The 103,612-nt window shown below is 42.2% G+C and overlaps 1 protein-coding gene across 5 annotated transcripts; it reads left to right on the top strand.

Moving 5' to 3' along the window:
- The first annotated feature begins 10,779 nt into the window (after window positions 1-10,779).
- Window positions 10,780-102,826, top strand: LOC147320870 (transcription factor COE1-like). Of its 5 annotated transcripts, none has more exons than XM_086309079.1 (17): window positions 10,780-11,468; window positions 12,268-12,424; window positions 13,135-13,198; window positions 14,353-14,408; window positions 19,535-19,608; window positions 23,702-23,770; window positions 67,906-67,987; window positions 69,520-69,661; window positions 70,920-71,053; window positions 74,841-74,967; window positions 83,363-83,451; window positions 91,738-91,803; window positions 91,888-92,050; window positions 92,949-93,131; window positions 93,864-94,061; window positions 96,095-96,163; window positions 97,565-102,826. In XM_086309079.1, the coding sequence occupies exons 1-16, from the start codon at window positions 11,341-11,343 to the stop codon at window positions 96,160-96,162; spliced, it is 1,800 nt and encodes a 599-aa protein (XP_086165205.1). In that variant the 5' UTR covers window positions 10,780-11,340; the 3' UTR covers window position 96,163; window positions 97,565-102,826. The 5 variants fall into 5 exon arrangements, with proteins under 5 accessions (XP_086165205.1, XP_086165204.1, XP_086165208.1 ...); XM_086309078.1 differs by having other exon boundaries at window positions 92,946-93,131; XM_086309082.1 differs by lacking the exon at window positions 96,095-96,163 and having other exon boundaries at window positions 97,568-102,826.
- The last annotated feature ends 786 nt before the right edge of the window (window positions 102,827-103,612 follow it).

Here is a 103,612-nt window from a genome sequence, read left to right as displayed (position 1 = left end):
TTTTTTTTTTTCCAAAGATGCTTTCTATCATTATCAGTAGTTCTCATCAGGCTGATTTATGTTCATTGGGTCTCCTTTCTTATAAGTTTGATTCTAATTAGTAACACAAAGCTGTTAAATTGGGGTGAAACGTCATCACGACAGCTTTGACTGGCAGCTGCAGTCACGGAGAAACTTGCTTATCTCTGTTCGGGAAGGGCAGATGGAGCCTGACGCTGAGAGGAGGTCCAGCGTTTACGTTTCAAAATCACGGCTGCCCCTGGGTGGGTCTGGGATGGGCGTGAGGTTCTGGGGGCGCTCCGTCTCTGGGCTGGGGCCCGGGCCGGGCCTCGGGGGCTTGGGTCCTGGTTGGTGTGTTGCCGGGGTTGTGGGCGGGTGGGTGCATGGGGGCCCAGCCCTGGAGCAGGGTGCCGCCGGTGCATCGAGCCACCTGGGGGGCTCTTCAACTGGTGGGGGAGATTGTCACATCTTTCAGGAACTCTCTCTGCAGGAGGGGGAGATACAGGAGAGGTGGAGGAAGATCTCAGCCTGGGTGTTTATTGTCTTATGTAGTCTGGAAGATGAGTGGATGGTGGGGTGGGTGCAGTTTTCTCTGTGGTGGGGTTGAGTGGACTGTCCCGGGCTCTGTGGGGCCGGGAGGCGCTGCTGCACTGGGCCCCGGTCTGGATGGGCCTGGGCCCCCTTTCCCTGGCGGGTCGCGGAGTATGGGGGTGCCTACTGGGGTCAGCGGGGGAGCTGGCCACTTGCCCCTCCCTTCCTTCCCTCCCCATCTCCAGCTGCCTCCCTCTTCCCGCTCCACCACAACCACCCACACATGCAGGACCTTGGAGTAGGGGTATGTCACCAGGATGCAGAGGAGGCTACCCCCCCCCCTCTCTGTCCCCTTCTGGCTGCCTCTGCCTCAATTTTATCCCACAACTTAGACATTCACATTATTCACACTCTCATTACATATACATATAGGATCTTGGGGGTGGGCACGATACACGGAGTCCAAAGTACCATCAGGGTGTACACCCCACCCCTGGCATCGTTGCCCACCTCTCAATTTTAAATACACTTAGACATTGAGGGCTAGCAGGAGGGACCATGCGCTTACCTGCTGCTCTCTGGCAGGTAGCTCCATGCCCTCCTGGGTTTTAATTGCACCTTAGAACACACATGCATCAACACTACAATGAGCGGGTGGAGGGAGGTTTGGAGTCTTCTCCCACCCCCATTCTCTGCGGCCTGCTGGAGCAGGGGGGCTAGGAGGAGGAGTTGGCCGTCCGACTGCGGTCTGGAGTGTGGGCCTCCCTGCTGCTGCGGAGTCGGGGCGGTCTGCCTCCCCCCACCGCAGGGAAAAAGGGTAACACCACCTGGGTCTGGGTGCAGTTCCCCCCTCCAGGGGCAAGGGTACCTAGACCCGGTTCGTAGAGTACGCTTGGGGAGTGTGATCGTGTGTACAGCGTCTCTTTATGTCTGTCTCCACATTGGTTGAGTGTGGAGTGAGTGCATATGAGAGCATGAGGGTGGGAATGGATGTTTGTATCTGTGTGTGCCTGTATGTCTGTGTCTATATGTCAGGTTGGGTATCAGACGCCACCTCTCTGGGGACATCTCAGGCCCTCCAAGGTTTGGAGGCCTATCTCCCCCCACCACCACTTCCCCTGCCAGTGGCGGACTCCCTCAGACATCGGTGCATTGGTGGTTCTTTGTGTCCGGGGATGGGCATCCAGGTACACACCGGCTCACTCCTTGGCGGCCGCTTATCGGGGCCTGGAGCCTGGGGCTCGCTCGGGCCACTTCGGAGGTGGGGTGCCCCCGGCCTCTCGGCCTGGGGCTCGGTCACTCAGGCACGGCTGGCTGCCGGCGGAGCTCACGGGCGCGTCACTGCAACTCCCCCTGGCTTCTGCTCCGCGGCTGCTGAGTGAACCCTCATCTGGGACTCTCCTCAGCTCTTTCTGGGACAGTGGTGCGGCTGCCCCTCTGTTGGTCTTCCTAGGTCTCTTGTGTTCTGGGGGCCTCTGGATGTCTGGAGTTTTGATCTCCTCCATACCTGCTTCATGCCCTGGAGGACGGGGCTGTGGCCCCCCCACACCCTCTAGCAGATCATTACATGAAGGAACCTTTTAAAAAAAACAAGCGCGTCCATGCTCACAGGTGTACACACGGGTGATCACACCCACAAACTACACCCTTTTTGGCTCCTACCTCAAAGCACACTGTGTTCTGTTGATCTTATGTGCTGCACAATAATGTTTAACATTTAGTATTTACTGTCATATTCCCATATATCATTGTGATGTTGTTTATTCTATTACTCTTGTTCTCTTCTGCTTGTTTTCTTTTTTCTTTCTCAGCAGGTGATCCAGGTGATTGATATATGCATTTTTTTTCTGCCCGTTCTGTTGGTTTTTGTCTTTTGCCCTTCTCCCCCGTCCCTCTTCTCAGCTGTTTCTCTTTCCCTCTTTCTTTCTCCCCTTCTTTCCCCCAGTCAAGTCTGTCCCGTATTCAGTAAGTGAAAATAAAATAAACAATAAAAGGTGAATTAAATGGACCATTACGGCAAGGCTGGGATGGTCAATTTGGTAAAGTAAATCCGTTGGGCATCTTTCTTTGCCTTTAGACAACAATTCTGATGGCAAAAGAGCCAAACGGGACAGGCCAAAAAACAAAAACAAAAAAAATAAATCACGACCAGCTGTTTCATAGTGACAGCCTGAGGTGTTGTTGAGTAAAGTGGACTACCCCACAGACAGACCGGTGTTGTGCCAAAAAGTGATTTCCAATGTTTCTGTGTATTTTTTATGTGTAATATCTTTACGTATGTTCGTAAATAGACTTCGGTGAACAGGGTTTACAAAGGGGTTATATAGAGAATTAAAAAATTATCCGTTTTTCAAGTATCTTTATAACTCTGTGTTATTGTACTTGCATTATAACCAATCCGGTCCTTTATCCCCACTTAAAATATTTTTATAGAACTATTGTAATATTTGCTGCCATTTCTGCTGTGCTCTTGGCCAACTTACTCTTACAAAAGACATTTTAATGTTAATGAGTTTCTTTTAAACTGCATAAATAACGGTTATATAAAAGTCACTGCCAAAAACTGATTGCGGCTTCTACCTTTTTACACGAATGTTGTTTGTGGCTCAAGATGACTTTATGTCATCCATAAGGGATGCATTTGACATATGTTTCACATAGTATAGCCCAACAAGTTACTTATAGCAGTTTAAATACAAGCAATCAGTTTTTGGCAAATACCGGAAATCAGTTTTTGGCAGACAATCACTTTTTGGCACAACACCGGAAGCCCCGTGGCTTTTTTTCGGTAAGTTAAATGTGTTTGTGTGGGTAAGTACCGTCCTTAGCTAGGTCCTGAAATGTAGGCAGCTAAGCTGAGAAGCGGGCTCTTCGGGGAAATTTGTTTTGTAAAGTTGGTTTAGCTAATGCGTCCAGGCGAATGAATTGACCGTGACAAAAGAAATGATGAGAAAAGCAGTGGGTAGGTGTTTTGTCCAGTCACTGGTGCTAGCTAAGAGGATGTAATAAAGGCAAGGTAGCAGAGGTGAAAAAGGAGTGGTTGTTGATAAATAATTAGAGAAAGAGGTGTGCAGGGCAAAAAGCAGGTGTGAATGTGTGAAATGTGTTGAGTATTTGAGTGAAAAAATGCGTGGTCTCCAGCTAATTTGGAAAGGCTGCTTGCACGATGTACAGCATGTGCACTTGAAATAGAAGAATTTTCCCCATTCTCTTCGCCCGTCATGTGGCGACACAAACAGCCCAGCCCCATTTATGGGACCTCTTTGTTGTCATGGCTACCAACGACCACTTGTCTTGTGCCAACAACTCATTGCCTCACAAAAACTCACTTCCTATCTTTCCCTCTGTTTTTTTATGGCCAATATCTTTACATATCTTGCTAGATAGACTTCCCACAACAGGGTTTACAAACGCCTTATCCTCTTGGTCCACTTAAAATATCTTTACACAACTATTCTTACATTTCTTGAAACATCTGCTGTCCTCTTGGCCACACTACTCTTAAAAAACACATTTTTAATAGCAACCACATTTTTTCAACTGCATAAATAAAGCATATATAAACATCACTAACAAAAACTGATTGCCGCTTCTACCTTGTTATAGCAATTTTGTTTCTGGCTCAAGATGACTTCATTTCATTCATGAAGGTTACATTTGATAGATCTTTTCACATATTGTAGACCAACAAGTTGTTATGGCAGTTTAAATACGACCGATCCGTTTTTGGCAGACCATCATTTTGTAGCACAACACCGCTAAGCACAGACTCAGCCATCCTTTCTCCTCTTCTTCTTTTCATGCCGCTGCCATGGGAAGCGCCCACAAATGTGTCATTTCACACTGGCAGCAGGCTGGCGGAGCTAGCCGTGGTGCTTGATTTCTCTGACTTTGCTCTTTCACTGTGTTTAGATAATGTGCCATCCCCAAACAGTTGCGCTCGTTTTCGTGCTTTAGCTTTGTACTCAAGCACACACACACGTGTGTGTGTTCGCTTGTTGACACACATGCAAATGGCATGTGGATTGTACTCAGAACTTGGAAATTCTGTCTTCTGAATAGGAAGATGTAGGTAACTCCAGACTGCAGATAAGCTGCATACAGAGCTGGACTGGGACAAAAAATCGGCCCGGGCGTTTTGACTGACCGGCTCACCATTATAGGAAAAATCATAAAGCCTTTGAATGAAAACAAACACTGTTGTGACAGTGATGTGCACTGTTCTGATGGTATATATGTATCAATCTATCAATTGTTTGTTGTAAGATTCAGATAATTATTTTTTTAAAGCTAGACATTTTAAATGAGAATAAGAAAGAAAAGTATTTCTTTGTGCCCCCCATTCCCTGTTAATGCCCTACATGCCCCCCTGGCAACACTTTGCTAGACCCGCCCCTGCACAGTTACCAGCTGTCAGCTACCTAAAAAAGGATCCTGGTGTTATTTGTCTCTCAGAAACAGTTCATAACTTCCCTTCAACTCATTCATGTCACCTAAAAGGTAAACCTGTTTCTCCATCACCTGTTCAGCTCTGATGATCCAGTAAGGACATCTCCTGGTTTCATCTTCATGTTTCCCTCTCACCAGATAACCAAACCATATCATGACCAGCAGGTTTTACAGCTGTGGCTCCAGCAAACATCAGCTGATACTAGAAACTAATATTAAATAAATTCTAACAACAGCTGATCAAGCTTAAACGCGCTGCTGTTGTTTAACGCGACATCCGCCGGTTTCCTCTTTCTGGCAAGTGGGCGATAAATAAACAAGAGAGAAAAGCCGATCAGCTGATCATTGGTCAGTTTCATGATTGAAGTAGAAACAGGAGAGAGAGGGGGAGAGAATGAGAGAAGAAGAGGCAGCTGTGCAGCAAAGACATAGAATAACTCCAGCTTTGTGTCTTTTTTATTCTAGCTGAAGTACGGGGACAAACTGTGTTCCTTTTCACCTCAATACGAAATGCGTAATAATTTCTCTGAATACGGGACGATTCCGTTTTTTATGGGATGGTTGGAAACTCTACTAACTAACCTTATGAACAAAATAAAGTTCAACATCAGTAACATAGCACCACCCAGCTGTATAGAAACTCGGTCAGGCTAGCTAGTACGCAGTACGAAAAAGTCAGCATAACGAAAATAAACTACACCTAAACTTGGTTTATAGGTCATATAAACCAATACTTCAGGTCATAACTTCTTACCTGAAGTTCAGTTCATAATACTAAGTGCAATAATCCTTTCTGTCATCGTTGTATTTTTACTCAGTTGTATATAGTATTTGTATTTGTATTCTATTTTTATCTTATTGTATATTTATTTTATTTTATTCTACTGTATATAGTATTTTATTTTATTCTATTCTGTACAGTTGTGTACTGTATTTATTCTTATTGTATTCTAATTTTTGCCTCATAACTTTTGCACTGTCCACTTCCTGCTGTGACAAAACAAATTTCCCACGTGTGGGACTAATAAAGGTTATCTTATCTTATCTTATCTTATCTTATCTTATCTTATCTTATCTTATCTGACACTCGGACCGGCGGCCGCCTCGGGTCTCTGCTCCTCCTGCCTCCCCTTTCCCTCATCCACCTGCTGGCTTCCACCACTTGCTAATGTTACTGAATCTGTGGAAGCTCCGCGATAGCCACCGCAAGAAGTAACGAATAACGAGCCTATCTAAATCCCAGTAACGATTAACGCGTTCCTGATTTTGTTATAATAACTAGTTACCGTGCACGTTACCACAATAATAACGTAGTTACTGTAACACGTTACTTAATAACGCGTTAGTCCCAACACTGCATATAAGCTACTTTTTTCTATTGCTCAAAACTTGTCTGAACACAGACTGCACTTGTTGGTCCACTGTGATGTATGTGGCTGAAGAAAACATACTGCTGTTATTTTTAGCTTGTACAGTCCCGATCAGAAGTTTAAGACCACTTGAAAAATGGCAAAAAAAAAATCATATTTTGCATGTTTGGGTCTTAACAAGGTTCCAAGTAGAGCTTCAACATGCAACAAGAAGAAATGGGAACATTTTTTGATCATGCAATTTATTGAAAACAACACTTGAGCTGGACTCCCTCAAGGTGGTGTCGGAGAGGCGGATGCTGTCCAAGATAAAGACAATGTTGGATAACACCCCCCACCCACTCCATGACATGCTGGTCAGTCACAGGAGCACGTTCAGTGAGAGACTGAGATTACCGAAAAGCACCACTGAACGACACAGGAAATCTTTCCTGCCTGTGGCCATCTCCCTGTACAACGCATCCACTTAACACACTGTTTGCTGCTATAACTACACATGTTTCTTTTTCAGCTATTTATTTATGAGTGACTTATGTATGTATAAGTCACTCATAAACTGCTTGCTTGCAGTGACCTATTGACCTATTGTATTAAATTCTCTGCTATCTTTCCATTATTGGTGTCTTTTATCATGGTGGTACAGTCTTACCTTGCTATAACCTATGTGCTGCAGTTTACTCTTATTGGTGGCTTTTATCTGTGAACATAATTCGTTACCTTTATGTATTTGATGTTAATGTGTGAACTGTTTTATTTTTTATTGTTTTATGTAAAGCACTTTGGTATGCCCAAGGCTTTTAAATGTGCTCTATAAATAAAGATTGTTGTTGTTGTTGTTGTTGTTGTTGTTGTATGTATGTATGTATGTACATATATGTGTATATTGTACTATTCTTAGTTAGTGTATTGTCTGTCTTGTCTTAATGTTGGTTTATAATGGAGCACTGTAACAAAAAATAATTTCCCCCAGGGATCAATAAAGTATTCTGATTCTGATTCTGATTTGTAGGACCTTAATTTTTTCGGGGACATTCTGGCTACAACAGTTATTGTATGTAAATATGAACTTTTAAATAAAAAAATGTATTGTATTATACAGCTCTTCTGTACTTTTTCAATAGGAGACTGTAATCAAGGTTATTAAACGTGTATATTGACAACAGATTTACATCATATTACTTTTTTATTTCAATGTAATTGTTGTACAAAAAACAACAGTTCACTGTGAATTTTACATTTATCAACAAAGTATACCATTATGTATTCTGCACTATATTTTCCACAGTAACATTCAGGTAAACAACGGCTGCCAGTAATTTACTGTAATATTGAACTTTTTAATATTTATTTTATACAGTTTCACTGTATTTAACAATGTAAGACTGTAATCAGGTTAATGGAGTGTATGTTGTTTTTACATGAATTACCCATAAAGAATTTTATAATTTATTTTTAAATTCATAGTTATTTACTGTAAAAAATAAAAAATACAAAAAAAAATATAAAACTCTTTACTGTGAAATTCAAGGTTACCAGAATAGTATACCGTTTCGTGTTCTACATTTACAATTGATTTTTCAGGTTGAAATTCTGGCAACCACATCTGCCAGTAATTTACCATAAAGTCTACATTTTTTTTACAGTGTTATTACAACCAAGTAATGCAGAAGAGCATCTCTGAACAAACCACACATCAAACCTTGAAGCAGAAGACCACACTGGGTGCCACTGCTGTCAGCTAAGACCTGGAAACTGAGGCTACAATTCACACACGGTCACCAAATTCTTACTCAAAATTACTCCTTCATGTTCAAGAATCATTTTACCCCTCAGCCACGAAAGCCTGGAAAGGTATGGTCAGGGGACACCCAAGTTTATGACTGCGATAACTCAAGAAGGAAGTCACCTAGGATTTTCACATTTGTACCACACGTGCATCTAGTAGGAGGCTGAGGGCTGACAAAGGTGGCTGCCGGGATGTTGTTTTGAGCGTAGGATGAGAGGCGGCACAAAGCCTGAACACGTCACCAATCTGTCGCAAGACAGGTGTACCTAATAAAATGGCTGGTGAGTGTATGTAAAGGAGTTTTGTACTTTTGTGAAGGCAGGGTCATTCTTGCTAGTAAAATAATGTTAACATTTAATTGTACTTTGTGCATTAGCGTTCTTACACAGGACACTGAGTATTTCTACTTTAACAGACTAAATAGAGTAAAAAGACTGTTAAAGTGAAAACAAACTGACGGCTCAAAGAATTTAGTGATTGTGATGTCGGCTTAAGGAGATGTTGCACCATAATCACAGGTTGCACTACATCCGTTTAATTTTGACGTTACAACTTTTGGGTTATTTCTGCAATTGCACGATGTGAACACATGATGGCGCAGTTGTGTTAGTTTTTAGATTAGCTGGGCTCTAATCCAAGGCCACAGCGCTGCTGGACGCACACACACACACACACACACACACACACACACACACACACACACACACACACACACACATTGCTTGGACTACTTGTGTCCCCGCACTGTTGGGAATCACTGCGCGCACTAAGTTAGTACCGGTGTTTTCTCTGAGCGTTTTTCTTTAATCTGACATCTCCCGCAGTGCTCATGAACATTCCTGCATTAACTCAAAAATGTCTATTTCTGAATGCGTTTTATTAAACACCGAATTTTGCCTCAGAAATCTTAAATACTTTAACACTTGCGTATTAAAAGCCCCACCTGTGATGCCCAATTACACCTCCGTGGCCTTTTGATACCGTATTTCCTTTATAGTCCCTCGAGAGCAAATATACCAAACCTGACTTTAATGACCTGAAATTTAAAGAGTCTTTCTTTTAAATCGATATTTCTTCCTGAAACCTCACCAATCATATCTGATATTTTGAAAATTGAAAAAGTGACTAACCAACACTGTTTGATTACATTCACAAGCATTTATTTCCTCCACAGTTTAGCTGTGGGCCTACATGAGCTGACACGCGGTGATAAATATGTTCGTTATTATTTTTGGATAATCTGTTCCTGTTACACGTGTTTGATTTCTTCCCGATCGATCCAAACACCTCTCACACCTCTCAATTTTTGATTCATTCCATTATATTATTATTATTTTCTCCTCAGCTATGAAATTCTTTATATCCCACACGGGTTCATCCGCCACCGTCTCCTTCTTCCTCTATAAGCAAGAAAACTGAAGCATAAAAGACTCTTATTCTCCATAATCAAGGTCAAGAGCGTTTTTCAATAACCTTTGGGAATAAAAGCCTGGAACGGCGCCAGTGCGCCCTGCCAGTCATTTTCACAGCCAGCCGAACACCGCTAAAGTTGTTGACCTTTTGCACCTAAACAGATCAATACGCCGCAGTTTATTCTATTAAAAAAATAGTCCACCGAATTATCTATTAATATTTGTATTTAGTTTAAATCCCCCCTCGGCGGCGTGATAAATTGTTTCAAATAACAGATGGTGCTAAAGGGAGAAACAAAGCGGGGAAATCTGGTAGCAATTATCCTCAATTATGTTCATTGTTATTTTGAGCTAATTATTGTTATTGTCACTTTTGTTTGTGTGTCTTGCGGCGCTAGGCTGCAATAAGCAGGCCCGAGGAAGACAATGGGGGGAACAGGGATATGTTGTGACGAGGAAATGTGGCTTTTATAATTGAGCCTAACCAGCTGGTGTAAATAAAACTTTGATCTAAATGTAGAGGCTGCGGGTCTGCCTCGAGAAATAGACTAATAGGATGTGGACTCGGGACTATGGTCGAACATACCTTATTTTTCTTCTTCTTTTCTTCGTGGGGGTGTGGGGTCGCTACATTATTTAATTACTATGATTTTAAACAAAAACTAAATCTGCGACTAAGGTTTGAGTCATGGAGACAGAAAGATTAAAATCGTGTTTTGGGGCGTTTGTTCTGTTCTTAGATAGACTAGAACGAAACTGCCCACGCTGGTTAAATGTCTGAGATTGCCCTGTGATGTCCACTCTGCTGAAGTGCCGTTGCCCCCCCCCCCCCCCCCCCCCCCACCCCCCTTTTTCAGCTCCTCTATCTGAACTTTCAGCACGGATTCGCGCAGGACTTCATCTCCACATTTACAGAAAACCTTCTAAACGTTTATTAGAAATCCTCCCCTCAAAAAACGAGGAGAAAGCGGACCGGAGGAGGACAGCGGGAGAAGGAGTTCCGTGGCCACTGCACGCGGGGCAGACCTAACTCCTCTCTATTCTTTGTTTGGGGGCGTCTCCTCGCTTCTCTTCCCGTGCTGTCCCCTCCCCTCATTCCCTTTCCATCCCAGCTCTCTCTCTCTCTCTCCCCCCGGGGCGGGAGAAGCCGTGTTTGGTTCAGAGAGGGTCCTTTGGGAAGAGTCACAAAGCGGTTTCCTCTGAGAGAGAGGGAGAGCGAGCGAGAGAGAGAGAGCGGAGTGGCGAGAGCTCGGGAGTCTTCCGCGGGAAGCAGCGCAGCTCTGGACATCACCGACGCCAGCGCGTCCCGGACCACTGAGCTGAGGCAGAGACGAGAGCGAGAGCAAAAAAAAGAGGAAGAAAGAAGTGTCAGAAAATGATGACATCTGATCCGGGTACTAGCTGATCTCTCTGTTTTTTTCTCTGTGACAGCCCAAAGCGGTGGGTTTCCACGCGCACCAGGAGTGACTTTTTCCACCCTACACACATATTTTACGCACAGGGCGTGCGATTTTTAACCCTTTTTTTTAAGTGCTTGGATGTTCTGGATTTTATGACTTATTATGATTCGCCTACCGTTTTAGCACCAACTCCCTCCTCAGGACAAGAGAAAGTGGAATAAAGGGTGCACGCTGGATTGAGGTCTTTCTAAGCGCACGCAGCACCAGCAGCAAGAGTGCGTCTCAAGGTTCCTCCGCTCGAGTCACTGAAAGGGATCCGCCAGAGAACAAGTGCAAAGCCGGGAGGAGAGAGGCAAACGGAGGGACTTGCATCGAGCTCAGGAGGTTTGTTAATGTTTGGAATCCAGGAGAGCATCCAGAGAAGCGGCAGCAGCCTGAAAGAGGAGCCGCTGGGAGGAATGAACGTCCGGAGCTGGATGCAGGGGGGCGGCGTGCTGGACGCCAACACGGCCGCCCAAAGGTGAGCTGTGCCTAAGTGAGGAGCACTTCCACCATCACTCATTTACCGAAAGATGGAATCAGCCTGCGTGTTCTCCTCCAGGATACTGCAGCTGTACAAGAATTGAGACTTTGGGAATGGAAGTGCAGCAGTCCGAAAAAAAATCTGTCCATTCAACTGCTGATAAAATCATCTGTAGAATTAATAATCTCATTCAGAACAATTCTACCACACAAGCTGTCATTAACTAAACAGTTGTAAGCAGCATGTGCTTGGTCTAGAGATTATTTTTTCCGCATATGTTTCAGATGCGATTTATTAAGGATTAAAACAAAGAACAAATACATAAATGCAGTCCTGTGCTAGAGAAAAATAAATCCTGTACTTCCCCCCATTTTCAAACTTACTCGTTGTTTTATTAGAAGGGAATAAAATTCTCCAACTGAACCACAGCCAGTCACAGTAAACGTGGATCTATCACGATCTCCCCTTTACGCGAACAGCAAGTTTGTGCTTCAAGTTGGTTTACAGATTCAGGAGATAATTAAATAAAACAGGCAGCTTTCATAATCACAATCTTTAAAATAAGAGGAAAATCTGCCAAAAAAAAAAAAGAGCACAAGCTAGATTTTATACTTTCAGTGCTTGTAGGCCCTTTAGGTTTGTTTTTATTTATTTATTTTAGGTTAACTTTACATAATTATTACTATTTAATTTGCTTTCCTTCTTATATTAATTTTGAATTTTTCTAATTTTTACAACATAAAAACTTTACATCCTCTGACTGCTTCTAACACCCCCTCCGTCTGTGTGTCTGCAGTGGAGTGGGTCTGGCTCGGGCTCACTTTGAGAAGCAGCCGCCCCCCAACCTGCGGAAGTCCAACTTCTTCCACTTCGTCCTAGCTCTGTACGACCGGCAGGGCCAGCCGGTGGAGATCGAGAGGACGAGCTTCGTGGACTTCATCGAAAAAGAGAAGGTCGGTTCAGAAATACACGTTGGTCTTAAGAGTTTTTAGATGAAGGAAGATTACTGAGATTTTGTGAAGGCCTCGAATATTAAATTTGGTTTCTGACATTATTGAATGAATTTTTAACGTCCCATTTTAATGAACTACCTGTCCTTTAATTGTTTGTATTATTATTCTTATTATTTATATTATTATTATTATTAAAAACTAAAAATACAATATTATAATCATTATAAATTTACTGTAAGGCACAAACCTCCTTAAACCCTCGTGTGTATTTGATAAATTAAAAAAAATGCCTTTTGGAGTTTAAATTGTTTTAATTTACAGCTCCATTCAACCCAACCACTTGTTCTATATAAACAACGGCGCTGCAGCCCGGGCTTCTCATCAATTATGACTTGGCTTAAATTAGATGAAATGTATCGGGAGAATTCCGTGTTGGATTTATTGGCCCTCCGAACACAACTAGTAATTACGCAGGAATTAAAAATCCACAATAACACCACGATTACACACGGAGAAATTACAGGGCTGCACTCCTCTGAGCATAAATCAGCTTTTATTTAATGCAAGACCGCTGTAAAGAATTCATTAAGTTGGATGTATGCTTCACTAGCCTACATGTGAAAAGAGGAAAAAATTTATTTCTTGCTATTTTTTAAAAATGGTGTTAAATTTTCCATAAACAGCTGTGTGTTTGTTGTGTGTGTGTCAAGGAGACCAGCGGAGAGAAGACCAATAACGGGATTCATTACAGGCTACAGCTTCTTTACAGTAATGGTGAGCAGACTGGCACACTCACACACACACTCACATATATATATGCATGCATAGTTAGAGTCAGCTTTGCCAGATCAGCTTCATGTCTTATTTTATCAGACACTTAATGATATTCACACAGGCAGCAGCTGATTCTTGGGGGGGGGGGGGGGGGGGGGGGGGGGTCCTGTCCTCAAAGTAGTAAAAAAAATGTTGCAATGGGTTATCAAGGCTTCCAGAATTTATGTCAACGAAATTGCAGGGCAGAGATTCACGATTGTGTAACGTGACCGACTTCTATTAGTCAAATTTCAAGGCAGCTGTTACAGGATGTGACCCAGCTTTGTGGCTTCATTGCTGTCACTGTCCCTAAATTAGTTTGTCCAGTTTTATGTGCTCTTTATTTTTATTTTTATTTTTATTTTTTTAAATAATTTTTTGACAGTGTGAGCTGCACTCTAACCCAAGCAGGGACATCACAGCACCAGCCTCCTGTGTAATAAACAATAGCTACAATTCGTGTCTCGCATGTGTTGATATTTGGGAGTCAGAATAGGCACAAGCAATTTATCAGATAAGTCAACAAACAAGGTGTTTGAATCTATTTACCACCTTAACACGGGGCTGAACGGTGTAAACTATGCCGAGTTAAACGTGTGATTTTCGTGTGATTTGGGAGCTATATGGATACAGCCGGCTTGGCGTAAGGCTTGCATCGCAGCAGAGAGAAATGCAGAAGCTGAACAACATTTATTTTCACACTGAACTGATGAGCAGCTGCTGGCTGATCTTTAATAAGCCTCTCACCTTCTTCACAACCCCTTTCTGCCTCGTTAAAAAGGAGCCACTGTGTGTCAAGTCGCAAGTGTGAGCGTTTAAAGCGTTCTGCTCTCAGACTGTTCTCCACTGACTCATATTTCAGGCCTAAATAGGAAACATTAATAAAAGCTTTAAGAAGGAAGAATTTGCGAGTCAGAATTACGTTTGCCCCGCTCCTTTGTTTATTTATTGCGAGCTTATTGCTGTAAATGACGTTAATCTCGTTTCCTTGTTCCCGCTGCTGCCACTTTGCTAACCTAATTCCACGTATTTTAAATGCCCTGCAACGTGCTGCACTGTGTGTTAAAATATGTGTAAAGTTTACAATATTTCTCCCTTCCTCTGGATCCCAACAGGCATCAGAACAGAGCAGGACTTTTATGTTCGACTCATAGACTCCATGACTAAACAGGTAAACACACACCCTAACACACTCTCAGAGCGGTCTGTCACCTCTCCTGTTACCTCTCTGACAAAGAGCTGCTCCACTGATCCTCTTGTTCTCCGCCGCCCTCCTCTATTTCACACAGAAATGAATGTTTATGCGTGTATGATTCAATGGGTGGGTGTTTCCACAGTGTATGTGGGTGGGGGCACACACACACACACACACACACACACACACACACACACACACACACACACACACACACACACATACGGCATGGCTCCAGGCGTTTTTGCCTGTGCTCCTCTCGCTGTGATTAGAGTGAGGAGGCAGCGAGCGGGTGTTGAGGAACAGGAGCGTAATTCTGCTGCTCGCAGTAGGAAGTGGAAAGATATAAGGGCACCTCTGGGATTTGGTCTGCTGCGTATCAAGCATTCCGATCAGATCCAATTTTTCTGGTAATGCTCTTGTTTTTGTTTATGTGTACATTTATAAGAGGGAGGGAGAGCGAGAGAGAGAGAGGGAGGGAGACAGAGAGAGGAGCAGGTAGAGTTTGAGGAGAGAGGCGGGAAGACAGGGATGCATTTTCAGTTTGTGCGCTCCTGGTCCCGCAGGTAAAGTCAGGATGAAAACTGATTGTTTTTGTTCATGAAGAAAGTGCGAGTGAGCGTTATCTGCCTGATGGAATTCAAAATGTGTGTGTGTGTGTTGTGAAAGCCAAGGTATGAGGAGCCAAGAAGCCCACCATGCACTGAATACTTACTAATGTGACTCCAGGCTCTGACAGTCTCACATTACTGCTGCCACGTTGCACCACATACTGTGTGTGTGTGTGTGTGTGCACGCTGGCAGGCCTAAGAGACCACACTGTTTCCTAATAACACTCTTTAGGTTCGGCTTGGTGGGGTGACAACCAGCTACACACACACACACACACACACACACACACACACACACACACACACACACACACACACACACACACACACACACACACACATACACACAGTTGGGACTTTCTCCTGTAGAGTTTGAAAAAATTAAATACATGCACACTTTTTCATGCTGAAAAAATTAATGGCTTTTTAGAATTTCAATATTTGAAAAGGGGGGGAAAAAAGGATGGAGGCAGGTGTGCTGCACCTGTGGTGCCTTCCTTGCACTGTGTGAGTGCTGCTCTGTGGCTGTGTGGATGGGGAAGGGGAGCAGGTGTTTAGTGCTGTATGTATACAGTAAATGTGCAAAGGTGCTTTGGAGAAGGCGTAAAGCATGCTCGCTTCAGTTTGTGTGTGTGTGTGTGTGTGTGTGTGTGTGTTATTCCCAGTAGTGGAGGAATGGAACTTTAACAGGTGGTCAAACCAAAACAGTCGCGAGGTTGGCTTAGCTGGTCAGTGATGTCATGGCCGCTGTCTCTAACCGCACACACAGGCATTTGTTCGCACCCACTGTTGTCTTGCCAGGCGGGGGAAAAAAGAAAAAAAGAAAAGAAGAAGAAGCCACACAGAAGACCAGAGGTTGCACTGGTGTCGCTCTTATTTCACTGGTTGTTAACAAGATGTGGCTTCATCCACCAAAATTGAAAACACACGACCCGAGCCCAGCATGCCCAAACACATTTTTGACAGGAACACACAAAATAAAGAGCTGCTGAGTTTGTAACCGTGATAATGAAATAGGCTTTCTGTTTTACAACTTAGGAAATAATCATCAATATTTACATTTGTCATGATGCAAATGCTCGAAAATCCAGCCTTATTCTAGTCTCGTTAATCTCTCTTGGTGCCGTAGTAGCATACCTTTCACACATTTCACTGTTTAAAAGCCCAGAAACAGAAGACGATAAAAACAAGAAAGCAAGAGGGTCATTTCTCTAAGATTATTCAGAGTAAACCATAGAAACATAGATTTGTTTTAAGTATGAATTTCTCAGTTTTAGTAGTTGATCAGCGGTGTAAAGTATTAATTTTAGTTTTACTTAAATATTCGACTCTGTAATTCAGAGTATGTGCAACACACTATAATGAGGCAAACGGCTTTTATTCTGTTTTTTTCCGCCCTTCTCACTGTGATTTAACAGCCAGTAAAGGAAAAGCCTACTCCAACATTTGGCATTTAAAAGCTGCTGCCTGTTTCTGTTCTATTTCTGTAAGTCTACCTGTTCTGTGTTTGTGCGCTGAGGGCCAGAACTGATTGTGTTAAACGGAGAAGGAGAGCACCTCCTAGTCTTCAGAAGCAGAGCGTGGAGCTCGTTGATCACGACTCTGTCCCGGAGAATAAAGCGTCTGTCACTGCGGCCCTGTCGGATCACTAGCTCGCTAGTCGACCTGACACTAACGCAGGAGGAAGTGTGTTCCCCTGCTTAACGGATCCTTGTTTACATGCCGCACATATCACGCCACTTCAAAGGTGGGGAACAGAGAAGCAAAGATGCTGTGTGAAAGGCCTGCTGAGGTGGAGAGAGGAAGGAGACAGAGGAGGGAAAAGCAGATGAAAGAGAGGAGCAGAGCAGGCAAAGTGACAGCAATGAAGAATCTGAGGCAAACGTGGGCCGTGGCGGTAGAGGAAGGTACACACTAACACAAGAGGCTGTCACAGAGGGTGGATGAAGTATCTTTGCATTGTCACTTTTTCCTCTTTGGAGCTCCAGAGGTCTCCAGCTGCCATGAGGGCAGACCAATTAGAAACTTTAGACCTTAGTTTCATGCAGTTCTGCTGTAAATACTAATGTTTTGTTTTACCTTCCGTAACGCAAGACCTCTCTCGAAAACCAAACTGGTTTAAAAAAGAAAGATTGTTGGCACAGGGCGAGCAGCAATCAGTCAGGTGGGAAAGAACTGGATGTCTTTTACAGTTACAAACTTTTACTTTTGCTGCATGACCCAGACTGTAGCTCATCTATGCTGTTGACCCGATCGCCTTAAATAAAGGAGGTGGGCTGTTATGTGGTGGTACGTGTCACGGGCGACACGGCTGTTCTGTTTAGAAAGATCAATGCATTCACCCAGCCAAAGGTTTAATGGTTTACTTGTGTGTTTGCGTGTGGGCGTAAGACAAGAAAATAGCAAAGTGCAAAAAAAAAAAGGGAAGAGATGATGGTGATGCGCGCTCGGCGAGGTTAGGGAGCAAGCTCATTGCTTTCTCCTGGCCCACTCTTTTCCCATGGCGCGAGGAGCAGGACTAATCACAGACACAACTGTGGTTTATAAAACACGTTTCCTCTTCAGATTTGCTCTGTCAGAATTCTGTCCTTCTCTGCGTTTCCCCACACTTAGATTTGGCTTTCATTAAAAGGGCAATCAGGGGGATTTTACGGTTCAAATGTTGATGAGTGAGCGTTTCCAGAAAGAGTTTCAGATGTTGGGTGTCGGATCAACCTCAGTAGTGTGTTAATGGGAGCGTTTTTTTTTCTTCTTTGTCTGAGGTCATTTAAAATATTTACAATCTGAACAAATGCTTATTTTCTTTCCTGCGTATTTGAACTTGCATCAGACGCTTTGACAGCTTTTGGTCAGATTGGCTTTTCTTGGAGAATGTCAGCTTAGCCTGGTGCAGATTCCTCCATGAGCTCATTTTTGTTTCATATTTTCACCCCGTGCTTGAATCGACTGTGGGTGCACATCCCTGGAATCCTGGACCACCAGGAGCTTTTCGGTCTCCAGGTTCACATATCGATAGATTTCCTGCAGGCGTGGGGAGGAGGGGTTCAAATGGAATATGCACATGCATGGAAAATTGTAACTGACAAGGGCCTCGGGGCCTGAAACACATGGGGGCTCCAATTCCAGAAAACACAGCTAGCTATTAGTATGAAATGCTTTAGGCTACAATACTGGGGCCCTCAGACAGTACAGCCTCTGTCACTGCTTTCCATTAAGTTTCACATAGTTGGTACAAATGAGAGGTTCAGCCTACACCCTTTGCTCATCTTGAGGCCCCAATAAGAAGCCACTGGGAGGTTCAGAGCCTCTCCACTGTGCCCCTGAATCCTGTTTTATGCAACCAGCAAAGTGTGCCCCTGTTAATTTCACTTCATGGAGAATGACAAGGAATCACAGGTGAAATAAAAGCACTGATTATTCTTCTTAGAGGGTTTGCATTTGAGTTTTGGGCCATGTGTAGTATATCTGACAGTCCATAAGCTTTAAAGCTACTTAGACATAACATAGGTATGCATTAACATGTGAATATACATGTCTCATTTTCCAAGTATGGCGGTGTCAGTGTGGCCTTGTTAAGTGGTCTTAAAATCAGCTTTATTCATTCATCATTGTTCACTTGATGGCAGCAGGCAGTCTAAACATGAGCCAGAGATGATTTTAAAGGGCAGAGAAACTTCCTGGCTGCTCATGAGGAAAGCGATCTTGTCACTCAGTCAGGCTCGCCGCAGTTTTCGGTACGACACATCAAACCAGCTTTTGCAGACCAAAGACTGACAGGGCGTGCGTATTGATTGATAGGTAGCTTAGTGGTGTGTGACTTATGCCGGTTTATTCTGCTTCCATAGCAGCGCGGGAGTGTTGTGTAACAGAAGCAGGTGAAGCCTCGGCAGCAGAGGCAGAAAATGTGAGGACCATTCTCCGGAGCCGATGAGATGATGGTTGTTATTTTGAGGATTTTCTAAAACAATGAGTGTGAATCAGCTCCGTGTGTGCGTATGTGTGCATGTGTGTGTGTGTAAGGAGGGGTGTGAGACACAATGGGTGTGAGTGTATGTGAAGTAGAGGTGCTACTGATGAAGGATGCGTTCATGGAGGTGAAGTGGGACCTAACCTATTATCTCAATAACACTTTGGCGCTATTCTCAGTGTACGGTGCAGTTACGTTACAGAAAAACTACAAGTCAAGGTGCAGCTTCATGCTCTTTATGATATAAATCTACTATTAAGATAGTAATTTCCTCAAAGCTTTTTTTTGAAAATGAAGGTTTAAAGTTCCCACAAAAACAATTCACTGATCCCATTAACAAATCTCATCGGTCCAACTTCTGATGATTGCTCTGTTGTTGTATTACATATCAGTTAAATGGATCTCTGTGAGCCACTCACACACCGTAAATAAAAACAGTAAGAGGCTTTGGTGTGCTGTGAAATGAGCACGCTGGAGCCTGCGAGTTTAACTCTCCGCTTTCTTCTTCTCCTCTTTCTTTTCAGCCGATTGTTTACGAAGGCCAGGACAAGAACCCAGAGATGTGCAGAGTGCTACTGACACATGAGATCATGTGCAGGTGAGAACAGATGCATCACATCTCTCCTCTCTCCTCCAGCATACTTTGCCTGTGAAGTTCTCACTAATCACCGCTATGTACATTTCTTATTTTGTCACCCTCATTAACCCCCCCGACACGCACATACGCACACACACCTGAAGCCCTATCTGTTGAGGAAGATGAGTTTTGGCTATCATAGTTGTTGCTTTAATTATAAGCTTAAGATGAATTTCTTTGGAAGTAGGTTGGGAGGAAAGTTCTATTTATAGGGACGTTTTGCCGACCTATCCTATACAATAGGAAACGTGCGCGCGAGAACATGTGTATTTTGTGTGCGCATGTGTCTCTGACGCCTGGTTAATTAGGACACAGAGAAACTCATTAGTCAATCTGAACCCTTCTGTTGTTTCATGGCTAACAAATGGGCCTTGCTCTTCAATCTGACTATAAAAAATAGGCAGGAACTCGCGCACACACACACACACACACTCGCACACACACATAGATCCGTAGACACAAAGAAGTATGCTTGTGTATTCAGAGCCCTGCACAGCGCAGTTATAAAAATTCAGATTTAGCACATGAATTACGTTGTTCTTTTTCCTTGACCTTGTCACTGAAAAACTTTAACTGTACCAATATAAATTGGGGTTCATCTACATGCGCACACAGGGACTTTAGTTGTGAAATCAGGCCCACTAATACTTCATCGTATAGCTTGGTGAATATTCCTCAGGCAGTTCAGCTGGAGAGGCTCATGATAGACCAATTGAAATTCGGATTTACAGTGAATATATAAATAAACAATTTGGCAACAGATTTTATTGTAAATTATTGCCGTTCATCAAGTGGAGGATAATTGCGGACCTGAATCAAATGTGCTTGCGTAACCTGTACGGTATGACTCTCATACAGTAGAAGGTGCTCGTTCTGTCCTGCAGGATTTTGTTTTAAATACTTCCTTTGGGGGAGCAACAGTGCAGAAAGTATGGCTTCTGCAGCGAGTGTAAACAGTCGCTTGTCTTCAACAGCCGCTGAGGTCAAAGTTACGGCTGTTGCCTCATGTTCTCACATGCTGATTCTGCAGCGGGGGCTTTGCACACAACACAACACGCACACACACACACAAAGAGCTCAGGGCGTCCATTAATCAGTGTGGCTTATTGTCACGGCAGTGCTATTAGCCATATGCTCCCAGCCAATCTGCCACCACAAAGACCTGCGTTGCAAAATTGGCTGGAGCGCTGGCACGAATACGTGAGTGATTTCACTCTAAAATTGGACAATAGATGCTTCAATGAACGCGCTTAATACAAATGTTGGTCGTGCTCAGTGTATTTTAACATTTGCCCTCTTTCAAATCAAGAAGCTTTATGGCATTGTAGATATTTTATTTCACTCTGTCTGACAGAGCAGCCTCGGTATAGCTGGTTGAAATTGCTTTTATTTTTAAGGTGAGTTTAATTTATTGTGGACATTTTAGCATAATAGTTTTCATTTCTTTGGAAACTCCAGGACATGAAATATACTTTTAGACAAATTTCTGTGAATTTGGAAAATCCTTGGCTGCTCAGCTTCTGTGTAAGCAGACGTTTATCTGTTATTATTTGTATCTTTTTTTTTAACAGACATTTGAATGAAACATATCTCTCCAGGAATAGAATTATGGATTAGTGATGAGCCTGTCACTTATGTTTTTAAGTTATTATGTTTGCTAAACTAATCAAAATCTAAGGCTAATCTCTTGACTTTATTTATATCATGTGATCACTGACATGTTAACATAGCTGCTAATCATTCTGACTATTAAAATTAAAGTTAAACACCCATTATCTAATTAGCTTTGATTGGCCAACAGTCAATATCCAAAGATTTTTCATTTACAGAGACAAAAAACAAAGTTTGTAAGTTGTGAATTTATTTTGGCATTTTCCCTCCCAACACATGTAAATTGCAAGTAAGAGACATTGCATCGATTTGGACTCATTGTTTCAGTGATTAAAGCACAAAGATCAGGTGAAAATCATGTCTTATGTGTGTTTGGTGGGAGATGCATGTTAGAGCAGATGATTAGCTCACCAGCATCTACAGATATAGGTCCTGCATTACTCCCATCCCACCCCTTCCTTCTCCTTTCATAGCATAAAACACTCTTCTCCTTCCTCCACTTCCTCTTCTGTCCCTTAAGTTTCCTTCACATCTATTCCATCCCCTCTGTTTCCCACGCCATCACCCAACCTTCCCTCTACCTCTCCCTCATCTGGTTTAGCTTTCCTTTTTCACCCCCCACCCCGGTCCCTGATCTCCTGCTTGATTCCTCTCTCTAACCTCTCTCTGTTGCTGCGCTCTGCTCTCCAAAGTTACAGTGTAATGACCCAGTTCATAGAGCGGCAGAGAGCAAACGACAGCGAGAGCAGAAAGAGCGGCAGATAGCGGAGACAATGAGAAAGGTGTAACGTATCAGTCGCTTTCTTTCTACCTCTGCCATCTGTGACAGCGGGAAACCCGAGATGTCTCCCCTTCCTCTTCTTCCCACCCAGACCCCTCCTCTCCCCTCCCTCCCCTTCTCACCCTCTTCGTTTAGCTCTCCATCCCACGCACACCCTCTCACTCTTTACCCCCCCCCCCTCCCCACCCATAGCCATCTTTATCCTCCGCCCTCCTGCTTACACCTTTATTCATAATTGATGCATGGAAGAAAGCCTTTTTGACACACTTGTAGTACACGTGTGAATTTCGGTAACCATGTCAGGTGTTTTGTTTTTTTTCTCACATATGTGCGTGCGTGCGTGCGTGTGCGTATACCACCCACGTGTTTTTGGAGCCTCGGGCTTCTTTTTTGTTTCCATCTCCACTTTACCTGATGGTTCATCAGTACAATTAGGATGGACTTTTCGCGCTCGATTTCCAGACGATTATGCTGTTGGTTATGTTGCCTTTGGAAAAAACTTGACTATAAGCATCTAAATGATCTCAGCTTGTTAATTACGTACTCATGAAAACATTTTCTTGCAACACATGTGGAGGGGATTTTAACTAATTAACCTTTCATAACCCCAACAGTATCATATTGACACCAGGAGAGGTTATTATTCTGAGACTTTACAAAACCCCAGAGTTACAATCATATTATGCAGTCACCTTCATGGGCTATGAAAATAGGTGTAATGCCCCATTACAATCTAGTTTCATAGGAAAAAGTGTTGTGGCTCTCCACAGCACAAAGCATGGTGTTTTACAATAAACGCTGTAAAATTGTGACCTAGCATGTAATGTTAGTATATGCGTGTGTAATGTAGGGGCAGGAGTCCTGGCAATCTTGCAAAATGGAAAATGGAGCTTTGCAACATCTGGTTAAGGTTGTTAAAAGATCAGTTTTAAGCCAAAACACGATCTTGGTGCCTGGAGCTCTGGAACTTATCTTTATATTATTTTGCTATTCAGCTAAATTACTACCTGCGTAGTTCTTATAATGTGCTGTGCAAAATTAAATCATCTATTTGAGCCCAATCCTAAAAACCTGAATGTTTGAGAGGTTGTTGGGATTCGGATGAAACTACTATCTTAATAGTTGATTGTTTGAGCCAGATGGGCAAACTGTGGTTAAAGGTGCACCTTATACTGGGAACACTGGTAATGAATATCAACCAGCTCAGCAGTAAAAAGTGGAGAAAATGGAAAAAAGAAATGCTAGGCAGTGACCACAGCAACAAATTACCCACTAGTGAGACAAACCACGACCAACAATAAATCCGGCAGTGTCTTTTTTAATGTATTTGTTAAAGCAGCGATCCCACAGTGTATTTCCTTCAGATCCTGCTATACAGTCACTTTCCTTGTCTTGCAGGTCTATTTTTATCCTTGCTTTCAGGGCAGATTTCTCTGAAAGACTTTCAGTAAAATTCACTATGGCCTGTTTTCGACAGATTGGGACAAATTCTGCAGATGTTGTAATAAATTTGTTTTATCAGTGCAGACGAAAGGCACGCACTGCAACACTCCCACTTAAACCTCTAATCTGGAAATTCCATAAAATGTACCCTATGCCCAAATTTCCCCCCACTTTGCCCTGTGTCTTCTTCCCTGACGGTCTTCTTTTCTCTTCCCGTAGTCGGTGCTGTGACAAGAAGAGCTGTGGAAACCGTAATGAGACACCCTCAGACCCTGTTATCATCGACAGGTACTGTCTCTCACTTTGCCTCTTCTCTCTCTCTCCTTACGCACACACTTGCGCACACCCACAGACACACAGTGGACGAGGGTTTGTGCGCTGACCCGTTTGAACGGCGCGGTGGGACAGGATGTTTGTGTGTTTGGATGAGCTGCTGTCACTCCTCGATAGAATCAGCGGCCTCAGATGCACGGGAAGCATTTGAGAAACCAATTTTGCTTTTATAAGTCAAACAGCAGGACTCATGAGTGGGTGGTGACAGTGTGGAATTACACTTGCAGACACACACACACACAGGTTTTATCTGCATGTACATGCGCACTCTAGTAACGTAATCATCGATCTTTGCAGAGGGGACACAAATACACATCAGCTGCTCTGTTACATCCCAAAGGCGCACTTTCAGACTTGAGTGCTCAGATGAATGTGTGTTTCCTCTACGTCACGCGAAACACAAAGCAGCTCACTAGCAGGAGTCGTCTGCTGTTTTCCTGCCGCTCGTCTCTGTCTGTCTGTCGCTCTCTTTCTTCCCTTCTGTCTGTCACAGGAGAGGACTGAAGTTATCCCTCCCTTAACATCCACCCCACCCCTCTTTCTGTCTCTCCTGCAGCAGCACAGAAAAGTGGGTCATGAGCGAAGAAGAACAAAAAAAAAGTGACAGAGAAAAACTGAAATAAGATCCAACCTCATTTTAATCTGATTTCTCCTTGGCAGTTGTTTTAACCCTGTGCGAGCAGTTCTGTCGGTCTGTCTGCATGTGTTTGAGTAATTCATAGGAAGAGGAGTGAAATATTCTACTCCCTGTCACCACATTGTTACACAACTTAAATCACTGTACAAAATATCATATTCCTGCAGATTTGTACCAAGTGTTTCTTTTTTTTCTTACTTCACCATGACCAGATGTTTAAGTTTCAGCTTGTGAAAGATTTTTGGCAATTATAATATAAGCTGATCATCTGCAACATTAAAAGCACTGACAGATGAGGTAAATACCTCAGATCTTCTTGTTGCAGTGCAGTGGGTGCCGGCATTCATGTGGATATTACTTTCACAGCATCTAGACACTGTTGCAGTCCAAGCACACTCCCTGAGGCACTAGTACTCTTGCAAAGACTTCTCTGGAATGGCTCAAGAAACACGACAAAGAGTTCGGGGTTTTGACCCTGCCTCGGGATATCCAGATTTCCAGATTCCAGTCCAATCATACTGCATGTAAGATGTGCTAGACCAAGTGAGATATACGGAGGAAACACTCCACAACTTACAGGACCCAGACGATCCACTGACAGTGTTCCCATGCCCTACCCTAAGCATACCCCCATTGTGTGGCGTGAGGAACCACACAATTGAAACTGAGGTTTAAATATTGTGGCTTATGAGCGTCTGATGAACAGTAATCACACCATAGACTCTCAGCTTTGTATCTACAGACTGTCCTTCAGTGCTTCTTCACTAAAGGTTCATAAAGACAAACATCAGTGTGATCAGCGCCGCAAACAGAGGTCATAAAGGTTATTACAGGGATAATTTGGCATGAATGAGATTCTTTATTCTCGCCACTTTGGAGGGGATGTACAAGGTTTCGCTCTATACGGTGCAAAACTCCTCTTTCCTCTTTTTCTTTGTGTTTGGAGAAATCTTATTAAGTGCACAAACGTGTGCGTGTGTCATACGCTATACGTGCATTTGTGTGTTCGTGAAGGATATTATAAGTATTGCCACACCACCGCCCAATTCTCCTGTTTTGTCGGCTATCTCAAACGTCTCAGCTTACAGCCTTTTATATATTTGCCTAGAAAGTGTGTATGTAATCTGCGTGTGTGGATTCATGGCTAAGGCTTGGGTTTGGCCCCTAAAAGAATAGCTGATATATTAGACACAAACTGACAAAGTAATAGCTGCATAATCATAATACGTGTGTCACTGTTTGTTACATTGATGCTTGATGACTATTGAAGTGTGTGTGTGTGTGTGCGCGCACACACAGGGGGTGTACGTCTCATTTTCCACGGCAGGAGGAGAAAAGCGGAGTGAATTGTGGGAGATGTCAGGGAACTTGGTCAAGATGGAATGTCAAGGTTACCGTGGATACCGTGGGATACTTCCTGTTGCCCCCTCCACTTTGCAGTGGTTCACAGCCTCTTGGTGTAACATCTGGAGCTCTGCTGTTTGACGCAAACATGTGGAGAGAGAATGAGGCAAAGTCAAAATGACAGCTTAAAGTGTCATTGATTGTAAACAGAAGTAGAGCTCGAATTAACTCACCCACTCCAAAGAAATATTCAAAATGTAACTTTAATAGTTATTTTAAACAGTTACAATGAAAACATTAAGGGCTTAGCAGATATATCCCCCTGCATCTGTGGTTATACATACTCAAGTGTATGCTGCATTTAGTTATAATAGTTACAAAGGTACAATCCGGATTGGTTGACAATTTGGCTTGAACTGAAAGGTAATGCCAATGTTTCGGGATGAAGAAGAAATGAAACAAAAAATGGCGTCTTCGCTACAAAGATGTCTGTGATAAATTCCTTCTTTTTAAGGGCTCAACTAAAAGACCAAAAACAGCACAAACATAAACAAGAGTATCCCACATTCTTGTCTGTGATCTGTTTTTTTTACACTGCCCTCTGGTGATAGTATGAAGCTACAACATGCAGATGTGCACGTGCCAAGCTCCGCATTGGATTTATAGTTATGTGAAAATGTGGGATGATGGACGCTAATGCACTTAACTGACCGTCAGCAGATGTGAGCGCCTCTATAGAAGAAGACGTTTTGGCAGTTTGGTGGTCTGGGGCGTTTATTCACGGCTTGGGTTTGCAAAGTTGCATCTGAACAAACCACAAAACCTCTGTAACAATGTCCTTTGGACATATGAGACCAAATTGGAGATGTTTGGTTGTAATGCACAGCAGCCAAGCCTGACAGCTAAAGCTTTGCTGAAAATGGATCATGCAACAGGACAATGATCTCAAACAGAGCAGAAAATCTACAGTAGAATGGCTGAAAAAGAAAAGAATGAAGGTGTTGCAATGGTCAAGTCAAAGTCCAAACCTCAACCTGACTGAAATACTGTGGTGGGACCTTAAGCGAGCTGTGCAAAAACCTCAGTGAACTGAAGCAATGCTGTAAGGAAGAGTGGGCTGATTTTCCTCCACAATTAAGTCCTTCACAATGCAAAAGGCTGACAAAGTCATACAGACATACGACAATTTAGTTTTTCAAAGGAATACATAGAGTCCTGTAGAAACTTTCTTTTCCACGTGAATGTATGGACCACCAGTCCACATACTTTGCCAGGCACTTTAAGTAAGTGTGCTATTAAAACAGCTTGAAACCTTGCTCACTAGCGTTAGAAGCCTGTGATGAGCTAATCAGCATCATCAGAGTCAGTGCGATGTGTGTCTTGGCCCCTTTGCTTGACATCATGGGAAAACCAAAGGAAACTGCCCCGACACTGGAAAAAAATTGTGACGTTCCAGAAGCCTTGTTCATCCTCGTGAGCAATTTCCTGAAAGATACCATGTTCATCTGTACAAACAATAGTATGTAAGTATAAATACCATGGGATCGGGCAACAGTCGTAATACTTAGGAAGGAGATGCATTCTGTTTCCGTGAAACTAATGTGTGAACAGTGCAAACGAATCCCAGAACAACAGCAAAGGCTTTTGTGGAGATGCTGGAGGAAAGAAGAGTATCTGCACTCACATTAAAACGAGCCCCATATCAGCATAAAATTGGAAAGAAAGCTCTCAGAAAGAAAAGAAACCACTGCCCTAAGACCTGGATACTGTTGCATGGTATAAATGCTGCCCAACGCTTCTGCAGGGATGGTTTCAGCCAAGTGAAACTGATATTACATTATAGCATATACAGCGCACAGTAGAGAGAAAAGGCTCCAAAATGTTGCTACAGCCAAGTCTGCAGTGGGTTACTGGCAGATGAAGAGATATGCATAAGCACACTTATTTACATACCATTTAAACGTTACATCGACATGTGAACAGAGTTAAGGCTCACGCTCATTTAAACACATTACTCATGCTTTAACAAATTCAAACATTTGTCTGTGCGAACCATTAAAGAGAGTGACTGACAGCTCATTGCGTGTCTCTCAGTCCTTGTGCGCACATGTGTGTGACTGACAGCTAGCCCATCGTACCATGTACGTATGAGTGTATCTGTGAGTGTGTGTGGCCCAGTTAATCCTTGTTATAGCACACTGAGCATCCCACTGCCTCTCAGGGTTAATATAGGGTTAACGACATGCAACGCTATCCTATCATACGCCTGCTTGACTCCTAAAGAGCCACAACCACTCTTCTCCTCTGGGTGTGTGTGTCTATGTGTGTGTGACTGCCATTCAGTTTCTACTTGTAACTCTTACTGTCTTTTTTTTAATCACTCAGCATCCTCATCATCCCCTTTTCTCTTACTTTCCTCCATCACTTCCACTTCCCCCTTTCTCGCTTCCTCCTTTTCCTCCCTTTTTTCTGTGCCTCTGCTTCACCTCACCCTCTCTCTCCACACCCCTCTGCTTTGCTCCCTCTCCCAACCTCCTTTTTTCTTTCTTTGACTCTGTTTTCGTCTCCGTGGCCCTGAGGGGTTACCTACCTCACTGCTCAGCTTTGTGCCTGTTTAGACTGCTACAATTGGCTTAATAGGCTCAGACTGTGCGTGTGTGAGCAGTTTGAGGGGGTTATAGTCTCAGGTGGTGTGTGTTCAGGGCTTAGACGAGTGTCGCGGCGCGAGGAAGGCAGTTTGAGTGTGTGTTTTTCTGTGTGTAGGGGTGCTACAGATACCAGTGTGTGTGAATGTGTGTGTCCTCTCAAAGTCTAAAGGGGCCCACATAAGCCTCGGGGTTTAAGGGGTTCCCTGTGTGTGTGTGTGTGTGTGTGTGTGTGTGTGTGTGTGTGTGTGTGTGTGTGTGTGTGTGTGTAATCTATAGGGTTAAGAGGGGTCAGAGCTTGAGCAAGAGATGATGGGAAAGAGGAAGGGATGGAGGGATGACAGAAAGAGGAGGTGAAGATGATAAGATGGCATTTAGAGGGAGCAGAAGGAAGAAAGGAGGAGTAAGGGGGGGGAGGGGGGGAGAGTGGGAGCTTGTCTAGGCAGACAGAAGAGAGAAAGGAGGAGGAGCAGAGCCAGGTTTGTTTCAGGGGGATAAGAGCCTCAGTCTGGGGAGTCCTGTCAATCAAAGAGCACAGGGTGGGTGAGGAGGAGGGGGCGCTGTCAATCAGATAGAAGAGGAGAGAGGAGGAGGCGGAGGAGGAGGGAGGGCGGATGGAGGGGTGAGGTGAAGAAAGGCGACAGAAAGTGAGAGGGATCTTCTAAACGATCTCTTCATCTTTTCCGCCTTTGTCTTCCTCACTATTGCTCTCTCCCTCTCACTCTCACTTGTCCTAGTTACCAAAATATCTCTGCCAACCTGGTATGTCACTGTTCGCTCAACTGTCACTGTCTGACATGTAGCCTACACACACACACACACACACACACACACACACACACACACACACACACACACACACACACACACACACATCTAAAATAGACTGTGAGAGAATATGCCTCCTCCTTTCTTGACCCGTCCTCATCGCTCTTTTCTGTCTTTGCCCTGGTTTCCTTCAGATCTTCATCCTCTCAAATTCTAATTTGCTTTGCTTGGCATCAGCATAATTAGGTACAGGTACAATAATGAACTGTACAATGTAAGAAAATTGCATTAACAGCACATTGGATTTCTTTTTCTTTTTTTTTAAATTGAAGAGGCAGCTGAAAATCACAGATGCTATTTTTAAGGCATAATCTAAAAATTAAAGGTTCCAATGTCAGCTATTGATTTTTTTTCCTGGAAAAACGCCAATGCTTGGTTGTATATATACTGAATAAGACACAAATGACTAAAGAAACTTTATATATAAGCCAACATGACAGTGCAGTGCAGTATCATGGTTTTACACTGTCGATGGTGAAGAAGACATTCAAAGTGGTGGTTTTTCACTTCTTCTAGTTCTTCTGTTTCTCTGAGATAAATCCCGAGAGTTGTTTTGGTCTGACAGAGTTAAATTTCTTTGATTTTACTTTCATCTTGTTCTAAGAATTTGCTGTTTTTTTGTATCTTTACGAAAGATGTAGTGTTGTCTCGTTTTTTGGGGGGAGAAGTGGCATCATTTGCCTTTGGGTTGCCAGGTTTGTCTGCTTCCATCAGTTTCACTGGCTCGGTTATGGTTACTTAATTTGAATTTTCTTAATTTCCTATTTTTTTCTATTTTTATTGTCACTGCCATTAGAAATGGTCAGTTCAGTAAACACGCTTCCATGAAGTTAACCTTTTTGGTGCCATAAGTCCTGTGAGATGTTCTCTTTGTGACATTATTTACCGATACTGTCAGGCTCAGGAGGGACTCGGAGGCAGACCGTCACTTAAGTTCGTGATTTATTGACACACACAGACACCAGGTGCGAATATATACAGGTGAGGGGGCACAGGAAGAGGGTCTCCGGGAAGCACAGGCACGGGAAGAAGAGGGCTATGTACAACATCCACTGAAGCTCAGGTAGCTCGGACTCCGGCTTTAGCTCACCAACGGCGGTCCTCAGGCTGGCGAGAATCCTGGCACAGAGAGGAAAGGCAGGTGAGTAGTGGCACGACAGAAACTCGAAAAACGGCTCAGATAAGTGATGACACTGACGAGTGTTACACAATAATCCAGCGAGGAAGCACTCTCAGCAGCCGCCTTAAGAAGTGAGTGATGATTGCTTGCAGGTGTCCGAGCCAGGGGCTGGAGCCGTCATGACTCCGCCCCGGTAGAGCGCAGTGCAGGGGAGAGAGAGAGAGATGCAGCACAACAAAAACACTTGTAGCCATACAGAGTCAGCCGAGAAGGCACAGGGTCATGACAGATACAGATTGCATCAACAAATATAGTCATTTTTAGGTGGTTATAAAGTTTATTGCACTTTTTTGGGAGGATAATGTAAATGAATTTAACCAGATAAACTTCTTCATCATTTATTCTCGGTGTTTCCGTGAGTGTGGAGGATGACATTGAGGTTCTTTGGCTGGTTTGTGAAGATGTCTCGCACTTCATAAACACACACTTATTTAATTATTTGAGGCTGATTCTTTCTTTTCAGCTCACGCTCTGCAGTATCACTTCCTGTGTTAAAGGTCATCGGTGCTGGGAATTATTCATACTATTGACATAATGCCACTGTTCACTTCTCTCTCTCTGTCTGTGTTTGTGTGTGTGTGTATTTAACAGTGTATAAGAGAGAGGGAGAAGGAGGCAGAGAGGACTATGTTTTATTCATTTCTCTCATTTAGCCTCTCAGTCTGCACCTGTCCCAGCATTTAGAAGCTCGGCATTCACATTACTTGCTGATTTAGTTTGACTGCTTGTTTTAATGGACACACACACAGACACACACACACACATTTTCATTTCCTCTAACTGTCTAAACTAACGCAGAGGAGCTTGTTTAGGTTCAGAGATGGAGATATGTGTTGTTGTCTTTGTCTATCTACTTTTTCTTCTTCTTTTCATTTTCCCCCCGAACATTTTCCTTTGTATTGTCTGTAAATTGGAATAATTCTAATTCCAACTTATTTTTAAGAGCCAAGTTTCTCCATCAGGCTTGTGTGTGTGAATGGGTGGATGACTGGAAGTGTAAAGCGCTTTGGGGTCCTTAGGGACTAGTAAAGCACTATACAAATACAGGCCATTTACCATTTACCATTTCTGTATCATTTGAATCGGGCGTGGAGTATCAGGAAGAAAACTGCCAAAGGGCAAAACTGAAGAGAGTCCACACAGATGTGTAATATGTACCCCCCCACACACACATACACCTTTTTCCTTTTTCTTTTCTCCCCATTTCCTCCTTTTTCACCTCTCTCATCCTCCCCTTCCTGCTCCTGTCTCCCGGTACTCCCCACCCCCCACCCCAGTGCACATAACCACCCTTAGGCAGGGATCACGTTACCCTAAAAGCTACAAACACGACACGAGGGTCTCAAAGATTTTCCCATCTGTTCCTTTCAAAGCTGTTGTGATGCCTCGATTACTTTAGGTGTCTGCTTGTTGTCAAAAACGACAACTGTTTTCAGCAGCGGGTGAGTGGTGCACTGGATTTTTTTTTTTTTTTTGTCCAGTAATAAATATTTGACTACTAAACTGCACAATGAAAAATGTGCCCATTGAGGATGTAAAAAACCAAGTGTTCAAATATTTCAATCTCTGACATAGTAAACGTATAAATATTTAAAGAGGAGTTTAATTGAATTTTTACCCAAATTCATGTTCAGCTCTGCAAAGGCGATGAGGGCATGGATTTAAGCTACTAAAAAATTTTTTTTTACGTAGGCACGTAAAAGACTTTTGAATCTGTAGAGTCGACACATTGTCTCAGAAATTAGTTCAAGCCTCACAGTGCACTGTATAGACGCCATAGTGTGTTATCACATCAGGTAAGGGGAAAAAATCCCGACGTGGAACAGAAGGCACGCCTTTTCATTTAGTTAACTGACAAATTAGCTGAATGACTAATTAACTTGGCTGATTGATCAACAAACTTACTGATTAATTAAGTCAGAGAGTGATTATGTAACCTACCAATGGACTGACTTCTGTGGCTCTCTGGCAGGCTAACAAAAGACTAGCTGTCGTGTGAGCGCGTGCATTGGTGTGGTATGTGGATAACCTCCAGGTGGGCGATGAGACTGTGGCTAAAGGCCTCTGGGCTCCTACACAGAGATCTCTCTTAGCATGCTCCTATTACTGGACAGCGATTAGTCTCTCTTCCACACACGCACACACACACACACACACACACACACACACACACACACACACACACACACACACACACACACACACATGGAATTGAGGTAAGCATACAGAGTGGCTCATTCATGATAGGTGGTTGGCGGTGGCGTGTGTGCATGTGTGTGTGAATATCTTAAGCTCTGTCATTCAAAAGCAAACACATTTAGTTTATCTGGAAACTCCCTGCAGATTACACACACATACATATATATACTTGTTAACTGACACACTGATGAGACGTGGAATTTTTTCCCCCCCTTTACCACAAAGTGAACTTGTGGTTGATGTGTTTTGGGAGGCTGAGCAGGAGTGTGTTTACCTACTGTATGAGAGTTTGTACAACTGTAAGAAGGAATTTGTAGAAGAGAAGAGAGGAGAGGAAAGGGGAGGAGAGTACGAATGTGCCAGCCATGCATCATTTCATTATTAATAGCCGTGTCGGAATAAAAACGCTAACCTTGTCTCATCTAACGGACGGCTGAGTCTGCAAGCTCTACACTCTCCTCTATTTGTGTGTGTGTGTGTGTGTTTTGAAGGGACACTGGTTTGCTGTTGTTTCCCTTTGTTTGGCTGTGCAGGGCGAGCTGGTGAAGTCATTGCAACCCATACAGGTATAAATATCTGTGTGTGCCTCTGTGTGTGTCTGTGTGTGTGTGTTGGGGCAGTGTTTCCCGTGTAAAGCAAACCAGGAAGAGAGCACCAGTGTCCTGCCGAGAGGGGCATTGTTATCTACCTCCTAACACACACACACACACACTTGAACACACACACACATCACCCCTCCCAGTCTGAGCTGCCTGATCTGCGCACCGTCTGTGTCACCACAGTAACACATAGCACACGCCCAAACAACAACAAACACTATGTTTTGCGCTGCTATTGACAAGAAAAGAAAAAAAAAAGAAAATTCCTTGACTCACATAATCACACATTTACTGTAATATTACATGCAAGTTCACGCATGTGGGGATTATGAGATGGATCACCCTGCTTTGAGAGATGTTTCTGTTATTTTTGTTCCATTGTGGAGACAAAAAAAATAACGAAAACCCAAAACCACACACACACAAAACGAGGCAGGCGAATGCAGTCCTATGGAACTGCGGAGGTGTAATCTGTCAGACAGGAAGCTAGTGAGGTCAGAGGTCACCAAGCACTAATCGATTAGCCGTCAGTTAGTGCTGCGCTCATGAGGAGAGCACAGCTGTGGCCAGCTCTTCTTCCACTGTGCCTGTGTGTGTGTGTGTTACAGTGAAGTGTTTAGGTTTTTTTAGCTTGTGTGCGCTTATTAGGGATGGCTCATGTGTATCTGAGTGCTGATGCTCATGGGTGTCCTCCGTGGCAGCACTGTGTGGGTGTGTGCATTTCTTGGACATATTGATCACAGAGAATTTCAGCTGATTTTTTATTTTTTCAGTCTGACCCTCTGAGGTTAAATGCTGCTCTCTCCCTCTCTCTCCCTCTGCGTCTGTATCTTTCTCGGAGCGAGAGAAAGAGAGATAGAAACACTTGAACTCGGGTCAGGCTGCGTAGGTGTTTGCAGGCTTGAGTCTCAAATCCGCCTCTATCATCCGGGTGTTTATTTAAAATGAAAGAAGTTTTCTTTTTTTTTCTCTAAATCTGCATTTCTTCTCTGTGACCTGTGGGTCTGGCATAAACTTAACTGGTCTTCTCATAGTATTTATAATGCTGGCTTTTATGAGAAACTGCCCCTAAAGCCGAAAGGTGGCAAAAACTTGGTTCCTTGCGTTAACAGACAGAAAAACAACATTCAAACACCTTAGTCATATTAACTTCCACAAAATTATGTCCAAAACTATAATTCAGATAATGATGGCCACATGTAATGTTTTTATGATGGACCCATTTTTATTCTTGTTTCTATGTTAAGCATCACAGTCTTTTTATTGGCTAAAAATACCACCTGTTATGTGAGTTTTATGCTGCAAACGCCATATTTCTGTCATGACGCTGTGATACTTATACATAAAAAGGAGAAATTGTTTCTAATTTTTTGCCTGTAAAATTAAAATTGATCATTTAATTAATAACAAAAGCCTAGAGGGTATAAAATAATATGACTTTCCTTTGAGATAACAGAGAAATACATGGTAACATAGTAACTGAGAACTAGGAAGTAGGAAGTAATTACTAAGTTACTCAGTAGCACGTATTTACTCAGAAATAGGGATGTACTGGTAATTACAGCCTCTTTTTCCCTTTTATGTAAAGTGAGGCATCATAGTCATAGTTTTTTATGATTCATAAGTAACTACTATGTATGATGTTTCCCTCCTCTAGGCAGCAGAAAAACAGCACCTTATCATGGAGTGATGAGTAATTAATGAGCAATTACAGTTTTAATCGCAAACGACACAAGAAGAAGAAGAAAGTGTTGAGTTAAATCGGTTTGTTTAATTATGAATGCATAATTACCTGGTGATAACTCACTAATATGACATCTCCTGTGTGGTTCTTTAGTAAATAAACATCAACTATGTAGTCGTGGATAAGGAGATGTTAGAAGAGCACTGGTGAATGTCTCACTGTCTTCCATGTTAGTTCTGATGCCTTCGTCACGTGTCTTTATGGAAACAAGATCCTCCTGGAAGCACTTTCAGCTGGCAACATGTGATATTTCTCGGCAGGGAGCAGTCACCACTAATTCTTACCCACAAACCTCACTGCTGACAGTTCTTGCTGAACGTATTTTTTTTACAGACGTTTACCATAAAAACTGAAAACCCGAGTGATGTCATCTCATTAGAAATATAGTGTCCTGTGCTACAGTCACACTAGGGAGACCACGGCACAACCAAAATTACTGCGACCGTGTGCGATGAACTTGAGCTCTTGTTGCTTTTGAAATGGTTGCTTAAAAGATGGGCACCAGTTGTTGCCTTCAAAATAATAAAATAAATCAATTTTGTGCAATCAGTTTACAACAAATTGGTGAAAATCACAAATCTGTTGCCGTCTACACATGCAGAAATTAACACTAATTACTTACATTCAGAATCCAGCCAGAACCTCACAGATGTGAAACAGAAAATCAGAAGTTCTTCCACAAATATTGTCAAGGTGCAGCTGCAGAACGGTGACATAGGGGCTCAGCAACCTTGCTTCAATACTGGGATATGACCAGAAACCAAGCAGGTGGCAACTGGCTGAGTCGAGTCCCCTACTGCAGGAGACGCGTCGCAGTTGCACTCATCAGCACAGACTGACTCAGATTTCACACCTTTGCCAGTCTGTCTGAGAGTGACTGGAGTCAGTCTGAGTTGGACCTTAGTCGTATGGAGAGGTTGCCTCCCATGAGGCGACCTGTGCAATCGAAAGCAGTTGCCGCAACTACTTGCAACTGGTTCTGAGTGTGAAAAAATTCAGCGTGTAACCTGCAATTTTTCCCAGCTACTTGGAGGTTACAGTCGTATTTGTTCTCTAGTCATTTGCTAATGATGCAACATGATGCATCAAAAGATTAAAGGACGAGAATTTGTTAGACTGAACTTCAATGACAATCTAATGAAAAGAACTCCCATGATGCTCATTTCCTCAAAAGTCAGAGTTCGGAGTGACGTCATTGCTGAGATGAGAATGTTCCAGTGGTAAAGTAGAAAACGTAAGGCAAAAGAGGATTTGTTTGGAGCCATTCAAACAACACTAGCAAGACAGGACAATGCTTGTGATTTCAAAGCACAGCTGTGGCATGTTCATGGTCAGTGCGCTGTGCATGGCTTATTTTGCGAGTCATAAATAGACAATAGTGGCTGCAAAGATTCACAGTTTTACTACTATTTACATGCACTGCTGCCATGTTGGATTGTGAAGCCGGGGATACTCCAGTTGAAAACTCCGATTGGAATCTGAGAAATTCCGACTTCTGACTTCAAATGGAACACACTGATAGATAGCCTAACTGTTTACCTGATAGTTTAGTTGACTCACAGGAGTGTCTGTCCTAACTTTTTACATTAAGTATTGTCTAAATGTGGTCCATAGTCTTCATTCAGTGCTGAATGAGTCTGTATTTCCCATATCCGTGTCCCTGTGTCTAATTATGAGACCCCTGCAGTCGGCGGGTCTCATGGGAGGCTGGTAGGTGAGAGTGTGAGAAAGAGGCATCAGGGGATTAGTTTTTAGAAGGTTTAGAAGGTGACCAGCTCATTATAAGACTACATGTTATAATGATTTGTGGTATGTGGTGTCTGTGTATGTGGGGGGTTATAATGATGCTCAGAGCGGGAGCAGCAGTATTTGTAGTGTTTCTCCAGGGAGTCGAGCTCATGACCTTTCACCCTTCAGCTACACCTAAACCCTAAGATTCCCCTGCTTTGAGTTTCCTCTAACCTTCCCCCATACGGAAAAACACAAATTCTCTCTCATGACTTGGAAGCAGTTTCAGAGCAATTGCAGGTTCTCAGCAGCTGAAAGTCAGATTTATCCCCATCAACGACTATATGTGTGTGTGTGCGGTGTCTGTGCCTGCGTGCGTGCGTGTGTGGCGGCTGTTAAGCAGTAACAGATAGCCTGAGCGCACTGCGTGGCGATGCTGTCATTACCGTTGTGCTTCTCCACTGATGTGTCACGGCTGATGTCACACGCTCAATTGGCCCCGCCGACAGCCGCCATCACTCAGACTGTTTACTACACTTTTACTACAGTTATCACTCACTCGCTGTCGCCACCGCCGCTGTGAGGACCAGACGCCCCGCACCGCTGCTGAAACCACGCGCTGAGATAACAACAGAGGCACACAAGCCTTCACACATACATACACACACACGCATTGGTTACTGCATGGGCTCTTTGTCTTGCCCATCAACACACGGAAACACTCATTTAGGCAGGAGTGTGTGTGTGTGTGTGTGTGTGTGTGTGTGTGTGTGTGTGTGTGTGTGTGTGTTGGCAGGAGGTAGAGGAAGAGAGGGAAGGTGAGGGAGGTGCCTAAAACAAAACATCTGTGCTTAGATTCTGTGTTGCATTGTTTTTAATTTTGTGATTACTTTGTTTTGTTTGTGTTTGTTTATATAATATATTGTTTTTTCAAGCATGTGTGTATGTGAGTGTGTATCTGGAAAAGTGTGTATTCAGAAAGGTTTACGATGTGTTTTATTGGTGTGTATGTGTGTCTGCGAATCTAGGTTATGCTTCTTATTTCCACATGATTAACTAACTCGCATCCCCGGGACTGTTCCCTCCACCTCGGCCCGTGCCTACCCATAAGGCCGTGTGTCAGTTGGGGAACGCTTGATTTATGCTGGTTGAATATGTAACGAGAGGTTGTAAATTCAGCAGCCGGGGCCACATGCATCACTATTCTGCACCGTCGTAATTTAGATGCCACCTTCATATCTGAGATGCTAATTGGTTAAATTACTGGGTTAGTTCTGGAGATTTATACCCGGCTAACGAGAGGGGTGCGAGGAGAGAGAAATGGGGGGATGCAGAGAAGGAATAACTGAGGGTTGAGGAAGGGGAGTCATGCTGAAAAAGCGGGAGAGGGCTGAAAAATGCGAAGGCTTGAGTTCAGCGGGAGGAGAGGAGAAGTGCAAAGTGCACAGACAGTAAGAGAAATAACTCAACTACAGCCGAGGTTTAGACTAAAGGAGGGCACCAGAGCCTGAAAACAGCACACAGATTTAATTATTCCAAAGAGACGCTTTGTTACATTTAGATACAGGAAAAGTTAGTTTGAGTGTTTTATTGTCTCTTTCAGGGTTTTTTTTTCCTCTGCAGCAGCATTAAATATTTTGACTTGACTTGTAGGAATAATTCAAGTATTAACAATTGTTCTGCTCTAAGCAAGTGTCTCCATTCATCGCCTTTATTGCTTATCTGTACCCTGTATGCTTATTGTTACAGGGTCACCGTTTAGGCCTCAGTCACTGGAGAAAAAGGTGTATTTCCCAATTGGTTGGTGAGTTGTTGCTGGAAGTTTCTGGCAGTTGACAGGTGACATTGATTGTAAAGAGGGCACTGGCACAAAAAACCTCCTTGCATTGCTTTGGTTGGGAGGTTATCACAGTCACTCCTAGTTTGCATGGAAGATGCAGATTTGTAAGCAAACCGTCCCTGACTAATTACCAAATGGCAGTGACACTTGGAAAATGTGTGACTTAAACCAGAAAAGTAGAACTATTGCCTCAGAATAACAGTTGTGCCTCACTGCGGCAACACATTTCAAATAGCACAACTTTATAGTTTACAATCACACTACTGCTTAGAAACTAGTTGGTGAGTGTTTGCAAACAAGCCAGCATCTTCCATGCAAACTACAGGAGCCAATATTCAAGAGACCAAAGCAACTGCAAAGAAGTTTAGGTGGAGAACCGAATACTTCTTTGTGACTGATCAGCAACTGGTTGGGGAATATATATATATATTAGTCCAGTGAAGGGTGGATGGCAGGGGGTTTGCCAAGTTGTCTCTAGGCCTGCGTGACTGGAGCCTTAGCTTGACTGAGAGGTGGGATACACTGGGCTGGTTGCCAGTCTTTCGCAGTGAAACAGAAAGACCACTGAAACCGACATGACACATACAACCAATTTAGAATAATGAATTAACCTAACAGGCAAGTCTTTGGACTGTGGGAGGAAACCGGAGCACCCAAGGAAAATCCAAGCAGACGCAGGAAAACATGCAAACTAAACAGTAAAGCTCCAGCCAGCGAGCATGTTCACAGCCCGAGGCACCGGTGCTAACCACTGCATTACCGTACTGCCCATAAGAGAACCACTTATTCACATTTATCAATAGACAACAAGCAGACTTCCCACTGATTTTTTTTATTTTTATTAAGCAAGATGTATTCAGTTTATTGATAAAATAAAGTTCCAGTTTGGATACACCACCTACTCTTGAAATGACCAACACATCTCCCAAACACACAGTGTTAGTGGTGGTGTATCTTACTAATTTCAGTGTTTCTGAAACAGTGTTTCCAGTCTTAAAAGAGTGAAACAGTATGAAAACGGTAGAATGCTGGGAGAACACTCTGAACATTTGACCAGGAGAAAGTTAAATAAAGTTAAAGTTTCCCTTTCATTTTGTAAACTCTGTTTAGTTTCAGTTCACTTTATTATTTGGCTAGCTTTCAGCACTTTGTTAGGGTTAGTGAAAAGTTATGATTTGTCTCATTTGTTGCTCTATTTTGTTGGTTTCTTAGCACAGAATTTCCAACCTAATAGTGACATAAAGATATATATGCCACACATTATATATGCACGTATTCACACAGCCACTAGGGGCTGCAATAGCTGGCACATAGTGCCTATGAGGTCATTTTCTTGAACTAGTGCATTCTGACAACCGGTCAACCTAAACACCAACATATTATCAACTTTAGTTAGCGTGAAGTTTCATATGACTGTAGTTCACAATACTCATGACTTAGCTTGGTGTGCACCAACACCTGATGGTGATATCTGGCTTTTAGCTGCTAAATTCTTTACCGTGTTCGAAAACTACTTGGAAACCCTGCTAGTCTGCTAATCTAGTCGTTGTTTAGTTCCAGACAATGGCACTAAATGGTGACATTTCAGAAAGTACCTGAAATGTATGGCTGAAAAGTATGGTACATGTGTTGCTTGCTGATGTGAGAAAAAATGCTTGCATGCTTTGTTTTTTCAGAGGGGGGAGGAGGAAACGGCGTACAGTTTAGCTTTCTATTCACAGAGACATGAAAGAAACAACAAAGGAGTAATCTACTGCTCTGACATTGTTGCAGAAGACGAATGGAGTTGGCATCAGACATCAGTTAGTAATGTTTAGGCAGTCCTTTTGTCTGCTGCAGGGTGGATGATAATTATTGACGCAAATTAGCTTATGTACACCAACTCACACACTCACGTATACACTTGAGCGACAAAATATATCTTCTCTCTGCCTCCCTGTGTACTCCTTCTCCACCTCTCTCTCTCTCTACCATCTGTCTACACTCAGTGCCAGCCGGTAATTAGTCCTTGTAAAGTCAGTGTAGTGAGGAGTCCCTGTGTTTGGATACTGCTGTCTAGTCAAACACTGGGGAGAGGGGGGTAAGGGTGTGGGTGTGTGTGTGGGGAGGGTGCTAACAGCCTGTGTTTTATCTGTCAAGTTTGTTGCTGTTATGCAACACTCTCCAGGGTTAAGGTTAAATCTCCGGAGATTCAGCCAGAGTGTTGTGGCTTTATTTACTAGTTAAATCAGTCTGTTTGCCTCGGCGAACAAGCAGCCGCACATAAATGGCGAGGAGTTTAATTTCTTTGTTTTATTTTATGCTAATTCTCATCTTTGAACATCTTGCGTTTTGTGCTGTAGCTGTTTATTTATGTGCGGCGTGTATTCTGCTCAAATGTGTTACTGACGTCATTAAACACACGGGCTTTGTGTGGTTTTAGGGCCACTTAAAGCATAAATAAAAGGCCTGTGCAACTGAGTAAATGCTTGGCATCAAGTTGAGAAAAAAAAAAACCCTGAAATTTTCACAGATTTCTCAAGTTTTTATCTAAAGGTTTCTTTTAATGGAAATTGAACATTACATAATATAAATTTCAGCCGCTGGGTGATTACAGGAGCTAAATCAGATCAACAAAGCTCCATGCAGTCACCTTCTTCCCTCCAAAGTGCCGCTTATTTTGACATTATGGCTCAGAAAGATTACTCTGTGTCATCATCTCTTCATTACGCCAATTTAGTCTGTTTACAAACAGTTTGTTTTTAAGCAGCTTTCTTCAGATTACAAATAGGTGAAAAGTCTTTAATTAGTCTCACAGGAAAACTCTGAAGCTTGTGCCCTGACCTTTATTTTCATAATTTTTGGCATTACTGTCTTTATTTGCACTTTTAATGTAGATGATAATATAACAATGCTTGTTCCTAATGTGCATATTTTAATCATTAATTTGATTTTACAGAAAAAACTTATATAATGCATATATGCATGCATGTTTACTGCAGCTGACAAGTGGTTGATCTCACTGTCATCTCCAGATTTTTGGTTTTACTAGAGTAAGCAGACTGAGATCTTGTTTAAAGCTGGCTGGTGTAGTTCTCTCATCATTTGTCACAGTCACTACCTTCAGTCAATGGTTTTCCCCCTACTGGTTCATGAGTGGTTGCTGGCTGTGGAATTTGCATTGAAGATGCCAACATGTCTGCAAACACTCCATGCAAACCACCAGCAATCTTGTAGGATCCAAAGCAACCACAAGGAGCTTTTTGGTGCAGCGCCATATATCTCCTAGCAACCAGTTTCACAGCAACCACTCCCCAACTGGTTGGGGAATACACTTTGTCGCTAGCAAACTGAGGTTTCCAAGGTGTGCCTGGGTTATTACCCTACTGTGCTCCAACACGCATTTGCTCCCACATTAGTAAAATCTTGTGATAATTCCACAATAAATAGGTGGAACTTGTTGGTAAAACATACCACACCTACCACACACTTATTCCTACCAGGACTACAAATAACATTTATTAATTAATAGTGGTGTCGGCTTATAAGAAGAGCACAAACTCGCACACACACAAAGAAAAAGCCCCCTAAGCAGTGCTGGGCCGAGAACAAAGAGTTTGTATTTACTGTAGGCTCAGGTGACAATACATGACAAACTGAAATAGACTGGGTGTTGGTTTGTGCTGTGTGTGCGTGCGTGTGTGTTTTGCTCTTCCATATATTTGGGCTCCAGTGCGTATGTGTGGTAACACCCTGGGCAGCCTGCCCTGCAGATGAGATTTCCAGCTGAACAGGAAGTGGATTGCTGCCACTTCCTGTGCAGAACATTCAGGACATGAATACTGTTTCACACACAGACACAAAAACACATCTGCGGAGCGCAAACGCCTCGCGCGGTCATTCTTACCGAGATGACTGATCACACCCAAAGCTTTTATGTCTGTGTATGTGTAAATGTGACATGACATTTCCTGAATTCTAAGACACACAGACAATAGGAGGTGATGATTCAGACCGATGTTTGCATCTTTTCACTGTCTGACCTTTTGCCTTTAAGCCCCTCTCTCCATTGTGTTCAGTCTACTCTCTACATCTCCTTCTGTTTGTGGTATAAGCAGTTTGTGTCCACTGGTATTGACTCAACAACTTGATAAACATTAAATTTCTGATCGTAGCTAAACAGACAGTCAGTCCCACTGGCAGGGTGACACAGTACAGTACAGAAAGACAGACAGACAGACAGACAGGCGGGCTAACAGGGTGTGTGAGTTACTGTTGTTGCCTTTTATAATTATTTCAGGAAGCTTCGACAATCGTCTGTCAGTAACAAGAGGCGGTATCAATCTCCGTCTGACAATAGCAGGAAAGACAAACACACACACACACACAGGTCTGCATTCTACCACATTCCACCCTGTGTATGTGTGTGTTAATGTGTGTGTGAGCAAATACAGTATAGGCCAGGATACCAGCGTATTTACCGTTTGCCCACACCGATGACGATCACTTCTGTATACGCAGTTTCTCAAGCACTTAAGTGAAAAAAAGCGCCTCTGAATGTCAAAGAGCAAAGGCTCTCCCTCTCTGAGATCAAATTAAACTTTAATGATGCCCACAGAGAAGCTTGATTACACTTCAACACTGCAGTAAACAATGATGGAACAAACCACCAAAAAGAAACCAAATGTACACTAGGATAGTGCATCTGTATGATGGACTGGGAGCAGATGGCATTAGGCATTGTTAGGCTATGAAAAATGTAAACATCAGTGTTGAGGTTGTAATGTATTTGACACAAAGTATGACACTATTCAACCATCAAGCATGTATATAATCAAAATAACCTGTCCCACAACCACCTCTGAGCCAGTTGCTAACAAAACTCATCATTCCCACAGCTTTTTATGAAAAACATTAGTCATATGTTGTTAAAGCTAACAATGTGGCTCTGTGAAACAATCGGTGTAGCATTTCGAATCCTGCAGAGTTGAATCATCAGCTGCCAAATCAGGACAGTTGTAAATGAAACAGATAGACTGACCTGCTTCAATCCACACAAAACCTTAAGAACAAAATAAAATACATTTGAATGAGAAAGAAAAATAAGATTAAACCAGTACGAGAGGAAATCATCAGTATTCATTTCTAATTTGTAAAAATGCAGGGGGGTACCTCCAAAAGAAATCTGGGTGTTATTATTAAATTTAAAAAAAAAACTGTTCATGTCAGCACTACCTTAAATTCATTCATCTCAGAGAGATTAAATGTACACAATCTGCAGATTTGATCTCCTCCCTTTCGTTTCTCTCCCACCAGAGCCAAGCTCCTGCACTTAGACAATAAAGTGCAAATGTGTTTTTTAGGAACTGCTTAACAGCGATCCCATGCTGTGTTTATGACTCCTCTTGCCCAGGAGGAAAAAAGTTGAGCCAACCCAGCAAGGAGGCAAAAACACAATCCAGGAAGCAGCTGAACTCACACGAAAAGTAAAGGAGGAGCAGTTCTCTGCTTCCTTATCGCCCTGCTAATAGTTACATTCTTTACATGCAATCTGTTTGTATGTGATAAATCGGCAAAAATTGCAAATCCTTTGCTGCCTGTATATACACATAAATTCACATCAAACAGAAATCCACATTATCTACATACATTCAGAGGCCAGTTAGTCCTTCATAGATTTGCAACAGAAATTCCTGCACAAAAAGTGACATAGGTGGTGCAGGATAGCAATTTTACCACAAACTGACATACAGTATGTGTTTGGACAACCGGTTAGCAATCAGCTGAGTCGAGTCCCCAGACAAGTTGCACTAATCTGTGCAAACTGACTCAGATTGCTCCACGTTCGCAATCTGTCTGCATTTATAAATTAGAAAGAGATTATTTGCAAACCTTCATCCATCTGTCTCAGAATGACTGCAGTCACTTCAAGTCGGACAGCAACTGCACCTGTGCAATCAAAAGTCATTGCCCAGAGGTTGTCGGTACCACATGCTCAACCTCTGGGCCCAGTTGATTGTTGCAGTCCCTTGCAACTGATCACTTAATGCAAAAAAAAAAAAGTAATCAGAATCAGAATCAGAATCAGAAAGGGTTTTATTGCCAAATGTTGAGCAGGTTTACAACATTAGGAAATTGCTGCGGTGCTTCAGTGCAAACATACTGTCATAAATTACGCTTAAATAGACATGAAAATAAAAATAAGAATAAGAATTAAAAGTGCTAAGTAGATAGATATATACATGAGTGCAGGTGGTGATCAGTGCCAAACATGGAATGATGCAGTGAACACAGCGTAGGGTCATGTGTTAGTGGTGGGAACAGGCGACCACCAATTTTTCCTATCTGGAAGGATGTTGCCGTCCCGTTCTTTGCTCTAGACTGACTGAGCCATATCCTCCTGAGACCCAGCCTGTTCATGTATGTCCTATGCAATGGACATTTGTTTCTGATATATATATTTTGATTTGATATCTCATGTGTTTGGTCAGCCACTTTTAGCTCCAAAGAGGCAGGAAATCACAAAACCAGCAACAGTGAAATAATATTTTTTTCCTCAGTTCTCAGGAGGATAAGAGGACAAGCAGGTCCAATCCATGCCAGTAAAATGTCACCTGTTTAACCTGTTTTATCATGCACCAAAGACTTGTCAAGACAGTCTCAAATCATAGAAGAACCTGGTAGCTCGACACCGCACTAAAGTCTAAAGCTGAACTGTTTTAAACATTACAGAGGTCTTTACTTGCCAGGTTCAGGTGGCCAGTTGTGCACAAACGAGTGTCCAGTGAAGCCACAGTGAGGGAGTTGATGTCACATCCTGCCTCCAGTATCCACTCACTAGATGGACACTCAGCTCAAATGGAGCGAGAACACATCTGAAGTGGACCATAACCTGCAGAGTTCATGTTTGCAAACAGCTCGGGGTTTGTATAGTTTTATTTCTTTAATTTGTATATATCTGCCTCCATGTATGTGTATGGGAGCTTGTAGGCGCTCAGTGAAGGTATTCATCTCATCTCAACAGGGAGTTCAGCATCCTCAGCTTCTCCTAAACACAGGAGGGAGGATAGATACATCTGCTTTGGTCTAGTACGACAGTTCCAAGCCTCTCATCCTCCCTCTCCTCTCCCACCACCTCCCTCACATTAATTCAGAGAGGTACTAAATATTTATTTTAGTAGAAAAAGCTATTTCTCCCCATGGCCGCTGCAATCACCAGCGCTTTCACTCTCTTCACACACACCTCACCCCTGCACACATGGGAAGTGCTGTTTTCTTTTTTTTATGTACTAGCTAGAATTATAAATGTTCAGCTGTGTTTATGGCTTATTAGGCAGTTACAGGAAAGAGGGAAGCATGTGTTTTATTGGCTTAATTGGGAAAGAACAGCTTCCTTGCTGCATTAGCACTATTTTCCTCTCATCAACGGCCTTGGCTGGTGAGGCAGCGCTCTGTGCAGTCAAAGGGGCCCTCGCCGTGCCACTCTTTCTGCTGAGGACGACGAAAGGGCTCCCGCGTGTGCGCGTGCATTTGTGTGTGTGCGAGTGTGAAGGGGAAGGTGTGAGTCTGAGCTGAGTGTGCGCAGGCATTGTGATGCCAAACAACAGCATAAAATCTTCTCTGTCATGTGAATGTGAGCTAAATGTGTTTATGTTTTTGCTTCTTTTTTTTTAAGTCTAAGAGTATAAGTGTGCGCACATTCATGCACGCGTGTGTGTTTGCAAGTAGGCATGCGTCCTGGTACTTGACTGTGAAGCTGCTCCTTTCATTAGTCGAGAGGAGAGACGATCCCGGATACTCCTTTGAGCCTGACAACGGAGAGCGATCTTGTAATGTGTTTTATCTCCTTCTCCATCCCTCCTTCCCTTCTTCTACCACTTCACCCCTCCCCAATTCCCTTTAATTCTCCTCCCCTCCACACACACCCTCTCACCTCCCTCCCTCTCCGTCGTGTGTTGCGCTCCGTTGCTCTCCCAGCATCTGAGGTGGAGACTAAACAGCCGAGTTATTTATTGTGATGTTTTCGTGGCCGCCTGGTTTAAATAACAGTTTGGTCTCTCTGCAATCCTCCTTCTCATCTCTCTGCCTTTATCCTCTCTCTTTTTTTTAGCTGCCGCTCTCCTCCTCGCCCTCTCCTTCTTTTTCTCCGCTCTCTCCACATGTACCCCTCCTTCCATCATGCTCCAGATAATGGTACATTGTTAACGGGCTGTCTATTGTTTGTGTTGTGCACTTGGCTAAGTGGAGGCTGAATAGTTTTTAGATGACAAACATGTAAGTTTGCTGCCAGCCATTCTGATCTGCTGGGCTGGAGCTAGTTATACACAAGAGCCGTCTGAAGCTCGCTTACCCTCAATCAGCGGGGATTTGCAGTGTGTCACAGCGAAACTTTAGTGCGTGTGTTGGTCTTTGTGTTTTGTGTGACACTGTTAAGACTACAAGTTTGAAATACAGACTTGGCCCCCGCTGATTGGCGTTTAAAAGCGATAGCGTTGTTTAGAGTCTCGATTTGCAGATGGGTATAACTCATCGCTCTCATCTCCGGGGACAAAGAGCCGAGACAAGAGCCCAGTTTCATTCAGTTCAGCCCCCTCGTAAAAGATGACACAATTACATTAGTCACAGCAAGCAGGTTACCAACTCTTATTTACACTCTCACTGGTCATCTGCAAGTTTTTATGCAAGAAAGATTCCAAAAATCCTGTTGAGTTATAACTTTTCCATCAGTTTGGATCAGGTTCAAATCCAGGCTGGAGCCTTTCTGCATGTTCTCCTATGCTGTCTCCCTGGGTACACCAGCTTCCTTGCAAGACATGCTTGAGGTCTGGCTAATTGGTGATTCTAAATTGGCTGTAGGTGTGAGTGTCTATGTATGACAGACTGGCGACCTGTCCAGGGTCATCTCTTGCCCTTTGGCAGCTCAGGCTCTGGCACCCCCACTCCCACAATGCTGATTTGGATAAGCAAGAGCAAGAGGACAGATGGATGCATAGTTCATGAGCTCGAAATAATCAGCCTAGTAAATTCATCAAATTGTGGTTACTTGCTTGTAATTTGTATAATTAACCATTAGTAAGTATATGCTATCATCTTCTTTCATCTGCTCTCTTATATACAAGGGCTAACCACAGCAGATGGATCCACTTACTTGATTTGGTGCAGATTTTTATACCGTTTGAGGTTCATGACACCTCTCATGAACCATTGACCTTTCTCATGTTAGGTAAATGTGTTAACCACTACAGTAGACGCTATCCTAATTATTGTTTGAATTGTGTTTTCAGGCCTTCTATCCATACTGACACTACACAGAGTGTGGAAGGTGCAGTCAGTCTTTATTTTTGTCCTTTTGTTTTCATGAAGGCTATCAATCAGGTCTTTACGCCATTTTATTATGTTTGAAGCCGACCGTAGAGGAATAGTGCATGGAAACCTTTGTTGAAATTCACCCGTGGGAAGTCTAAAATTGAGCAAATTATTAGGTTTAGCTCTGAAAATTAGTTTTATGGAAACATATTTCACATGTTCTATAAAAGAGGGGAATTCTTATCGCAATCGTTAACTGGTGTATTCACTTTATAGCATCATTCCCGGCTGTCCAGGGTAAATCTTATGCATCATTCACGTCACATTCAATTCTTCACTGTCACACACTAACGCTTGATGATCAAATATAAATTCATACAAAAATGTGACACAATTCCAACAAAGGGACACCGCACTTGCCATTTACACACGCACACAGTATGCAATAAAGTGACCCACCACAAACCTCCAGCCTCCGTCTCTTTATGCCTGTAGATCTAACATAGCTGAGTAAATGTGTGTGTGCACACGCACACGCACAATAACACACACATACACAGCATTTATAGCAGCAGCTCCACCATGGATGTGATGGAGGGTGTGAAGCTGCATTTTAATGGATGATTATGTTTTATGTTTTCTCGACAATGACCTGAACTGGCAGACCGGTATTATTCCCCTCCCATCCTATCCCAGCCCTCACACACACACACACACACACACACACACACACATTTCTGCCTCTCTGTAATATCCATTTTGCCCCTCACCCCAACCGTTGTGCTTCACCCAGGGCTGTGTTGGAGTGACATGAGGTGCTCTCCTCTCTCTTTGGGCCAGAGAGGAGCGTGACTTAACATCCAGCCTTTATAGTAAAGGACATTCTCCTCTCGATTACCTACTGATGGAAAGGTCAACCAGCATGAATAGAAAGGTTGGGACCACTCATAATGTAAAACGCATGCTCTTCTCTTCTCTTCTTTTCTCTTCTCTTCTCCTACATGTCCTGTCAGCACTCTCGACTCCTTACCGCCGTTAATCTGACACACAGAATAAGTGTGATAGACCGACAGACTGACAGGACTCTGTCAAAGTCATATTCTTTGAGAATGAAGGCAAAGGAAGAGGAAGAGACAGAGATACCACTTCTCTATCAGTGCTGAGTGGCAGAGCAGGACAAAGAAGAAATTATTTTGAATTCTGAGAACCATTAGCATGACTATAGATGCATTAAAATGCTAGATAACAGGAGCATGGAGAGGAGGTGGGTATGGATAAGGTGGGGAAAGTGGTAGGAGGAGCTTGAGTGTATTGTAGTAACTTGACTCCATCCTTGGATGCTTACTCAGTTTATTCCACTTTTTTTAAACTATAGAGTTGATATAGCGATTTGATTTTGCAGGAGAAACCTAATTGTTCAGATTGCATTTAGTTCTGCCTACAGACAGTTCATAAGTGACATTTCTGGAGGTTGGGGGCTTACAGCATCTAAGAAAAGCTGACAGGAGGCAGCTGATATGAAATAATATCTAATCACATTGACAAAAGCATGTTATGCTACCATAAGTACAGTGTTGGGTGCAACACGTTACAAAGTAATGGCAATCTTCGCATAGACAGATGTATAGCAAGCATCTACACAGACAACATGCTAACACAAAGCTAGCCAAGTGTCCAGCCCAGCAGCCAGACCCTGATATTCAACAGGTAACAAAGGCAATGAGGAGCAGTCAGGCCTGTAGGTGCAGTGTAAAAAACTTTAAGTTAAAGGTTTTTTTGTGTTGCAGCGTGAAATACCTCCAAAATTGCTGTCTCTCTGCTGTTAGCTCCCTCCATGGTACATTAGCTCTGGTGCTAACTGCTGCTGCTGTGTTGAAGTAACCACAGAACAACATAGAACTGGGGTCATTGTCTAATCCAGCGTTTTGGGCCAGATATGTGATCGAAATTCCAAAAAGGTTCATGGTTTGAATCCCCCAGAAGACCAGGAGCTTTCTCTGTGGTTTGAATGTTCTCCCTATGTCTAAAGACTTACATGCTAGGCTAACTGGTAATTCAGTATTGCCTGTCGGTATAAATGTGAGTTTGAATAGCTGCCCCTCTCTCTGTGTTAGCCTGGCAACCTGCAGGGTGTAGCCCACATCATGCTCTATGACATCTGTGATAGGCTCCAGCCCCCTCTAGTGACCCTGAACGGGGTAAGAGGTCCAGAAATTGGATAGGTGTGTGGAAACCATCAGATCCTAAATCCACGTAACAACAATCTTCTTGTTTACGCAGCTCTAATCTTTACCAGCGCCTGAAAATATTTGCAAGTTTAGCTCCTCTGCCTGGCTTTCTCCACCAGCTAGTTGCTATCTTTAGCCATCTGCTGTTTAGTGCTGGGAAGAGCTCACAGTGGGTTTATATTTAGATGTTGTTTATGATTGCACTGGCTAAAGAGGACTGTAAATGAAACAATGAGCTTAAAAAAAGGCTGAATACCATTGTTCAGAGTTATATTTTTCTGCTGATTTGCTGAGACCAATGAACATGTGACCTTCTGATTTGGTGCTAATATAAAATACCAGTTGGTGTAACAAAGTTTCTTGAGTGGAAAAAAAGAGCATTCACCTTTCTGCCAAAACAGCTGGTGCAGCAGAGTGAAGGTAGAAAGCCTCTGTGTACTTTCATTACATTACATGTGTGTGTGTCTTTGCGGACAGATTCTTTCTCCTGCATCTGCTGTTAGCCTCTGCTGTTGTCTTGTCATAGCTGTGAGCTTTAATCTAATGACGTGTGTGTGTTTGTGCACGCGTGTGTCTTTCTCTGTGTGTGCAAATCAATAGTGATATATAATTCACTGCATCCCAGCCCCACCACTCTTTATACCCACACATACTGACTATTTAATATTGCATGAGGACACACACGTACTGAGCTGGGTGCAGGGGGAGGGAATATATGTGCGATATGCGTGTGTGCAGCCCCTTAGGATAGTAAAAGAGGGTCTTTTACAGCCCTCTCCTCTCCTTATGCGATCACAGGGCAGTTTTACCTCTTTTCTCACTTTTCCTTCTTTCTTAGGATTTTCCTCATTTTCTTTCTCTGTCTTTCCTTCTCTCTTTCTACTTCACTTTTCCTCTCGTATCTTTATTCATCCCCCCTTGTTCTCTCCCTCTCTTGCTCTCCTCCTGTATTGTTTTGAACCTTACCCTTGGGGTCTTCACGTTCACTCCTTTTCTGTGTGAATAAATAAGAATTCATCTCCACATTTAAATAGCTCCGGGGGGTTTGCAGGACACACACTCGCACGCATAGTGCACACATTTCTCAGTCGTGTTTATAAATCATTAGAGTCCGGGGTCACCGGGGGTCACGCCTCTCTCTCTGGCCACCACGCTCCATCCTGATTGGTTGTTGACACTGCGGGCCACTCACTATGCCTGTTAGCTTAGCTGCGCTTTTTACCCTCACCTTGCCTCCAGTGTGTGTTTGTGTATGCTGAATTATTTAACAGTTACTGCCTCTGTGTATGTATTTCCATATACGTATTTGTGTGTACGTATGTGGGTGTGTGTGTGCAGGGAAAACTCAAAGGCTCAGATGCCCCCCGTCCTCCTCATCTTTTTTGTTAGCTTGGAGTTTCGTCAGATTTAAACTAATTTTATTCCCACTCAGTCTCGTAGACACACACACACACACACACACACACACACACACACACACACACACACACACACACACATGAATTTTTTTTATACAAACACGCATACACACAAACACACACACACTTTCTCCTCATCTTTGGAGCCTCTGCATTCATATTTCATCGCCTTATGACTCCCTATGAGTTGCTTCAGTGTGTTTTATTGCAACATGAAAGAGCCGCTCCATAAACATGTTAATGGCTTTGATCACATAATGAGCTGAACAAATAGGAAACAACAGTGAGATTAAACAGAGAAGGATAAAAAACCTGTATGCACACAGCCTGTACAATCTTGGTTTGTCTGACTGAGAGATAATTAGTAGTTTACACTCTGTCATTCTTTTACACTGCAAGGCTCGGCATAACAGAGAGAAGCAGTGGCAGCAGACTGAGAGTCAGCTGTATCGCAGACACTTATAACATGGAAACGCACACACACACACACACACACAAGCACTCGTTAGTGTGTCTGTGACTTCCACCAGGACTTGCATTAATTTCCTGGACACTAAAAATTGAAAGATTTGTATCACAGGGACACACACACACAGGTATAGTGCAACACATACACACATGCCATCATGGTGTCTTCCACCCATGACAGAGAACAAAGGGGGAAACTGTTAATTGAACAAAGGGTCTAATTAAATTGGTTCATGTGGGTTTTTTTTAATTATTAATTGTCTGTAGTTTAATTGGTTGAAAGAAAGAAAGAAAGAAAGAAAGAAAGACTTAGTATTTTGTTTGGTCATTGTTCATTTACAATAAGTAACAATAAAACCAACCACGCCATGTTAAAATCCCATGTCCTTGAGCAAGATAAGCTCAAGTTGCCCCCTCTGGATACATGTAAGTGTGTGAGCATTAGGTTAAAAGTGCTTAAGCACAGAATAAAGCTCACAGTAAGAAAGTGCCTTGAGTGCTCAAATAGAGTAGAAAAGTGCTAAATAAGTACCAGTCCATTTACACTCAGTGGTTTCAGGAAATTTATAGACATTTGTTTGTGGTAAACTCAAAAAGCATCAAAGGCTTTCTTGTGAAAAGTCTCACCACTCGTTCCGAATCTTGGTAAAACCTTGAGGCAGTTATTTTGGGTTAACATGATCAAGCGGGCAGCACGGTTGGTAGCACAGCAAGAAAGTCATGGGTTTGAATCCAGTCTGGGACCTTTTTTTGTGCGGAGTTTGCATGTTCTCTCCGAGTTCACAAACAAGCCCAGAATTTTTATTAAGCAAAGGTGTAAATGTGAGCATGAATGGTTGCAACAGATTGGCTACCTGTCCAGGGTGTATCCTGCATCTCACACCATGATGACTGTGACAGGACAAAGACCCCTACAGCTCAGACTTGGATAAGCAAAGGGACATGGATGGATGGATGGATGGATGGATGGATGGATGGAAGGAAGAAAGACCAAGCAGCTTGTTCAACATGTTATGGTTTCGGGTTTTATTTCTATCATGCATGTGCAAAGTTTCATAACATTACATCTTAGGCAACTGCCCAAACTAGAGTGCCAACATGATCCATCTCTCTAGCTACGTCAAGGAAAACAATGTTTACAACCATAACAAGAGCATACATAGGATCAGGATTGTCAGCTGAGCTCTTCTTTCTTATATTTATCCATGTTGCGCTGTTATAACGCAAATTATTGGCTGACTCTTTACATTTCTGTTTAGAACGCTTTGAGCTAAGAGCTTCAGTACGTATGGATTTTCTTTTTTCAGGAGTAGAATAAGAAGTTGTGCTGTGTTTCTTACAGACTGCCAAACCATGATCTTTTCCTGAGTCTGCTCTAAACTTCAACCACGAGAAACAAGATGCTAGTTGTCCTGAAACAACACTTTTTGTCACTTTTTCTCTAAATCGTGCCAGATGAGTCTTTTATTAATTAAAAAATCTGATTCTATTATTGAAGCTGTTGATCTTATTAGCAGTCAGAGTAAATGTAATAATTTGTTATTGATTGTGTGACACTTTTAATGGTGGATTTAAAGTTCCCTCGTTATTGTTAATGTAAAGAAAACATAGTAAGGAGATGAGTGATGTAGATGAGTAGAGGAGTGCAGATTTGTTTCTATTTTCATCATTACCCAGTCCTCTGTACTCCTGAGTGGAGCTCCTTGTTTAGAAGTGTGCGCTTGTTTTGTAGTCAGAACGTCTCTTTTCTTCTCGTCTCTTTTTCATGTTTTTGTCGTGAGTCTACCTTGTATTTCTTCTTCTGTGTTCTTGATCCTTGAGGTGTTGTGAGTTGTTTTGTCTGGTTAATTACCTACACCCCAGTCGGGAGGTGAGTGTTTGACAGTTGTCACTGCAGTGTGTGTGTGTGTGTGTGTGTGTGTGTGAGTGTGTGAGTGGAGGTGTAAGTCTGACTGTATTGCAAGACCTCACTTATGTGACAGCATGTAGACATGATGGCTTTGCTGTTGTTCAGGTACTAGACAACATTGTTCTCGTTCTCCTACTTCTCTCTCCTGCACGCGCACACAGACACAAAGACACACACACACAGTGAGGAGTCTCCCATTGTACTCCATCTCTTGCTGTCTCTTTCAGTGGAGGTGGTATTTCTTTGATCACAGCAGCGACACTGATTAAAAGGAATGATGCCTGTCGTGAAGGCAGCCGTATTTATAAGACTAAAGGAGGAGACAAGGATGCATCCCTCCCTCCTTCTCTATCCCTCTCACACATCATCTTCACCTTTTTGTCTCCTTTTCTCCTTCCTTCGTTCTCTGGGTTGACTTTATTACTCTTGTACTTATTTATAGTTCACACTCATACTTATTGCCCAGTTAATATCTGCACTGTTGGTGATGCAGCAACTCGTTCAGTTTTCATTGTGAACATGTCGGTGTGTGTGTGTGTGTGTGTGTGTGTGTGTGTGTGTGTGTGTGTGTGTGTGTGTGTGTGTGTGTGTGTGTTCCTGCATGCTAAGTGTGCCAGATCAGGTAGTTTTAAACAGGACAGCAGAACCTGTCTACTTCTTCCCCTTCATCTCTCTTTAACAAGTTCATTTATTCATGAGTGTGAACACACACACACACTTACACATGCTTGTGCACACACACTCTGGTTGTGTGGCAGGAGGATAGACTGCTGGCAGATAAAAGAAAGAGTTCCTGAGCTGTTGTTAAATAGTCTGTCAGCATGACGTGTGCACAGACACACAAACACACACACCAACACACACACACACCAACATACACACACGTAAGCACACAGAAGGTGAAAATGAGCCTCTTTGTTTTCAGATTTATAGTTTTTAATTATTAAAAATTTAAAAGGGAGAAAATAATAAGTATTAATTATTCATACACAGCATGTTAATTGGTTTTTGAATATTCAAAACAAAACAATCTCATGAATATTCAGATGTATAAAGAGAGGATTAGAGAGCTCAAATGAAGAAAAACATGTTCCTGTAATGAAAGGAAAGGAAGGAAAGGAGGAGGAAAGGAAAGGGTCAGCGAAGCCAGGAGAAGAGGATGAAGTGATTGGGGGGGGAAAAGGGGGGAAGGAAAATCAGTAAAAATGAATATAGAGCAGAAGAGGTGCTGTGGAGGAAAGAAAATAAGAATAAAAAGCAAAAAAGAAAGAAAAACAGCAGAGAGTCAGGGGCGTCTTTTGTGTTCTCACCATGATGGATGACAGTGTTGACTAAACGAGCTAAATTAGAAGCTTTTTCCTGCAACTCTGTTGAAATATTATTAACACGCAGCAACTTTAGTGAAACATATGATTCAGCTGCACATAATGACCTTGGCTATTGATTTGGGAGTAGAGGGAGCAGCGGTGTTTTTGTACTGAGAGAGCGGGGGGGCGTGTCAGATGGTTTGTTGCAATGCAGGTCTCCGTTATAGACTGTCATTATAGCATTAACTCATGAGATGCCTTAATATACATACTCTCCTCTACACACACACACACACACACACACACACACATAGGGACACACACTTAATAGCTTTAATTAGCTGGGCATGTGTCCAGTCTTGTAATTAGCTAATAACAGCAACATGGATGTGGTTAATTAGTGGTGGTAGGAGGTGCTTGTGAATTAGAAAGCTAACGACACCATTACTGTGGCAGGAATAACACAGCTATATGAAACACATGAGCATTATTAAATTAAAAATTATATAGGTTCTTTTCAGTGCGTCTTGTTGACTGAACATTCATAATGATAAAAACTGTGGCTCTGACCACCTCCGCTCTCTTTCGCCTCTCATTTTTTTGTTTTAATGCTCCCTTCCCTCAAAGGTAAGGGAAGTTCCCTGTTAGTTTTCCCGCTTTGTAGCTTTAAAGGAACGCTGAGAGATTTCGGCTTAATCTCTCATTACACATGAAAAGGAAGCGATTATCTGAAGAGCTTGTCGCCTTTCTTCTCTTCATCCTCCTCTCTGCTCCTCCTCATCCTCTACTTAATTGGAGCCCCATCAACCCGTTAATCAAATTACTTCTGAACCAAAATTGACAGTTTTCATTAATTATAAAGGATTATTCTAATTGCAATTCAAATTTATTCATTCACAACAGACGGCGCTCAGTAATATTTCAGTGAATTAGCATATTAAATGGAGTGGTTCGAACATCAGTTATGGTAATGTATGCATATTTCCTTATTTGGACCAGGGTGAGCCATATGCGTGCCACACGGGCAGTTTATATATATGTGTGTGTGTGTGTCTGTGTGTGTCTGTGTGTGTGTGTGTGTGTGTGTGTGGGTGGGTGCACGCACAGGTGAGGAACCTTGACAGTATTTAATTTGTTTGACAAACGTAGCGGGAGTTAAATGCTCTAACTTGCCCTAAACATTTCCCTCACCTTCTCCTTTTTCTTTCTCGTCCTCATTTCTCTCTTCTGTATCTTTTCTCGCATCCTTTCTTTCACCCTTCACTGCTCACTTTTCTCAGAAAAGTCCCAAAGTAATCTTTAGGCTGTTGTCCCGCCAAAGTAAAAGCTCTCACAGTCAAAACTTTAGGTGAATACCATGAAAAATAATGATCTCAATCCTTTATATGAAAGGAGTAACCAAGTGAAGGACACCGATATTAGTGGTAACACCCTTATATTGGGAATTCGGGTGTTTTTCTTGTGTTTTTCACCCAGAAGTTCTTTTTGTGAGGTTATTTTTTTATAGATTTTCACTTGCTTTTTACTTTCGCTTTTGGTCGTGGTTAGGTGTAGGCACAAAAGAACTGCTTGGTTAGGTTTAGAAAAAGATGTGGTTTGGATTTAAATATACCCTTTCACAACATTAGCATGACTGGAATGAGCTGTGACTTTTTGTTTTGTTTCCTTGCCTCTCTGTATATTTAGAGCCAAAGGCATTATTAAAGGAGACACCAGATGCAAAGACAGAAGCTGAAGCAATTTGTAGCACATAATGTTAAAGTGGCAGCCCGAGTGGACAGTGAGTGCTCAGATCAGACTCCAGCCAGAGAGATAGCAACTTAAATTAAATAATAATTCCAAGATGTTGTGACTAAATAAAAAAAAACATCCCTTTAAATATACTAAATATCTAAAAAAAAAACAAAAAAAAAACACATACATGTGCATAAGTGCTGAAGCGGCACAAGAATATACCAAGTGGCACTTAACGAGTTAAAGATTATTTTATATTTTATTTACAGTACTGTACATCTTATACAACATGCTTCTTTTATATACAGTTGTATACAGTTGAAGGAATGTTTTGCAGTATTTTCCTGAATCTGAGGAGAGAGCACAGCCCTGTATGCTTCACAGTTCATCCTCCTACTACTATCAGCAGTCACATCATCAATAAATGCCAGTGCTTCCACCGCATCCACCATGGTTGACAGATGATGTGGTATACTTCATATCAAGATCCTTTTTTTTTTGCTCCTTCTCCATACTTTCTTCCTCTAATTATTCTGGTCCAAGTTCATCTTGGTGTCATCTTCCCAAAAATTATTTCCAGAAATGTTCAAGCTCTAATCCGGCCTTCTTGTTCCTGAGTGTAACCAGTGGTTTGCACATTGTTGTAAACCTTCTGTATTTTCATGTATGAAGGCATCTCTCACTTGGACACTTGTACAATGACACTCCTACCTTGAGAGTGTTAAATGTTAGAAGGTTTCTTAACCCTGGAAATGGATCTACCATCCTGCACTCTATGTGTCTTCTGTGGCCTCTCAGATCTTTTTATGCTGCTAAGCTGGCCAGTGTATTCTTTTTTTTTAAAGAATGAACCAAATTGTTGATGTTGGCTGCTTTTATATGTCTCTGATAGGCTCGAAAACAAAATAAACCTAAGTAGAAGTGAGGCCTCTGTCAATTGCAGAGAAGACTTTGTATTTTGAGTGCTACCAAATAGATGTCAGTCAATTGTCTGATTACTTTTGATCCTCTCAAAATGGGGATCTATGCATTTAAATGGGTGTAAATCATAAAAGTTAATGCAGTACTTTTGTAACACCACTTGAATTGAAGCTGAGGTTCGACACTTTAGTCACATCTCGATCAGAAAAACTGTGATTCCCCCAAAACGTATGGACCTAACTCTATCACCCTCATTCCTCCTGATATTAAACAAATGATAATTCATAGTTTTTAATGAAATGTGTGCTCATGTTTGCCCACACCTGTACACAAAAAAGGTAAACACATACAGAAGGCTTAAGGTCTTTCAATCCATTAGAGCAAATTGAATAATTAAATAAAGAATCACTTCATGCAAGTGTTTTCTGGTTCTTTATCTACTGTACATGAAAGGTTTGAGTTTAAACTATGGCAACTTTGTAACACTTTACCTTGCTGAGTTCCCATTTGTGTGAAAACAAGAGGTCATGAAACATAAATGTTGAATTTATTGAAGACGGACCAAGCAAGTCCAGCTTGGAGCAACACATGCATGCATCATACATCTGCGTGGAGAAGAAACTTATCAACGTCCCCTCAATCATTACCATCATATCTCAGAAATCTCTAAGTAGGCAAGAGATGCATTTTTACTGACAGTGAAGCTGTGTGTGTGTGTGTTTGAGTGACTGACTGATGGAGAGAGGAGGAGACAGGAGGAGAGAGGAAGAAGAGGTTCCTGTCAATATCACTTCCTTCATCGCTCTCTTCCTGCCCTCTGTTCCTTTTCGTACCCCCCACCCACAATCCCAGCCCCCCTCCGACACAATCCATGAATTATTTCTAAGAGCAATGACAAAGGAACAGACGCTCACTCAAAAACAGCCCCACAAGTTTAGTTCATCTGCTGAAACCCCCGCGGCACACTGGCGCTGTTGTCTTGTTAGTAGGTAATCACCGAACGGAGGGTGTATCTACGTGTGTGTTTTTCTTTGGTGGTGCTGATAAACTTTATGTGTGTGTGTCTGTGTGAGAGAAAAAAGAGTAAAAAGAGTAAAAAGCACAGAGAGCCTGAGCTTCAGATCGATTTGAGGTAAGCTGTCTGTGCCTGCGCTCCCGCGCACGCATGTGTGTGTTTGTGTGTGCATACTGTACATGTTTGGCCCAGAGCGAGCGATCCTTTAGCTGCTTGCTCCCCACAACTCTTGCCTCCCCCCTTCTCCTCTGTCCCTCCTTCCACCTTTTTCTCTCCTTTTTTTCCCCCTCCTCCTCTGCCTCTCACAAATCAATCTCACTCATCTATAATTCAACAGTTTGCCTTCAGCCTTTAAAATATACACCACAGTAACCTCCTCCCTCTGTCTGTCTAGCCCCTCATCTTTGCCTTTACCTCTTTGCTGTTCTCCCTTGTTTCTCCCCTCTTTTCTCTCCCTCTGGTGAGTCGGACCTCTGACGGCATTTGTAATGATGTTGTAATTTAATCTTATCATGGCCTCTAACTGTAGAGCAGCATCAGAGAGCCAGTAGCGTCGTTTTTGTTCAAGTATTTAACAAAGTTAATAACACCAAAAGCCACTAATCTCTTCAAGTGCATACAAGTAACCCCGGCAATGAATGTCTGGGATCATTTTTATATCAGTGAGGTTTTCAAAACGGCCGCGGCCTCAGTCGTTAAAGAAATCTTAAGATGCTGAAATGTTAAAGATTTTTTCACACAGCACAGCTTGTTTTTTTATGCGGCAGAGTATATTGTATTTATGTAGCTCCTCAGACTGTGTTTATGTAGTACTAATCTCACACTCTTATGGGGCCATAGTCAACACACACATGGAAAACAAGACAAATTGCTGACTTTGAAGCATAAACCCTGATAATTTCAATATGTTTGCCTAATTTTGGTATCGAATTCATATTCTTATTAAATATCTCTCCAGTGATAATAAACTGTTGTCATCTAAGTAGCGTCATACAGGTTCATCATACAGAATGCAGTATCATCACCAACAGGTTTCCTGACTGAGAGCAGATCCTGTGTGTGTTTGAAACACATGACATCATTTTTCCTTCCACCTATCTGATTCAGGGTCAGCTGGACTCTATCTTAACTGTCAAAGGCCAAGAAGTGGAGTGCACCCTAGGCAGGATGGCAGTTTTGGACTAAGACAGAGAGACATGGAGAGAACATGCTTGCATGGACCTTAGATCTGATCGTGACCACTTTCCGTTGTTAGACTCCAAATGAAGCAGTTTCACTTTCATGTAGCTTATCAGTTGGCCTGTTTACAACTTGTCTGGCTGACCGGTCATGAATGTCTCATCTTCTGCCATTTGTCTGAACAGGATTTGCAGTTTATGAGTCGTCTTCTCTTCTCAGTCGTTCACTGACTCAGAGACACAAACACACTGGAGGTTCTCCTAAACCTCTGTATAATTTTGACCGTTAACCTCCAGTAAACCGGCGCTGGATCGACGTATCGCAGCATTTGTAATGCATTACTGGGCTGTGCATCGCTCTGCGCTGCCTTGTCATAAACTGATGACATCAGTGTCACCCTTACATGCAACAATGATGTAATGACACTTATACAGGTCTGAATGAGTGCAAAGTAAGTACGCCGTGCAAGTTATTAATTCTCAGTCTATCTCAGCCCTGCAGACATTACGAGCCCTTTCTCACAGACATCATGCACACTGGCTATCACCACTCTGGCCTGCGCTGTCATTTAAATATGCAGAGATGACAACAATGACAGCATTAATAGTAATGATAGCAATATGAAGCTAAGCCCTCATCATCATCATCATTAGCATATCTCCAGGGAGATGAGCCGTGATTGACAGCTAGCTGGGTGTTTTTTGGGCTGCAGCTCAGCTATCAATTACCTCTGTGCATATCAACCATCATTATGTAAAATAACTCTGCTTCGCTCGGCTCTCTTAAGTCTTGTTCCCTCGCATAACTCTCTTTCCCTCTCCCATGCATTTCCTCCCTCCTCCCCAGCCCCCTCGCTCCCTCCTCCGCTGCCTTTTTTCTTTCTTCCGCACTCCATTTTGCTCTTCTCCCACCCACCCCTGCACCCGCCCCACACGTTTTGAATGTTGCTCAGCCGCTCTGCTCTTTTTCCTCCACTCTCACACTCGAGTTACGTTCAGCACCGCTCACCCATGGCCCTGAGTGTTTTGCATTTGGACATCTTAGCTACAAAAGTTACTTAATACGGTAAATGTGCCTGACGTGTATAGAGAGATGCACAGTGCGTTGTTGCAAAGCAAATGGAAACACACATTAGCCCTCTGTTGTTCATTTTCAACCAGGTTCCTGTTTCGTTATCTTCAATAAGAGATGTCTTCAGTTTGTGTGAAAATCAGCAGAAACGCTCTTTGCACTTCGTGGACAAATTATTAAACTTTGCTTGTTAGATTTTGTAACTGCATGTAGAAAGCACAATATGAAGATTATCAGCTTTGTGTTAGGCAAGACTTCACAAAACTCACATATTAGTGAACCAACCAAAATACATCTTCCCTCCAACTCAGATCCTTCTGATTTCCTTACATTTCTGCATCATATTAGTCTCTCTAATCCATTTAAGACAACTTATCAGCATTTAAAATACTAACTGCCTTTAATTACCACTCCTCCGACCTGTAAGTCAAAGTGGATGTAAACATTTAAAGAGATTTGAACTGAAATCTGTGGATTATAGCACTGAGCCCTGTATCAGCACCTGTTTAATCTGCTGAAGTGCCCCTGAGCAAGATAAAACCACAGCAAAGTAAAACAAGCATTCCTCCAACAGGAAGCAATATATTATCACATTATGACTGCAGTAACAGCCGAACAGATTGCCTAATAGGATTTTATGTCCTTGTTTTTCCTACCGAATACTCAGATAGCAGGCACGGGGCCCAGCAGTGCTATCTGATGTCATCACATTAAACAATAACAAACTCACAATGTAAACAGGAAACAGGAAGTTGATCTCTGTGAAAGATCAACAGACTGAGAGGGAAACTCTCACTACTCATATTAGCTGCAGATTAGCTACTGACAAATGAGAATAAAGCACATTTAAAGGCCGGTCACTAATGCGCCGCATATAGCGATAGCATGAACTTGTGCTTCATTTTTTTGTATTTTTTGCAACTGGTCCCTCACTTTGTGCAGAAAATGATCAATTATTTGGCTGTTACGATCGGTACACATACATTTACGAGTTGCTTCGCACACACACGCAGACGGAGAAAGTGAATATCATTCTGTCAGAAAGCTTTGCCAGGAAACTTGGCAGCTAGGTAAAACAAGATATCTAAAGAAAGCAGTGAGACAGAGAAGAGACACAGGAGGCAGGAGAAGCTAAAGCACTGATCTGTTGTTCAGTTTGTCTGCACAAACTGACTCACTGCAATTTCTCCACCTGTCAGCAACAACTCAGAATACCGTGTGTGTGTCTGTGTGTGTGTCTGTTTTCTTTCTCTTCCAAGGCAGCATCGTTATTCTTGGCTCGGTAGCACACCAGGTCTTCTGGGAATAAAACGGACACAGAGATTCAGTCTTAGACGCTCACGATCTTCTTCACACATACACACAAAGCTGGAATTCCCCCAGATGTCACCCTTGCCCCGTTGGTATTGTAACTATTTAAATGATGGGAGAGTGGTCGAAACAAACTCCCATAATCCTCTTTCCCGATTCTCTTTTCCATTTGTTTCCCCTTCACACACTCCTCCCCTCCTCCTCCTCCTCTTCCTCCTCATCATCACTGTTTCTCTCTCTCTCTCTGCATTCAGCCATCTCTCCATCCCCTCTCTCTGTCACTTCCTGTCTCTCTGTTCAGGTCTGTGTTAGCCCTACATATTAAATATTAATGTCAGTTGTGCTCTGAGCCATAATTGCCATCTCAGCCCCTGAATAATGGATGCTGCTGTGCTGTTCACCACTACACTATAGCTAACAAAAAATAACAGCATCCAACTGTTGTTTGCTATATTACTACAACCAACGCAGTACAGTGCAGTAGTGATAAACCTGTCCACCCTCAGATAACTTCCCAACAGTGCTGGTACGAGCAGCTGTAGTTACCTTTTCACATTAAATGATTCGTTTTTTTTAACAGTCTAAAAGGGTGTATTTTAACCCTAACTTAACAGTTTTTTGCTAACCAAACAGGAAGTGAAAGAAAAAAAAACAACTGAAAATGAGACCATCTGCCTGCTTGTGCTCGTTTTATGTGTCCGTTTGGACGTTAGGTTCCTGTGCAGTCCTTCAAAAACCCAGCAGCAACAGCTCGACTGTGTGTTGTTCCAACACTGATCAGTGGACCGCAAAAGAGAAGAGAGCTTCAGCTTTTCATTTTGTATGTTATAACTTCATTCTTTTCTGCAGCTGGCTGACAGAACAACAACAGCACAAGCTAGAGCAGCCCACAGACAGGTCGCACCACATACATTGGAAACTGCCTCCAACAGGCAGCAGACGTTCTCTGCAGGTAGACGGGCTGTCTATAGCACCCTGCCAATGCACTGCCAAAGGAGAACTATATTCTACCCATTATTCACACTTTGACGTCTCATAATATTGAAAATAATTCTTACAAGGGTAATTTAAGCTGGCAAAAATAGAGATAGTTGATTGTTTATATAATCTGGCTGATTATATTTTACGGTTGCCTAGCACTTTGTTTTAGTAGCATCAGTATTAACAATATAGCATGCTAACAACCCAGCAACATCTTTTATATTTAAGTTTATAAAACAAACACACTAAAAAAAGTGCTCTCCTGTTGCAGAGTCTTGCATGGTTAAGAATACCTTAGTAAAGCTAGCATTCAGCTGCAAGCTCTCCCTGAATACTGAAGATGAGAAACACAGAGATTATCCTGTATACACTGGATATTGTAGTCTTTTGCACCTATGTCTTCATCCACACTCTGACTCTATAATGAAAAATCACAAGTGTATAAGACAGTATTACTTTTGCATGTTAATGTTTTTGTCTTTCTTCTTTTATTAGTTTAAATTACTGCTCCCCCTGACTCCAACACTGAAGAGCTGTGTGTGCATGTGTGTGCATGTGTGTGTGTGTGTGTGTGTGTCTGTGTGTGTGTGTGTGTGTAGCAGGCAGGACTGGTGTCAGGTCAACTCTGTGAGTGTGGTACTCACAATATAGCAGCAAAGGTCAACAGCGCCGTTATCACTTGAACATGATCGGGCCTCAAAGAGGGAGAGCAGTAGCGGAGGGAAGGGGAGCGCTCTCCCCTCCCCCACAATCACTCAGACCCTTATAATTGCCCATTTTAATTGGAGGCCTCTTAACGACCAGCGACTGGACCAGCCAATCAATTCACACAAGGTGTCTCTGTGCGTGTGTGTGTGCATGTTGCTGCAGGGTCTCTTTGTAGCACAGTTGATTAGGCCAGATGGGGTCAAGTGAAGGGGAGAGAGGATCGCTCCCATACTGCATTAAAATGTAGAATATGTACTTTTGACAGTCAATGAGAGAAAACACTCACACCGGAAAAGGACAGAGTCGAGTGGAAGATGGAAATATGAAAAATAATGAGATCACCAATAAGCTGAGCCAGTGATAGAAGGAATGCACTGAGAGGGGGGAATTATTGCTGTAATACTGATGTGGTGATTATTAAGGTGATGTTTAAACCGTTCCTATCTTTCTCAGTAGAGCAGCAACAGAGAAAGCAGCAAGAAGAGCCTGCAGCAGAAATATTGTTACAGTAGCTGCAGAGCAGAAATAGAAATAAAGAAGTTCATTTACTCAGAGCACCTAAAGGAGTCCTGTTGCGCTGTAGAGGAGTGCCTTGCTGAGGTTTTATTTCTGCCTTCCATTTTATCGATGCAACATACAAGTGCGCCAATGGCTTGTTGTAAAAGTCAGCTGCAAAAGTCAGCTAAGTCCCAGTTTACTAACGATTTAATGAACTGGGACATATAACATAGCAGAGTCTCAGCAATGGCAGGATGATAGGAGGTATGTTAGGACACTGTGGAGACTAGTTGCTGGTGATGGCAGCTCTCTCACCGACCAGTGTGAGGTGGAGATGGAGGAGGCAGGATGCAAGAGTCTAAAAGGCAGAATGACAGGAGAGTATATGAAACAGCCTGATTGGCTCACAGAGGCTGGGTAAGAAGATGACTGAACTTGAGTAATGATGACAGAATTGAGCTGGACACTGTGGGAAAGTGAAAGAGTAGACTAGAAGCCCAAACCCCCAGGAATACACACCTTCCTCAGTGAACTTCTAGGGCTCATTTATAAAATGGTTCCATATTCATACTTGGAAGTCTTCTGATCGTTCCCAACAGCCTGCTTATGTTTTATTCATTAAGGAAAAAACATACGCTTACGAAAGAAGGCTGTAAGGTCCGCGATAAATTTATTTAATATATAAAATCAACTTAATTCGACAGACCCTGCCTTGTTATTTATTCTCGACTAATGCCAGCTTGAATGAGAGATTATGTCAAGAGCGAGAAAAAGAAAAGAGGAAGTCAAACATGGAGCACGAAAATGCATTGATTGAGATGGGACACATAGTCAGAACTGTAAAGTTCACTGCCAGCTTGGATGCATACGTGTAGCAAAGTGTAATACCCTTCACACCAGCAGTGGGAAAATCACTCATGGTGTCTAAACTTTACACAGAGATAACATTGAGGTCAAAGCAAGGTTTATTTTTACATTTAAAGCAATTTAAACAATGTTGTTTGTGGTTATGGTTATAGATGAGACCACAGTGACAGTGCATGTAAAATCCATTCAGTTTGTTTTAACTATCAGAGTAAGACACATGCATTTGATTATGAGAATCCAACCTTGTGTTGTGTCTCCCGAATTCATTGTATCTGCTTTTCTATTGTCTGAAACTCTTAAAAACTTATAAATAATTCATATCACTTATATATTTGTGTTGACTAAAAACCAAGACAGCATTAAAACTAGATGTGTAGAGATGATATTCTTGGTAAGATCTGCGTTATATACTCTTCCATCAGATCAGTGCTTTTGAACAACTCCACAGTCTTTATTTTAATATTTTGTCCTTTATTATACTTTTTATCTTATATGTATGTTATACAACATTGTAGAAGCAAATTATGTTTAAATTACCGTTTCCAGAAGCAGACGTTTCAATTACAGCATCATTTGCAAGAGTTACATTAATAAAATGCTTATAGTTTTACACTATAAAGATGAATTTTTTTCTCTTTCCCATTGGGTTTGTTTTTTGTTTGAATCCATATTATTTTCAGTCTTTGAAATTTAGGTCTTTTACTTGTAAATTATTGCGTTTTTTTTTTTTTTTTTAGTATATCAGACAGATGAGCGGGGAAGTGTGTAAGCCTCCCAGTCGCCTCCTTTACGCAGAGATCTACAGCACAGGGTCAGCTGAGGCGCTCATGTTAACGCTATGCTAGTGTTGTGAGAAGGACTAGACAGTGGGAGGTCAGCAGGGGTCACCGTGGCTGTCCTCCACTGTGATAGGCTGTCACCCGGAGGTTAAGGGTCAAGATAATTAGGTTTGCAGAATCCCAGCGCCGGTGTTCTAATGAAGCTTGAGCTCGTTAATGCAGAGTTCTACACTCAGACCTGCCACTAGGCTGTGCTGCCCCGTCACACACACACACACACACACTCGCATGTGGACTACATGTTTGCGTGCACACACACGCGCACGCTCATGCCTCTGATTTGTTCTGGTGGTCCAATTCAAGGGCTCTCACTTCTTGAACAGCAGAGCTTCGGGCTCAGCCACCAGGGAATGGAGATAATACAGACATATTTTCATGAAATCTAACATAATGCAATAGCTCTGCAATCTTAATGTTATAATGGAGTTATAGTATAGGATAGTATAGTATTATATTCAATAATTTTCTGAGATATAGAGGTGTCTTTTTCAATCTTATCTTTAAATATCTTGTGTTGGAGGGCTGTAGTTTGTGTAAATAGTCCTGTAGACCTTTGAAATGGCAAATATGGTTAATGTAAAAAATATTGTATTGGATTGTGTTACAATTTTCATGTGGTGCTTTAGGTTTTCATCCTAGGCTAGTAACGCTGTTTGATCTCATTTCTTTGTTTCTGTAAAGAAATTCCTCCCGGATTAAAGTGAAACTGAAGACAATCATCTGCTGTTTATTAACACAAAATATATTTGCAAAGTAAAAGGTTTTGCATGAGTGCAGAGGAAGGGAAGTGGCGGTCTTCTTTGTGTTTGAGGCTGTGTGATGGGGTATTGCTTTTGTTGAGCTGTGAGGAGCACAGATGTAACACAAATACACATGCAAACATGAACATGTGTGGGTGTTTGTGTTTTTCTGTGCAAGTGTGCCTTGTTGCTTCTGCCAGGCTGGCCAGCTGGCTCACAACAAAACACAACCTGGATGTGTTTGTTTGCCGTTGATGGCCATCTGTGTGTTTGATTTATTCTGTAATATAGATTCATGACATATGGTCCCATTTCAAACACCTAATGTCAACATAGCTCCACTTTTTAATGGCTTGACATCAGGGTTAATGTTAAGAAAGTAGATCCTGAATCTTAAGTTTTGCAGAAATATACAGTTGCTTATTATCTTTAACACTAACTGGATTTATGCTTTTTCGTGACTTATGGAAAGACAGAAACAGCGGGAATTTTGAGAGCCGAAATTCACAAAAAGTGTAAAACTTAAGGTCAAACTTATGATTTCCTCACAGTCACGTAGTTTCTGCAGTTTTGCTACAATACTATAAAACTTCCCTTCTCATGTGCTCATCCGCTGTCTTTTTGTGGACTTTTCAAAGAAGCTGCTGTGGATTTAGGAACAAAAAAAGTTCCTTACATCTGCAAGCAAATTCCACAAGGAAATTCATTTTGACTTTCACACAGTATGAAATATTAATTTCTCTCTCTGTTTATGTGGATGTGTCTGCACTGGGCCTGAGCTCGCATTCTGGAGGAAAGCAGTCTTCACTCTGGTCTATTGTCAAGCTGTTAACCTCAAATATGGCCTTATCCTCTTTGTCTCCACAGATTTTTCCTCAAGTTTTTCCTCAAGTGCAACCAGAACTGTTTGAAGAATGCAGGAAACCCGAGAGACATGAGGAGGTTCCAGGTACAAACCGCAAGATTTTCTTCACTCTCGTAATTCATTCCTCATTTTCTTTTGTCGAGGCTTCTCTCTATACCTCGCTGTCTTTTTTCTCTCATTCTCGCCCTTCCCTTTGTCTCCTGTGGACATACCACATAATGACACAAATGCATGGCTGCTGCAACACATATACGCAGGAATGTGTGTATGCGTGTGTTTCTGTGTAAGTAAATAAGCTATCAGCGCCTGTACAGGAAACATGAGATCCTGACCCTGAGTAGTTGGAGCATAAATATACACACAATGCAGGGGTATAGAGGGGAGAGGGTAAGAGAGCCAAGCAGTGTGTGTGTGTAAGAGAGAGGGAGAGATAGGCCACAAATTGGCAATGATAAAAGAAAGATGCTAAAAAAAAAATCATGGCAACCAAAAAGAAAGAGATTATGCAGTCTGACAGGTGAGGCTGGGACAGAGATGGGGGTCCAGGGTGTCCCCCACCTCTCACCCTGTGTCAGCTGGGATAGCTCCAGCTGCCCAGGACCATAAGCTGGGTAAGCAGTGAGAAAAATTGGTGTATAAATAGAATATGGAAGAAGCAACTGAAAAATCCCATTTTTATTATCAGTCTAACATTCCCAGTATGCATCGGCATACTGCAAACCTGAGGGACCACGAGTGACAGAGACACAGCACGCAAATGCATTGCCTGTGACACTGTATCAAGAGAGAAAGAAAGAAGGTTGTGAATAAGATTTCAGGCAGTGCACTCAGTATTATTTCCTTATCTAAAGGCCACAACACAATCAGGAAGACACCACTTGAGCATGAATAGAGAAACTGGACGCCCAGGAGATACTGATAGATTTATTACCGTGGCACATGAGTATGGGAGTGTGTGTGTGTGCGTGCGTGCGTGCGTGCGTGCGTGCGTGTGTGCGTGCGTGCGTGCGTGTGTGTGTGTGTGTGTGTGTGTGTGTGTGTGTGTGTGGCGTGCTCTCTTGTGTACAGACTTGTGTGTGTGAGAGTGAGATGGGATGGAGAGAGTCATCCAGCACCAAGTGTGTGACGGTATCTGTGCCTCTAATTGTGCAGCTCTATTGTAGTGGAACCAGAAAAGACAGCTCTGTTTCCCTGGGAGATAATTAAGGGCCGGACCCATCAGGAACTATTGGACAGAGGAGGACACACACACACACACACACACACACACACAGAGTGTACAGTGACTTAGTGTGTGTTGAGGGTGCTGGTAATAGCAGTGATAACAGGTTACATTTATAGAGCTTTTCACAGTTTCATACTTTTAACTCCTCCCTGCGATGATCCCTCGACCCCCGACTTTATAATTCCTCATTTTTTCTTTTCTTTTTTCTTTTTCTTTTCTTTCTCTTTCCCCGCTCCCTCCCTCCCTCCCTGCCTACCTCCTTTCCCACCCCTACCCATTTTTTATGTCCACCTTTTCCACCTTGTTCCCCAATCCTCTCCTTGTTAATCACCTTATTTTCTCAATTGTCCACCCAACTCTCTCTGCCACTCACCCCCATACCTCTCTCCAGGTGGTCGTATCAACGACAGTGAGCGTGGAGGGACACGTCCTGTCGGTCTCTGATAACATGTTCGTTCACAACAACTCCAAACACGGTCGACGGGCCCGCAGGCTCGATCCTGTGGAGGGGACGCCGTCTTACCTAGAACACGGTAAGGAGTATGTGTGCATGCATGCAAGCACGTGTGTGTGTGTGTCTGAGAGCATAAGCAGCATGGCCACCAGATGGTTGATGGTTTAATCCTATCAGGTGATTCCTGCCCCTCCATCTGGCTAATCCAACTCACTACACACACACATTGCATGGTGTGGTGCTTTCTGTGTGTGTCAGTGTGTGTGTATCGGTCTAATATCATTATGCTTTTTTTCATACTCAAACCCAGACTAAGGGGTGTTGTTGTAATTCAGCTGCATACTGATAATCACACACAAACACTTACACTGAGATGAGAGCTGGTTTTTGACAGACGGGTTTTTGTTGTTATGATATAGGATTAGATCACATGAGCTTAAACACACAATACTCTGTCATATTGAAGTGACATAAGCTGACTGTATCCATTATGTTTGAAGTCATGTGATGCACACCAAACCGTCTGTGTGTGCTTTTATCCATGTAAGATCATTAGTTTCAGAAATGAACTGTCCTAATCTCGTGCCAGTCAAGCTTTGGGATCAACAAACTGTAAACACACCAATACAGATTGCGTCCAAATTATGCTTTTAAACTACCTTCAATCAACGATAATGGAAAATTACACAGTGAAACAAGAAGTGAGCTTCTGTTTTTGGGGTTTTTTGTACAAGTCATTTAAATAAATCTCTTTTTTACCAGGAGTAAATAGTAAACTAACTGCTGTTGGTTCAGAGCTTTCAGTGATTTCTTTTAAAATTTTGGTTAAATTCTATTATTATGACAGTCTATTCTTTCCCACTCAAACACTTCTCAGAAACATAAATAATGGTTGAAACTGAAGTGAAGAGAACCCAAAGACTTTACTTGATACTTCAGCACTCGTTTCCTGTGTTTATCATTTTACTCAGCAGAATTATTTACAAGGGGAAACCCTTCTTTTTTGCACAAGGACCCATTGAAAAAGGACTCAGTCTTTGAATCTGCAGTGTTTTCAGTGAATAAGTGTGATGATCTGGAACACAGCCAGAATCCGCGGGTGCAGCAGGATGAATTATGAGGTGCAGATGCAACAGGGATGAAAACGCTTCAAGCCAGATTTCCCCTCCAGTTTGCAGACTGATTTGTGTTTTTTTACAATAGTAATATAGTTAATATTTCATGTCTTTTTCAGCTGCAGTTTATTGTAGATGCATGTTAAATACCAAAAGTACCTAATTCTTTTTTTTCACCCTTTTACTCATGGATCTAATCATGCTCTCATCTATATGCTCCAGGAGCAGCGCCCTGCATTAAAGCCATTAGTCCCAGTGAGGGCTGGACTACGGGAGGTGCTACTGTCATCATCATAGGAGACAATTTCTTCGACGGTCTCCAAGTAATCTTCGGTACCATGCTGGTTTGGAGCGAGGTCAGTTTACCAGCCGTCCTGCCCCAGTGTTGTTTCAACCCCTCAACTGTGTGTTTTTGCCTTCGGAGCTTTGGAAGTAATTCAATATGAAAACACACTTTTCGTCATGGTCAGGCTCTTAACTGTGCGTGATCAAGTGCATGTTTGTGTGTACGTGTGTGTGTATGTGTGTTAATGTTTGTCTAAATGAGGTTTGGCTCTCTAATGAGTCCCCACCAACGAGCGACCACCGCCCCTCACTACCTTCCTCACCCACACTCCCTCTGTCTCTTTCTCTCTGGAATACTGATCAAATCAGCAGATTTTGATAGCCATCAGCTTAATGCTCACAAAAACACTCCCTCTCTCTCACACACACACATACAGCTCACTATCATACTTTTCCCCAGCTCCACTCCTCGACTGAATGTTTATTTGTCTTTTGACTCCACTCACCGTGTGTGCCGAGCGACCGTGGCTCTTTTCCAACAACAACAGCGACAGTGTTTCTGTGTGTGTGTGTGTGTGTGTGCGTGTGTGCGTGTGTGTGTGCGTGTGTGTGTGTGTGTGTGTGTGTGTGTGTGTGTGTGTGTGTGTGTGTGTGTGTGTGTGTACACACACACTGGCAAACATGGATGGGTGTTTGTGTGTCTGTGTTAAGAGCTGAGGGGTTTGTTTACAGTGTTGAGAGCCACACTTACACTCACTAACATGTGTACAGAGTCTCAGTTCAGTTCAAACTGACTCAGCTCTCTTGGCGTTCCTCATTCCATCCTTCGAATGGATTTTAGCCAACCAAATGCTTCATTTGCACTCAACCTGATTATTGATTTCGAAACAAGAAAACACAGTTTGAAAAAGGTCCGTCGGTGGAAAGTCATTACATGTTTGCCAAGTGGGGTTTGTCTGTATCTCTCCATCCTGTCTACTTTTTTTTCAAAACCCTTAACAGATATTTTGAAAATCATCCATAAATATGTTATAACTGGTTCAAGTGTGTCTCGAATATGGCTCAAAAACAATGATTTATCTTCCTCCTGGTATAAACAGAGATGCTGGAAGGTCAGGATTTAGTTCATTTCTATTTTCTTTTTATTTACCCTAAACTTGTGGTCCATTTCAAACTAAGTCATGTAACATACTGTCATCATTGTGGAGCAATTCTGTCATCGTCATTTATTGAGGTTTACCACAATTAGTTCATGTCACAGCTCCATTAAGGTCTCGCCACAGCATTTGAACCGAGTTGAGGTCTGCACTTTGACTAGGGCCATTTCAGCACCGTTGTTCTGTCCATCGTCTTCTACTGGAACAGATCCCAGCTGTCAGTGGGCGATAGGTGGGTTACACCTTGGACAGGTCGCCAGTCTACCACAAGCTATACACAAAGAGACAGGCAATAAATCACACTCACATTCACAGCTACGGACGGTTTAGAACAGGGGTGGGCAACTCCAGGCCTCGAGGGCCGGTGTCCCTGCAGGTTTTAGATGTGTCCTTGAACCAACACAGCTGATTTAAATGGCTAAATTAGCTCCTCGACATGTCCTGAAGTGCTCCAGAGGCCTGGTAACAAACTAATCATGTGATTCAGGTGTGTTCACCCAAGGTGAGATCTAAAACCTGCAGGACACCGGCCTTCGAGGCCTGGAATTGCCCACCCCTGGTTTAGAATCACCCGTTTATGTAACATGCATGTCTTTGGACTGTGGGAAAACCCAGAGTATGCAAACTCCACATGGAAAGGCCACATCATGTGCACTCAAATCCAAGCCTTTCTTGCTGTGAAGTGAGGGTGCTAACTAATGCACCACTTCACAAGCGCATGGCACAACACAGAAGAGCCACCTCCACAGGACAAGACTCAGCAGTCCATCTGCATCTTAAGGATAAAGGACACTCTTTCGAGGATGCCAATGTTCACATTTTGGACAGAGAGGACAGATGGTTTGAAAGAGGAGTGAAAGAAGCCATCTATGTCCACTGTGAGCGACCATCTTTGAACAGAGGCGGGGGTTTACGACACCAACTCTCTGCCATCTATAATCCAGTTTTGAGATCCCTTCCCAGACGCCTTAACGCCCACTCACATCCTGGGCCATCTGACCTCAGGAATTCGCATGATAAGGTGGGGCCAGGTTTCACAATGAACACACCCGAAACTCTGGCTGATTGGGGCCCACACCCAGTTTCACACCTTGGCTCAGGCGATTAGAGGATCATCAGGGGATCCTTTTGTCCCTCTGTGGGGGGTTACTCCCACTAGGTTATATCTGGGACTCTCCACCATTTGACCTTAGAACTGAAGAAGCTTCTCGGATGAGAGGTGAAACGTCTTCAAGTAACTTAAAGAAGTCCAGACGCTTTTCTTTGCAAGCTCCTTTGACTACGATGACGTGGATGACTGAGAACCTTCACAGACATAACTAATGCACCATTTTGCCACCCCCATCATTGTTCTGTTGCATGACCCAACTGGGCCAAAACTTAGCTGTTGGACGAATGTCCCCACATCTTACTCTAGAACAGCGGTCCCCAACCTTTTTTGCGCCACGGACTGGTTTATGCCCGACAATATTTTCACGGACCGGCCTTTAAGGTGTCGCGGATAAATACAACAAAATAAAACTAGTACCGGTACCGAAAAAAGAAGATTTATTCATAACACACGTGAAAAGACCAAGGAAAACCGAGTTAACGATAAAAACGATAACAAAATAACGCTGAAAACCGATAAAAACCCTGAAAACCATACATTTCACACCTGAGCCTCAACTCTCGCGGCCCGGTACCAAGCGACTCACGGACCGGTACCGGTCTGAGGCCCGGGGATTGGGGACCGCTGCTCTAGAACGTTTGGTATACAGAGGAGTTCGTGGTCGACTCAATGATTGTAAGGTGTCCAGGTCCTGTGGCTGCAAGAAAAGCCCAAGTCATCACCCCTGCACTACTGTGTTTGACAGTTGGTATTTCTGCATTATGGCCAAACATCTCCATTATGGTCTTGTCGGTCTAAGGGACATTGTTCCAGAAGTCTTGTGGTTTGTTCAGATGCAACTTTGTAAACCTAAGCCATGTTGCCATGTTCTTTTTAGACAGAGGCTTTTAGAAAGAGGCAAACAAGCCACACTTTTTATTTCTTTTTCTGTGTGTTTTTCTGATCATGTTGTTGTGAACTTCAACATTTAACATGCTAACTGAGGGCTGTAGAGTCTTGGGCGCACTTTCACAATTTCCCAAGCATTGCATGGTCTGACCTTGGGGTGACTTTGCTGAGACCACTCCTGGCAAGATTGTGGCATTGTGTTAACACACACCTGAACGCTCCGGACCAGTAAACCTGCCAAAACCTCTGCTTTTATAGAGGTGCTCACACTTGCTGATGACGACTCTATGACTCATTTTAAATCTTAGCTAATAATGAAAAAAGGAATCAGTGGTTTTGCTCCAAATGCCACCTTCAAATTCAGACTAATGCAAAAATGCATTAAATTCAAATATAAAACCAGGTCAGCTAGAGATCAATTTCACATCATTAACAAGCGATCAATCTCCAACCCAACAACTAAAATAAAGTTTAGAGCAAAGCTTCAGTATGCAGGTTTATTTAAATCTGCGACTGAATTACTAGATTTAAAGGAAACATCTTTTTTTTTTTTATCAGTGGAGATATTTTTCATGAATAGAGAAAACCTAGCTGCACAACATTAAGAACTAAAGGTGCTGTGGTGTCCCGATGTTTAATACTTCATTCTTCTTGATTCTTCGGGTGATTTGACTCTTGGTACTCTGTTCCTTGCTTTTCTAGCTGATTACACCACATGCCATCCGGGTGCAGACGCCTCCCAGACACATCCCTGGGGTTGTAGAGGTCACTCTGTCTTACAAGTCTAAACAGTTCTGCAAAGGCACACCAGGGAGGTTCATATACACAGGTAGGTTCAAAGAACACAGTTACACACACATATAATTTACTGTATTGTCTTAATTAAAATATGTTTTTCTTCTTCTAATATGAAAACTGTCTAATTTGTCATTGTAGGTTAGTGAAAAGGTGTGTTTGCATATATAAGCTTTTGTATGTGCATTTGTGTGTTTGTACATGTTTCAGAGAGACTGTGTCTGAATGTGCGTGTGTGTGTGTGTGTGTGAATAACATCTATGAGTTGTAGTTCACTCTCAGGCCAGACAGTGTTGAACTAATGACTGTAGATTAGTCAACATTAACGACCCACACTCGTTAGAATGTTGCCATAATCAGAGGCTCGTTAAAACCAGCTACAATTAAACAGTCTGCTCTTTATAGCCCTCCATACTGAAACTATTAGTGAAATCATCCAGAACACCCAGTTTACTAACGCACATTAAACGCACACACACAAACACACACGTTTCTGACCGGATTGTTGACTTTGAGTGAGCATTTTCCTGCTAAACGGAGTAGTGCAGGAAAAGGAGAGAAAGCATGCGTGTGTGTGTTACTTTGCACATACATGTGGAAATGGATGGAGGTGATGTGATGTCTGGTATTGATCCGCTCAACATGGCTCCATCACACCATAACGATGACGTCATTCACAGATTCACAGACAAGGGGGGGGAATTGTAGCTGCCATAGAAATTCTTGGAGTCTTGAGACATTTAATGACGCCAACATTACAAGAGGATTTAAACATGATCAATGAAGATGGAAAAAAAACTTACAATGAATAAATGTGAGTTTTACTCTTGGGGACAAGTACATAAAATCTCTAATATTTCCTGCTCAAGAGGTGAGAAGAAAGTGATGAAGTCTGCATTTCAGCTTTGCGTGCTTTATTTGATTAAATTAAGCTCGATGTGTATTCCATGATAATGCCCAACAAAAAGTCATAGAGGAAGAACAGTATTAGGGAAGTAACTGAAAAAGGAAGGACAAATGCAAGCACTTCACTGCTTTAAACCAGTCGGGATTGTACAATTTAAGAAAAATGGGCTTCTGTGTGAAATCGCAGCTATCACCACAAAAAAAAAGCAGCAATTATAAGCTTAAATGGCAGACCCACAATCAGGATTTTGTTAGATGATGGCTGTACAAAATTTTGAGGAGTAAAATGTCAGGCGATGTGAGTTTCTTTTAAAGGTAGTTCCTTTGTAAAAGATCTCCAGCTTGCTTCAGTGTTCTTCAGACGCAACATCTTTGTGACCCTGAGGCTAGCCGGCTGGTAATTGGTCCGTCTGGCATCTAACTGCTGCTCCTATTGGGCGCAGATGACCCACTCGTGACCTTGCGATTGGCTAATGGCTTCAACATGTGACCCAGGAAACGCGATCCGTTAGTGCGGTTGCCTGATCCCGCCTCGAGGTTGACTCCTTGCTAGAAGTCACTGGTGAAAGGTCAGGGTGGTGAAAGCTGATTGGCTGTGGTGGTTTTTCAGCGCTTAAGCTGTGGTTGCCTCTGGGTGTAAGGGCTGCGCAATTAAACATACTCACGAGCACACATGTGCAAAAAAACGCGCACGCACACACCACACGTAAAAACGCACGCAAAGCCACACTTACATGGGGTCATGTCTTACACAACTTACCACACACACTTTCAAACAGGGGCAGGAGTTTAAAGTAATTGTAAATCAGAGTGATATGAGGGAAAGATGGTGACTAGTCTGGTAAACAGATGGTCTACCACATATGTATACACACACACACACGCACACACATACAAACACACACACACACACCCTACATGCACACATGGTGCCGTATGGCTGCCTCATCTGCCCGATGGGAAAAATTAACATTCTCGACATCACACACCATAAACTATAAACACACAAAGGTACAAAGTGACAATCAATAAATGCTGGCATTATGAACGCATGTGTGGACACACACTCGTATAAAGAGCTGATTTATTATCAACAGCTGAAGAAAAAAAAACTCAGAAAGCTCAGAAACTTTTAGAGAAATTTGAAAAATGGTGACAATTTTACACTTTTTTTCTTCACTTTTCCAAACAACCTCGCTTGGAGACGGGAGAAGTGAGAAATAGAGAGATTAAAAACAGAAAGCTGGAGATGCATAAAAAGGGGGGGGGGGGTGCATAGGAAGAAAGGTGGATTTTTAAAACCAGATTGTAAAGTATCGATCCGCTCATAAGTGGATCACATATACTGATACACACATGCAGATACACTCATCGTACATAGACACATATACAAACACACGGAAAGTCACAGAGAGAAGACGAGCTCGGGAGAAAGAGATCTCATCTCATAAGGAGAAGAATGAAGCAATAATTCAGTGGTATTGAACTGCTGGCTGGCCAGAGAATCAATATCACCACACCTCCTCTTCTCCTCCTCCTTTTCTTCTTCTTTTTCTCCTTTTACATCAGTCCCCTCTGTCCTTTCACCCACCCAATTTCACTCGCTTCCCTCCCCTCCTGCTCTTTACCCCATTGTTTTTCCTCTTTCTGCACATTCTTTTGTTTCAACACCACCCAAAGATAACTAGAAAAACATCGCCATTTTACAATAAATGCACATGAGAAATCCTAGACATACACCACCCCCACGTCTTCTCTTCTGTCTCCCTCCTCTGTTCACATTTTATTGTGAAACAGGAGTGGATGGCCTGTCCTCATGAAACTTCAATGAGTATTGATCTGATGGCAGCTCTGGACTCTGGAGGAAGAACTAGGCTGGAGGATGGAGGGGCGGTGGAAGAATGGATGGACGGATAAAAGTGGCAGAAGGTGTAGTTAAGAAAAAAGGAAGGAGGTGAAGCGGAAGAGAGTAGGAGGAGGGGAGAGGAGGGAGTCATGCAGTGATGATTTCACAGGCAGAAGGGTGGCAGGATTTGTCGAGATGAAACAGGTTCAAGCTTCAGTGTCACCAAATCGTCCACCGTCTTGAAGCTGTTTATCTTTTTTTAGACTCATCATTGACACAACTCATATCATTGGATTAACACGGTGCTATGAAATGTATTTGCCCCCTTCCTGATTCCTTTTTGCATATTTATCACATTTTCAGATATTGTTGACAAATTTGAACATTAAACAAATAATAAACCAAGCAGAAAGGGAAAAGCGCCGAAAGGTGATCTCCTCTCAAAGACCAACACATCATGCAACAATGTAAAGAAACAACTGAGAAACAAAGTCAGTGGCATGTATTAGTCTGGAAAGGGTTACTAGCGAGTTCTAAGTCTTTGGGACTCCAGTCAGAGCCATTATCCACAAATGGAGAAAACTTGGAACGATGAAACTTCCCAGGAGTGGCCGGCCTGCCGAAGTCACTCCAAGAGCGCATCAACAACTTATCCAGGAGGTCACAAAAGAACCTAAAAAAACATCTAAAGACCTGCAGGTCTCACTTGCTTCAGGGTGTAGAAGACTTGCCATAAAAGATGGAACCATGAATTCTGCTCTACCAAAAAACCCTGAAGGTGAATGTCTGGCCATCAGTTCTTGCCCTTAAACTGAAACACACTTACATTACACAGCAGGACAATAATCTGATACCCACCAGCAAGTCCGCCTCTGAACACCTCAAAAAACTAAATAAAGGTTCTGCAGTGGCTTAGTCAAAGCCTGGACTTAAATCTAGTGCTGTGGTCTGACCTTAAACAGGTCATTCCTACTCGGATATCTTTGAGTGTGGATGAATTAAAACAATTCTGTTAAGAAGAGCGGGCCAAAACCCCTCCACAGCAACTTGAAACACTCATTGCCAGTTTTTGCAAACACTTGATTGCAGTTCTTGTTGCTAAGGTTGGCACAACCAATTAATAGCCTTAAGGGGCAGTTATGTTTTCACACAGGGACAGGTAAGCTTGGATAACTTTTTTCCCTTAATAAGTGAAATCATCATTTAAAAACGTCATTTTGCATTTACCCAGTTACCCAGTAAGTGTGAAAAATATGCAAAAAACTAAGAAGCCATGAAGGAGGCAAATACTTTTTCACACCACTGTACTCTATGTCCTTATGTCAAAACTGGCATCTGGAGACCCCCCAACTGATTGTAGTTGTCAGCATTTCTATGGTAAGTGAACCTAATCTGATACTACTAATGCCTTTTATAGCTGATGTGTAACCACTGGAGTGAGTTCTGTTGGGTGATCATTATTGTATTTTGCACAACTCTGTTGCTTGTGAAGCTCGCACACAAGAATTTCACTCACATGTGCTGTACCAATGTACCTGCACATGTGATGTGACAATAAAAGTGATTTGATTTGATTTGATTTGATGTTGTTGCTTCTGTGCATTAAGAAACTGCTAAATCTTTTGGGAAACCTGAACTTTTTGCTTCAAAATTCACACAAACTGTACATGTAACTACGCAAATCCATAAATACGCAAACATTCCCACCTTAAAAAAACATTTAGTTCTATTAATAAAGAGTCAGTTGGAGATACTTGAGGCCTAAGGTACTGAAACCGCTCAAAGTCATGCTTTTGTATATTTGTACATGAATGTGTGTGTGTGCGTGTGTGTGTGTGATATTACAGTTGGCATCGTCTCTAGAGATGTACAGGGAGCGTGGATCTGACACTGGCAGTTAATTTTGGCAGTTGATATCCCGCTGACTGTTAGGCAGCTGTTTTTCTAATTTTTGTTTTTCTCAACTATGACTAAGTTTAGTTTTCGGCTTTGTTTGTTTTTATTGCTTGAACACAAGCTCTCTTCACTCCTTTCGCCACCTCTCACCTGATTCTATTCTTTTCTGCTTTCATTTCTTCTTGCTCTTCTGCTCCTCCTTGACCTACTTCCTTCCAGACCACTCCATCATGTTCACATAATTATCCTATGTGGATCTTAAAAATCATAATTTGTCCAAAAACTTTCCTTGGAGCAGGGAGAAGTACTGTCCATGACAGTTTAACATCTGGTGTTTTTATAGCTCTGCAATTTATGAAGTTATCTTGCTAACAAATTGCGGTTCAGGACATAACAGAAACCAGAAACTTGGGTGTGATGTGATAATAAAACAGACATATATCTAAAACACACACACACACACACAGAAACTAGAAAACAACACAAGATATTCAGCTGCAACTAATTTAATAGTGCTGGATGTGGAAAGTACCCGATATCACTGCAGCTGCACACTTGGACATCACACACGTGCAGACACACCCTCTGCAGCCCACACCTACTGTGCATCCATTCATGTGTCCATTTGTCTTTGTCTTTTTTTCTACACTTATTCTTTAACTCAACTTAAGCATACATGGGTCGAAAAATGGGGTGAAGACACATGTTCAGCACATATTAATAAACACAGAAAATCCTTTAAAGCCGTCATCCTGACTGACAGAGCTTTCATGTCTCTACTTGAGTGACATATTGATTGTGTAAAGACTGCAGAGGGCTGTAATTGGGACATTAAAGTGAACACTAAACGCTCTTTAAAACCCTTTAGATTATACACCTGCAGTGTTATTATCATACAAGTGCTTTTGACACCATTAGCGACTGCACCAGGTTTATCCATCTCTGCACATATTTGCATTAACCGCCTGCACTCTATCAGGTCTGCTACCATTAATAATGGCAGTGTAATATCAGTTAGACTGGGCCGCCTCCCCAGAGTTAATGCTTATGTTTTAAGGTATGTATGTATTTATTGTAGATTATATTTATGTAGCTCTGCAGAGGTAAAACCTTAATAAATAAAGCTAAAACTATGCAAGGCAACTGTAGATGTCTCAAATAGTGGTGCAGAAATATACTCACTGCCATCAGGGACATATGTTCAATTGCTCATTAAAGTAAATATCTGATCAGCCAAACACATGGAAGCACCTTAATGCCTTAAGGATTGTAGATGTGGTCAAGACGACCTGCTGAAGTTTAGCTGTTCATGGCAGCTGTGGTAATGTAAAGGCTTAGGGGACACTATGACAACTGAGCATTGTCACAGCCTCATGTCCATCCCTTTATGACCACAGTGTACCCATCTTCAGATGGCTTTTTCTTTGCACAATAGCACGCCATGTTGCAAAGTTCAAAACATCTCAAACTACTTTCTTGAATATAATAATAAGTTGACTGTACTCAAATGGCATTCACGGTCAACAGATTTCAATCCAGTAAAACACCTTTGGGATGTGATGGAACAGGGAGATTGAAATCATGGATGAAACTGCAGCAACTGTTTGATGCTGTCATGTCAATATGGACCAAAATCTCTCAGAAATGTTTCCAGCACCTTGTTAAATCTGTGCCGTGAAGACTTAAAGCAGTTCAGAAGACACAAGGGAGTCATACCTGATATTAGTGTGTCTGATAAAGTGACCGGTGATCTTAAACTTGAATTTGATGTTGCTACTCAGTGACGTTATAGTCCCATGTGATGCCCAGAGTGTAGAATAAAGGCATAAAAGAAACAGGTCTGTTTGGCCTGTTTTTGTTCTCTTACATGCATCTGAAGAAACACAATTCAGCTTTAATTCATCACGTTTTCTTAACAGCTAGGCTTTCTTCAAGTTTTATAAATTTAAAATCTGAAGTCAAGCATTCAACATTTAACAGCGTTCTGCTTCGGGAGAATATCCACAGTAGTTGCTGAGAGATGTATTTTTCTCAGTTACAGTTTCCCAGCCCGATTTTGAACTGCCGACCTCTCAGTCACAAGCCCTCATCTCTAACTTCCAGGCTTCTGTTGGCTCATGCTGAGCAGGTTCATTATTTTCCAACCCAGTTTTGCCAGAAAAACCCCCCAAAAAACGCTTCTTGATACCAGCATGTTCCTTGGGAACAAAATGTCACAAAATGAGATGTCATCCTCTCTCCTCTCTAGTGAGATCTCCCCGTGCTGATTGCCATAGATGTTGTGATTCTGTCTGTTTATGCGCGCTCAGGCTGAGCACCGGCAACAAGAGCATTAAAGGTGCTACTCTAACTTGTTGTTTTTGAGAAAAGGATAGCATCTTTTGACTTATCATTTATCCGCTGAACTACTAGGAGGTTGAGGCGATGAATGGGAAGGCCTTTGAATTTTTGGTTTATCGTAAATCACCATTAATTTACACAAATATGAGTTTATTGTCTGACTTTGCCCCCAAGAAACACACAGACATATTCTGCTAAATGTAAATCTTGTAGGAAAGTCATCTTCCTGATGACTTAAAGCAAGAGGTGAGAGTGAGCTCTGTTTTTATCTCTCAAGGTTCATGACCAGTCCCTAGTTGTACATTTTACAATATATGACACCAGTGGGATTTTGCTGCAAATCAGCAAAATTGCTTCAGACCGTAAAAGTGGTTAAAAGCACATGGAAAAAAGCAAAGCTGACATTTCTAGAAACAGCAGATGGTGGAACAAGAAGTGAAAGGCTGATGGAAAATCTTATCATACATGTGTAGCCTATAAAAAAAATGTGGTAAAGAAGCTACAATATTGTTGTTGTTGTGACAGGAAGCCTTTGGGATTGTGGTAAAGTGCTTTTTAAAGGATGCAATCTGTGTTTTTATATTAAGATATGAGTTACATGACTTGCATGTCTATCACATAATTTAGAGTAAAATAGATAAATACTACCTGTCTCTGAGACTCCCTTCAGGAACATATACAGAAGCAAGTAGCTACAGAGACCCACAATATCTATCTGAGGGCTAAAATGAATTAGGTCTGCCTTTACCAGATGAGTATTTTATTTTTAGCAAACCAAGTCTAAGGCCTAAAGACTAGTTGGGGCACCCCTTTTAGCCTCCAGTAGCTAGGGATAAAAATCTGTTTTCCCTGACTTGTTGGTGAGGGTTGATGGAGGTCGTTGGCTGTCGCTTGGTTGAATCAGTTCCAAAGAGACTCCTGCACCAAAAAAAACCTGAAATCTGAAAAAAGCATCCTCCTCCTCCGTACAGTAGTGGTAAGATCCAGTCGTGAAATTTGAAGGTAATAAAGAGCCATAAAGTGCTTTCCCCTCCTGTTAGCAGCTAAGTGATGGACATATTAAAGTGAGCCTGTAATATCCAGCAGGAGTTGGTGGAGGTCTAGCCTTGAAGATGGATTTAGATGGACACAAATATAATGTGTAAAGTGGCACTTTGTGCTGACAAGCTTGCAGCATGAATTTAACAGGTAGTGATTTAGAGTTGTGTCCACAGCTTGTTTCTGTAGCCACTGATTGGCTGAATAAACACTCAATGCAGGTGCAAAGTTGAAAGATTTAAACTCCCAGTTATTGAGTTATGGGTTTATGTCAGAAAACTTTCCAGCTACACCCACAAGTGCAGCATGATGTCAACACTGGAGATGGAGTGTTTCCAGTTGTTCTCAGGAAATTTCCATATTACTTATTCCCTCTGTTTCTGTTTCTCTTTGTCCTCTCCAGCGTTAAACGAACCTACCATCGACTACGGCTTCCAGAGGCTACAGAAGGTCATTCCTCGGCACCCTGGTGACCCTGAGAGGCTGCCAAAGGTACCGAAACAGTTCACATTCACAACTTGCCCATTTGTACCACAGCTTGTTGGACTTAGAATAAAACAAGAACTTGTCTTTTGTTTAGGGATATTTCAAAAAGGACAGAAACTGTAGCTTTACAAAGATGTGAATGAAAGAACTTTGTGCTTATATTTTATTTGCTTTGTATATGCTTGTTTTTTATATTTCTGACGAGAATATGTGTTTTTAAATCTCCTGTGGGCTGTTCTTTTACCTCTTTGTGAACCCTTTGTGTGTCAGTTTCTTAGCTCCACATTTACAGGGTGAGTGCTTGAGTCTCTTCCAGATCAGAGAGTCATATCTGATTATTTGTTTATCAGCTGGAGATCAAGCAGCGTGTTTAAAGGTTCAGCAGATGTAAACAATTAGCACCAAACGATGAGCTCCGCTTTGATACCAAACTCTGTCATCTTGCTCTGTACATGCAGGATGACTTCTCTCAAAGTGTGTGTGTGTGTGTGTGTGTGTGTGTGTGTGTGTGTGTGTGTGTGTGTGTGTGTGTGTGTGTGTGTGTGTTCACAAGTCGACCTGTTTCAAGTCTGAAATTGTGTATCTGTGAAGGCAGAGGTCATGCCCTTGTAAACAGCTGCTGTTGATTGGTTCGCCATTCCTGCTGGAACTAGTCCATGATTGGCTGTCTTTGCTGTGACATCATCAAAGAGTGGGCGCTGGTCACGATGTGATGGATGTGGTGATACAGCTGTGTCATCACGGTCATGGTGACACCCTGGATCAACCACATGTGTTATCAATCAGATGTAATGTCCACCATCACCGTGGGAACGTGTTCAATACGTTACGCAATAAACATAACTGGTGGATTTGTTGCTTTCACTTATGGTAAACAGTAATGAGCTCACTGTTGCTTAAAAGCTAATAAACCTACAGTACGGTCAAATTTAGAAATGAGATGATGAGGATCAAAACATCAACCTCCTTTATAGTAGGTGACCTGCTCTACTACCTACAGCCTGCTCTACAGCCACCCTGGATGGGGTCCTGGATGTCATAGTGAACATGTAGCTGAGTGTAATTATCATTTTTTCTTATTCTTAAGGTTTACAGTGCTCTGCTGAGATGAGCCAGAGACACAGATAATATCTGCGCCATAAATTAAGGTGTAAAATAGTTAAAAAAAAAAAATGGTCACATGTACAGTACAAAATGTGACCTTTAAGGCGGGAAAACTTTTAAAACCTTATTTGTGGCAAAGTCAGTAACTTTTCTCAGATATCAGCAATAGTTCCATACATGCATTTTGATATAACTGATCATTAAGATTAAAGTTGTAGCTTTCTCCTTTTTCAATGAGATAAAAGTTTGTCCTTGTTGCTGATAACTCCCCAGGGGCTTTTTAAGATGACTGCCAAGTGGAAAGACTTTCTCCTAAAAGTTCTGCTTTAGTTTGGTGATAACACCCCCAGGAGCTGCTCGAACATGGAAACCCATGTCATGAAGCTCCTAGACCACGTTATTTGTGCTGATTTTAATGCTGAAGGGGGTTTGTAGCTTATCAGCTTTTGAATCAGCAGAGCGTTAGCAGTTTTTATGCACTGGAGCTCAGCACTCAGCAGCCCCACTCTGTAACTTTACCCGGTCTGTCACTTTGTGTCTGAGTTTCTGTGGAAACTTCCCAAACTGACTTGTTGCATTGGTGGCATCCTACTACAGTACCACTCTGAAACTCAGTGAGCTCTTTAGAACATGCTTGATTTTATACAGCAGTGACAATGGACCGAAAAACATCTAAAATTAAATGTAATTCAGATGTAGGATCTAAGAGGTGCAGCCCAGTACTTTTGTCCATGTAATCTACGGTAGCAACAATCTGTTCTTAACATTGCCGCCTAACTCTATCTTCGCTTTATCCCATAACCATGCTATTTCCCTACTCAAACCTATACTATATTCACCGTGCACAAATATTCATAGTCTTGTCTGAGGATGGATCGCAGCTGTAGGGGTATGACCATCAACATTTTGTCTTAACCATTTAATCATGGGTGATATAGTAGTATGATTGTTATTTGGACAAGTTTTTCAAGTCACTGCTTTAAAGAATACATTTAAATCAATTTACAACCCAAACAATGGGATATTATGCAGCTCACTGTTGTGAGTTGTGAGTTGTGAGTTGTGAGTCACTCTCCTGGTCCATGACGCCAATGGTTCAATACTTCTCAAGAATAGGAACAGTTAATTTCAGTATATTTTTGCACTGATTAAACAGGCACCTCTTTAATGGTCTGCGTATGCAGGCAATTCTAAGATAGTTCAGTGTAACTCATTACCTATGGTCCATTTGTTGTTTGTTGTGTTGCACTGGGCAGATTGAAAATGTGTTTTGCATTTTTAAGGCTTAACATAAATACAGCATACATTGTGCAAAAAGTTATCGCAGTCAGGGATGGATATGAGGAATGAAGCCAGCCCATCAGAGAAGATTTAACTCTTTTAAAAGCTTTTCTGAGCAGGCCTGTCCTGTTTCAGCTTACTATAAATGCAATAAGTGCTGCAGAAAAATCTGTGCAGGAAATGAGGTTCGCAACCTGAAGCGTGCAATACCATAAGTGATGTTAGTAGGAGCTTCTGGTAAAGGCTGAGTCAGAGAAGTGACTGACTCACTTTTTCAAGCATAATCGGACTTTCTGCTTAATTTGTGAGCAAGAGACACGCCCTGCTAACATGTAATACATAATGCTTCCAGCTTGTTTTGTTGTGTTTCACATGAAATCGAAAAGGGGGGGAATAATAAACTTAGACCACACTGAAAAATCTGCTGTGTTTGAGTTGAAGCTTTCTGCAAAATATGCTGGTAATGTGACAAAATTGCCACTTAACTAACTGGCAACACTGGATGCTAATTAAGTTTTTTCTTCTGTTTCTTCTTCTTGCACATAGCAGGTGTGCATTCCTTAATCCAAAAAACTCTTCATGAGAAAAGTGATGAAAAGTGAAATATTTAAAGGGGGAGTTGAACAATCTTGCCTTATCTCGGCCTTAGTTGACATATTTTCTTTTTTTTGGCTTAAGTTTGTCAGTTAAAAAAAAAACAAATGAGCACGCCGAGCAAATAAATGTATCCATAAATACCTTTAGAACCAAATATTATCACATCTGACCCCAAAGCACTATAAAGTATTTTTTTCTTGGACTGTTTTTTTTATTTCATTTTATTTCATTTTTTTACTCCCATCAAAACTGGTCAGGCTCATTATTGAAGCCATGGAAAATATTTTTATATAAAGCTACAATCAGAGCAACCAAAGTAATGCCATGCATTGATCAGGTGTCACACTGAAGCAACAGATGATAAAGAATTAATCAAAGCCAAACATGAAGCATCTCCCAGAGATTTTCAGTCATGGTGAGATCAAGATGAAGTTCTTCGGGAGCATGAGAAGTGAGGTTTAAGATAATAAGCGTCTGTTCACCAAGGGACATGTCACAGTTTCTTCAGGCACAGGGTAAAGGGTGAAAAACATGGCAAATGAGTTCAGATCACTTTTGAAATTAGACAATGATTGACAAAAGTCTGAGAAAAACAAGTGTACAATCCCATCTCCCCCTCACCTCTGTTCATGCATTTCTCTGAGGCTTACAGCACTGTGGAGCCAATTTACAAAAAAAAGAAAGAGATCATTCTGATGACAGAAAGCTTTTAAAGCCAGACTTTATTTGAATACAGTCTGTACTTTCTTTGTTATTAACTGTGTTATACCGTCAGTGCTCCCACTTTAGATCAAGGTTCATCGCACATGCTTGTATCTGCTTCTGTGTGTGAGTGTGTCTTTGTGCGTGTGATGCATGTGTGTGGCCGTCGCTGGGTAATTCATCATTTTGTAGCCGTGTGGTCGATCAAACTGAGACTTCATTATTGCTGCTCACCAAAGAGAGAGGGAGAGAGAGAGAGAGGGAGGGACTGCATGGGGATTTGTCTTATCTGTTAGTGCGATGCTGGATACATAAGAGAACAATATGAAAATGGTTATAATGATGGCGAGTATGTGCATGTGAGCAGGTGAGCGAAATAAGTTTGGGCGATGGAATATAGTGGGGGTGTTTCGGTTGGCGCCAGAGCCACACACATGCAGACACACACACGTGTACACACACCACAGTCTTGGCTGCTCATCCTGAGAATCGATCAGCCCATTTATCGAAGTTATAGGAGTTTGTTTCCAGGCCTAAAAAGAAGACAGACGGACAGACGGACAGACAAACAGGCGGGGCAGTGGAGTGTGTGAGAGGATTACCAGTGGACAGCCGATTCGATAATTGTTCAGTGAACATTCAGGGGATTTTGTTGGCTACACACACACAAACACACACACACACACGAACACACAGCAATATTCAGCTGCCAGTTTGTGTCACTGTGATCTCTTCAACATCCAGCCATATGTACGTGCACGTACACTTTCTGTACACAGCGACGCACATATGGACCGTTACGCCTGAAGACACATACAGTAGGCTGTGTTTTCAACATCACGAGTGTCATTTTATTTTGAAAAGTCAGCGACTTTTCTATAGTGGTTTCCATCGTTTTTAACATTAACCTGGTTTTAATTCATAAAACCTGAAGAATAGTTATGAGAATTCCCCATCAGATCACCATTTTAAGGTTATATTTGTTCAGATAATAATCTTGCTTCTTATCTGGGGTAAAGATACATTTTGTAAAATCAAGGGCCAAATTTTGCATGTGCACATCACCCACCCACTGCTCGTCATCTGTGTGAGTGATTGCTCAGTCCTCACTCGATGTTTTACCTCAGTAAAAACTTTTCTATTAAGTTTCATTAAGTTCATTTTGAAAATTATCCTCCCTGCTAGAGTAAAAAAGATGATAAGTCTGGGTTTGCTTTAGGGTGGACCCGAGAATGCAGTGTTTCTGCCTCTTCCTCCCTCATGGTGTGACGCGACGCTCAACTCGAGGCTTCAAAAGTAAAGTCCACAAATTCACTTCAATTCAGTCTTACTTAGAGCCAAATCACAACAACAGTCACCTCAATGATGGTGGTATATGTTATAAGGTAGAGACATGAACAGGTGATGCTTCAGTGTCGTAATGGAAGTGAATTGGTGCAGTTCACACATTTCTTTTCTTGGTAAACGGTTATTTGGGAAGCATATTTTCCTTTTGTTGGATCATTCGACACAGACACGTCTCTCTCTTTTCCTTAAGTTCAGGTTTTGGGTGTTCATGGTTTTAAAGGTTGACCAGTATGTGTCACCCTTGTAAGAGTGGTGACTTCCTCTGGTGACTCACTCAGCTGACATTGCTATGCAACTCCTTTTGATGATGTCGTACATAACTGAGGTCATGTCATCAGCATCACCATTATGAGTAACTGTGGTGATGCATGAACACACATATTTGAAACTACTCTAAATCCGTGTGTGTGTCACACATATCTTTGTTGACACCACCTCACCACCCATGAGAAGAAATAAAATCTGAAGCCTCAAGTACTAACACTATCTGGCAGCGTTTTTAGCAAGAGAAGAAACGCTCCCTAAAGGACGTGTGTATGAGTGAACACGTCAGTACCTCTGTATCTGTGTGTGATCGGACCTGATATCTCCCGTGAGTCCACATGTAAAGTATGACATCATCTCACTGCGAGGTGTGACCCTGCATGTACGGCATCCCTAATGGCGCATTAGAAGCGGATCGGGCAGCTAATGTGCCAGCATTAGGGAGGAATAAGTCATGTGTGTGCCGTGTCTGTGCCGGCCTGGCACACGCACGTTACACACACATCTGACCCCGCAGAGACTCGGCTCAGCATTTCCTGGTCCTAATGCATACAACATGTGTGTGTCTGCGTGTGTGTGTAATGTATGGTTATCGCATTAGTGCTGGTCATAACTCAGACAGTAAAAGCACCTAGACACCTCCTGTTATTCTTTCTCTTTGCCAGCAGATCTGCCTTCCCTTTAGCTCACCTCCCGCCTCTCTCTCTCTCTGTGAGTCTGGCAGACGAACTGTTTGTCTGCATTTTTACCCGAAACAGACAGGAATAGATTATGCTAAAGGTTACAAAAGTCTGGAGAAGCAGTTATATAAACTCAATCAAGGACTTGCATCCTTTATTCGATCCAATGTTGAGTTGGAAAAGTGACAAAACACAAACGCACAAAATTGAAATGACAAATGAGTGCTTGTCAGGTATATATTCCATAAATACCTGACAATAGATGAAATGTGACATGATCAAGAAAGAATCAAGCAGAGATAAAAAGCTGTAAAATTGGACTTTATTGCAGCAATTAAAGTAAACAAAAGGATTCATGGTTAACAAGTAAACATTTCAGAGATGGTTTCCATCACTTGTCATAATTCATCATTATCCGCAGTAAGCCGAGACAGCAGTTGATGGGCAGAAACACGAAGGAGGTGGTTGATCCAAAAACACCCCAGTGAGTTTTGATTTGGTGATTTGCATGTCAAAAACATCCATGCAAACATCTAAACTTGGACAGGATTATGGAAATAAGTAATAAAGTCCACTCTCTGTACCTAAACTTTTACATGTAAATCACCAGATGAGCAGTTTTTAAACGGAAACCTGAAATATTTAGACACGTGCAACTTTTTAAGCAAATTTGAACTTTTTACCTAGTTTCTGAAGCGGCTGCAGGCTGTCGAGGCCCTTAGGACGTCAAAACTGGATCGTTGGGCTTTTTGACAACCCGTTAAGTCTCATTCACGTCAGCTAAACGTAGCTGGAAGTGTTACTTATCTGTATTAGCCAGGAGGTAATCTGACGAACATACTTTCCTATTTACGGACAAGCACAACCTGAAAGATTAATTAGGTGATGTATGTGTGCGTCTAAATATGAACAAAGTATTCAGAGTGCATCGATTCCAGACACTTGAATCACGTAGCAGCCAAAGCCTGCAGACCTGATAATGATGATGTTACCAGAGGATCATCTTTCCTTCCCGTTTATCAGCTACTGGCCTTACTGGAACCACTCGAACAGTCAGGATCAGATTTCTGTGTGTGTGTGTGTGTGTGTGTGTGTGTGTGTGTGTGTGTGTGTGTGTGTGTGCGTGCGTGCGTGCGTGCGTGTGTGTGTGTGTGTGTCTCTCAGCTCACCAGTCTAATAATGAGAGGTTAACAGAGAGGCAGCCAGACCATAATAATGTGTAAGAGATTGAATTTAGCACCGTGGACAGGCACACTAAAACTGCTGACTGGCTCTGTGACCTCACACACGCACACACAGACACACACTGATGGAGAGGCAATATGTTCCACCAGGCACAAACTCGCAGGAGAGCACACATGCAGCCAACTGTAAGTACGTGTGTGAGCGTGTCACACGGTGCAGGTTAATACTGTGAAGCACAGAGTAATTTTCTCTCTGTCACCGGGCAGCCTCACGCTGTGGAAACGACAACACATTAACTGTTAAACAAGACACCTTAGACCCCGGGGTGGGCGCAGAGAGAAAGAGGAAGAAACCAAGAGGGCGGGCGGGTGAGGAAGCAAGGAGAAACAATAAAGAGGCTTGGCAAAAGAGCAAAACAGAGTGGAAGACGGAGGAGACGATTCCCAGCATGTGTGCAAAATGGCAAAAAGGAAGTGGAGGAGAAACACTTGAAGCTGGACCAGGAAAGCAGAAGAAGGGGAGGGTGTGGGGAGGACTGACATGAACAAGTGGGGGAGGGGAAGGCATCAAATCCTTAAATAACTGATTGCACTTTCCATCACAAGATCCAGAAAATGTGAATGAAAACTAGCTTAATCTGGCTTTATTGGTCACCTGGCCTGTTAAACAAATAGAGCAGCACGAGACCAAAACTACTCACACTATGGTCTATTTTGAACAGAGATGCACGGCAGAAGAGCCTGCAGCACTTTAGATTGACTTCAGAGTATATTTTAAATACCTGTCACCTTAAGATGTCATTAAGATGCACAGGCACATAAAAGCACTTGACTTGACAGCAGGTAATCTGCCTTTAAAAGGACTGAGGAGCAATTTGTTTATCGTGAGTAGATGGTAAAATGGATGTGAAGTAAGGGGAAAGGGAATGCACATGTGTATCATTTAGCAACTATTATAAGTGGAAATTATGGGTGTGCCTTCAGGTGTGTGAAGCTCAATTTTACTTTATGGATTCAAAGTTTTTCATACTTTCCGTCTCTTAAGGAAATGTAAGTAGACAGAAGGAGACAGTTACAGGTGATTAACTGTAATACGTGCTGCTGTCTTCAACTTTTCTCTCTCTTTGTGTCAGGAGGTCATTCTGAAGAGAGCAGCAGACCTGGTGGAAGCCCTCTATGGTTTGCCTCATAATAACCAGGTACACATGCACACACCGCATGGAAAGAGGGAAATCAGTACTTTGCCATTGTGTTTATTCTAAAGCGCTTTCTTCTTCCTGCAGGAGATCATCCTCAAACGTGCAGCAGACATCGCAGAAGCTCTTTACAGCGTTCCTCGAGGTCACACCCAGCTTTCCAGTTCAACTCACAGTGGCATGATGGGAGTCAACTCTTTCACCGGGCAGCTGTCCGTCAACGTATCCGAACCCTCACAAGCCAATCAGGGTAAGAATTTGTCATCATGCTGTTTAGCATTTGCCATTAAATACTTAACATCGCTACAGCGCAGCCTAAAAACACCATATGAGCTCATTTTATTACATATTTGCAGGAACATATTTAAAATCGGTTTAAAGGGAACTTTGTAATTTTTGGTTTTAAATCAAAGACAGGATATTTGTTTCTTTATCAGCCATCCCATAGTATTTAATCTCTATAAACATATATATTTATTATATATATTTATATACAGAATCTGAAGGCAAGACTCAAACTCTCTGGTCTCTGTTTGGAGCTACCTGACCTACTGACCAATCATGTTTAAACAGGCTTCAGCTACATCTTCTTCCTCTTTAGGCTGCTCCATTTAGAGGTCACCACAGTGGATCATCCCAAGCATCCTCCTCTGTCACACCAAACCTCTGCATGTCACTACATCCACAAACCTCCTCTGAGGTCTTCCTCTTTTCTTCCTGCCTGGCAACTCTATATTCAACATCCTATGTCCATTATATCCACTTTCCCTCCTCTGCACATGTCCAAACCATGTCAATCTTCCTCTTGGCAAGGAAAAAAAAATCACTGTGCAAAGCAAAAGAGGGGTTTCATTTTCTGAAATTCTACCTCAGGCCCATTGCCAATTTAGTTTTGTTTATTCACTATTTTAAATTTTAATTTATAAAAAAAGAACAATACATGGAACAGGAAGTCTGTTCTTTGGCTACACTGGAAGCCCTGGAAATCTTCAATGTCCACACACTCCATGCTTCCACTGTTCCACTTTCTGTGGAGTTCTGTTCTGCAACCAGGGAAATGCTAAATTGAAACTTCCCGTGTGTGGAGATGTGTATTATAAATTATTTTAATTAGCATCACTTCAGTCCTTTTTCCGTATTTCCAGCAGGTTTTGTGCGCAGCAGCAGTAGTGTGTCACCCCACGGTTATGTGCCCAGCTCCACACCTCAGCAGACCAGTTACACCTCAGTCACCAGCACCATGAATGGCTACGCCAACAACACCGGCATGACCAACCTGGGAGGCTCGCCCACTTTCCTCAATGGCTCTGCAGCCAACTCGCCTTATGCTAGTGAGTGGATCTGTGCACCTTTACAATGTGTTTGCACCGCTGCCATTTAATTTCAGGTCCTCCACACTGCCCACATACACCATCAGTACCTTCAGACTCACAGATGAAAGCAGCACCATGCACTCACATACAAACGCATACTGAACCGCGCACGCGCAAAATGCCTGTGGACAGAAAGTGAAAGTCTCAGATGTGCTGTGTGGAGATTCCCCCATGGGGCTTTCTGTCACAGCGTCTTCAAAAACAATCACCAACTCACGGCTCATCGCTCCATTTTGTCCTCCGTCCATCTCTTCCCTCCTTCCCAGAGTGCCTTTTATCTGACAGCCACACCTCTTCTCCCTCTGTTGGTTAATTGCATCCCATTTCCATTTAGCAGAAAGGAAAGACCAAAAAAAAAAGCAGAGAGGGAGGGAAGAGTGGAGCCACGTAGAGAGAAGCGAGATTTTTTTGTTTGAGAAGAGTAAACTGGAAGACTGGAACCATCTGGTGACACTTCCCATGAAGTTCATTTTAAGCCACATGCAATAGATGGACATCTGACAACTCTGGAACCTGATTTGTTTACAATGAAAAGCAAATTTTGCCTGTATTTGCACACCATGAGCACACTTTATATCTCAAATAGGGAAGAAGGTGCTCCCATTTCATTCAAAAGAGAATCAACTATTAGTTTCTGAAGCTTTAATCATTTTTATTTTAATTTCTGTCTGCTCTCTCCTGTCTCTCCAGTTGTTCCATCCAGTCCTACTATGGCCTCCTCCACCTCTCTTCCCTCCAACTGCTCCTCCTCTTCTGGTGTCTTCTCCTTCTCTCCAGCCAACATGGTGTCAGCAGCAGTTAAACAAAAGTCCGCCTTTGCTCCGGTAGTCAGGCCCTCGTCGTCCCCTCCACCCTCCTGCACCAGTGCCAACGGCAACGGGCTTCAAGGTAATTTAGCATGTTAGTCTATCATATGGTGCTTCGAGGTAGGATTTTCCCCAGCACATGAGTTTAGGATGATTTCGTTCCTGTTTTTTCAACTAGTCTGTCACATCATCCTCTAACTCCTCTCAGATCCTTACTGCATTGTGAGCACATGCACACACTGTTTTAGGGTTAAATATTTTAGATTAATGAGTTTCTTTGGTCCAAACTGGTCCCAACATCCCCTGTGGCGTTCCTGTTTATTAGTGAAATAACGGAAGAGCTATTGACTGGATTGTAATGAAAATGGGTACAATGCTATTCCAAATAGATTCAATTCAGAGTCTCGAGAGTCTGCATGCTTATGGTAATAAGGTGATTCTGGGCTAAAATGACTTTCACTCATTAGTATTAATTTTCTCTTTTCTGCGCTACAGGCCTGAAACACTACAGGCAACAATATCTGTGGTGTAATGAGGCTTATCCAACTTAAAAAATGCTAAACTAATTCTCCTCTCTTAACTTTGCCACTTTTGAATAATAAAAATATCCCTTCCAAAGCTTTAAGTTGAATCTGGAAAGTTCTCGTCCCTTGCCACTTAGAATAGCCCTTATACACCGACATAAGTTTATGACTGGAAAAGGAAGGAAAATGTAAACGCGGAACTTTAATTCAGTGTTATAAAAGTGCAGTTAATGGGTCAGTGGCAGCATTTTATGAAGCTGCAAGTGCAACAAGAAAATAATCCAATGCTGTATTTCTTTCAGTCCTAGCTCATGTCACATTGTGCTATATAGCAGCTCAGAATGAGACCAAGGCAACATTTCTCTTCTGTTTCATAGCAGACTAAACATTATCCAACACTTACAAATACAGCTGCTATTAAGAAATGTTGCAGTCTCTATAAAGGTTAAAACGCCATAAACAACCACAAAGATGACAGCCACCTTCCCCTAAATCAGACAAACGCTAAATAACTGTGTTGGATGTTAACATTTGCAGCCCTCAGAATATTTTTGGTTCCCCAAGGCCTCAGCCATACAGGCCTAGAGACTAGTTGGCAAACTGATGCCAGCTTGCCATTGCTATGGAAAGGTATGTGCTACCTAACCAGCTGGTTTAACGTTTCTGGAGGTTGCTGCCTGTTCCTAGTTGAAATCAGTCACATAGACTGATTTCATGAACTAGACGTGTCCTTGATTCAACACAGCTGACTTAAATGGCTAAATTACCTCCTCAACATGTCTTGAAGTTCTCCAGAGGCCTTGTAATGAACTAATCATTTGATTCAGGTGTGTTAACCCAGGGTGGGATCTAAAACCTGCAGGACACCAGCACTTGAGGCCTGGAGTTGCCTACCCCTGCTGTAGACGGTCTTGTCTACAAACACCGTCCAGCTACTTTCCAAACTGTAGCAAAACTGTGAAAAGTGTAACTCAAACTGGAAATGGCGATTGTTTGACTTTAAAGTAAATGTCACGTGTTTTGAACCATATTGGTTACAGGTATAACCTTTACTTTGAAGGCAAACCTTCTTTTACCATTTTCTGTTGCACTTTTTCACGTTGTACTCCCACTCGGCAAGTAGTTAGCAAGTATTTGCAGACAAACGTGAAAAACTACCGACAACAACAATAACTTTGGTGATTTGTGAGAGTCACCAACCTCCAGCAACCACTGCTAGCCATTTGAAGAATGTATCATGTCCAATATGGCAGACAAAGTGCGCATTTGTCACATCTGGAAACCTTAATACCTCTTTGGGAGCAGCGCCATGGTTGCCAACAGGCTGTCTCTAGGCCTGTGTAACTAAGAGTAAATTGGCAAGCAGTGACCAAAACTTTGAGAACGCCACGTTTAAACTATTTAAATAGCTTTTTTTTTTTTACTTTAAACTATTGTATCTAAGTTTTATTTTTGTTTTGCTTAATAGTTTGGATTAAAACATTTTCAGTTCTTTTTCCTGTCTTTTCTTTTTACTTCTAACCTCCCCTCTTTATTATTCCTCTGAACTGCCACCCTTCCCTTATCATTTCTCCCTTCCTCTCTCTACCAGATCAAACATTTGTGGACTCTAGCAAGTACTCAACAGCCAGCTCTCTACAAGGCCTGGCCTTCACCTGAAGTATGTTCCTCTACTGATTCTTCCTTCAGCTCTGTTAACTCATTACATTGGAACATTTACTCAACTAATTTCACTGAAGCAACCATTGCCGTGTTTCACATCTTCCACTGAACGATTGCTCAAACACTTTCCTGCTTTTTCACCCTTGTACGGCTTTTCTTTCCCTCTCTCCCGCCTCATCGCCAACTCTTCATTCTTCTCGTGTACAGATCAAGAAATTTGTTTTGCTGGGTAACTCCTCCCTGTCTTCCTATTGGCTGGGAAGAAAGATGGGAAGTTAGATATTTACAAAGACCCCCACCCAAAAAAGACATTTGGAGTGGAAAATTTATTGCTCAACATCACTGGCTTTGTGTAGCTGTATGTGAGCGTGTGTGTAGAGTGAGCATGTGCGGGGGTGTGGGAACTCAAAGCGTAGCCTCAAAGCACAGCTGAAATAAACACATCCCACTTACAGCTCCACACACACACACACACACACACACACACACTTTCCTCTGTCACAGACACTGGGTGATCACACACTAGCAGCTTACTAGGGAGCGATCAACAATGACAGCTGTTCGACTCTCTTGACAGTTTTTACAGTCAGTCTACCTGCTCCATGGTGTGTGTGTGTGTGTGTGTGTGTGTGTGTGTGTGTGTGTGTGTGTGTGTGTGTGTGTGTGTGTGTGTGTGACTGAAAGGAAAAAACTGGAGGTTTTACTGAAACAATTTTGTCATGCTGGTACTAAAATAAATTAATCCTTTTTTTCTTGATAGTTTTCACTCACTGTGAAATAAAAAACTGTTCACTTAATAATTTCTCCAGTTTGCTGTGCACATTTCATGGGAACATACCTCTGTATTCAAAGCAACAGGGGCCCACCAAGGATAATGTGCAGGGCAAAGGTAGGGGTCAGGCAAGCAGTAGTTGTGGTTACGGTTGGGGTAATTCTCCAGGAAGTGAACATAATGTCCAAAGTAATGTCCTCTGAAGTGATGTAAACGCGGCTCTGTGTGTGCGACATGTATGTGTGTGTCACTTTTGGGCTGAGCTCTGCTTCTCACATGTTGACACCCATCCCTCGGGTTTAAAGGCAGCACATGCCATGATGCAATCTGTCAGGCACACGTACAAACGTACAGTTAAAATATGCCAACTGTTGCTGCGCATAATTAAATGTGTGTGAGCTTAAAAGATGCGTCCCCGCACCACTTTACTGATTTATTTGTCTATTGATGTTTTAAATGTCGCTTCGGTCACACAGCTGCGCAGATGGGAAAACATATTGATGTATTTAAAGGGGGGATTTTTTATGATGATGAAATATTTGGCTGTGTTTTTAACAGTTAATTTTTCCTTCTCTTCCCCTCCTTCCTCTCCCTCTTTTCTCTTTTTTTTCTCTTTCTCCCACCCAGCAGCAATCCCGGGAATGATCGTCCCACCCATGTAAAAGTGTGTGTGCATGATTTTGTGTGTGCGTGTGTGAGTGAGAGAGAGAGAGTTGAACCAAGCACACTCTCACTGATCGTGGTGGAGGCTTCAGTGTGAGTCTGACTCTGGTCGGCGATGGAAGGAGTTGTCCCGATTTGAAGGAACAAACCCAACTCAGGCCCTTTCTAACACAACAAAACAACTTCGAGAGAAAAAGAAGAAGAACAAAAAACAAACTGTTTGCAAGAAAATAAGTTGTTTAGACTTTGTACACCTTGATGCTTTTTATAGGAGAACGGCCACGCCTCTTACAACTCTCCAAGGACACAGGAAGTGTATTTATTTTGGAGAGAATCCACTTCCTCCCATGAGTGTTTGTTGACTTTTTTTTTCTTTTCACGCAACAGTTTATGTGTGATAATCATCTTCTAACTGTAACCTACACGAGGTGGTTTCTATTTAAGAAGTTTTGTCTTTAATGAAGGAGTAAAATGTGAAGCATACCTGATAATGATGAAGTGATGATGAGTCAAAATGATGATGAAGTCACAGGGTCAAATCCAGCCAACACAGACAAGCCAAACCAGACACTCACTCACACACGCTTTCACTTCTCTTTGCCAAATCCTTGCCACGCCAAGAGGAAAAAAGAGGAAGCTTCTTATCCGCATCTGATGCTCCAGTTTTAGCCATTTAAGAAGTTTACTTTGAGCCTCCTCTACATACATCTGTCCTGCATCTTCAGTCTTTCAGCCAACAGACTTGCTTCACTTGTAGTAGAAGATAGATTTGACAGTAGATGCATGTAAAAAGGAAACAAATGATCACAGATCCTTTCCCACACAGTAGTACATTATTTTTGTGTGCCAATAGCAGCTTCACTGCTCAGGATTTGACCCCTACCCTCAATTATCTCTGTTACAGCAACTGGTTGAGACGCATACAGCCGCAGAGACCTCTATGAGAGGGAGGACATGTCTTAAAAGACTGCTGCAATTTAGACTTTTATTTAGATGTGTGAGATTTGTTTTCTTGAGTTTTGTCATAATTGAAAAATATTTCTTTGGTTTTTTTGGTTTGCTGTGTTTGTTATTTTGTTTTTTGTTTTTTTATCAGCCGGCCAATCAGATTGTGCTTCTTTTTTCCTTGCCTGCTTTCTCATCTAGTTTGATTTGAAACTTGAGTGGGAAAAGTGCTGCGCTGCAACAAATGTCAAGTTCAAAACATTGCAACTGAGGATTAAGAACAATCGTTTTTTTCAAAAAGTGTTTGTGAAAACAAATGCCAACGAGTCCTTGCAAGAAGAACAGCAACATTAGACCTTTCAGCAGCTGCGCTCAAATGAAGAAAGCTTACGTTTTTGTAGTGACTGCAGTAATACAAGTGTGATTCTAGGATAGGTCAAGAAAACATGCAATACTAACAAAGAAATGCTCTTCATTCCACCTGAACCAAGTTGTATTTGTGCTTAATCGTTACTTTAATTCAGTTTTTTATTTTTATTTATATAGCATCAAATCACAGCAGTATTCGCTTCAAGGGGCTTTAGATCGTAAAGAAACCTCAACTATAAGACAGCCCCCTATGTATAAGCACTTGGCGACAGTGGGAAGGAAAAACTCCCTTTAACAGGAAGAAACCTCCAGCCGAACCATGCTTAAGGAGTGGCAGCCGACTGCTGCAATATGTTAGTGGTGAGGGAAGGAGGAGAGGACAAAACACACAGGAGAGCAAGAAATTAACAATAACTAATGATTAAAAAGTTGTGCATGCACATATAGAGAATGAAAGGATCGCCGACATCACTAACCTGTAATTCATAGTTTTGTTACATCATTTAAAAAAAAACCTGATATATTGTGTAATCCTGATAGGGACGTCATATTGTAATTCTGATGTTTATGTTTCATTCAGATGACTCATCGGTTCAGTATTTTGCACTATTTGTGACCTGAGGTATAAAAAAATGGCATTTTTTGCAGCGCAGAACAAATAGCCAGCAACATGTCTTAAATGCCCGCTGTGTAAAAACTAGCTGCAGTGTGTGTGTTTTTTACAGTCTTGAAGTCTTAAAATATGTTATTTTTGCCAAAGCCCTTTTTGAGACATTTATGCTTAAACAGTCTTACGCCACAATTATTAATATGATGTTTCTTGTCACACATCATAAAAAATGAAAATGCCATTTTAAGTTATCTGTCTGTGCTTAACACACAAGCACATCTTTAAGCCAGGTTTATGCTTTATGGTCCCTGCACTGGTTGTGTAACATGTCAAATGTGATGTCACAACGGCCCAGTCACTGTTTATATTGGTGCTCGTCCTGTCCCGCCATTTGCAAAAAGCCATGACGTAGGTATCCAGTCGTTAAGTCTGACGCAGTGTTGCCAACTTAGCGACTTTATTGCTATATTTAGCGAGTTTTCAGACCCCTTAGCGACTTAAAAAAGACGTGAAAGCGCGTATCTCTTTTACTCTGAACAAGCACCGGGTGCTGTAATGCAGTCAGTTCTTCTTTTACTCTTTTACTCTTATGGTGTTTTGTGGATCACAAGGTTTAAAACTACTTATAAACACACACACACAAAGTAACTCCACCAGAGTGCCTATTTCCGGTCACTTGCCGGTCCAAGCCCGGGTAAAGGAGCAGGGTTGGAATTGTGACATTAAGAAAAAACAATAATTGCTAAAAGAAATTTAATTTGTAGTTCTAAATAAACTCTAAATGCATTTAGGACGTTTTTTACTCACTTTATGTCTCTTCCACGATGTTATTTCTCTCTCCAACAACATAGGTTACAATTAGATTAGCATGACCATATATGCAAATTAGGCGATGATGTCATTTAGCGACTTCTAGCGACTTTTAGGACAACCAATAGCGATTTTCCTTACTGAGGAGTTGGCAACACTGGTCTGACGTCACTAGCCGTGTCTGGGCCTAAACTCCGCTGCAGGTCCATATATCAAACGATCACTATGGCATTACTGAGAGTTGAAAAATTGTCTAAAGTCTTTTATCTTTAATAAAATGATCAGTGTTCTGCTCTACCAGGTGTAACAACCGAGTTTAACATCCAGGCATCCATGAAAACGGAATTTATGACATTTAACGGAGTCAGAAGTTAGCAGGAAGTTAGCTCGCTAGCTTCTATCTAAATACAATATAGCATGTCCTGACTGTGGAGTTTTGGAAACAAATTAAAACCTACAGCTCTGTTATCACTTCCAACATAAATGAAGACAGAAAACTAAACAGCAGTGACGTTTGTAGGGTTACTGAAGTTTGGCTAGCTGGTATATAATGATGTGATACGTGACCGCTAGCGACACAGCTATGTTAGCATAATATAAACAAGCTAACTTTTTTTTCCACTCGATAAAAGTTAACGTGAGTGTTCTGGGTGGTCAGGAACAAATGTAATCGCATGGCAGGATGCTGTAAAAGGACCAAACTTCAGCCAGGAGAACAACTGAGATAATCCATCCACAATACGAGGTTAGTCATTCATATACTGCTGCATGGGCTGGGCTGTAGTTACATCCTAAGGTTTTAAAAACTGAGCTTAAATAAATGATTAGCGGTAATAAAAGCCGAGGGAGATCAACAGTGATCACTGACTGTTTTAGGAGCTTTTTGAAATTAAATAGAAGAAAATACATAACATTAAACATGTTAACAACACAAAAGCCATATTAAATGCAGACTACTTTAGGCCCGGAAGTAGGATTCGTCATGTCATCACTTAACGACCGGATAGGTTTTCTCTGGAAAGTCTCATCTTTTCAAGCTCATTCTTCTCTTCGTCTGGGAATCTCTCACTCATATCTTCAACCTGCTCCCATCCCCTCCCTTGGGTACAAAAATCGACAAGTGTATGACAAGCTGAAATGACACTAAAAGAGTGCTCCAGCAGTTGTGACATCACTTTTGGCAATTGCCTCAAACAGAAAGCTGAAAATGAATTTGATTCTGAACTGAACAGAAAATCACTTATTTAATATACAGATGTCATCTGTAATTATAGCCTGGGGTGATGTGGACCTAGAATGCCATAATGTTACTACAAAAAAACAGGGAAGAACATACTTAAAACGCTTCAATTCTTACATTCACCTCCTCAGCCAAGGGGCAGTAACCAGTAAGTCAGTAAAGCAAAACCCGACAACTGGGATTAAAAACACTTAAAAAAAATCAAGTAGAATGTCTTAAAATTTAACCTTTGAGATGTCAGGAAGCAAAAGAAAAATCCCTGAAAAAATGAAGGAAAATCCTGAAAATCGCCTCTGTAGAGCCGCAGATGTGTTCCTTATTTTATTTGTCTCGTGTCACGATTAACATGTTATAAATTAATCTTATTTGTTTTTGTATTATAGTGTCTGTTGTTAAAAGCCATACTTCCACTGCTAATTTCAATCAAACTAAAGCAAGCCATGGTGTACTTTTATATTGCGTTAGGAGGCGGATGTTTTTCTTTTTGTCATGTCGTTTGTACCATTCTTGTTACAGTTAGCACCATTTTTTGTTGCATTATGTAGATGTAGTGTTTATGAATATGTCCTTATGATTATTCGTGTTTGTCTTCCATTTGATGGATTTTAGGATTGAACAAAGTTGCTCAATGAAGGCTGAAAGGGATAAAGGAAAATTCTCCTGCTTTAGCGGGTTTTATGTCCTCTCTTTGCTTCCTTCCTCTGTTCATTCACCCTCCCCCTGCAATATTAAATCTGTATGTTTGCCCTCTTTTTCTTCTTTCCCTTCACTTACCCTTTAAATCAAATGAGCCACCTATTTATTTTATCTCAAATATGGGTCTGGTGACCACTGTTCTGTTTCTGGAGTGCCTGTGAGTGCGTGTGACTGTCTGTCATCTTTTTCCTCTGAAAGAAAAGTGACGTTCAAAAGCCGAGGAATGTTTTTTTTGTTGCTTTTTTTAATAGTACATATATAAATACCTGTACAGGAAGGTCTAAATAGAGCGTTTTGTTAAAGGAAGTAAGATCCAAAGCACTTGTCTAACAAAAGTAACACCATTTATCATGGCTTGTCTGCGTTCGGGCTTAGAGTGGTGGGCATCTTCTACACACACGTTATCAGCAGTATCAGTATGGAGGGGAAGAGTACAGAGGAAACTACTGTAAAGATGATAATGATGATTTTTTTCTCATTATTTTGAACTTTGAAGTGTAAAATAACTTTTTGACTCTCACTATATTTAATTAAAGTTCTTTCTTCTCTGTGAAAAGGTGTCGGTTACTGTCTCTAAAGTGCCACATAGAATGCAACACGCAACACACACATGCAAGGAAATTATGCAGTATAATTATTTCCTGAAAAAAACCACAGTACTTACTATTACTTACGGTATAATTATTTCTTCTTTGGGTAAAACTTAACTATAATAATGATAATTAACCATTTATTCTAGTACTGTATATTTACCCATAAGTCTTTGTAGGCCAATTTAATCGCAATCATGAACATAATCATAATTTCAAATAAAATACGTTTAAATTCTATTTGAGTCTAGGGGAATTAAACATTTTGTCATGGGCCATATTATAAAGTGATACCATTAGATTCTGTGTGTTTTTCCTTATGGATCCACCTGCATTAAAGGTGCAGTGTGATAGGTTTGTAGCTTGAACCCATCCGCTGGAACGTTAAAGGCAATATAATTACACTGCAAAGCAAGACACAAGTAGGCAAGCTTCTTCATGTTTCTCGTGCACGGGAGAGAACCGGACAGGCACCGTTCCTTCGCTTGACCCCAGTTGCTCTTGTCCGTTCTCCCGTACCACTGTTCTTTTATTGAGGTTACATGAATATGCATAAGTTCATTAACATATGACGTCTACATACACACAAAGAGTACCTTGCCTGTGTGTGTGTGTGTGTGTGTGTGTGTGTGTGTGTGTGTGTGTGTGTGTGTGTGTGTGTGTGTGGACTGCTGATCAAAGGGTCAAACATCCTTGGTCAGGAAGAGGGTAGCCTCCCCCTCCCCCTAGATGGTTCATCCTAGATAACACGG

This window comes from Aulonocara sp. 'chitande type north' Nkhata Bay, linkage group LG10 (assembly GCF_057382095.1).
Source record: "Aulonocara sp. 'chitande type north' Nkhata Bay isolate Kocher_YH1m ecotype deep benthic linkage group LG10, A_spYH_male_GT1.1, whole genome shotgun sequence".
NCBI lineage: Eukaryota > Metazoa > Chordata > Actinopteri > Cichliformes > Cichlidae > Aulonocara > Aulonocara sp. 'chitande type north' Nkhata Bay.
The sequence above is the reverse complement of the archived record's forward strand: the minus strand, read 5'-3'. Positions and strand labels throughout refer to the sequence as shown.

Bases quoted from the DNA above. Each gene is read 5' to 3' on its own strand.
- LOC147320870 (XM_086309078.1), top strand. From the start codon at position 11,341: ATGTTTGGAATCCAGGAGAGCATCCAGAGAAGCGGCAGCAGCCTGAAA. The intron at 23,771-67,905 runs GTACTGTCTCTC...TTGTCTCCACAG, and splicing joins GACCCTGTTATCATCGACAG to ATTTTTCCTCAAGTTTTTCC. The intron at 91,804-91,887 runs GTACACATGCAC...TTCTTCCTGCAG, and splicing joins GTTTGCCTCATAATAACCAG to GAGATCATCCTCAAACGTGC.